The sequence below is a fragment of the Pinus tabuliformis genome, chromosome X, assembly GCF_031772625.1.
Source record: "Pinus tabuliformis cultivar Carrire ecotype Pingquan chromosome X, CPIR1, whole genome shotgun sequence".
NCBI lineage: Eukaryota > Viridiplantae > Streptophyta > Pinopsida > Pinales > Pinaceae > Pinus > Pinus tabuliformis.
The window spans coordinates 1,642,879,196-1,643,023,374 of record NC_142308.1 but is presented as its reverse complement, the minus strand read 5'-3'; the positions used below and the strand labels follow the sequence as shown (position 1 = coordinate 1,643,023,374).

Sequence of the window (144,179 nt, the reverse complement as noted above, 5' to 3'; positions counted from 1 at the left end):
GTAAATGCAGATAGAACATAAATAATAAACAAAAGACAAGCCAAAACAAGAGAACACAATATTTGGTGGATGTCGGGGAAAAACCCCAATGTGGGGAAAACCCTTTGATCAAATCTTCTTATTATTCTTCAAAAGTTCAGCAGAGAAAGAGAGTACATCATACAAAATTTCCTTGCCCAAACACAATCAAATCTGTCCAGTCAAACTACAGTAAACAAGTTGCCCTAACCAAAAAGTCAATGTTGTTCAAACCAGCAGAAATTATCCTCCAATTCAGCTCGGTCAAACCCAGTCAACTCGGCCTTTAGGGACAGTCCAAATTAGCCCAAAACAGCCCAGAAATTCTCGGTCAAAGTTGGTCAACGCAGGTCAAGGTTGCGGTCAAACTTGCTGCAATCAACGCTAGTCAAACAACTGCAACTTGGTCAAAACAGGAAAACAAAGAACACAATCAACCCTTCGCATGTGTGGAGGAGAAGAAGGTTGCGCTGAAATTCGTACGACCCAATCAGATGAGAAGAGAGAGAGATATGTGTGAGATGATGAATGTCCAAATGAGGTAGATGCTCCTTCTATTTATATGCAACGTTGAGGGTGAAGAGACATGCCTTTTCCCTCTATCATTCTTGTTTCTTCTTGAGTACATCTAGTCAACAATTCATTAAAACCTGGAATTCGGTCATTGTTGAGGATAATAGTGTTGAACACATGCCATTCATGAGGGAGACCTCCAAGAGGAATGAGAGTGAGCTGCCTATTAGCAATAACTTCCCCAATTGAAAGAAGTTCATTTTTTATTTTGGTAATCCCCATGAAGTAGGATTGGATATCTTCTCCTCTTCCCTTCTTTATTTCCTGCAACTTGTTCTTGAGAAAGAGGACTTGGTTTGCATTGCTAACTTTGAACATGCCAACCAACCTATCATACATCTCCTTAGATGTGTTCAAATATGAGATGTATGCAACCAAATGCTTATTAATGGAATCCCTCATGATCTCCTTAGCTTTGACTTCACCTTTCTTGTACTTTGTCTTAGCGGTAGTTGGTGCATTTGAAGGAGGTTTAACAATCTTTCCTCGCACATAGTCTGTAGCATCATGCTCTTCCAAAGTCAAGTCAAGAGACATCTTCCATGTATGATAATCAGATGTATCATTGAGCTTGTCCTCATATTTGAAGTAGGAAGAGGAGGTCATTGGATCTTATCGTTGTCTAACAAATCTCAGTGATTTCTCTTTTCACTCTTTCTTGGGCTTCGTCTTCACCTCAGCTCTAATACCATGTTAATTTTAGATAACAATGGTATGTTCTATGCTTAAGAGAAATTTACTTCAATTTTTCTTATTAGCCCAATATCAATTTCTAGATTAGCAATCACATTAACATGATAGTAAATGTAGATAGAACATAAATAATAAACAGAAGACAAGCCAAGACAAGAGGACTCAATATTTGGTGGATGCCAAGGAAAAATCCCAATGTGGGGAAAACACTTTGATCAAATATTCTTATTATTCTTCGAAATTTCAGCAGAGAGAGAGTGTACATCATACAAAATTTCCTTGCCCAAACACAGTTGAATCTGTCAAGTCAAATTGCAGTCAATAGAATGCCCTAACCAAAAAGCCAATGCTAGCCAAACCAACAAAAATTCTCCTCCAATTCAGCTCTGTCAAACCCAGTCAACTCGACCTTTAGGGACAATCCAAATCATCCCAAAACAATCCGGAAATACTCGGTCAAATTTGGTCAACACAGGTCAAGGTTGCGGAAAAACTTGATGCAGTCAACATTGGTCAAAAAACTGAAACTTGGTCAAGACAGGAAAACAAAAAACAAAATCAACCCTTCACACATGTGGAGGAGAAGAAGGTTGTGCTAAAATTCGTACAACCCAATCAGATGAGGAGATGGAGATATGTGTGAGATGATGAATGTCCAAATGAGGTAGATGCTCCTTCTATTTATATGCAACATTGTGTTATGAAACCAGCTCAAGAAAAGATAGAAAAGATAGATCAACGCCTTAGAATTCAGTCTCTTCGAGGGGGCAACCTCCTTTACATTACATAAATGAACAATTCTTGGATGATACAATTGACAAAACCTCCTTTCTATATATAGGAGTCTAAGGAGTCACAATATAATCCAGCCGACCTAACAATAATAATATAAAGCCACAAAAATAACAATAGAGGGATTCTATGGGCACATTAATAACAATATGGGGGCAATGGGGGCACAACAATATAAATAAGGGGTATAACTACAATAGTAATGGGGTAATCACTAGTATTATAGGGACCCAACATGCCCCTTTCCTTCAAAAAAGTGTTGTCCTCAACGCTTGAGTAGTTCTGGATACTTCTGCATAAAATTCTCATCCTCCCATGTGGAATCTTCAGCGGATAAGTTCTTCCACTTGATAAGGTACTCTGAAATTGATCGATTTCGTAGCTGTCGAGTTCTTGTTTCTATAACTGCTTCCGGTTCCAATATAATTTTTCCTTCCTCGTCAAGTTCTGGCAATATTGTTTGAACTGGGAGCTTGTCGCCTATAACCTTCTTTAGGCATGAAACATGGAAAACTGGGTGCAATCGAGAAGCTGCAGGAAGCTCCAATTTGTATGCCATAGTACCAATCTTTTGCAACACCTTGTACGGACCATAATACTTTGGTGATAATTTATTATCCTTCTTAGCTTGCTTGAGGGACATTTGCTTATATGGTTGTAGCTGTAGGAATACCCAATCACCTACATCAAAACTTCTTTCACTGCGATGTTGATCTGCCTGTTGTTTCATTCTATTCTGTGCCAACACGAGGTTATCCTTTAAGAGTTGGAGGACTTGTTGTTGATGTTCGATGTGATGTTCCACTGCCTGAACCTTAGAATTTTCTCTTAAATATGATGTGATGGATGGTGGTTGATACCCATAAAGTGCCATAAATGGGGTCATTTTTGTTGCTGTATGAAAGGAAGTGTTATACCACCATTCAGCCAGAGGCAACCATTTGACCCATTGTGTCTGTTTATCAGATACAAAGCAACGAAGATATCCTTCCAAACATTTGTTTACTATCTCAGTTTGCCCATCAGATTGAGGATGATAAGATGAGCTATGAGCTAACTGAGTACCAAGACAAGAAAATAATTCTGTCCAAAAATTTCCAGTGAAAATGGGATCTCTGTCACTTACAATAATCTTTGGGTTTCCATGTAGCTTTTGAATTGTTTCCATAAATGCAGTAGAAACTGTACTGGCTTTAATTGGATGTGATAATGCACAAAAGTGTGCATACTTGGTAAGTCTGTCAACTACCACCATGATGACACTCTTTCCCTCAGACTTGGGTAAACCTGTGATAAAATCCATTGAAACCTCCTCCCAACGTTGGCTTGGAATGGATAAAGGTTGTAATAGACCCGGTGTCTTAATTGTTTCAACTTTATTTTGTTGGAAAACCAAACATTCTGCCACAAACTTTTGAATATCTGATTTAAGGCCATCCCAAAAAAATTCCTTCTTAACCCTGTGGTAAGTTTTTAAAAATCCTGAGTGCCCTCCTAAGGGAGAAGTGTGCAATTCCATAAGAATCTTTTGTTTTAGCTGGGAATTCTTACAGAGGTATAAGCGATCTTTGTACCATAACGAATCATTTTTCCAGCTAAATGTATCAGACGTACTGGAATCTTGTTGTAGCTTTCGAATAAGTGCCCACACTTCTTCGTCATTCTTCCATTCCTCCCTTGCTTCATTTATCCAATCTGGTTGGATGATAGAAATAGCGCACAACAATGCTTCCACATCCTCATCCTTCCTTGAGAGTGCATCTGCCACCACATTTTGCTTCCCTTTTTTGTAGATGATTTCAAAGTCATAACCCAACATCTTTGTGACCCACTTTTGTTGCTCTTCAGAGGATAATCTTTGTTCTAAAAAGTATTTAAGGCTATCATGATCCGTTTTTACCTTGAAGTGTCTTCCCATTAGGTAGGGTCGCCATTTCTTAAGTGCATGGAGTATTGCCAACATTTCCTTCTCATAAATAGCTTTGCTTAGAAACTTTCCCTTGATTGGACGACTTTCAAAAGCAATGGGTCTTTCATCTTGCATTAGAACAGCACCAATTCCATTTCCTGAAGCATCACATTCCACAATAAAGGTTTTTGTGAAGTCCGGTGTAGCTAAGACCGGTGCTTGGCACATTGCCTCTTTAAGATGTTCAAAGGCCTTTGTTGCTTCCGGAGTCCATGAAAATGCATCTTTCTTCAATAATGTTGTTAGAGGTGCTGCTATTCTCCCATAATTCTTAACAAACTTGCGATAATACCCTGTCAACCCAAGAAATCCTCGCAAATGCTTTATGGATGTGGGGATTTTCCATTCCTTAATGGCTTTAATTTTGGTAGGGTCTACCTTAACTCCTTCATGAGATACAATATGACCCAAATATTCCACCTCCTGGACTCCAAAGAAACATTTGGATCTTTTGGCATATAATTGTTTCTCCTCCAATAGTTGTAACACCCTGTCAACATGTTCAACATGATCCTTCCAAGACTTGCTGTAGATAAGTATATCATCAAAAAATACTAACACAAATTTTCTAAGGAATGGTTTGAAAATTGAATTCATCAAACCTTGAAATGTTGAAGGTGCATTGGTAAGGCCAAAAGGCATGACCAAAAATTCATAATGACCCTCATGAGTTCTAAATGCCGTTTTCGGAATGTCTTCAATCTTCATTCTGATTTGATGATATCCTGAACGAAGATCCAACTTGGTGAAGTAAATTGATCCATGCAATTCATCCAGTAATTCATCAATGACAGGAATGGGGAACTTATCTTTAATAGTGAGCTTGTTGAGCTCCCTATAATCCGGACACATGCGCCATGATCCATCCTTCTTGTGCACCAATACTACTGGAGCAGAGAAAGAACTTTGACTCGGTTGAATTATACCAGCCTCTAGCATTTCTGCAACCATACGTTCAATTTCACTTTTTTGGACATAGGGATATTTGTACGGCCTGATGTTTGGAGGAACACTTCCTGGAATCAGATGAATAGCATGATCATGATCACGCATAGGTGGGAGACCTTTGGGAGTCTCAAATACCTTGGAATGATTTCCAGGACTTTTTGGAGATCTGGAGAAATAGATGATTCTAATGTGGAAACATCTAGCGAACATAATTGTGCAATTACACCCTTTGCTCCTTTTTTAGAAGCTTTGTCATACCATTAGAGCTGATTATCTTTCCTGGTTTCCCTGCAATACCCCTTAATTCAACTTCCTTTCCTTCCGTAGAAAATTTGATGAAAAGTTCTTGAAAATTAAAAGCTATTGTACCCAAGGATTGTAGCCATTGGACTCCTAGTACAACATCAGCACCTCCCATTGGAATGGAAAGCATTGGGCTAGTCAATACATATTCTCCCATGGATAGCTTGATATTATGGCACTTTCCAGAGCAATTTATTGTTCCTCCATTTGCAATCATCACTTGACACTCTGGTGCTGGATATAGGAAGCAATTCAATTCTTTTGCTACCCTACAATGAATAAAATTGTGGGTGCTTCCTGAATCAATCAACACTATTACCTTTTTCTTCTTGATTTGTCCTTCTATCTTGATGGTTTGAGGAGTGGTAATTCCTGCCAATGCATTACAAGATATGGTCGGATTTATTTGTTCTTCATCTAGGCTTTGTTCCTGGAGCATATCCTCTTCTTTTGACCTTTCTTGCTCCTTTTCTTCTTCCTCTTCACAATCTATGTAGAATAATTTCTTCTCAGCACACTTATGACCTTTAGTGTATTTGTTATCACAACTGTAACAAAGCCCTTTTGCTCTTTTTTCTTCCAATTTTTGTGGTGTCAACCTTATAGGTTGTGGAAGGCTAGGCATAACAACAGTTCCATATTTATAGTTTTGGCTGGTATGCTTCCTGGTTTCCATAATTTTGCTTTCCATTTTTCTTGCTAACCTGAATGCCTTCTCTAATGAATCAGGTTCCCAAAGTCGAACATCATGTTGGATATTATCTTTTAAAGACCCTATGAACACATCAATCCTATGCTGCTCTGGAATATCTTTTACCCTTATGTTCAATTTTTGGAACTCCTCAATGTGCTCCATTATTGAACCCTTTTGTTTGAGACTTATCAATTGGCTAAAAAAAGTGTTGCTTTTTGTATCCTCATAATGTGCTATCAATTCTTCCGTAAAAATTGCCCAAGTGATAAATTGTTTACGAGAGCAAAGCCATTGATACCATACAAACTGATTTGGTTCCAAATATAAAGTTGCCATACGTACCTTTTGTGTGTTTTGCACATTATTGAGATCGAAGAACTGCTCCATCTGTAATATCCATGTGGCGGGATCCTTGCCATCAAACTTCCTCATATCGATTTTTGGAATATGGTGGGTCTTCGATCCAACATTAGAGTCTATGGAATCATGATTAACATTTCTTTTGTTCACATCATGAGTTTCCTTTACAACCTTTTCACCATTAGTAAGTATTTCTTGTAGAAAATTTGTCAAATCTGTCTTCAAATCTGCCATGTCTGTCTTCAAATCTGTCCTCAAATCTGTCTTCAGATCATCCATCTTAGCTTCCATGCCCTTTATCTTAGATTCCATGCCATTTATCTTAGCATCTGTTAGCTTTTGTGAGCGTGACATTTGTTGCACTTGTTCTTGTAATTTTGATATATCATGTAGCATTTCTTCCTCTTCTTCATGAGTCATGCTAGAGCTTTCAGGTTCCTTACTAGGTGTTTGCATTTTCTTTCCTCGGGGCATCAGTTACCGATAATAATGCTTTACTATGCCCTTTGAATTCCTTCAAACCAAGCTTATGCAAAAATTAAAAAAAAAACTACACACCTTTTTTTACTTTGTAGAAGCCTGATATTGAATCTGATGTATCTCTGTAATTTCGAATCATCTAGTTCTGAAATTGTGACCTGTAGTAGCCTTCTATGTCCTCTTTCCAATGCCACTAGTCTGATCCAAATTGGATTCTCCAAGAAATAGTTATGCACAATCTCCCGCAGTGACCTGATTATAGACTGGTTCAGTAGAGCGAACTTGTATGAAGTTCCACGTGTCACTGTTTCAACCTTTGACTCTGAAAAATATATAAAAGAAAACTACAGTCCGTCCTCTTTCTGTACCTTCTTACGAAATTTCAATCCGATGCTCAGAAAGAAAGTTATGATGATTTTCCCCAGGTCACCTGTTTTGAGTGTAATTCAGGAGTCTGCAAAAAGACCAACTTCCTCAGATCATATCTCCGAAAATATCGCGCGAAAAGCTCTGAAATTCGGACCCAAGGTTCAGCACAATTTCTTCTCAAATGGTTTTTTTTTGCGACTTCTGAAACGTCACAGAAAAAAGTTATAGCGAAAATGCCACGATGACCTGTTTGGAGCAGCGAAACCCTAGAATCCAAAGCTCTGATACCAAATGTTATGAAACCAACTCAAGAAAAGATAGAAAAGATAGATCAAGGCCTTAGAATTCAGCCTCTTCGAGGGGGCAACCTCCTTTACATTACATAAATGAACAATTCTTGGATGATACAATTGACAAAACCTCCTTTCTATATATAGGAGTCTAAGGAGTCACAATATAATCCAGCCGACCTAACAATAATAATATAAAGCCACAAAAATAACAATAGAGGGATTCTATGGGCACATTAATAACAATATGGGGGCAATGGGGGCACAACAATATAAATAAGGGGTATAACTACAATAGTAATGGGGTAATCACTAGTATTATAGGGACCCAACACATTGAGGGTGAAGAGACATGCATTTTGGGCTTGTTGAACCTACATTAGCTTGTTGGCCGCCCTTGACAATTTGTCCATAGAAGAAATAAATTCATAATTGCATTTATACTTGTCAGAATGAGATGATCTTTATATCAATCCTACACCTCTCGAAAAGAGAAATCTTATAAAAATATTAGATCCATCATATGAGTTGTCCAAGGTGGAGTTTGTCCCTAGTTTCCAATTTTAACAGATTGACTAGTTGCAACTCCTCATTTAATACATTTAATTATTAAACTACTTGAGGATAAGTTGAATTAGAGAAAACTATAAAGATCCATACTTACTTTAAGGTGTAAAGACTTTTCCAAATCTCAATAAATCTTAAAATGGAAACCATAAAATTTTTAGTGATTTGTTTGTAAAAAGATTCAAATTTCTAAGGATTTTATACAAAGACAAGAAAAAAGTTTCCCATGAAGTTTTCCTTGAAATATATATGAGACTCTTCTATAAGATTCCATTTATAATCCCAATGAATTAGCTCAATTTCTTTCATTGACTAATTTCAAAGGGAAGATGTCTAAAAGGCCATCATTTCTAGTCTTATAGAATCCATTTGGATTAGAAGTAGAAGCATATATTGTACTACAATAACATTACATTGAATGCCATTCAAAAAATATCATGAAACACCTTAAAAAAAATCCATGAAAACACTTTTTTATAAAAAATATCACTACATTTACATTTATAAAGAGTGAAACAATTTTTATTAGCGCATTTTTTTGCAAGATTAATATATACAAAATCGTTCTTGACATAATAGTATTCCACATTGTTTCAATCTATATTATTCTTGGTTCTTTTGTATTAATAATTTCATTGTGAATAACAAGGTGCTCTATAGTTTAGTAAAAGGAGATGTTGTCAAGTAATATTATAGACAAAAAATAAATAACTAGATATGTATATGACAATATCTTAAAAAATAAAATAACATAACTTCATTTGAAACCTGAATTTATAAAGTATATGTTGGAGATATTAACTCCTACTTGTCTTGTGCTTATTGTGTGATATTCATCATCGTAGAATAAGATTGTTAGTTGGTTGGATTTAGCTCCTATATTAGTGTGTGGTTGAGATATTCTTTCAACTAAATAGATGAATTTATAAAGTATATGTTGGAGATATTAACTCCTACTTGTCTTGTGCTTATTGTGTGATATTCATCATCGTAGAATAAGATTGTTAGTTGGTTGGATTTAGCTCCTATATTAGTGTATGGTTGAGATATTCTCTCAACTAAATAGATGCGTAGCTAAGATGGTTTATCTATATTAAGCTAATCTTGATGTATTTATATCTAAGATTATTGATTGAATAAGATATGTAGAATACTAGTTTTGTTCAATTATTTCTAAATTAGTATCTAAGCTATTAGCTTTGGGTGTAACTCCCTTACAGGAGAGCCTGCGAATATGACAGAGGTGTGAGTTTAATTTACTATAGGTGCATGAAGGATTTTGTGTGCATTTTTGGTTGAGGAAATTAAAGGGGAGACTTCGACTAGGCATTGTGGACTCTCCAAGTGAGATTTTATATCTGCAATGGGGTCCCTAGAAACATCAAGACTTATAGTGTGTTGAACAAGTATTGGAATGGGATTGCGGGTTTAGGTTTTATCATTCCTATTCTATGCTTGATTTGTTGTTGTTTAGTACTCTCTGTAACTTGTTTGTTACTTCACACCAACCATTATATTTTCTACTTGAAACAGTATGATTATTAATTGGTGCACTCTCATGTTGTTTTCGTTTGAGTTTTACACACAATATGCCTTTGAGTTTTTCCTTGGCTTGCACTTTATGCAACTCACCGACCATCTCTTCCATTGAAACAATGTAAGGTGTGATAGATTTCTCCTTACGTGTGGAGATGCATGTCAGCCTTAGTGTGATTTCCATGGGTGAAAATTCATTGAGTTCAAGATAGTGGGATAGATCACCAACATGTTTATCTTTGAATGGCTCAAACATTGAAACACTAGTTTGATTCCCAATGACTACTTTCATATCAGTGGTATCTGTGAACTAAAGTCGATAAGAAAATTAGAAAAAATGAGAGATGTCGAAGCTCTCATGGTGGGATTTGTTGTACTCCTCATTTCCTTCCCATCTTGGTTATTAATATCTTATTTTATAATTATATTGCTCCTTCGTGGTCATGATGAACACATATATATTGAGAAATATGGATGGATTTATTAATGTGTTCACGAACATTTATATTACTAAACATAATAAATAAATAAATGATGATGAATATAGATGAAAGTCATGTTGTAATATTGACTCTAGAGATATTTAGTATCTAGACTGCTTTCCTACATCACTAGCAAGTATAGTGGTGGGCCATGTATTTCGGTAGATGGAAGTACGTCAATAAAATGACTAGTAGTTTAATTATTACAAACAACAAATTAATAGTCTAAAGCAACTATACCTTTAAGGGGTCAAATGAAAGAATAACTTAGTCACGGGGGCTTCACTAGGGAAGAAATACCATCCCACGTGCATTCATATTGGGGGATATATATTGAGGAAAAAATGACATAATATTTTGAGCATATAATAGGGGGTGAATGGCTTTTATATTGACAGGTACAAAAAATGGAGCTCAAAGTTAACGAAAAAATATAAAGGGGTCTTAAAAATGTTGATGAAAAAATGGATACCTACAATATCTAGTGAAAGTAGGAATTTTTTAAAATTAAGAAGGTCTATTGGGTTTGTATTGGTAGGGGGTTAAATAATGTGATTTCTAGAGGTATTTTCAAATACGTAGTCAAATTAGGGGTATTGTTTAGTATGCCACGAAAGCACGTGATATGTCAGAGGTTCATTGAATGAAGCCCTAATGAGCTTAGTATGGATGCTTGTGATGGAGTTTAGTCTATAAGATTTCAAGGTGGATAAATATGGCTTTGCCAAACAAGGATCAAAGATAAGTAAATTACGCGTTAAGGGAGAGTGTTGGAAAAATTAGCTCTTGTCTTATAACTTATTGTGTGATATTCCTCATTGTAAAATAAGATGTTTAGTTAGATTTAGCTCCTATATTAGTGTATAGTTGAGATATTTTCTTAACTATATAGATAACATAGCCAAAATGATCTATCTATATTAAACATCACCAAAACATTAACCCAAAATATCATACATTGCAATTTTTCTCTGCACAATTTTTTCAAAAATTTTAATTTTATCCATGAATTCGAAGTATAAAAATCTACATTCTGAAATAAAATAATTATTAGTTTAAAATTATTTTATTATTATCAAAACTCTTTATATTGATTTACTTATACATATTTTTATAATAAAATTTTGATTGCATTACGTTGTTTATACATTTTTTTTTTATAAGTTAGGCTAATTCTATTAAAGTAAGAAAACTATCATACACAGAGGCCGAAGCCTGTACTTAGCTATGCCAAAAGAAAGGCATCAACCAACAAAAAAAAGCTAGAATTGAACTGCCCAGAAGGGAAACCAGTTCTTGACCAAGGTTTTTCAAAAATATAGTCTTGCTGCCCACGAAGGGGAAACCAGCAAATTAACAAGTTTTGCATCATTGTATTTGAAAAAACTAAAAGGGAAAACCCATCTGAAGAGCTTAAAATTGTAGTGTTCCCCCAAAAAACCATTAAAAGACAGAAACTGAAAAACAAGTCCCAGTGAACCTGAGACATGTGGCGGCTGAGTGGCAGTTGACTAGGCAGGCACGTGGCACGTTGAAGGTCCGCAAGGTGGCAGTCCAGGCAGCGAGCACAAGTCAGCGAGGTGGTGGCTAGGGAAGTGGCGGCGACAGAGGTTGCTCCTCCACAATGAAACATCTGTAATCTTCCATGGCGCCACTTGCTAGTGGCTGAGCTTCCGTGTCGCTCGCCTGTGTTTCCGGTTGCTCTTCCTCGATTATGCAGCAGTAATCATCAATGACCCAATTCATCTGTGGAGTTGTTTCCACTTCCTTCCCTGCGCGTCTGGTTGGCATTTATGAGCTTCGTTCCCCTACACCCTGAAGACTAGACTGTGCCATTTCCGTTTTGGCCTTGGGTTGGCTGCTCCCTGCAGTGGTGCATCGTCCCATTGCAATGCCTGAGAGCCTCATTGCTTCTGTGCGGCCCTCCCCCATTGCTTTGTGTTCCTCAGGTGTTGCAATTCCAGCGCCAACCTCAGAGTCTTGAGCCTCAGAATTTTGCTTCGCCTCATGAAAACTAATGGTTATGGTTGCAGTGATGAGGGGCTAGTTCAGGGCAAAGCGAAAGGTAATTGAGCATTCTGTGAGTGTGGCAGAGGAGCTGGCGGAGTGCTTCTAGGAGAAGCGCCGGAGGTGGAGGGAGGCGTAGCAGAGGCCCCTGAGTGGAAATGACCTCTGCCACTGCGTGTATTGGGGTAGCAGCCAATGTTCTGCTCAGCCAGGGAGGAGGTGGTCTCCGAAGCCAGCGAGTGCCTGGAGCGAGTTAGGCTACCTCTATTCCCACCTCTTCGGCTGCGCATTCTATGGCGCACCATTCTTTCGGCACTAGGAGGCGAGTTTTGGTCCGAATTGGGCTCAATGGGCTGCAGCGTTGTAGCGGAGCTAACAGGAAAATCAGCAGAAGAATGGGCTACCAAGGCCGAGGGAATGCGAATTTGCAGATTCAAGCTATGGGTAAAATGGATGCCCGAACCAAAGTCGATGGAGCAATAAAGATAGCATCGTCTACCAATGGTTTTGTGTGTGCTGGGCACCGCCACTGCATGAGGGCAGAGGCAGTGCAGGGGCTAAGGTTGCCGAGGAGGAATTGCATGAGCAACAGTGGTATTTTCCCAAGAGCCCATCGTTGCTTTGAGCCGAGGTTGAGGTCGGTTATCAGGGTGGCGGCAGTATTCATTCAAGGCACAATTATGGCTGTGGTTAATGCTATCTTTGGAAGTCTGTGCCGCCTTGTGGGAGGCCATGTGCTTTCTCCACACGCTAACCCAGTTGGCAACCACCTCAACTTCTGCCATTTCCACCCGCATCCGGGGCGTTGTTTATACATTATTATTATATATAATTATATTTAATTTATTTCATAATAGTTATATCACTATTATTTTATAAAATATTATAAATTATAAATTATAAATTAATATAATATAAATATTTTAAATTATAAAGAAGACTTAAATCTTAATTTTTTCCTCTTTTCATATGACTAGCACTTTATTTGTTTGATAATGATTAATCCTACGAAAATTATTAATGATTCAAAGTGTTCAAAATTTATAATAGATTTTGTTAAGTTAAGTTTGAACACTGAGTGATTAATTCTGAATATTTAAATACCCCCTCCTACTATGAGACCTTTCGTTTCATGTACTCTTTTATTAAAGAGAGACTACCTCGCTAATCTTTTAAATGCGTAACAAAATAAGCAGAGAAAAGTCAAATTGAAGAATCCATTTTTTTGAAGGGAATGGATTAGCATTTGCACCACATGTTGCAAAGGAAACGCCGTAAGGTAGTGGTATAAGAAACAATAGTATAGAAGAAAGAAGTCAAAATTTTATGGAATTTTGTTCAAAGTGAAGGATTTATGAAAATGCTCTTCATTAAGATTCTGAAACCTTTATAAGTAAGTGATTTAAATCAAACATTTCATAACAAAGTAATCTCATATCACCTTAATTCATAATGCAATGGATAATAGTTTTTTTTCATTAGAAATTGGTCTAATTTTATGAGGAAATCTTAATAGAAAGACTTTAGCAGTAAGGGGAACATTAATAAACTCCCTCAACATTTGTTACATGATGTTGTTAATTTAGTTACTTGTTTCTTTTTATCCTTATTTCACTCGTGTAAAATGTCCAAACTATAAAATAATGGTATTATTTGTTGTCTCTTTGGACCATTGTATTTTATCTAACTCAATCATTTCCATAGCCTCAACTAGGTGCCCATCATTCTCTTTCCATAGTGACTCAATCTCTTCAAATGCATTTCATAATTTTGGTATAATAAATGTTGGTGGAAAACCAATATATTTCACTTTGTAGAAAGGAGTGAACATTGCTTGGGGTAAAATTGTATTGCTCTTACCATGTGATGATCTCATCTAGACCTTGAATCTTTCTGGCCACTTACGAAATCCCTCATTCTAAATGTTGTTTGACCATGATGATATTGTCATCATTCTACAGGAATGGATGACCACAACAATATTTCGATTCATGTAGAAAAGGCGTTGAACGATGAAAGACAGATAAAATACCGTGATTAAATCTCTCATTCTAAATGTTGTTTGACCATGATGATATTGCCATCATTCTACAGGAATGGATGACCACAACAGTATTTCGATTCATGTAGAAAATGCATTGAACGATGAAAGATGGATAAAATACCATGATTATTAATTATATGTTATTAATGACGAACTGGCACAGGGAGGATGGGTGTGATGTGCACGGGTATTTTGCATGGTCTCTGTTGGAAAATGTGCACGGGTATTTTGCATGGTCTCTGTTGGAAAATTGAGAGTGGGCAATGGGGTACACTTAGAGATTTGGGTTCTATTTTGTTGATTACAACCATAATCTCGTTGGATATCCCAAGGCTTCTATCCAATGGTTCAAATGTTTTCTGCAATGAAAGAGCTAATGCTGGTTGCAAACCAGTGAATTTTATTTTGGATTGTCCCTTATGTTCCCAGGATTTGAAACATGTTTTTGCATAATATTTGAATAATATATTATAGGATAATACTAAAGTAACATTAATACATGCTTTATATAATATTTGAATAATATATTGACACAATATTGGAATCAAATATATAATATATTTGGCTTATGTTTTGAAATTTTAAATTTATGTAGAATAACATAATATTGGAGTTTTGAAATTTTAAATCTATGTAGAATAACATAATATTGGAGTTTTGAAATTTTAAATTCGTGTAGAGTAACCTAATATTAGAATTTTGGGTGTAGATTATTTGGAAATGGGTGTAGATTATTTGGAAATAAAGTTTAGCATGAAAATAGCTCTTATGAGCGTTGAAAAAGTTGTTCCTCGGGCTGGTGATTTGTTCTTATACGATCACGTTGGTGTGGCTGCTTTCTTGATCTTTTTTATCAACGTCAAGGCATAGACATTCTGATCGCCTCTATTCACATAAACAAATATTATTTTTTAATACTTTTCGCTCAGAATTTTGACTCTTCATGGACCTGAGATGTGGTAAATAAAAAATATATATTCTTTAATGAGAGAATATATGTTCCATAATGCGTTCTTAAAATGAGAATAAATCTATAAAAGGAATATATATATATATATATATATATATATATATATATATATATATATAAAAGAAGCGAACTATAGTCTATATGTGCTTTATTTCTAAGTGGCGTTATAGGCACAACATGTTAGCAAAAATCAAAACCTGTACGTTCAGGTTAAGGATTGCCCATTTCCCAGTAGCTTTGCGCGTCTATGCAAAGATTCAAAGCTCTATAAAAAAAGTACTCCACCAATTCATCGTTAAAATTGCACTATTGGGTATCATAAATTTCTGTTCAATATTTTCCTTGGACTGAGTCTATGAATCAATTCAGATGCAGAAATACTGCCCAAAGAAGAGCCAGTAAGATCCTCAACATAGTTGGGAAGGGGAAGTGAGTTTACCAGCAGCTTAATTGTTTCATTGCACATACTATTATGCTTGAGCTTGTATTCTCTTAATTTCTATTTTCTCGCGGGCCATGTCACTCCAATCTGAGACTTACAACAATGGGAAAGATCTCCCGCGATTAACATACAAATCATAGACAATAACGACAAAAACAAAAAAATAAAATCCGCCAAATTCAAAGTCCTACAACAAGATTAAAAGGGCAACAAAACTGGGTTTGTGAATAACAACCCTAAAATTCCTGCAGCTAGGTGAGACAATTCAACAAAAAACTTGGAGAGCGATATGTGGTGCACAAGTTGGGTATGTGTGTTGTTTAAATAGGAGGAAATAGTGGGAAATTAGGAACTCTAAGTCACTGAAAGGAATGACGCACATGCCGAAGAGAAGTTAACTGCAACACAATACAACGGGCCCTAATAATGAAAAGAAAATAGTGTCCTTCCTCGGCTTTCCCACCTTGCCATTAATAGGATGAATCCAAATCTCTCAAAGGGCCGCAATTCTGCCGGTAAAAGCTAAGCTCTAAATGGCAAGAATCCGTATAACATAATGATGATATAGAGGCAGCGAGAGCCTTTCAACGGATGGCGAAGACAAGGACGAGGATTGTTCAATTTTCCACTAATATAACATAGACTTTTATAGCTATATGAATTTATAGATCTCATTTTATGACTTCACTTACAATGCAACTTGTGATAAGCTTTAATGGCGATATTTATAAGTTGCAGAGCTTTTGAGCCACAAATATGTTCCGTCTAGAGCACGAGGAAAGGTTAGAAATTAGAGATTGCTCATCATCATTATCATAGTGATAGGTGTATCAGACTAATGGATAAAAAATTAAAGAGAAAACGAAACATCCCCTTCTTTCCCTCACACCAACTGCGTCTTTCCTTCACACCAACTGCGTGATTCCTGTGAACTCTTTGGTGCCTTCAAATACAAAAAGCCGATATATAAACACTGCCTATCTATCCATTCACCAAGTGTACCACACAAATGAAAACCCCGTCAGTCAAATCAACACACACAAAACAACAGAAAAAGTAAAAAGTATGAATGAATTGTACCTATAACGAGTGGTAGGGAGAGGGGATATCAGAGCCATACAGGTCCCAAGCCCCAACGGTGTCGCTGATGTCCTTAAGAACGAGGTAAATGCTCTTCTCCCCATCCCTGGCCACAGCCACGCCCAGTCCCTCTTTCGGAAAAATCAATTAAGAATTGCATTGTATCATACTGCAAAGAAAAAATAATGGGTTGGGAGCACTGCAAAATTACTTCTTGGAAGTTGTCGATGTGCACACGAGATACAGGGCAATACAGGGCGTGACGGTTGAAGCCTTTAGATACGGGGCGCGATAGTTGAAGCGGTTGCAGCTGCAGATCAACGAATTAGTAACTACTCTTCTTTGATCGTAAGGTCGAATTTTTCTTAATCGTCTAACATAAAATCTTAAGACTCACAATAATGACAGGTGTGCAAGTGGAAAGTTGATTTCAAAGAAGAACACCTTACGACGCAAATATGATAATATTATTTTAATCTCATTTTAACCTATCTTTTCAATAAATTCATCTTTCCAAATTATATAATTTAAATATGTTTTTTCAGAGAGAAAATCAACATATGGCCTAAGCCAGCAGATATTACAGCATATGGCCGAAGCCAGCAAATTTTTCCAACATATGGCCAAAGCCGTTACAGATATCCTTCCTAAGAAGCCAGCTATCCTTCGTGGGGTCCTCAGCGAAGCAGGGCCGCAGGAATCGATCCCGGCTGGGGGGAGCGAAAGCCATCCGCCCCAGCCGTCAAGTCATGCACATCGCGTGCATAATTTAAATATGTTACAATTTAGATTTTTAAAAATTATTTTTATTTAAAATTTAATTAAAAAATATAAATAATAATTATTAAAATTATATAAACAAATTAATATATATATATATAAAATAAAAAATCTAAGCTAAAAAATTAAAGTCATAATTTCAACGGTTCTTGTATAATAAAATTTAGATAATAATTTCAATAAATTTTAAATTATTTAGACTTTCCGCTCTCCCCATGTAAACCCCAGTTTCGCAGCTAAATTGTGGCTATTTTGAACATTAAAAAATTGTTGCTGTTGCCCTTGCTATGTGCTATTCACCATTGGTTATGATTTATCTTTAATTAATTAGAAATAAGAATTTATGGTTGTTGTCTTAGCATGTAGAGTTATGGTTGTTGTCTTACAGTTGGATGTTATTTTATTTTTAATTAAACATTAAAGTTTGGGAAATTTTGGTTTATATGGAAAACTACCATAACCGATACAATAAGAAAGGGTTTGATATTCATTTTCTATAATCTTTGGCACGAGCTTACAAAATTACTTACTTTATTCAATGAAGGTCAATGTGAAAAATATACATTGCGTTTGAAAGTGAGTTGTTGCACACTTTGAAAACTATGGTTTTTTTTAATTGGGGTAAATGGATATTTTGTAAATGTTTATAGGTTTTTTTTAGATTATTGTATTGAATAAAGGTTTTTTTAGAATTTAAATTGTTGAAAGATTAGCTCTTAAGATTACACCAGATATAATTATTTTGTAAATGTCACAACAATTTAGTTACAATACGTTTTTCAAGTTTTGAAGCTATGAAGTTGCAGGAACAAATTGTTCACCAAACCACTCGAGCTAAGATCTTTTAACGACCTCCACATGTCACATTCAAAATAAGATGATAATACCTTTTAAACCTAGCTAGAGCCATTTTAACAAATTCACTGAACCTTTTCTAGAGTGGAAGTCTTTTACAAATAGATATAGACATTTGTAACCACACCCAAGGTTATAGAGATAAAGATAGGAGTCGACTAAACTCAAGGAACCATGGTTTGAGGTGAAGACTAATGTTACGTTAAAACCATGGCCTTCCATAACCTGTGTATGTTGCATCATTTTATTATTAGAAATAATAATTGAAAAACCTTTAAAGCAAAAGTTTACCTTCAACAATTTGGCCTATTAGTAGAAAGTCATTAAAAAAGAGCCATAAGAGTCCATAGTCCATTCAATTGCATATGAGAAATTTGTGTAGTTATTGTCGGATGATCTAGATAATTGCTTATGATTTTATTGTTTACTAAGAGATAAAGTCTATGCTTAAAACCCCTTCACAAAGATGTAGCACCATAACCAATGTTTACTTCTTCTAAATGTCATAATTGATCATGACACATCTATTATCTATGGTTGGAAAAAGAATACTAGTTGTGGATGAATGACCTGTGTCCCCTCCTCTTGTATTTTAGTGTGAACACCATAGATAATATTCGAGCTTTCTACCTTAGGGGTGATTAAAGTTACATAAAGGATTTTACAAATCTTTGTATAATCCCCTTGCCCCTAGTCCTATTGAATCCAAGATTTCTTACTTGACATTTCATCATACAGTCAAGCAACATACCTCTAATTTTTGTAATTATTTTATCAAATGGTTGACATACTTCTTTCAATCTTTGATCCTTTTCAAAATTAGTCTAGATCACAAAATAGGTTTGCATAGGTAGTTAATTACGAAGTTGAAAACAATTCCAAAATTAGCTATTAGCTCAAAAGTGCTTGACTTAAAGCTTTAATGGAAGTGCTTGAGGAGGTGGTTATTAATGGACATCCAAAATGAAGCTTTCCATGCATTGTTGGTGAATAGATGATTCCTCCTTTCAATTAGTGGAAAAAGAATTGAAAGAGACCCTTGAGATCTTAAATGCCATGGAAACTGCCACATGATTTATCATTATTTTCTCCAACATCAACAACTTTAAATACTCTCCACCAACATATTTTTGTAAATAAATACTATTAAATTAGACTTTACACCTAAACCATTATCTCCTCATCACAATACAAAATTCTTTAAAGACCCAAGACCAAATTAACTTACTAAAAGAATAAATATATTACCCATAATAATTTTTAAACTTAAACTAAAAATATAACTAACTTTCGCCTTACTCAACTATACATAATTTACTACTTCTAAAAACTACCATAATTACATTATTAGTATTCATTTAATTAAAAATACACAATCAAATTTTGAATATTACCACATCTAATATCAACTTTTAAATATTGGTTGCAATTACACTTTGTTAGATTGGCCCGACTATCAAAGGGACTTGACGATTAGGCAGACACTTTGGAGTTTGGGATACAATGGTATTCACACTTACTGGTGCTCATTGGATGATTGTTGTACATGCACCTGTGAATAATCGAACCCACCAAAAGTCTAGTCTCACCCACCACGGAAATAACATGTAGGGCTTGTTTGTCAGGAGCGGTATAAGGCAAATTTGTGTAGTAAGAGGTATCTTTAGATTTTGTAGAAAAATAAAATAAATGGTTCGGCCCACGGCGTCATAAGAATTAAAAATGTGGGCCCTGTGAATATTAAATTCGACACCAGCATCTTTTCTCAATCATGTGAGAAAAAACAAAACCAGACGGTCGATGAACGCTTCCTGGTGGCGTCGGCGGGGGATTTCGTCCAAGCAACGGGGATTCTCCCCAGATTTGTACAAAAAACTTTCACACTTTAGCCTGTGAATTGGTTTCATACAGCGAAGTTTGTTGAAAATTTTACCGGAATGTCAGGTGGTCCTTCATACGAAAAACTTTTACACTTCAGCCGGTGGGTTGGCTTCATACAGAGAAGTTTGTTGAACATTTTACCGGAATGTCAGGTGGTCCTGTAATTTTTTTTCGATCCCGTGGTGTTGACGAAGATTTTACAGTCAGCGTTTCCTTTGCCTTTGCCATCAATGTTTGATATACCCTCATCTGACGAAAATCTGCAGGAGGGCCCGCATACATAATTTTAACATTATCATTACCAATTTCATTTTCAGACACACGGAGGTATTGTAATATCTTCGGCTCCACTGAAAAATACAGAAGTTATTGGACTATTGATGTCCTCTTCTTCATCATTGTTATATCAGAGTTTGTCCATCAATTGTACTCGTGAAGTCAGAATCAGGTAATTGTTCTCTAGCAGTTCCTTATGCATTTGTCTTTGCTGTGATTTCTCTGTGAGAGATTATAAGCGCTTACCCACTTGATCAAATTTCTCGATCGCTTTCTTTGCAGCTATAGAATATAATATAGGTGTAATGGGTTGAATGCCCGTTTCAATTTCATCTAGTCCATTTTTTTTTTATTTCTTTAATCTCAGCATCCCCTGCTTCAATATGAGGAGAGATTAACCGTCCTGGACCACTTGCCGAAGCATCTTAAGGTAATCTAGTTTCAACCTCAACTGTTGGATTTTGTTTTGAACTGTATCTTGCTTGGTCTCAATAAAAAATGCTATTTGCATTGATGATATTCGTTCTGTGAAATTCGGTAGAACTATTGTTCGATAATTAATACTCAGATGCCCGAATTTTACAAGAGTCTCCGCGAACCTCTTTGGCAATGCATTCTTTTACTTCTATTCCTTTTTTTTGAGTCTGAATTTTGTAATTAGATGACATGTGCCCCGGGTTTTATAAAGAATTTCTGGTTTGGGTTGTATCGCAAACCTAACAAATATTCCTGATTGATGCCTTCCAGCATTGTTTCATAGTGAATTATAAATGGGGAAGATACTCAGAATATATGAGCAGGTCACCAAGAAACAGAAAACTCTGAGGCCGCTCCATGAATTTTTGGAGGAGCAGCAGGAGCCCTTTTTGTTGGAGGATTATCTTTTGGATAGGCCAAACTCTACCAGGAGATACCCAAACCATCATGTTTCCAAGGAGATAGGCAAATGTCTCATAAAGTTGAAAAGGAAGTTGCTCAACCCTGGGGCTTTGCGATATAATGAAACAGATCCTAATCCATGGGTTTCTTCTTGTTGCTTTCTAGAGATGAATCTTAAGCCAATCAAGAAGAGGAGAAGAAGCTGTGGAGGAACGGACAGAAATGCCCATCTTGATATCTTCTGGCATTCGGAGGAGTATCATACAGAGGGTCTCAATATGAATGTGAAACGCCTCAAGTTCACAGTTCAGGAAAGGAAAACACTTGACACAATGCAGTTGGAATCAGCTGAAGGCCTTAACAGAGAACACGGGCTTGCTTCAATACAGAAATATGAGGGGAGCCTTAGCCACTATACAAGGATTTTCGGCTTCAAGAAAGAGAATAAGGTGGATAAAGAAAACAAGAAGCAACATGAAGACGAGAAGATCGTGAAGTGTTCTTTGTTTAAGTCAATTCTAAGAAAATTAACACTCACCAGAGAGTCTCTGCCAAACATCCATACTCATGTTGATGTTCAGAGCGTTTCAAAGTCGTCCAAGGCAACGAGGAAAATCAGTCATGGGAAAAATAAGGCTGATCACTGTAATGATGATGAAGATCGACTTCGTGTAAGCGCCACTGCCAATTGGGATTCATTTGGAGAAGTGGCACCTGGTCAAACTGACCATAGCAGAGCAGGGGATAAAGGATGCGTCTCATTCAAAACACCAGGATTGAATAATTCCTGTATTTCTGCAACGGAACCAGACAATTCTATAAAATTGAATGAGGGCTTTTGCCAAGAAGTGAAGTTGGGAAATGAATATAACCATAATTTGCAGTCCATTCTCAAGAAAAGCAATCCAGAGAGCTCAGAATTGTCTCCTCTGAGCAACAGGGCCATTTTTTACTCCTCCTCCGACGGTGATATTGGATCAGCTTCAATTGACAAGCCTTCCTCTGATATTGGCTTAAAAGAATCAACGAAATTAGATTTCCAGTATCCTGAAGGGATTGATTACCGTGTTTTAGAAGCATCATGCTCCTCTGGCTATCTTTCTTTGCATAATAACGACTTCGGAGCGAGGGATTACCGCCCTGGACCAAGATATGTATTCAATCAGTCATCTGAAATTACCATATCGTCTGACAGTGTGATTAATTACCATAAGCACTTTAATTCCCCAAATGATAAGCTTCAGCAAGATTCCATGCTTCAATCCCCGCCTTTTGCTAAGAGTTTCGGCTTTCTTGAAGTACCAGGGGACAAGAAAATTCCTGTGAATCCTCTGGTCTGCAAGAGGGATGATAACTTGAAATCTAGGCAAACGAGTTGCAGTCATCAAGAAGATAAGGTCAGAGTTCTGAAATTCATTTGTAGAGATGTTTTTTCAAGCAATGCGGCGTTTAGGTCATTTCAAATTCCTTTTCATGTTACACTACTAAGAAGATACTATGTTGAAAGATAATTGCCATGTATATGTTAAGTGTATGTGTCTACAATTTCCTGCATTGTCTAAAAGATTATGGAAAGCGATATGCAACTGACTGGTTCATGTTTTGGTGAAGTGAACAGGATGACAAAAATGATTGCATTGCTGATGACCATCAGGGAGAAAATAGTGATGTCCATATCCGAAGAGAAAATATGGAATATGCATCACTTGCCTTGTGCCGTGGGGAGAGTAAACAACTAGGTCGAGTTTCTGTCCTAAAATCGCCCCCTGGAGAAGGAACTCCAGTATATGGTCAGCATATTGCCAATCTACAGAGTTAGTTCTTATTTATCTCTGCATTTGATACTAAATTTTGAATTTTAACAATGCACATTCTGCGGAATTAGCTATTTGTCTTCCACTTTTAAGTCAATTTAGATTATTCCTGAGTACTTGCAAGTCTGAATGTGAATCTGTATCTGGTTATCAACCTTCTGAAATTTTCCATTCGTTTATAGTGATAGTAGCTAACCACAAGCTGCTTCAAAGACAGAAATTATAGCCATTATTCTTGTACAGATCCCCTGACCTTAGAAGACGAAGCTTCAGGAAAGAAGATCCCTTCAGAGAGTGAAAGCAGGAATTATATTCTTCAGGATCAGGGCAATAGCAATGACCTTCAAATGCGCGACTGTAATAAAATCTTATCTCAGCCTTCTTTTAAATGTCCAGAGGGAATGGATTGGGACAAAGGTAGAATAGAGGAGTACATCAGAAAAGTGCTTAACTCATCTGAGACAATTTCATATCTAATTCGAGATTTAAATGAAAGAGAACTCCAGGGCTTTGCAGGTTGCAGGTCTCCCACGCATGCAAAAAATCCTTTCCCATCACAATGCTCAAGGAGAAAACAAGTACCAAGGCAATCGAGGATGTTCCTCTTGGAATCTGTGAAAGAGATGTTGGAATCACCTACAAAAGAGTATGCCATTGAGTTTCTAACAGAATCCTTCATCAAAGAAGGTTTCGGTCCTGAGCAGTTAGCAACGGCAATATGTAATCAGATATGTACTTGGAAGAAGCCTGACGCAAATATTGCAGAATGGATGGTACATATAGCATGGAAGAAAGAAGAAGAAGAGTGGACAAAGTTCCGGGAGGAAACGAAGGAGATAGGAATTGAGATAGAAGTTCTGATTTTCAGAGTCCTGATCGAAGAACTTGTGGAAGATCTTGCTCATCTTCAAATATGATTATAGTTCAGGGCGTCCCACTTCATACATTATGGCACACCATTAGTTACAGTGTTTCAGTCCATCATACCCATAAGGCACACCATTATGTACAGAGTGTTTCAGTCCATCAGACCTATACCCATATGACAATACAATAGTGAAGCTGTATAAATCAACAACCTTTGTTCTTCCCAATTTCTGACAAATAATGTTCTCTCTGCCTCTGGCCTTTGGGAGAGATTCCTTTATGCATTTTACACCTCTGATAAGAGATTTGATCATTTAGTTGCATGATTCTCATTAACGCTGTTGTTTTCATGGTGCATTTAATAAGTGCTAGATGGATTGATCAAGAGATAGCAGAAGCAATCTTTATAGATTGTCGTAAGAGATTTGAGCAAAGAATACCTTATGTGAAGAAAAAGGACTGAGCCTGTAATTTTGTAATTCACATTCTTACTGGATGTATAAATAACCTTACCGTACCATTACATATGTTAGATCAGTGTCATTCTTATAAGCTGACCTTACAGCATATGGTGAGCACCTCAGAAGATGCAGGATCTTTGGAATTGTCAAGACTTCATAAGAGGCTAAACTGCGCTCAGAGGAGTGCATTTTATTTTCTTCTAAAATGGCTTATAAATGAGGCAAATGAATGAAAACCTATTTGGAAATTCAACTCAATGCATTTTCCATGTTTACAAGCAGAACAATCCCTCCTATCAGTTCATGTTTCTGTTTGATGCTCTGTCCTTTTACTTTTCATGCTACAAAATTACAAATATTATACCATCATGACTAGTACCCTTACTTTTCATATTTAGTTCAACTCGGATTCACATGTTTACGTTACTGAGATTAATTACTATACGCAATTTAACACACAGAAACTACTCTTATTCATCTTTACTGCTTTCAAAACATCCATCATTACTACTATCCTTCCTTTTCATAGAGAAACTACTACGCTTACCTCACTCATCAAATTTTGGCTTTGAGATATAGAAACTACTAGTAAGTTTCTTAAGGTATGGTTCAAAAGATAGAGACTCTGAGTAAGTTTCTTTAAAGTACTGTTAGGAAACTTTGTTCGAAGATGGATGAAGTGTATATATATATAATTTGAAAAAAGATAAGGCAATGGAAAGAGTTAGGATGGATAAGTTTAAAATTTTGAAGAAGGATGAAGCGTATATATATAATTTGAAAAAAAAGATAAAGCAATGAGTTAGGATGGATAAGTTTATTTTAAAGGAAGTTAATTTAGGAGAAGGATCAAAAAGGAGTTTATGGGTCAATCTCTTTGGTGATAAGTTATGTCAACTCTTTACAAAAAGTGTTATTATAGGCAGGGTGTTTATTCTCCATGAAATGGAGTAGGCACATAGTTTTGGGTAAAATTAGTAAAATTAGTGGAAAAGAAAGAAAGATTAAGTGGGTTTGTTAAAATTGAAAAAATATAAGGTAATGGAAAGAGTTAGGATCAATAAGTTAATTTAGGAGAGGGATCAAAAGGAGTTCATGGGTCAATCTCTATTGTGATAAGTTACGTCAACTGTTTACAAAAAGTGTTAGCATAGATAGGATGTTTATTCTCCATTACATGGAGTAAGCACCTAGTTATGGGTAAAATTAGTGGAAAAGAAGGGAAGGTTAAGTGGGTTTGTTAAAATAGTGCTATTATGATTGTAGTTGATTTATTTTATCTTGTTTACTAGTTAATCTAAATTTGATAAGTTAATTAGAAATATGAAAATAAAGAGGAATGCAAATAAAATTGGTTTCTTTCTCTTTTATCTTTAGTTCCTAATTGAACCTAATTAAACTAAGACATTTGAAATAATATGTAAATGACAAAAATGAAACATCTTCCTTTCCCTCTTCACAAATGCATATTAATAAATGACAAGCAGTTATGGTCTATTCCCATTCTCTTTGGTGTTCAACAATCATTCAAGAGTGAGAGAGGATTGATTAGTTCCTAAAAGCCTTAATTATTTGAGATCTTTCATAACATTTATTCTATATTTTGTAGTAAGTCAATTGAAAATTGCTTTCTTAAATAAGAGGTTTGAATTTAAACTTTTATTTTCATTTTAATTATTTTTGAAAAAAATCATGCAACTTTAAATTATTTTATAAAAGTATACTCCATTTAAATTATAAAAGTAAAATATCTATAAAATAATTTTAATTTTTTTTTTTTGCAACTTTGATTTTAATTTACATAGTAACTACATTGTAAAATTGATTCTCGCTTATTTTATAAAAGTTGGTTGTGGGTTATTTTATGAAAACATAACTTATTTGTAATTTGGTTTATCAACAAAGTTAAAAAAAAAATGATTGTTATTTAACAATCTCATTGTGCATCTGTCACTATGTAGGGCAACCTCTACCTGCCACATGAAATTTTGATTATATTCAGTATCTTTCTTAAAAATGACATAACTTTAGCATTCAAAATTTGTTTATAGTGCCTTTAAAAAAATCTGCCTAAGAAGCTTTTCATCTAGATAGTTATTTCTACTTTTGAAATCATCTTATGGGGATATTTTAATATGGCTAGTCTAAATGATACTTTGCTTACTTGTTCAAACTACTTCTTATGGGAATCCCATATGGAGGATGCACTACGAAGTAAAGGACTTAGTGGATTGCATTGAGAAACTAAACTACCCTCAATGTTGCCTCAAAGAAAATCAAATGAGACAATAAAAATGACAAAGCATGTGAATGAAATGGAATGTCCACCTCCATTAATTTTCAATTTCATGTTCAAGGAGTTGACAAACTAGATGATGATTGGAAAAACTTGTTAACCATATTTAGTAAACATAATAGCCGTTAACTTGAAAACAAATTGATTTCTTTAGTCCCAATGATTTCTCTTGTATTGAAAATTATCTATCTAAGTCTAAAACACTTGGGCTTTTCACTTGAAGATTGTAACATATAAAAGAAAATTGACCAATTGATATATGTTATTCTTGTTAAATTTGGTAATGCATATTTTGTTTTTGTATCTACTTTTCATTCCACTAGAGAAGCTCTAGGGGTTGTTTGCACATTTTTGGGTTGCCCAAATACCATCTTTTTACCAACCTTTCACTTCACTTTCACTTCACTTTTAAACCATATTTCTCTTTCCCATACCCTTACATTAAACTATTTTCATGATTACATCGGGTTTAGACTTATTATTTTCCAATGCATATGTTTTAGTGTTTTTGAGTGAATTTATGATTAAATTTTGGAAAAATAACATGTTTTCACTTATATATGGAAGTGGGCTAAGTTTCATGATGTTTGTAAGCGTATTTGAAGACTTAAACAAAGTCATATTTGACCACCAAGCCTCAAATTCGAATTTCTTCTTCAACCCCTTGAAGATTTGATGAAGATTTGGGAGATTCTTTCAAGCATACTTTATGGAGAAGAATCATGGAACTTTTGATAAGATTTCTTATCAAAGATATTAGATATTTGTGAGAGGATTTTTAGAGATGTTACTTTCTAAGTGTTAGCACATGGTTGTAACCACATGAGACATTTGTGGATTTAGGAGAGATTTGTGGATCTCAAATCTTTGTTAGTTATCTCAATTTTATGTATAAATAGGAGTGCCTCCTACATTCCAAGGGGAGGAATCTTGGAGCATGTATCCAACTTATGATGGAATAGAATAAACCTTCATTTTACATAAATTTGCATTCTATAGTTATTTATATGTGTTATGATTTTTGTATGATTTTTGGATGATTTTGGTTTAAAATCTAATTTGCGTACGAAAGGACAACCAAGGATTTAAGTTAAATTCTCTTTCTATCAAATTATGAATCACAACTAAAAAATCATCCTTTTGCATTTCTTGAATTCCAGTTTATGATTTGATGCAATGGTAATGTTGTTGGAGTAGAACTGTGAGGAAGGACAACCAGGACCTCCTAAGTTAGGAGCCTATTCTCTTGCTTTCTACACATCACAAACTGTTTCTCTTTAGTTTCTCTTCTTGAGGACAATACTGTGGGGAAGGACAACCGGGACCTCCTAAGTTAGGAGCCTCTTCCTTCACTTACTGCATCTTGAATCAGAGACTTTGCTTATTTATGCATGTAGATCAAGTTTTTATGGATTTACGGAATAATTTGTCACTTTGATCTTAGGAGAATTGAGCTCACTCCAAATGGATCAATGAAGCATTTTATTTCATTACGACCAAGTTTTCTTAGCTTAGAGACAATTGCCTACTCCTGCATATATTTTGCTGGCATCATCACAAGCTTACGAGTATCCCTGGTTGATAATTTAATGAAAGCAATTTAAGCAATTGAATTGCCCAACACACATCACAAAATCTTGAAACACTTTGTCATTCTTTGATAAGAGAGCAAGATAAAATCTTGTATTTTGGAGCGATTAGCACTATACATACATCAAACGAAGTCTTAGTGGCTCAATTGAAGGATAAATCCAAGCATTGGAAGAAGCAACATTTTCTCAACAACACATAAATGAAGAGTTCCAAATGCTCTCAATGAGCTTCTTCTAGTGGTAACAAAGGAAGATAACCAACAAGTAAGAAGAAGTAGAGACATTGTAATTTTAAAGGCAAAATGATCATCTAGAGTTTAAATGTTTTAAAAAGATAGAGTTTGTAGAGGCAACAATAATTGAACACACCATCAATCTTGATTCTTCTTCTTCTGTCTTTTCTTCTTGTGGACATCCACTTTATGTTTCTAGTTTTTCCTTTAATATAAAATCTACTTCTTCTAGTGAGTGTCTTATTGATTATGGAACATCTTGTCATATGACTAAGGATAAATCCATTTTTCCTTTCTTAATGAATTTAATACCAAACAAATATTTCTTGGTGATGATGGATCTCTTAGTATTGTAGGGTCTAGAATAGTTCAGTTAGATGATGGTTATTTTAATGATATACTATGTGTTCGGAGTATATCCTATAATGTTTTATCAATATATCAAATCACTCATTCAAGCGAAGGTAAAACAATAGAGTTTTCACCTCACCAAGTTGTAGTTAACAATTTAAAAGATCTTAAGCATGTCCTAGCAACTTAAATTGTTGTTGATATTGCTAGCTTGTATATATTTGACAACTTGGTGTCATCATATTTCCCATAAGATTTTATTGTTCATAGTGATGACTGGAGCAAACTTTGGCATGATTAATTTTTTCTTCTAAACTATTGCTCAATGTAGGATTGATGCAATTAAAATATGGTCATTGGTCTATTAATGAATTTCTATAACATGGTTAACAAAAAGACATTTATTAGTGGTTGTTCCTAGCCTAACAAATAAATATGAGGGGTAAGTTAACCATAAGGAATTACTGACTACACATCTAATTGTTATGAGAACAATAAACATACATAAACTCCAAGTTAACACAAGAAGAGATTTGATTAATTTCACTTGTGGAGAGATCTATTAGTTGAAGTGTGGCCATGTAGACTTTCTCCTTCGGAGGGTTCTTTGATGATCCAATACTTCCAAGTAAAATCTCTCTCTCTCTCTCTCCAAATGGTATAAACAAAAATTAGAAATGTGGGACCTCAACTAATGAGAAGAACTCGAATCATGCAAGAGCAAATATTTGAAGATGAAATGGTCATGGTGAAATTAAATAAATTTGTGATAGTGTAGAATCTCAAAATTTTAATATAATATTATCAAACTTGTTGTGACGAACTTTCAAGTGGAATATCCATGGAAGTTTACAGGTAATTTGGTATCAGAGCAGGTTTCTTTGGGTATTTTGTGGAGATTGCAGGGATCTAGATTGCCTAGGTTGAAAATCGTAAAAACCTAATAATGGGCGACAAATCTGTAAACGAACATCGTGATCTTGCAGAGGTGAGGTTTTCATGGCTCGAGGAACAAGTTGCAGATATAAACCACAATGTCAACCTCCTCATGGTGGCCCTAAGCAATAAGCTGGGGATATTTGGAGAAGAAGGGGGTTCGAATGCAGAGGACAAATTAGAAGGGGGATCGGGAGATCGGGAAGACATAGATAACTAGTCGAAGAAAGAACCCGGAAAAGATCAACCTAGTTTGAGTGTCGTGAACCAATCCCTGTTTAAAGTGGAAGAAAAAGTTGATATCAAGCCATACCATGGTGAGATCAATGCTCTCAAGCTGAACCACTAGTTGCAACAACTAGAAGTTTATTTTAGTTTCCATCAGATCGAGGAAGGACAAAATATCTCATTTGCGCGACTGAAATTGGAGGGTGTTGACGGTGTTGGACCCACCAAAATGTCAAGGGGATCTCCCCAGTAAGAAGTCCCAATTAGACCTCAGACCATTTGGTGTATGAGTCCCAGCAGTGGGTCATATGGTAATCCCTTGACCACAATTTCGCACAAAGGCAAGTAAGATAACTCTATTGGTAGCAAGGGTGTGACAGTTGCAGTGAGTCAAGGAAGGTGCATGAGAGGTTCTAACACAAGTTGGTTGAGATGAGTGCGCCCCTTGGAAACCTTTAATAGTACTCAGATGGGAAGGGAACACACAAGCAAAGATACATCACAAGCTGGAAAGAAAGTCAGCTGACAATCCAAAGTGATGGTTAAACCAATCAATACATTTAAGTAAGATTCATACATACTCATACATAATAGCGCATACATGCATGCATAAGAAAGCAAATACATATGCCATTTAGAGTAAACAAGATAACTGGAATACAATACAACATATGCATGAAATGTGTTGGCTCTTATTATATAAAGAAGTGTAAGTTCTAGTCATACAATACATCCATGTCCAACCACTAGCTCCAATAGTGGATGTTATAGCCACATCCGCTTGCTCCTCCAAAGAGATGTACTAGCTCTGTGCAGTGGAGAAGCCAAGTCACGTTACAATACTATCCAAGCTCTCTCCATGATAGTCTTATCAGAAACTTGGCTGACCAAAAGCCTACATAATGAGTTATGAGGGACTATTTATAGCAAAGGGTGGGGTGACCCTTGACATCCCCCTTTGTGACAGTTCATCTATCCTCATGTATCTTCATCTACTCTATGATTGTTACAGCCAACTATCGACACTTGAATTACACTTGACATGACATTACATTACAATGCACATGTACTCATGTGAGACAACATGGCTTGAGAAATCCATGCAAGGCATCACTGGCGCTTGGTCCATTGTGATGAGACCAACTCTTTGACATGCTTGTGATGGCGAAGGTGGTGAGTTGATGCCAAGCTTGGTCATCCATGATGGTGTGCATGCACCCCATGGTGACATCTTACTGAAGCGAACTCTTGCCTCCATTGCAACCGGTGCATTGGTTCAGCTCCTTCATCCAACTCATCTACTAACATGTGCATGGTCATATGGGTGCAGCTGAACTGAAAACACACTGATGCATAGTGTTCGTGTTGATCTTCAAGTGTGTTATGGTGGTCATGCGTATCAACTTGTCGAAGTACATGTTCAAATCTAGTTGGACTTGCTTCTTTTCTTCGCCTTGGTGAGTGTGCTAAATGGGTTGGATCGCATGTGTGCGCACACTGACATACATGCTGCTGAATCCCTTGCACGAGATCAACAACACTGCTCACCATGTCTTCTCCTTTCCAGCTGCTAGGATGGATCTTTAACTTGTACGGGCGCAGTTTCATCCGTGAGTGCATGTTGCGCCCACTATTGTTCCTGTTCCTGCTGCAACTCATTTGTCTGTCTGTGCAACTTCATGTTCTTCCTTGAGTTGTTGCTTCATCACATGCAACTCCTTTTTTGTTCCATTCTCTGTCTTCGCACGATCTTCATGTCATGCTGTCACCTCATAGCCTGAGTCTCCAAAGTTGCTTTCGTCATTAGTGGATCTGCTTGGGCTCGCAACTTTGTTCCACCTTTGTGTTGTTAACAACCTTCCTCTTGCATTCGTTGCATTTAGCATGTTGCCTTCAACTGCTGTTCATGATGTTGCTCGCTATGATGCTGCTGCCATCATAACTTGATGCCCTCGTCTATGAACAAATTGATGTCTTCGTGGGTGGGAAAGTTCATAGACACTTGATCGACTGCCTCCCCAAATGTGCTCTGAATGGTGTCTTTGACTCTACTCTCTTGAAACCATTGTACATGCACTGCTAAGAGGCAAATGAACACCTGCAATACCTGGAGACATGACAAAACTCATGGTAAGAAATCTATCAGTTGAAAACCAAAATGAACTTGAGAATTAACTTGCAACATACCTGTGTGACTGATAATGAAGGTTGCGTAATTTCGGCTGGGAGCTCGAGAGATTGACTGCCAAGTCTGCGGAAGGCATAGTTTGGGCTGCTGGGAGACTGAATCATTATTGAAACTGTGCAATGCATAGTTCAGTCTGGTTGCTGACTGCTAGAATTGTGCAATAAGCAATCTTAGTTGGCGATGGTTGCAAGCTCAGTGACTGCATTGCGCAATTTCTTGGGCCAGCAGTCACTGTCCCTCAGAAATGTGCAAAACAGTCCTGGAGGACAGTGCCTGGGCAGAAATGCGCATTTCTGGAGAGGAAGACAGAGCCTTCCTTCCCTGAATTGTGCAATGTTGTCTCAGTGAAGGCAGAGTCCATACCAAGGTTGGCCAGACTCGTCGACGGGCAAATGAAAGCAAATATGACAGTGAATTCATGTCGACACTAAGTGAAAGCAGAAGTGATTGATCATTCACGCAAACATTGAATGAAAGATTCAGTAAACATATCAACATGCATGTGGGTGAAGCGAGTCATCAAATCGATGACCGTTCGTGCAAAACAGTTTCATGCGTGCGATAGCAATGAGATTGCAACAAAAACTGAAACCATGCTAGGAAAAGCTAGTATACATGTAAACAACAACAAGCGTTCAAAGAAATCAAGCAAACAACACTTACACAAGTGAATAGACAAAAAGTGATATAAATGCAACACAAGGCATGAAAGGCGAGCTTACCCCAAAAAAATTAAGCTGAATGTGTCGACAACTCCTAGAAGTGATGTGGGATGTCAGAGATGCAAGGTTGATGTGACGAATGATCTTTGCAACATCTGGTTGATGAGTTTTGATAACATCGAAGTTCTGATGCACATGCCACAAATCTAGGGAAAAAGACACTTGGTGGGAGGTTTCTGAAGTGATCCTTGCATGTAACCTCCAACTGCTAAAATTAGGTCCCTAAATCAAGGGATTCCTTTGCATGCTACCTTGGGAGAAGCAACCCATGCATGCAAGTCTATTTTTCTTGGTCCCGGAGGGAACTAGTCAACTCAGCTGCACATGCAAGAGGCTACTCAACTCATTTCTAGCTGGGAGCTGGGCTGGCTGCCCAGGAGATTTGTGCAATTTCTGGGTAGAGAAGCTGATGGTTGCCTAGATTTGCGTAAATTCTGGGCTAAGGAGCCTTGCTGGGGAAAATTGCGCAATTTTCACTGTGAGTGTTGACTGGAAGAATTGTGCAATTTTGGAGTCTAGTAGGCTGCCAGACACGATTGCACGTTTTCTAGAGGGAAGGCTGGTTGCCCTCCAGAAATACGCAATTTCTTGAGGGAGCTGCTTAGCCTACAACTGGATCAAATCCGGGTGATCATCCTATGAGGGGAGTGCATCAAATTGTGATTGATAGGCTGCCTTTGTGCAAGCAAAACACCGAAGCTTGTGAACTTGAAAAAGCAAGACAAGTTGCTGTGAAAATTTGGTAGGGAGGCTCCAAAATGAAGATAAGGCAAAATTTTGGAGGGTGGTTGTATCTACTACAATACTTGGTGACACACTGGTAGAACTCCAGCTCTCTGAATGGACCTTGTTCGTGAAAAGCAAGTCTAACACCTCTGGAAGTATTGTTTAGTTCTCAGCTCATCTTGGTTTCACATTGGCTTGATTGTAAGATGTAGTATCTGCCAAGCTCTTTGTCGATTGACACACATTCCAACCCACGGCAACACAATTGTTTCTATTTGGGTTGAGGGGTATATTGATGCACAAGCATTATAGTCGTCAAAGTATTAGTTTCATCTCTGGTGTTGCTCCGTTGCCAGCAGGCCTGGACAGTACCCCGGCGGAGTCACATAGGAACACAAGCATGGCTCTGCTGCCAGTGAGCCTGGTCAGTACCCCAGCGGAGTTACTTGCATCACCTCTCTGCGCAGGAAGCCTTTCTCTTCTTTCGCCTTATTCATTTTTCATTTTTTCAAACTTTTTTCACTTTTTTTCATTTTTGTAACTGTGCATAACACTTATTCATTTCAGAGGTGGAAGAGGGATCTCGACTTATTGAGAGCAGAAGAGGTTGTTCCAGCAAAGAAGTATTTTATTATACCTCTGACGTGCCTGTTAAGGTTTTTCCCCTCACCTTACTCTACTTGACTGAGCTAACAAGGGTTAACCCAAAAATAGCCAACTAGAGAAGGTGACACTAGTTAGTGTGCAAGTGTTGTGTTTTCACCAAGGTTCGTTTCGAAGAGTATGTATTTTCATTCAACGTATCATGGACTAAAAGTAACAAGTTCTTCATATAGAGGCAAGATGACAGATAACCAAGTAGTGATAGTTGTACAAGCCCTCTTGTACTTTACCCAGCTCGTTTCAAGAGTCATACATGGTTTCATGTGAAGCTAACCTACGAACGAAACAAGCGAACTGACAAACAACAAAGCAAAGCAAGAGCCGAAGCAAAAGCAAAAGCAAAGAAAGTAAGAAAACAAGCAAGAAAACAAACAAACAAACAAAGCGAGTAAGAAAACAAGCATGCAAGCAAACAACTGAAAGCAAACACTATTCCTACTCCTACACTAACGGTGCATGGGCCCGATCACGTGAAGTGATATTCCCAATGCAACCACTGGCGCATTGGTTGACCCATGTTGGTGTAGGCTTGGTCCGCGAGAAACCCAGTTGTATGAACCACCAAGCAAGAAAGATATAACAATGAAGACAACCACAATTCATGTTTCAAAGTGTCCACAGGACATAAGTGAGTGCAAGCGCATGACGAGCAGTCCGTGTACTTATCATGGTGTTGTGTGAAACTGTGTGCAACGTTGAAGCATAAGAACACTCTTAACAGTGACATGCAAGCAAAGGAAAGAGACAAAGATAAATTGCGTCACGAATGAGTGCTTGCAATTTAAGATTCCTCCAATGCATGAGCGATGGGATTGTGTAGTTCGAGTGGAGGAAGTATGATTTGTGTGTGATATTAATCTTCAATGCATACAAATGAGTGATGAGGAGCCTTGGGTGATTGAACAGTTTCATGATTAGAAGTGAGACTAACCCCAAGAGAATGAGGGCCTGACATAACCATCAGCTCATGTTGAAGTTCCTTGATAGTCTTGGGCATTTCAAATTCATCATTAGGTAGATCATCATAAACTGGTGGCTTCGAAAGATCAACTGTGATAGAGTCATTATCATGATCAAATATGGGAGTAAATGGATCGCAATTGCCATGATAAAAAAAATCAATGATTTCATCAGCATCCTAATGATTTGATGAATCAAATAGAGGAGTAGATGAAAAGTGAACAAACTCATCATCTGTGCTTTTGGAAAAGACAGATGAAAGATCAAGTGGATTTTCAAAGAATAACTTATCCTCTCCGTTGTCGAATAATGGACCAACATTCGATGGGTTCTGCGAGTGATCAAGAATGGGTGCATTCATGGATGAAGACACACATGCGAAATCATGGATGGCAAGTTCACCAAAGATGCTAGGAAAGAACGAAGGGGGCTCGAATGGAAGGGAGTCATCCTTCGCCGAGTGTTGATGCTCAAGATCCCACTCATACTCTTCATGAATGACAATGCATGTTGGTTGTGCAACACCAACTCCGTCAATGGCTTGTTCCTCGTTCACAACAAGTGAAGAGTCCGGAATGGAAGAACACAAGATAGTATCATCTAGAGGAACACCCGAGTGCGAAGATGGAGGTCGTGGAACATAATGCATATGGGAACTCGAGGGACTCACAACCAACATTGCGTGAAAATTGAGTGAAGTGATGTTGGGAGGATGTGCAAGCTGAACAAGTGAGTGAGCATGATCCTCAACATCACTCGGCAGTGGTGGAGCTGTTGAATGAGGGGATGGCGGACAGTTAGTCGAGACAGTGGCCACATCCACATGAGATTGCATAGCTCCATCAGTGAAGAATGTTGAGTGAGGCTTGATTTCAAGCTTCTTCTTGGGATGGGCAGATTTCTTAAGGAAATACTCGAACCGGTCCCAAAGATAGGAAAATTTCATCTAGCTCCTTAGAGCTTGAAACTGCAAGTCACGGAAGCGCTGCCAAAAATCCATAATCGATTCATGCAGAGCCTTCCATTGCTGTAACAGTTTTCATTCAAGATGGTTTAGATCAAAATGATAGAAAGTGTCTTTAATGAGATCATAAAAGTGCTCAAGTGAGTGCATGCTATCAGCCGGGAGGCTACACATCTATCGAAGTGGAGATTCTCGAAGTGTGTATGCAAGCAACAAGCTGGCCTGTTCATTAGAAGACCCATCTTCCTCATGAAGAATGGAAAGAAAGTCATGTAAGTACTCAGGCCAAGCCACTTCGCCTTCACCATCATACGCGTAAGTGGACAAGAGATCGAAAAAATCCCTCATGATGGTGACATCTTCATGATTTGAAAAACATCGTGGAGGGAGAAGAGTGCAAGAATCCATGAAAGATATGCAAGAATCCATGAAATATATGAAAAGGTTCAAAACTGGATGAGAGGACCCAACTTGTCATTTGGCCCTCCTTCTAGCACCAGAAATGTTGACAGTGTTGGACCCACCAACATGTTAAGGGGATCTTCTCGGTAAGAAGTCTCAATTAGACCTCAGACTGTTTGGTGTAGGAGTCCCAACAGTGGGTTGTATGGTAATGTCTTGACTGTGATTTCTTACAGAGGAAAGTAAGATAACTCTATTGGTAGCAAGGGTGTGACAACTGCAGTGATTCAAGGAAGGTGCATGAGAGGTTCTAACACAAGTGGGTTGTGATGAGTGACCCCTTGGCAACTTGTAATAGTACTTGGATGGGAAGGGAACACACGAGAAAAGATACATCACAAGTTGGAAAGCAATTCAGTTTGAAATCCAAAGTGACGGTTAAACCAATCAACACATTTCAGTAAGATTCCTACATACTCATAAAAAATAGTCCATACATGCATGCGTAAGAAAGAAAATACATATCCCATTTAGAGTAAACGAGATAATTGGATTATAATACAACATATGCATGAAACGTGCTGGCTCTTATCATATAAAGAAGTGTAAGTTACAGTCATACAATACATCCATGTCCAACCACTAGCTCCAATAGTGGAACATTACAACCACATTCGCCTGCTCCTCCAAAGAGATGTACTAGCATCGTGCAGTGGAGAAGCCAAGGTGCGTTACAATACTAACCAAGCTCTCTCCAAGGTAGTCTTATTGGAAGCTTGGCTGACCAAAATCCTATACAATGAGTTATGAGTGACTATTTATAGCAAAGGGTGGGGGTGACCCTTGACATCCCCCTTTGTGAGAGTTCATCTACCCTCTTGAATCTTCATCTACTCTATGACTGTTACATCCAACTATTGAAAATTGAATTACACTTGACATGACGTTACATTACAATGCACATGTACTCATGTGAGACAATATGGCTTGAAAAAGCCATGCAAAACATCACTAATGCTCGGTTCGTTTTGGTGAGACCAACTCTTTGATATGCTTGTGATGGTGAAGGTGGTGAGCTAATGCCAAGCTTGTTCATCCATGATGGTGTGCATGCACCCCATGGTGACATCTTGCTGAGGCGAACTCTTGCCTCCATTGCAATCGGTGCATTGGTTCAAATCCTTCATCCAACTCATCTGCTAACATGTGCATGGTCATCTGGGTGCGGCTGAATCAGAAACACACTGATGCACAGTGTCTGTGCTGATCTTCAAGTGTGTGCTAGTGGTCATGTGCATCAACTTGCCGAAGTACATGTTCAGATCCAGTTGAACTTTCTTCTTGTCTTCACCTTGGTGAGTGTGCTGAATGGGTTGGATCGCATGCCTGCACACACTAACATACATGCTACAAAATCCCTTGCATGCGATCAACAACACTGCTCACCATGTCTGCTCTATGCTAGCTGTTGGGATGGATCTTTAACTTGTATAGGTGTAGTTTCATCCGTGAGTGCATGTTGTGCCCACTGTTGTTCCTGTTCCTGCTGCAACTCATTCATTTGTCTGTGCAGCTTCATGTTCTTCCTTGAGTTGTTGCTTCAACACATGCAACTCCTTCTTTGTTCCATTCTCTATCTTCACGCGATCTTCATGTCGTTTCCTCACCTCATAGCCCGAGTCTCCAAAATGTTTTTCGTCATCAGTGGATCTGCTTGAGCTCGCAACTTTGTTCCGCCTTTGTGTTGTCAACAACCTTCCTCTTGCATTCGTTGCATTTGACATGCCACCTTCAGCTGTTGTTCATGATGCTGCTCGCTGTGATGTTGCTGCTGTCATATCTTGATGCCCTCGTCTACGAACAACTTGATGTCTTCATGGGTAGGCAAGTTCATAGAACTTTGTGGGATAAATATCCTTATTGTAGAACTTAGAAATAGTATGGTGCAAGTATTTATCAGCAATAACTAGTTACATCCAAGCACTTTCAAGAAATTCTATATATTCCATTGGCTGATAGGAGGAAATGTCCTCTGGCAGATTAGAAGTGTTTTTTGCAATAACTGGTCACATGTTTTGCAATTTGAAATTGATATATGCCACCTGTTGTTTGAGTTGCTCCTTTTGCGTGCACAACTGATCCTGTTCCTCCGTGACTTGAAGGAATTGCTATTATTGCTGCTCATATGCAAGGTCCAAATCATTCATCCTTGCATCTTCGAGAATCAAATGATCTTCTAGATGTGTAGATGAAGCTTTGATAAACTAAAATAATTGATGAGAAGACCAATGTTGAAGGTCCTTAGTAGATAGTGTATCAATTGGTGGGAGCCTGAACCGTAATGGTTGGCCACTTGTGATAGACTTTCTGACTGAGTCAACAAAGAAATTTCTGGGACTTCCACCTGTTCTTGATGAAATATTGACATACCCTTGTAATCACTTCATGAGTATTGGGTCATTGATTTTTCATCATTCTCACTTGTTTTTGTCATTCATTAAGCCATTACTTCCAACCATCCATTACACCATTTCACTCACTTGCTACCATTTTCAACAGAATTCTTCATGATGTGTCTCGATATGTCTAAGTGGTTAATTAACACCATTTTCCTTTTTTTAGTAGATTAAGAAGAAGTTTGCTTGGTTTTACTAATGATAGTTTTGTCGGTGCAAGTTTCTACAACTCAGTCAAGTTTCTGCAGCTATCTTCATGGTCAAGGTAGTAGCACCACTCTAGAAGGAAATCTGAGACATGGAATTGGTTTCTAGAAGCTCCAATATGGATTTGTATTGGCCAAATACCACCCAGCTCGCACATGTCAACCTCCAGTATCAAATCAAGGAAAAAACGCAGTAGTTTTGACCAGTCAGTTTCAAACATGTTTTTTGAGTAACTGAAAGTGAATTTCGGAAAAAGAAAACATGTATTTTGTTTAGCACGGGCCCAATTAGGTTCTCTAAGAGTAGTTTTCTCAAATTAGTTACCATTTGAGAAACAAAATAAGTCATCGATTGGGAGATCTAAATCTAAAGGGAGATTTAAATCTCCAGGAAAACCTGTAAAGGTGGTGTGCTGGAAATGTGGAAAGGAAGGGCACTACAAAAGGGACTATAAATCTAAAGCTCTTGACAAAGGAAAGGTATCTGATCAGGCTCCTTCTGCAGAGGCAAAAACCAACTTAGATGAAGGTGGGGATGTGTACTTGGCTTCTTCAAGTACACATGTAGATCATGAGGCATGGTTGATTGACTCAGGTGCATCCTTTCACTTCACTCCCCATAGAGAGTAGTTTTGCGAGTATGAGAAATATGATGGTGGTGATGTCTTCTTGGGGGATGACAGGAAGGCTAGAATCGTTGGTCGCGGAAAAGTAAAGTTGATGTTGCAAGGTGGAAGGGTTAGAACACTTCCAGGTGTTCTACATATTCTTGCATTAGCCAGGAATTTTATTTATGTTCGCAAGTTGGATGATGCAGGTGTAAAAATAGTGTTCGAGAAGGATACCTGCAAGATAGTTTGGGGAGCACTGGTATTGATGCGGGGAGTTCGGGTTGGAACTCTGTACAAGTTGCAAGGTAGCACTGTTATTGATGGGTGCAATAGTTTTGTGGTTCTTGAAAGTGGAGCAGAAAATCTAGTGGTCTCTAGAGTGAAGACCATGCTGTGGCATCGAAGGCTTGGACATATTGGAGAAAAGGGCCTTCAGATACTTCAGGGTAAAGGTATGGTAGAAGGTATGAGTAATAGCTCTCTGGATTTTGATTTATATGAAAATTGTGTATATGGGAAGCAGAATCGGGTGAGTTTCCCTTCTGGTAGTAAGAGGGTGAAACAGATATTAGAACTTGTGCACAGTGATGTGTTTGGACCTATAAAAGTTCCATCACTAGGTAAGTTTGTGTACTATGTATCATTTATAGATGACTTCTCAAGGAATACATGGATATATTTCCTTAAAAAGAAATCTGAAGTCTTTGACAGGTTTAAAGAATTTAAGGCTCTAGTGGAAAACCAGACAGAGAAGAAGATAAAGGTGCTAAGGACAGATAACGGTGGAGAGTTTTGCAGTAAGGAATTTGAAGAATTCTGTAAGAAGTGTGGTATAGCATGACAGAAGACTGCTCCATATACACCTCAGCAAAATGGAGTTGCAGAAAGAATGAATAATACATTGATGGAAAGGGCAAGAAGCATGCTCAGTGGTGCCGAGTTAGGACAGGAATTCTGGGCAGAGGCGGTGAATACTACATGTTACCTGGTCAACAGGTCACCTTCATCAATGTTGGAGGATAAGACTCCACAAGAGGTATGGATTGGTAAGAAACCCTCTCTTTCACATCTAAGGGTATTTGGATGTGATGCATATGTACATGTTCCAAAGGAGAAACGAACCAAGTTGGATAGTAAATCTGAAAAGTGCATCTTTATTGGGTATACGGATGGTTGAAAGGGTTATAAGCTTTGGAACCCAGTCACACAGAAGGTTATGTATAGCCGAGATGTGGTGTTTAGAGAAGTGAAAGATGTTATTAAACATGAAGTCCGACGAAAGGAACCTGAGAAGATAGAGTTTGAGCTAAAGGAGGAAGAATCAGACTCTACAGCAGAGGAGGAATCAGAAGATGAAGAGCCACAAAATCCAGCTATGAGAAGATCAATTTGAGAAAGAAGGCAACTTGAAAGGTATAGTCCATCTGCTTTCTGTTCAAATTTTTCTTTATCTATTACTGATGATGATCCCAGAACTGTGAAGAAAGTAGTGGATTCAGAGGATGGAAAACTCTGGAAAGAGGCCATGGTTGATGAAATGGCATCTTTACACAAAAATGAGGCTTGGGATCTGGTGGAGTTACTAGCTGGAAGGAAACCCATTGGAAGCAAATGGGTGTTCGAAAAGAAGACAAATGCAGAAGGAAAAGTGGAGAAATACAAAGCTCGGTGGGTAGCAAAAGGTTATTCCCAGGTGCCAGGAATTGATTTTGGTGATATTTTTTCTCTTGTTGCCAAGGTAACTTCTATTAGATTACTTTTATCTGTTGCTGCTACTTTTGATTTTGAGGTAGAACAGATGGATGTGAAGACAACATTTCTTCACAGGGATCTGGAAGAGGAGATCTACATGAAACAACCTGAAGGCTTTGCGGTGAAGGGTAAGAAAGAACTGGTATGCAAGTTAAAGAAGTCTCTGTATGGGTTAAAACAATCACCAAGGATGTGGTATCAGAAATTTGATACATTTATATGGGGACTTGGCTTCACCAGAAAGAAAGGCAGATCACTGTGTGTATTTTAAATTAATTAGTGACCATGTTATTTATTTGGTCTTGTATGTGGATGATATGTTGCTGGTTGGAAATGACAAAGAAATTATCCAGGATTTGACGACCCAATTGTCCTCCAAATTTGACATGAAAGATCTTGGTGTTGCAAACTATATTTTGGGCATGGAAATTAAAAGAGATTGGGAAAATAGGAAGCTCTGGTTAAATCAGAGGAAGTATGTCGAGACAATATTGCAGAGGTTTAATATGCAAGATAGTAAACCGATGAAGGTTCCTATTCTTGTAGGTGTAAAGTTGTCTGCTGAACAGTGTCCCAAGACACAAGAAGAGGAAGAGGATATGTCCCATGTTCCATATGCAAGTCCAGTCGGTAGCCTAATGTATGCAATGGTCTATACTAGACCAGACATTGCACATGTAGTGGGAGTATTGAGCATGTTTATGTCAAAACCAGGAAAGGAGCATTGGATAGCAGTGAAGCGGGTTTTTAGGTATTTGCGTGGCACTAGTGATTATGGTTTGTGCTACCAAGGAAGACCAGGATTGGAAAAAGTGTTGGATATTCATGGCTTTGTTGATTCAGACTGGGCTGGAGATCTAGATCAGAGAAGATCTACGAGTGGGTATGTGTTTAACCTATTTGGAGGTGCAGTCAGTTGGATGAATAAGAAACGATCTGTAGTGGCACTATCAACTACAGAGGCAGAATACATGGCAACCACTCATGCAAGCAAAGAAGCAGTTTGGTTGCAGAAATTGCGTTCAAGTATGGGGTTAGTATAGGAAGCTATAAGGATAGACCATGACAGCCAAAGTGTAATTTTCTTGGCAAAGAACCCTGCATATCACTTAAAGACAAAGCACATTGATGTTCAGTATCACTTTGTGAGAGATATGATAGAAGACAAAAAGGTGTTGTTGGTAAAGGTAGACACTTTGAAGAATACTGCAGATGCATTGACAAAATATGTGAGCTCTGAGAAGGTCTCCTGGTGTAGAGAAACAATGGGCGTTTCAGGGTTGGAAAAATGACTAAGCTCTCTTGTGGCCCCTGTGGAAAGAAAACAACAAGTGGGAGAATGTTGGGTTATGTTATATTCTTTCCACATAGTTAACAGGGAGTTTGAAGGGCACCCGTAACCCCACTTTATGGGGTCCGGGGCAGCGCCCTGGAAAATTTTGGTTTTGGACCCTATGTTAGGTTGGGCGGACCCACCTATGGTTTTATGCATGATTTTCACACATATTTTTTGGACGCGATGGTTTTTTGGTCCATTGTATTGGACGCGATGGTTTTCGGTCCATGGTATTGGATGCTTTGGCATGTATAAATATATATTGTAACATTGAAAGGAACATAATGAAAAATCAAGCTGGTAGTCCCGGTTTTGGGATCCAGTGGGAAAATCTCTGTGTATATGTGTTTTATGTGTTATGCTCTCACATTGTTTATTTTTCTATGTTTTAGAATTCGTATGCAGGTAATTTCTGTACGGGGTTATAACCTACAGATTGTTTTATTAAGATTTATTAATCATTTTGTTGTAGAGTGAAGAGAGATTGATATAGATTTGTAGTATAGTTGTGCGAGTAGAATTTTAATTTAGAGTTAATATTTTTTTAACAATTTGAATTTAGTTTCATTGTGAAGTGTGATTTATTTTAAACAAGAGTGAAGCAACTGTGATTTTCTTTTGAGCAAGAGCGAGATTTATTTGTGAAAAGTGTGATCTTTATTTTGAGTAAGTGTGATAATTTTATGGTGATTTTAGTTTGAAATTAATTCTTTTAAGCAAGTGTGATCATTTTGAATTTTAGAATAACATATTTATTTTCATAGTTTACAAGTGCATCCCGACATCTCAATTTAATTTAGGAATTTCTTGAATAATAATAACTTATAGCACATACAATGCATATACACTTCATGAGTATACTAGCCTTGGTTGACAATTTATGCAAGTAATTTAACATCAATTAAATTACCAAACATTTTGGAGTCATTGTTGGGGAAGTGTATATAGGAGTCCTTTTATTTTCATTTAAAAAAAACTTCAATCACCTATCACCCCAACTACATCACATGGTGTAATAAGAGCCACACATCCACATCATGAATTCTTATTTTTGCATGTAGAAGAGGAGGTGACAAAGGAGGTTGAAGAAATGGATGGAGATGATGACAATAAAGAATATCCTTTTGTATTTCCCATTCAAGAAACTAATGTCAATGCTCATATGAAAAACATCCTTCCATCTGTACTTCCTAGCTTCAAAGGTATGAGATCAGAATACTCGAAAACCTTTCTTTTTGAATTTGAAATTATTTGTAGATCTTATGGCTACTCATTACACATTCAAAAATTGAATTTGTTTCTGGAAACATTGAATGATAGATCTCTTAGATGGTTCATGACTTTAGAAACAAATTCTATAAGGACATGGGATGACATGAAAAGAGTATTTTTTGGAAAAGTATAAAGTTTATTGCATACTCCATGACCTTAGAAATGAAGTCTTTAAGATGAACCAAAAAGAGGATGATATCCTAGAAGATTTAGTGGAGAGTTTTACTTATAATGTCAAAAGATATAAATTGCATAATTTAGGACTAGAGACATTAAAATCTCTCCTAATAAATGCTATAAAGGATGAATGGATTGATCTTCTTAACCTGGTGGGAAAAGGAGATGTCTCCCAATTGTCATTTCAAGAGATTTGTGAATTGTGCAAGAACATATCAAGAGGAAAATCAAAGTATGGAAGATCCCCTCAGGATCCAGTTATGGAAAATGTAAGTAATTTGACATCAGTATTGGTAACTCAAATTGAACTTAACGATTTGCTAGACATTTTTGGTAATTTAAATGAACAAATTGATATGCTAAGAATGCAAAACAAACAAAAAGTTGAGATTGTTTCTTCATTTATATTTTTCCCTAAATGTAGAAAGAAACATGCTTTTCATGAATGTCCACTTGATAACATTAAAATTTGTGAAATCTGTGCAGGATCACATACTACTAAAGATTGTCCATCATTACCAGGGTTAAAGGAAGTTTACCAAGGAGCAAATAAAACACTGGAACAATCCTATTATGTAGCTCCAAGAAGACCATGACAACTTCATCAACCTAGTATGATGCAAGATCTTATTTCACAATTTTAGGGTTATGCACAACAATATCAAAGTAATTGGAAAACATCCTTTCCTTGGCAACCTTGGAAATCTCAATCCCAACCTCAAAACCAATCTTGGAAATAAGGTTGGCAAGGGACTTACAGAAGAAATCCAACATATCCTCAAAGTAATTTTTAACCCCGTACAGAAATTACCTGCATACGAATTTTAAAAACAGAAAATAAACAATGGAGAAAGCATAAAACATAAAACAAATATACACAAATATTTTCCCCTGTATCCCAAAACCGGGACTACTAGATTGATTTTTCATTATATTCCTTGCAATGTTATAATACATATATACATGTTGAAGCATCCATCCCCAATCCATTAACCCTGGATTAGAACATAACTATTCCCTTGACCGTATCTACAAAACATAATGGGAAGAAAACCATCATGTGCAAAACCATGTGTGAAAACCACGCACAAAACCGTAGGTAGGTTTGCCCACCTAATATAGGGTCCAAAAAAAAATTTCCTTGGGGCGCTGCCTCGAACCTCGTAGAGGGGAGCTACCGCCTCCCTTAAACCCCTCGAGAGGGGGGATTTTCACTTCCCCCTACTATACCTAGTACAATGAACAGGCCGTACAATCCTCCCCCCACCCCAATCTCAATCCCAACCTCAAAACCAATCTTGGAAATAAGGTTGGCAAGGGACTTACAGAAGAAATCCAACATATCCTCAAAATAATTTTTAACCCCGTACAGAAATTACCTGCATACGAATTTTAAAAACAGAAAATAAACAATGGAGAAAGCATAAAACATAAAACAGATATACACAAATATTTTCCCTTGTATCCCAAAACCGGGACTACTAGATTGATTTTTAATTATATTCCTTGCAATGTTATAATACATATATACATGTTGAAGCATCCATCCCCAATCCATTAACCCTGGATTAGAACATAACTATTCCCTTGACCGTATCTACAAAACATCATGGGAAGAAAACCATCATGCGTAAAACCATGTGTGAAAAGCACGCACAAAACCGTATGTAGGTTTGCCCACCTAATATAGGGTCCAAAAAAAAATTTTCTTGGGGCGCTGCCCCGAACCTCGTAGAGGGGAGCTACCGCCTCCCTTAAACCCCCCGAGAGGGGGGATTTTCACTTCCCCCTACTATACCTAGCACAATGAACAGGCCGTACAATCCTCCCCCCACCCCACACCCCCCCCCCCCAAAAAAAAAAAACGCGTGGGGCTAGTCATGGAAATAATATAACACACACCAAACACTCAATCTTTCCATCACTATCCTCAATAGCAATATAAATGTTATCCATACCATTCACCTCCACCACACCATCAATTTCACCCTTAGTTGACCTCAATTCAATCTTTCCCATTACCACCCACACAAACACCCGAAATATCCATTCCCACTCCACTACTTGCACAACCATTTCGAATCCCCAACAATAAAACACCTCAATCTACTTACAAATTTTAGATATTGCAGAATTATTCTCTAGCTTCCATTGAATAACAACAACTATAAGAAGAGGATTCATATAAGGTCCAAGAATCATGGATGCATGTCGATAAAGAGAAGTTGTTGGAACCTGAGATTGAAAAGTTTCATGCATGCTTGTCACCAGATTCAATGAATGGAGATCACATTTCTGAAGACTTGCATGGTATGATAGCAGGAAGCCAAGGAAGACAATATTACATTGACTCTTGGTTCAAGACTGTTATTGGATCCCAACACTCCATTCTTCAGTATCTTTTAACATCATCTCAAACAAGGCAGTTAGTCTCTCATATACTAGTACATATCAAAGAGTATATTTCAAACTTGCATATGAGTTTATCTATCATCCTATTACACACATAGTTCCATTGGAAGTATTCTATACTTGAACGAGATTTATTTTTCAAGTAGAGTAGGACATATCAAAAATAAAAAAATAAAAATGAAAAAATTAAAGAAAAAAATAAGTCCGATTGTGAAAACCAGCTTGCTGGCGCAATTGGACATGAGATTTACTTGAAAACCAGGCAACTGGCGAGCAAAGTTCACAATAAGTTCTGCAACTTTATGATGGTTTCAATCTTTTATTATGGTTCTTCAAATTATTTTTGGTTCTATTCTCGAGTTGGATGATGTGGGATTCCTTAAGGCCCACATTCCAATAGATCTTGTCCCATCGACCTCAACACCTTCTCTGGGATCAAGATCAAATATTATTTGGAGTGTCTTGGAACTTGCATACATCAATGGCAAGCCTCCTTGTTGACAACAATGGGAATACAACAATGTCTTTCAATCGTCAGATCTTGTAGGTGACTCGACTTCAACACATTAATTCATCCCCATCAAGATGTACTCAGGTACCTTGACACTCATTTACATTATCGGTGAGTTGTCTCGCATTGGTTAACAATTTTCATCAATGATCGGTAATCCAATGATTTCTTTCCATGCTCGACTTCGGCACATTCATTTGCATGGAAATAATTGTATCATGAATTTTGGTTTTGGTGAAGACTAATGGTTTTATGGAATCAAGAACAACTTGCAGCAGTACATTTTATTGGTTTCTTGTAGCAGCATGTTCATCTTGTTTTTCAACAATACCATGATGCCACCATTACTACTCTTTTTCATTCATTTCCTTTTCAAAGAAAATCAGTAAAATTGGGCATATTTCAGTCAATATGCATTATGTTTCATAGTTTCTACTTCAACATGCAGTACTCAATCCAAATAAGCAATTCAAACTCAAAGAAAACAACTTTCTTCAAAAATTGACATTTTTACAACAACTATGGAAAGTTGCAGTTTCTGCAGCTATTGCGATAACAACTTTTTTGTTGTTGTAGAAGCTTGTTCCAGAGGCAGTTTTGGCACAAATATTGCAAGAGATTGGAGTAGAAATAAAAAATTTCGAGCTTCTAGGTTTTCTCAGAATATGGTAAATTGAGTAAGCAAGGGAAAAATTCCAAAAAAGGGCAATTTTCCACGACTTTTCAGTGGGTTTTTAAGGTGGATTTTCATTTTTCACCATTGTGGACCAATTAGGCCATATTTCGGTATTTATGCACAACAACAACTTTTCTTCATCAAAATGGGATTTTGAAGGGATGAGGCAGTAAGAACGGTAAAAATACACCATTTCCCTTTCGAATCACTCTATTTGGCTTTAAAATGAGTTCATCCCATATGTTTTTGTGCAATATTAGATGGCATGAAAAGTAATTTTCAGAATTTTCAAAAGCCAAAGATTCAATAATCAATTTGTTGGTAAAATGGTTTTATTCCAACATCTACAACCCCTACTTCAGCATTTCAAGTTCTTCAAAACGTAAACTTGAGGTAAAAACTTGCATAAGGTTTTTTAGTTTATTAAAGATTTAGGAAAATATGATGAATAACCACCTCAATTACCATTCATGCAATCCATCTTCTCCATCATTGACCTAGCCATCATCAAACTTTTTCATCATTGAATTAACCACTCAACCATATTTTCATTCATTGATCTATCCACCATACCAAATTCATGCCCTATCCACAAGCCTTATAATCAAGAAATGGTGTGCAATATATTCAAAAGTCATCATGCAAATATCATGAGTATGAAAGCTTGGCATGACAATGATCCATAGTAGAAGTCATCATGAATGTCTTGCAGTCCCTGAGTTTGAAATATGATATTAATCTACTAGATTTTGGAAATTTGAATATGATGTGCTTAAGAGCTTGGTTCAAGTCAGAATTTGAAGGGTTTGGAGCAAAAGCTAATTGATGATATGTGCTTTTGAAAGAATGAAGGAAATGGTTGGTGGCCATCACTTCTGTGACATATCTTATGCAATATATCTCAATGCATATCATTATGACACTCTGATCCTACCTTCCCAGATTATATGTTGAAGACAACATAGGTAAATGAAAGTTGCTCTGTTTTCATTCCTCTACTAGGAAAAAGATGCAATTAGTTAAGGCATGTATAGTAATTTCAACTCACAAATATTTTAATAGAAAAAAAGGGATCCTCAAAGTTCTTTGGAGATTGCACAACAATATGTTAGTAAATTGAAGTATCTAGAGAGAGATAAAAACAAAAGTGAGTTCAATCCTAAAGATCAAAGATAATGAATTTGTTGTCTACACATTTGTATCAATTGCTGCACATTTTTTTCCTTCTATGAGTATGATATCACAAGGATTCTACCTTGCAAGAATATATGCAACAAACAAGAACATGAGTTGAGCACAAGGTAAAAACAATTTGGCAGCAAGTTCTTTTCATATCATAAAGAAAATACAATAGGAGTTTAGAAACAACACAAAATGCTTTCTTTTATTTACATATTCAACACATATTCATCAGGGCTCATGCAAAGGATAGTGATACCCTATTTCAACATGCATAAAGAAGGATTTGAGGCCACCTCCAAAATTATGGTAATAAACATGATTCACATTGAAAATAATTGAGTTAAGCCTTGGATGTGGTAAGTTGTTACTCATTTTTACTAATGCAAATCAAATTGAGTCTACTCCATGATTTCTCTTGAGTGGACATTTGCAAAAATTTTATGGTTCCTCTTCTTCATATTTTTCACTTTCCTCTACTTCACCTACTTTGGGATGATGCTAGTTGTTATTACTCCAAGTTACCACATTGCTTCAATCATTCCATTAACCTTTTATTCCTCTTGGAATCTCTTCTATGGGTTCACTGTTCTTTGGTGGAAAATTCTTGTACGGTGGAAATGGTTTATTGGTTCAAATCCATTTCTTGGACACATTATGGTCTAATTGCAGCACAATTTTTTGACGTGGATTCTAAGATGAATACAATAGAAGGTAAATACACAAATAGTTTTGGAGAAGCTATTTCAGATTAGATATAACTTATTGGGAGTTGTATTTTGCATGGTGTGCATTCCTCTTTTATTTTCTTTGATGTTTCATTTTCTATTGAAACATTCAACTTTCATATATAGACATCAAAGAAAGGGTGCTGGAAATTAGCTTTATTCCACGGAGATGAGAATTGGTGTGGACTTCACTAAAGTGTAAAAAACAAAAAACAAAAAACAAAAAACAAAAAAATTATGGAAGAAATCAAGCAATTATCAAGGATTCATGCTCTCATGATGTTAACAAGGGGAAAAGACAGGTGATATAAGAAGAAATTCATCGATAAAGATCAACCAACATCTTTTAAAGCAACACTCTCGAAGAATGAAATAGGACAACCTTGTGTGGATAAAGAAAAGAGGTATATGAGTTCATTTTTGGGACTCAATTTGCATGTGCACATGCAAAGGTCTCAGTGTGGGGGAGATGTTGGGTCATTTATTTGTCAACATTCTCACTTTCTTTGTCATTCATTAAACTATTACTTCCAACCATCCATTGCACCATTTCACTCGCCACCATTTTCACCATATTTCTTCATGATGTGTCTCTATATGTCCAAGTGGTTAATTAACATTGTTTTCCTTTATTTTTAGTAAATTAAGAAGTTTGCTTGGTTTTATTAATGATAGTTTTGTCAGTGCAAGTTTCTACAACTCAGTCAAGTTTCCACAACCATCTTCATGGTTGAGGTAGTAGCACCACTCTAGAAGGAAATACAACACATGGACTTGGTTTCTAGAAGCTCCAATATGGATTTGTGTTGGACAAATACCACCCAACTCACACGTATGGACTTCCAACATCAAATCAAGGAAAAAACGCAACAGTTTTAACCAATCAACTTCAAACGCATTTTTTGAGAAAATGAAAGTGAATTTTGGAAAACGAAAACATGGTTTTTTTTCAGAAAAAGTCTAGTTGGGTTCTCTACGAGTCGTTTGCTCGAATTCATTACCATTTAATATATTTTCGAAGACATTTGAGCCTTATTTTGCAGATTACGTTGATATATAGTTTTTCAAACTGTCATTTAATGCACAATCAACAAATAAGACAGAATGAGTTGTTCTTTAGAAAATTCGCGGCAAGAAGATCATTATGAACATTTTGGGCTCATATTTTATCCTAAAATCCTTCAAAACATATTTGATTTTATTCTCAAATTGATTTGTTGAGATCTCATGGAAAAATTCATGCAATGAATTTCTGAATTTCTAGTTGATTCAGAGATCTATAAAACCATTATAATCTATTTGATGAGGGGGAGATTATTGTTTGAAAAACCCCGTTGTTACAAATAAAAGACTTTCTTTTTGTTTCATTCCTTTGTTGTGCATGGTATTGATGCACATTTAGTCTTGTAGAGGAGCTGTGCTATTGCCTACATCTCGCAGGAGGCCCCCCTCGAGTTGTAAGGTTTTCATTAACTGTAAATAGCATTTCATTTCTCTGTTTTGTTGTAGCATTTCATTAGCTTGTTTAAATGCTTAGTTTTGATTTTTGAATGAATGATTAGGATTGTTTTATTAATATTTCTTAATCATTTTGCTCTAGAGTGAAGCGAGATTGATATAGATTTGCAGTATAGTTGTGTATTTAGAGTTAATATTTTTTTTAGCAATTTCAATTTAGTTTCATTGTCAAGTGTGATTTATTTCAAACAAGAGTGAAGCAAGTGTGATTTTCTTTTGTGCAAGAGTGATATTTATTTGTGCAAAGTGTGATCTTTATTTTGAGTAAGTGTGATAATTTTATGGTGATTTTAGTTTGCAATTAATTATTTTAAGCAAGTGTGATCATTTTGATTTTTAGAATAACATATTTATTTTCATAGTTAACATATGCATCCCAACATCTCAATTTAATTTAGGAATTACTTGAATAATAAGAACTTCTAGAACATAGAGTGCACATACACTTCATTAGTAGACTAGACTCGTTTGACAATTTATGTAAGTAATTTAACAACAATTAAATTACCAAACATTTTTGTGTCGTTTCCAGGGAAGTGTATATAAGACTCCTTTTCTTTTCATTAAAAAAATAAAATTTCAATCACCTACCACCCCCACTATATCACGTGGTGCAGTAAGAGCCACACATCCACATCATGAATTCTCATTTTTGCATGTAGAAGAAGAGGTGACAAAGGAGGTTGAAGAAATAGATGGAGATGATGACAATGGGGAAGACCCTTTTGGATTTCTTATTTAAGAAACTAATGTCAATGCTCATATGAAGAACATCCCTCCATCCATACTTCCTAACTTCAAAGGTATGAGATCAGAACACTCAGAAACCTTTGTTTTTGAATTTGAAATACTTTGTAGATCTTATGGCTACTCATTAAAAAATCAAAAATTGAATTTGTTTCCAGCAACATTGAATGATAGAGCTCTTAGATGGTTCATGATTTTATGAACAAATTCTATAAGGACATAGGATGATATGAAAATAGTATTTTGGAAAAAAATAAAGTTTATTGCATACGCCATGACCTTAGAAATGAAGTCTTTAAGATGACCCAAAAAGAGGATGAAAGCCTAGAATATTTAGTGGAGAGATTTACTTATAATGTCAAAAGATCTAAATTGCATAATTTAGGATCGAACACATCAAAAACTCTCCTACTAAATTCTATAAAGGATGAATGGATTGATCTTCTTATCCTGGTGGGAAAAGGAGATGTATCTCAATTGTCATTTCAAGGGATTTGTGAACTTTGCAAGAACATATCAAGGGGAAAAGAAAAGTATGGAAGATCCCCTTAGGATCTAGTTATGGAAAGAGTAAGTAAGTCAAAATCAATATTGGTAAGTCAAATTGAACTTAACATTTTTCTAGACATTTTTGGTAATTTAAATGAACAAATTGATATGCTAAGAATGAAAAATAAGCAAAAAGTTTGGATTGTTACTTCATTTATATTTCGCCCTAAATGTAGAAAGAAACATGTTTTTCATGAATGTCCACTTGATAACACTAAAATTTGTGAAATCTGTGCAAGATCACATACTACTAAAGATTGTCCATCATTACGAGGGTTAAAGGAAATTTAGCAAGGAGCATATCAAACACTGGAACAATCCTATTATGTATCTCCAAGAAGACCATGGCAACCTCATCAACCTAGTATAATGCAAGATCTTGTTTTACAATTTTAGGGTTATGCACAATAATCTCAAAGTAATTGGCAAACACCCTTGCCTTGGCAACCTTGGAAATCTCAATCCCAACCTCAAAACCAATCTTGGCAACAAGGTTTGCAAGGGTCATACAAAATAAATACACCATATCCTCAATCTTTCCCTCACTATGCTATATACCAATATCGATGTTATCGATACCATTCACCTCCACCACAAAATCAATATGACCCTCAGTTGGCCTCAATTCAACCTTTCCCTTTACCACCCACACAAACACTCCAAAGATCCATTCCCACTCCACTACCTGCACAACTATTTCGAATCTTGAGCAATAAAAAACCTCAATCCACTTATAATTTTGAGGTATAGAAGAATGATTCTCTAGCTGCCATTGAAGAACAACAATCAGAAGAAGAAGATTCAGATAAGGTCCAATAATCATGGATGCCTATTGATAAAGAGCAGTTGTTGGAACTTGAGATTGAAAATTTTCATGCATGCTTATCACTAGATTCTATGAATGGAGATCACATCTCTGAATACTTGCATGGGATGATCGTAGGAAGCCAAGGGAGATGATATTACATTGAATCTTGGTTCAAGATAGTCATTGGATCCTAGTACTCCATTCTTCAGTATCTTCTAACATCATCTCAATCAATGAATTTGGTCTCTTATATACTTTACATATCAAAGAGTATATTTCAAACCTGCATATGATTTTATCTATCATCTTGTTACACACATGGTTCCATTGGAAGTATTCATATACTTGAACAAGTTTTGTTTTTCAAGTAGAGTAGGACATATATAAAATAAAAAAATAAAAAAATAAAAAGTAAAGAGAAAAATAATTCTTATTGTGAAAACCAGCTTGCTAGCGCAGTTAGACATGAGCTTTGCTTGAAAACCAGGCAACTGGCGAGCATAGTTCACACTAAGTTCTACAATTTTATGATAGTTTTGATATTTTATTATGGTTCTTCAAATCATTTTTGGTTCTATGCTCAATTTTTCTGATTTGGGATTCCTTAAGGCCCACCTTCCAACAGATCTTGTCCCATCGACCTCAACACCTTAGCTAGGATCAGGATCAAAGATTATTTGGAGTGCCTTGGAACTTGAATACATTAATGGAAATACGCCTTGTTGAAAACAATTGGAATACAACAATGTCTCTTGATTGTTTGATCTTGCAGGTGACTCGACTTCAACACATTCATTCGTCCCTGTTAAGATGCACTCAAGTACCTTGACACTCATTTACATTATTGGTGAGTTGTCTTGCATTAGTTAACGATTTTCATCAATGATCGGTAATCCAATTATTTCTTTCCATGCTCGACTTCGGAACATTCATTCAAATGGTAAAAGATGTACCATGAATTTTGGTTTTATGGAATCAATAACAACTCGCAACAATGCATTTCATTGGTTTCTTGTAGTAGCATGTTCATCTTTTTTCCCAACAACAACATGATGGCACCTTTACAACTCTTTTTCATTCATTTCCTTTTCAAAGCAAATCGATAAAATTGGGCATATTTCACTCAATATGCATTATGTTTCATGGTTTCTACTTCAGTATGCAGTACTCAATCCAAATCAGCAAGTCAATCTCGAAGAAAACATTTTTTTGCAACAATTATGGAAAGTTATAGTTTCTCCATCTATCGCCGTAACAACTCGTTTTTTCCATAGCATCTTGTTCAAGAGGAAGTTTTGGCACAAATATTGCAAGAAATTGGAGCAGAAATAATTTTTTTTTAGCTTTTGGGTTTTCTCAGAATATGGTAAATTGAGTAAGCCATGGGAAAAATTCCAAAAAAGTGCAATTTGCAGGACTTTTCAACAGGTTTTTAAGGCGGATTTTCATTGTTCACCATTGTGGACCGATTAGGCCATATTTTGGTTTTTTTGCACAAAAACGTATTTTCTTCATCAAAATGGGGTTGTGAAGGCACGAGGCGGTAAAAAAGGTAAAAAAACACCATTTCCATTTTGAAGCACTCAATTTGGCCTTAAAATGAGTTCATGGCATATGTTTTTGTGGAATATTGGATGGCATGAAAAGTCATTGTCATAATTTTCAAAAGCCCAAGATTCAAGAATCTATTTTCTAGTAAAATGGTTTTATTCCAACATCTACAACATTTCAAGTTCTTCAAATGGTAAACTTGAGGTAAAAACTTGCATAAGGATTTTTAGTTTATTAAAGATTTAGGAAAATATGATGAATAACCACTTCAATTACCATTCATGCAATCCATCTTCTCCATCATTGACCTAGCCCTCATCAACCTTTTTCATCATTAAATTAGCCACTCAACCATATTTTCATTCATTGATCTATCCCTATACCAAATTCATGCCCTATCCACAAGACTTATCATCAAGAAATAATGTGCAATATATTCAAAAGTCATCATGCAAATATCATGAGTATGAAAGCTTGGCATGACAATGATCCATAGTAGAAGTAATCATGAATGTCTTGCAGTCCCTAAGTTTGAAATCTGATATCAATCTACTAGCTTTTGGAAATTTGTATATGATGTGCTTAAGAGCTTGGTTCAAGTCAGAATTTGAAGGGTTTGGAGCAAAAGCTAATTGATGATATGTGCTTGTGAAAGAATGAAGGCAATAGTTGGTGGCCATCACGTCTGTGACATATCTTATGCAATGTATCTCAATGCATACCATAATTATGACACTATGATCCTACATTCCCAGATTATATGTTGAAGACAAGAAAGGTAAATGAAAGTTGCTCTGTATTCATTCCTCTACTAGGAAAAAGATGGAATTAGTTAAGGCATGTACAGTAATTTTAACTCATAAATATTTTAATAGCAAAAAGGGATCCTCAAAGAGCTTTGGAGTCTGCACAAAAATATGTCAGTAAAATGAAGTAACCTAGAGAGAGATAAAACAAAACTGAGTTCAATCCTAAAGATCAAAGATAATGATTTTTTGGTTTGCACATTTGTATCAGTTGATGCACATTGTTTTCTTCTTCTATGTGTATGATATCACAATGATGCTACCTTGCAAGAATATATGCAACAAACAAGAACAAGATTTGAACAGAAGGTAAAAAAAATATTGGCAGCACGTTCTTTTCATATCATAAAGCAAATGCAATAGGAGTTTAGCAACAACAAAAAATGATTTCTTTTCTTTACATATTCATCAAGGCTCATGCAAAGGACATTGATACCCTATTTCAGAATGGATAAAAACGGATTTGAGGCACACCTCCAAAAGTATGGTAATAAGCATGATTCACATTCAAAAGAATTGAGAAAAGCCTTGGATGTGGTAGGTTGTTACTCATTTTTACTAATCCAAATCAGTTCGAGTCTACTCCATGATTTCTCTTAAGTGGACATTTGCCAAAATTTTATGGTTCCTCTTCTTCATATTTTTCACTTTCCTCTACTTCACCTACTTTGGGATGATGCTAGTTGTTATTACTCCAAGTTACCACATTGCTTCAATCATTCCATCAACCTTTTATTCCTCTTGGAATCTCTTCTATGGGTTCATTGTTCTTTGGTGGAAAATTATTGTATGGTGGAAATGGTTTTATTGGTTCAACTCCATTTATTGGACAATTTATGGTCTAATTGCAGCACAATTGGTTGATGTGGATTCTAAGATGAATACAATAGAAGGAAAATACACAAATAGTTTTGGAGAAGCTACTTCAGATTAGAGATAACTTATTGGGAGTTGTATTTTGCATGGTGTGCATTCCTCTTTTATTTTCTTTGATGTTTCATTTTCCACTGAAACATTGAACTTTCAGATTTAGGGATCAAAGAAAGGGTGCTAGAAATTAGCTTTATTCCATGGAGATGAGGATTGGTGTGGACCTCACTAAAGTGTAAAAAAAGAAAAAAAAAACTTTATTTTATGGAAGAAATCAACAATTGTCAAGGATTCATGCTCTCATGATGTTAGCTAGGAGAAAAGATAGGTGATATAAGAAGAAATTCATTGATAAAGATCAACTAACAACGTTTAAAGCAACACTCTCCAAGAATGAAATAAGACAACCTTGTGTGGATAAAGAAAAGAGGTATATGAGTTCATTTTTGGGACTCAATTTGCATGCGGACATGCAAATATCTCAGTGTTGGGGTGATGTTGGGTCATTGATTTGTCATCATTCTCACTTGTTTTTGTCATTCATTAAGCCATTACTTCCAACCATCCATTGCACCATTTCACTCACTTGCCACCATTTTCACCATAATTCTTCATGATGTGTCTCTATATGTCTAAGTGGTTAATTAACATTGTTTTCCTTTATTTTTAGTAGATTAAGAAGAAGTTTGCTTGGTTTTACTAATGATAGTTTTGTTAGTGCAACTTTCTACAACTCAGTCAAGTTTCCGCAACTATCTTCATGGTTGAGGTAGTAGCACCACTCTAAAAGGAAATACGACACATGGAATTGGTTTCTAGAAGCTCCAATATGGATTTTTATTGGTCAAATACCACCCAGCTCACATGTGTGGACCTCCAACATCAAATCAAGGAGAAAACGCAACAATTTTGACAAGTAAACTTAAAACACATTTTTTGAGAAAATGAAAGCAAATTTTGGAAACGAAAACATGGGTTTTGTCTAGGACGGGCCTAGTTAGGTTCCTCATTAGAAGTTTTCTCAAATTCGTTACCATTAGAGAGATTTTCGAAGACCTTTGGAGCTTTATTTTGCATATTATGTTGATATACAGTTTTTCAAATTGTCATTTAGTGCACAGTCAACAAAGAAGCCAAACGAGGTATTCTTTAGAAAATTCGTGGCAAGAAGATCATTATGAAAATATTTGGGCTCATATTTTATCCTGAAATCCTTCAAAACATATTTGATTTTATTCTCAGATTTATTTGTTGATATCTGATGGCAAAATTCATGCAATGAAATTCTGAATTTCTAGTTTCTTCAGAGATCTATAAAACCACTATAATATATTTGATGAGGGGGAGATTATTGTTTCAAAAACTATATTGTTGCAAATACAAGACTGTGTTTTTGTTTCATTCCTTTGTTGTGCATGGTATCGATGCGTATTTAGTCTTGTAGAGGAGCTGTGTTATTGCCTACATCTCACGGGAGGGCCCCCTCGAGTTATAATGTTTTCATTAACTGTAAATAACATTTCAATTCTCTGTTTTACTGTAGCATTTCATTAGTTTGTTTAAATTCTTAGTTTTGATTTTCGAATGAATGCTTGGGATTTTTTTATTAAGATAGCTTAATCATTTTGCTATAGAGTGAAGTGAGATTGACACAGATTTGCAGTATAGTTGTGTTAGTAGGATTTTAATTTAGAGTTAATATTTTTCTTTTAGCAATTTGAATTTAGTTTCATTGTCAAGTGTGATTTATTGCAAACAAGAATGAAGAAAATGTGATTTTCTTTTGAGCAAGAGTTATATTTATTTGTGCAAAGTGTGATCTGTATTTTGAGTAAGTGTGATAATTTTATGGTGATTCTAGTTTACAATTAATTATTTTAAGCAAGTGTGATCATTTTGATTTATAGAATAACATATTTATTTTCATAGTTAACATGTGGATATCAACATCTCAATTTAATTTAGGAATTGCTTCAATAATAATAACTTCTAGCATATACAGTGCAATACACTTCATTAGTATACTAGCCTTGGTTGACAATTTATTTAAGTAATTTAACATCAACTAAATTACCAAACAATGAGGAAGAAACTGAATGATATCCAACGATTGAGCATAAAGTTGCAACACTTCTTTACAATGATTGGGATCTCAAATGAAAGAAGAAAATTCCTCAGAAATGACATTGTTGTTTGCATCCTATTGATGCACTTAAGGAGGCTCAATAGGCTATAAAACTATTGTTTATGGCATATCCATTATTTCCAACATATCCTTGGATCATCCAAAACTCTAAGGTACTATTGCACTGATGTAGTCTGCTCTAGATTAGAATGGTTAGATGGGATATCAGAAATGGTATCGGAGTGAATGAGTGATTGTTGTGAAGAAGTGGAATTAGGTAGATTGGATCCATGAACCCGAGAAACATTATGTTCCTCAGCAATAGCTGTTGGCCAAATAGGCTCTACAGGCTCATCATCAAGAAGGTGTACAATAGTGGAGGGATTTGAAACATGGAGAGGGTCCTTTGAAATTAAAGATGCTTATGAATTTGAAACCAGAGACGGGGGGAGGAATTATGCTCAAGAAATCAAAAGGTGCAAAGATGATCCAGATCTTGGGGGCCAAGACTTAAATTCTATGAGAAGAAGAAGAAAACACACAAATACACATTTTTTTACAAAGTGAGGCCCAAAATTTATAGCCTTTTGAGTTACAATACCATGGGCGGATACCATGGGAAAATACCATGAGTAACTACCATGGGAACTATCATGGGTGGATGCAACCTTCCATTTGGATCATTCCTCCCTCATTTGGAAGAAATGGTCTCCATTGTGTAGATTTCTCTCTTGAGAATCATTTGTTGAACATAAGCCAATGAAGAGAAGGGTTTTGTGTGGTTGACCCATAACTGTGGGTTTTTGGATGACCCAAAATCATGATAATAAAAATATGAGGATAGAGATGCCCTATAATGCTTATGGTCCAATTGTGAAGCTAATAATGTGTGACCTAGCAAATGGACTTCGATGGTAAGGGTTTTGTGGGGTTGACCCATAACCATGGGTTTATGGATGACCCAAAAACCATGATGCACAAAGATATAAGGATAAAGATACCCTGTAATACTAGTGGCCAACTGTGATGTTGATAGTGTGGGGCCTAGCAAATGGACTTTAGTGACAAGGGTTTTGTGTAGTTGGATAAATATATCCTCAGTTGCATGTCCACATAGTGTTGGAATGAGGGGTTATGGAGAAATCTATGTAGTGTTGAGGTCCATTATATCAAAATTGGCTTTCTTTTGTTTGATCAGTGTATTGGTATTTCTTGTAGTACTGACATCGACATTGGCCATCACAGTTTCCCAGACAGATATGCCCAACCTTATGAGGCTCCCACTGGCCATAATTTCTTCAAGGATGACATCTTGTGAGACTCTAGAAAAAGTGCCAACATCACAGACATATTAGCATCCTTGAATTCCTATGGCTTAGTGTTTTTCCCCAGTAATCCAATATTAAGAACAAAGGCTAAGACATTAGCCACAAGTTTCCCTATAAAATAAAAAGACTAGAGATTAGTTCTAGCACTGATTGCAGGCCTGCTGCTTCCTCTGAGAACCTCGTAGCCCATTGTTTGAGGGAAGTTTCTCATCTCTTAGAGTCTTATAATGGGAAAAACAGTTGTCGTAAGAGCTAAGACTCCATCTCTTGAAAATACTTAGCCCCATAGATATCTCAAAAGCGTGGTCCACATTAGACTAAGAAACACTATAAAGACTACAAAACCCATAGCTGCGACATAGGTAGCAAGCCTAGCTCTCGAGGTTTTGCATGCTCCCAGCTCGTTGCCCACTCGAGTAGACAAAGAGGAACTTAGGGCCATGGGTACAATGTACGTAAGCGATGTTGTCTAGATTACAATGGCTATTGTGGCTAATGTTACCTTTGGATTGTGCTAGTAGCTTGCTAGTAGATTCATGATCTCATACCACCACCATTCCAAACACACCACAAAGAAACTGGGAAGTGCCAACTTGAGAAGAAAGCACCATTCATTGAGGTATTCCATGGATAATTTGACATAGATTCTCTTGTGGGTGCCGATGTAGTGTAGATACGCCACACGAAAGAACACCATGTTGAAATTCATGCATTAGGTGGTATTGGCCACGCTGGGCATTGCTAATTTGAGAAAACATTAGAGAAATTCTGAGGTGAAAAATGGGTCTAAAAAAATATGTACAAAAAAAATTAACATTATAAGAACTAATATGATTTAATATGATGATATCAACCATGGGGGATGATTCACCATTTTTTGAGTAAAAAGGTAAAAAGATAGAAAAAAAATAATTTTTTGAATCGTATTTTCATTTTATCTCCCTATGATTTTACTCAATTTTTTTGTGGGAGCTATCGTTGGATGAAAAATTTAATTTTTCATCTAAAGAGTAACCATGATACATACTTTTGATGGACCTTACTACACGAAATGTGAAATACATGAAAAAACGTGATTGCAATCACTTTTTTCATGTATTTCACATTTTTTCTATAATAGGGTCCATCAAAAGTATGCAACATGTGTACTAATTGGATGAAAAATTAAATTCCACATCCAACAAGTACTCCTGCTCGAAATTTGAGTAAATAATTGGGAGATGAGTTGAAAATATGAGTTGAAAAAATAGTTTTTTCTTTTTTCCTTTCAAAACTTGATGAGGTAATCTAATATTATTTGGTTATTTCCACTATTATTTTATAATATTCCTTAGGAGGTCCATTTTATACCTCAAAATTTGTCTAATGAATATGAGAACCACACCAAGAAGGACGTGGAAGAGAATTTCCAAGAAAGTGAAACACATCATGGGCTTGGTGATCCGTTGAGAATAGAGATAGATGTGCAACAACTACATAATACTACTTGCTAGAACGTACGACACGTAAAATGTAACCACCTTGGGTTAAATGTTCATGTAATAAATTTAATAAAGGAAAAACAAGACCAAGGTCATGAGACACATATTCCAAGCTGAATGTTAGCCAAAACATCCGTGTGGGTGTTCATTTTGGTTTATTATGGCTAAGGAAATTGGCAAAGGTATTGGAAAAGGCATTTGAAAAGGAATTGGAAAAGGGAAAGAGACATTAATTGACATTTTATTTATGAAAATAAAGGAAATTAGGAGAAAAAGTAGGTGAAAGGTCACAAAATTGGATAAGGAGGAAATTGAAGGAAAAATACAGGAAACTGAAGAAAATAGAGGCCTCTATGATAAAAAGGATTATGAGGATCAGTTCACAACCTTTTGTCAGTTTTAGCTAGGAGCCCTCTTCTATTCCATCTATTCTTTCATACTATTGCACACTTAGAGAATTCTTGGAGCACTCTAGCATTGAATAAAGGAAAGAAAAGGAAGGATAAGAAGGCAAAGGAAAGCAATGATCAAGCAAGGAAAAGTTGGATCAAGGAGTTTTAGTGAGAAGACTTGCAGGCAACAAGTTACATGTGTGATTTCCTAGCTAGTTTGTGAATGCATTGTACATGCATGTGTGTATTTAGTTCTCTTGTTGTCACTGGCATGGGTTTTGCAAGGTGTGACAATGTTTCAACCTTGCCTTTCCATTTCTGGAAGCCATGGTGTGATGGGGTTCATTCATACGGTTGAGCTTTGGATTGCCAGATGGTTTTGGAACTGGGTGAGGTGGTCCCAGGAAATTTCCCAAGGGCTTAGGAATCACTTGACCTATTTTTGCGTGATTGTCGTAAAGCCTGAGGGTGGAGACGAGAAATTTCCTCAAGGTATTGGTGAAGAAATTTTGAGGCATCTAAGCTTGTTTTGGGCCTAGTGATCCCTTGAGAGATTTTGGTGGGATTGTGGTAAAGCCTGGTTGTTTATGTTCTTATTTTGCACCTAGGAATCCCTTGACCAGTTTTGGCGGGATTGCAATAAATACTAAGGATGGAGTAGTGTAATCTTTGAGAAGCCTTGGTTATTTTTTCTTGAGTCCCACATTTATGCTTGGAATATGGCATGAGGGTGATTGGATAAAAGAAATATTTGGTTTAGCTCAATCTATGGTCGGGTGGCATGTGGAAGTTCCTGAATTGGTTGGATTTTGCATATGTTTATAAGAGCTCTTTTCCTATTGTATTTCATGATTATATATACTTGCTACTATGTGGATTTTATGGTTGTTATATCATAGTTATAATTCTAGTTATATGCTGGTTATAAGCATGGTTTCATGACAAGTTCTAGTTATGGAACTTAACATGTTTTGATTAGTTGGTGAATGTTATTGAATATATGAACTAATAAATGTTATTGAAACTATTATGAGAGGGAATCAGGCCTTCTTGATGATTCTTAGAGAAGTTTTACACCCCCTATGTTTATATTGTTGGCATTATGGCACAGGTTTGGAGCTATGACACAGGTGTTGTCCTTGATGGCAACTCTCTCTGGTGACAGATCTTAGTTCAGGCTTTCAGAATGAAGGAAAAGTCGTATACGCAAGTTCACCTAGACTAAGGCGTGTATACACGCGGGTTAGACGTTACAAAGGCGCGTATACGTATACACGCACTTTCATGCAAGGAAAAGCGCGTATATGTTGGAGAACTTACTTTTGGTCCGTGGTAGTTAGTCCTTGGTATTTGAACCTATGGTTTTGGACCATGGTATCTCGTCAAAAGTGTTGATCCCAAGTATTGGGTCCATGGTATTGTTTTATTATGGTTTTGGACCATGGTATTGTGAAAGGCCTAAGACTATAAAAGGGGAAGGAGATCATTTGGAAAAGGATCATCTGAATTAATTGAATATCTAATAAGTGCTGGATCTGAAATATTGGTGATTTATGGTGCAGATCTGGATTTGAAATATTGGTGATTTATGGTGTAGATCTGGATCTGAATGAAGGAGGAACCTTAGTGCAAAGAGAAGGATAAGTTCTATTGACGGGTCATAATATTAAGGCTTGAATATAGTATCTTTGTATGATTTTGATCTGTTATATGTGGCGTATGCTTGATCTATAAATCTGATACTCTGGGATAATCAGTGTCTGAATTTTTGAAAGAGTGAATTATCCTTTATAGATCTATACGCAGGTTCAGTGAAGCGAAGCGAAGGCGCGTATACACGCTGTTTTGGTAAGGGAAAGAAGCGAATACGCAGGTTGGCTTTGACACAGAAGCATATACACACAGGTTTCTGAACAGTGAAGTAGCGTACATCTCTTAATTTATGTTCTAGTTGCTTCTGTTTATTGCTGCAGTGGTCAGGGTTCAGAATTGGTGTGTGGTTACAGTTACTATGTTCTGGGTACAGCTATCAGAGAAGTGTTTATTTTGATTCAGTTTTGAGTGGTGAATAGGTGATTGGTTGATGCAGAAATTCTTGATATTTGATTGATGTGGATCCAGTCTGAAAATTTATGAAACGTGGTCCCTGGAAGAAAGAGAAGGTTGTAGCCTTCTGTAGGCCAGCACCTACGTACTAGTATCTTGGCTAGTGCAAGAGCTAAGGGGGTTGTAGCTCCCTTCCAGGAGAAGCTGGAGAACAAGAGAGGGTTGTAGCTCTCTGCAGGTTGCAGCCTGCGTACTGGTAAAGGACTGTACCAGCACATTGTAAAAAGAAGTTTCTAATTAAAAGAAGATAGAGACGAATTGCAGCAGGTGGTTTTCACCCACATTGGGTTTCCACCTTATATCTTGTGTTCTTGTGTGCGATTGTCTTCTGCTCTGTTTTACTGTTTCTGGTTATTTAATTTTGATACATATATTAACAATCAACATCTAAAAGATAATTATTGTATACGCGGGTTTCCTTCTACATAGTTGCGTATATACGCGGATTTAATTAATTGAAGTAGCGTATATTATTTGGATTTGAAAAATGGAATATTTGACTTGATAATACTGATTCACCCCCCCTCTCAGTATTATTTCCAACAATTGGTATCAGAGCAGGTCCTTTTGAAGAAGCTTGATCGCTTGAAGGAAGATCCATCATCATGAGCAACTACGAGAGAGAAGCATCAATCAGGGCACCAATTTTTGATGGGACCAACTTCGTCTATTGGAAGGTAAGAGTCACAGCCTATCTGCAATCTCTTGGTACAAAAGTCTGGGATATCATAGATACAGGGTACACTTTTCCTTCAGCAACTCCTACAGATCCCGCTGAGAAGAAGAAATATGAAACAAATGAAAAGGCTGTCAATACTCTATTAGGATGTCTATCTCAATCAGAATTCGTGAAGGTTATGCAGTGTAAATCCGCAAAAGAAATATGGGACAATATTGTTCTGAGCTATGAAGGAGATGAACAGGTAAAACGAGCAAAACTTCAAACCCTCAGAATTTAGTATGAAAATCTTAGAATGCACAATGATGAAAGTGTGGCTAACTATTTCCTTCGTGTAGATGAGATTGTTAATTGTATGAAAAATTTGGGTGAAGAAATAAAAGAGGCTATTGTGGTTGAAAAGGTTCTAAGATCTTTGTCCCCTAGGTTTGAATCTAAAGTTTCTGCAATAGAAGAAAAAGAGAATATACGAAACCTTACCATGTCACAGCTGCACGGAATTCTGACTGCTTATGAAATGAGGAAAGGAGGACCATCAGACAGGAGAGAAGTCACCTTCAAGGCTTAAGGAAAAGGAGATTACTATGAGTCAGGACACGTGTCAGAAGAAGAAGAAGAATCAAATTTTGTCAAAAACCTTCAACGGGGTGCTGGACGATTCCGAGGTAAGTTACCTTTCAAATGCTTTGCTTGTGGAAGAGTTGGCCACTATGCTGCCAAATGTCCTCGTAAGGATAAGATTGACAAGGGGAAGGAACCTGTTAGATGGAACAAGAAACAGAATGCAAATAAGAAAAGCTATTACACTCATGAAGATAGTGATGGACTTTCAAATAGTGACGAAGATGAACGAGGTAATAATTATAAACTTTTAATGGCTTTTGAAGATGATGATTACATGGATGCTATAGATGAAGGAGGTCTTTATGAAGAGATTTCTAAACTCAAAATTTGTTTAGAAGAGAAAAATGTGATTATTGATTCTCTGCAATGTCAACTGGCTGAAAGGGAAAAACATCATGAAAAATTGGAATGTGAAATTGTGGGACTTAGAAAAGAGATTGAGAAAACTAAAGCTCTTAATCTTAGATTTGTTAAAGGATCTGAAACTCTAGATGAGATTATCAATGTGCAACGTTCCCCACTAATCAAGACAGGTCTGGGATATAATGAAGAAGCATCTCAAGCACAAAAACCATCCACCCCAAAAAGTTATCTTGATGCAGCAAGGAGGAATGAGCAAAAGCCTAATGGAGATCACCAGGTAAAATAGGGACGATTTACATCAAGAATAAACAAAGACTACTAGGTAAATCGGGGGCAATCCACCTTAAGGATGAACAAAAGCTACAACCAGCCACTGGTAGAATCTTCTCAATTTGCCTCAAGAATGGATGACAATAGATATTACAATCATTTGGCTGGTAGATTTGATAATCGCGGGAGTTTCTTCAATGACCAATGTTTCTCTTGCCATAACTTTGGCCACAAAGCAGCTCAATGTGTTGCCAATAAAACAATCATGACTAGAGAATCTCAAAAACAAAGAAGTATGACTGGAATCACGAAAAGGACCTATAACAACTTTTCTGCCCTTGAAAATTAAATTGAATGTTCTATTTGTAATAACTTTGGTCATGAAGATTCTGAATGCAGGAGCAGGTTTCGGAAGACAACTCAGAAGGAACAAATCTCAAGTGCCAGAACATGGAGAATGAAGGAACCGCAACCAGAAAGATGTGGGATAGCTTTATATGCAGAAGGACAGGAAAATCAATGGTACATCAACAGTGGATGTTCGAAGCATATGATAGGTGATAAAGAAAAACTTCAATCATATAGTGCCTTAGAAAAAGGAAAGAAAGTTTCTTTTGGAAATGATACCCCTGTAGTCATAAAAGGAAAAGGCACTGTTCAGTTGAAAGAAAAAGTCAAAGCTGGAAATTTTTTGTATGTTGATGGATTGAGGCATAATCTACTGAGTGTCAGTCAGATGTGCGATCAAGGAACTGAGGTAATATTTCGATCAAATGGATGTAGTGTTCGTGATGTTGATATAGGAAAAACAATGATCAAAGGCATAATAACTCCAAATAATTTATACATATTTGAAGAAGGACAACAACAATGCTATTTGAGCAAGAATGATGAACACTAGTTATGGCACCGGAGGTTGGGGCATCTAAGCTTTTCACAGATAAGGAAAGCATGCAAATACCAAGTAGTTCGTGGTCTTCCAGACATCAGAATTCCAGACAATACAATATGCAAATCATGTCAGTTTGGTAAGCAAACCAGAACTAACTTCCCTGAGAAGGAAGGATCAGCTAGCAGGCCTCTTGAACTAGTCCATACAGATGTATGTGGTCCATCTAGGAAAAGGTCACCTCGAGGAGAAGAATACTTATATTATTCATTAACGACTTCTCTAGGATGGTTTGGATAGGACTTATGAAGCACAAAGATGAAGCCTTCGAAAAATTCAAATCTTTCAAAGCCTTGGATGAAAACGAATCAGATCACAAAATTAAGTGCCTCAGGTCAGATAGAGGTGGGGAGTTTACCTCAAATGAATTTTTCGATTTTTGTGAAGAACATGGAATAAGAAGGGAATTCTCTACAGCTAGGACTCCTCAACAAAATGGAGTAGTGGAAAGGATGAGCAGAACGGTTCAACAAATGGCTCGTGCTATGCTTGATGAGTCTGGAACTCCTGCAACCTTCTGGGGTGAAGCTGCATTTTCTGCGGTTGTTATTCTCAACAAAACAAATGTCCAGGTGAAAAGCACTCAAACTCCTCATGAGCTCTGGTATGGTGAGACTCCTTCAGTAAAACATTTCAAAATTTTTGGAAGAAAATGCTATATTAAGAATAATGATGAACATCTTGGCAAATTTGAACCTAGAGTAGATGAAGGCATTCTCCTTGGTTATTCTACCCACAACAAAGCATATAAGTGTTACAATAAAAGACTTGGAAGAATTGTTGACAACATTGATGTAGTGGTTGATGAAGAAGGAAACATTCCTAGGCAAGTAAATTATGAAAATATCGAAGAGGATGAAGACCATCCTTCAAATCAGACTGATGATGAAGAAGAACCTCAAGAGACACTAGAGGAGCAGATAAGGATAGAAGAGAAGACTCCATCCAGGTACGTTCAGAACAATCATCCAGAATCTCAAATTTTGGGGCAGAAAGAGGCAGGTATACAAACAAGAAGAACAATTGCAGAAGCCTCAAGCTATTTGGCATTGCTCTCCTCCACTGAACCACAAAATGTAAAAGAGGCATGCAAAGATGAATGTTGGGTCAAGGCAATGGATGAAGAACTTGAGCAGATCGAAAAGAATAACACTTGGGAGTTGGTTCCTAGACCAAAAGATAAGAATGTCATAGGGACAAATGGATCTTTAAAAACAATTTGAATGAAAATGGGGAAATGATTAGAAACAAGGCCAGACTTGTTTGTAAATGGTATGCTCAACAAGAAGGAATAGACTTTGAAGAAACTTTTGCAGCAATGAAGAAGCTATGAGTCAAAGCTTTGCCTTCGTGATGCAGAAAGAATTTGAAATGTCCTTGCTTGGAGAAATGACATATTTTCTTGGGTTGCAAATCCAAAAAAATGAAGGCGGTATCTTTTTGTCTCAAACCAAGTATCTCAAGCAGATCCTGAAGAAATATGGCATGGAAGATGAAAAACCAGTATGTACCCTTATGGTTACAGGATGCAACCTCAGTGCAAATGATGAATCAGCAGCAGTGCATCAACCAACCTATAGATCCATGATTGGAAGTCTTCTTTATTTGACAGACACTCGACCAGACATCATGCATGCAGTGGGAATAGTTGGAAGATTTCAAGCAAATCCTAAGGAAACTCATCTTCAAGCAGTTAAGAGAATCTTCAAGTATCTTCAAGGAACTCAAAACTATGGCTTATGGTATCCTCGAGATACAGATCTCACACTTCATGGTTATACAGATGTAGATTGGGCCGGAAGCGTGGATGATAGGAAGAGCACAAGTGGTGGTGCATTCTTTATGGGTTCCGGATTAGTATCTTGGTTCAACAAGAAACAGAGTTCGATTGCTTTATCTACAGCTGAAGCGAAATATGTGGCTGCTACATCTTGCTGCACTCAACTCCTTTGGATGATGTAGACCTTGCAAGATTTTCAAATCACTTGTACACCACCTATCTCCATCTTATGTGATAATACAAGTGCAATCAGCATTTCAAAGAACCCAGTCATGCATTCAAAGACCAAGCACATACCGATCAAGTATCACTTTCTCCGGGAACAAGTGTTGGAAAAAAAGGTCAAATTGGAGTATGTTCCTTCTAAGGAACAAGTTACTGATATTATCACCAAACCACTGCCCGAGGAAACTTTTGAATACCTCAGATAGAAGCTGGGAGTAGTTGATGCATCATCTTGCTGTTAAAACTTGTCTGTTTCAGAGAAAAATGGGTGTACGTGAGTTTCCTGAGGAGGATCCGCGTACATACGCGATTTTGTGCAGAGACAGTCGCGTATATAGAGGTTTGATGGATATCAGTAGGGACAGGCTCTGGTTGAATATATTCTGATATGGGTCTAACAGAGACCATCTGGCATAGGTTCAGGGGGAGCAGATAAACTTCTAATGATGCATTGTTGGCATTATCTTAGAAGCTTTTGGTTCTAGTTCACAGCTGTTGTTGGTTTCAGGTAGATCAAAGGCAGAGGGAGAACAAAAGGAAATCTTGGTTGCTGATCTGAATGGTGATTGAAAAATGCTGCTGATATCAGTTATTAGTGACTTTCATAAGTCTTGCTCTAGTTATTTCGTCTCTATGTCATGTATCTCTTTTAAGGTGTCAAGGTCATGTAACGGCCTATTTTGGTTTCCCCACTATGCCTGGGATGAAGATGTAATGTACTTGGTTGTCTTATGTAAATTTCTGATGTATCCCCACTTGGTTGGGTGATGGATGTATGTATTGAGTCTTTTGATGATAGGAAGGTATTTTATGATGTATAAGTCATGTTTCTTCTTGAAGAACATCTTTTTGCAGATCTTGCCTACAGTCAGGGGGAGCATGGTCAGCACAGCAGGGCAGAGACTTCAACATGTACTCAGGGGGAGCACAACCCTTTTCCCTTGATGACAAAGGGGGAGAATGACTTTGAGGATCTTGGGGTTGCCATCAAGTCCAAAGGGGGAGATTGTTAGCATTATGGCACAGGTTTGGAGCTATGGCACAGGTGTTGTCCTTGATGGCAACTCTCTCTGGTGACAGATCTCGGTTCAGGCTTTCAGAATGAAGGAAAAGTCATATACGCAGGTTCACCTAGACTAAGGCGCGTATACACACGGGTTAGACGTTACAAAGGCGCGTATGCGTATACACGCACTTTCACGCAAGGAAAAGCGCGTATATGTTCGAGAACATACTTTTGGTCCGTGGTAGTTAGTCCTTGGTATTTGAAGCTATGGTTTTGGACCATGGTATCTCGTCAGAAGTGTTGATCCCAAGTATTGGGACCATGGTATTGTTTTATTATGGTTTTGGACCGTGGTATTGTGAAAGGCCTAAGACTATAAAAGGGGAAGGAGATCATTTGGAAAAGGATCATTTGAATTAATTGAATATCTAATAAGTGCTGGATCTGAAATAGTGGTGATTGATGGTGCAGATCTGGATCTGAATGAAGGAGGAACCTTAGCGCAAAGAGAAGGATAAGTTCTATTGATGGGTCATAATCTTAAGGCTTGAATGATAGTATCTTTGTATGATTTTGATCTGTTATATGTGGCGTATGATTGATCTATAAATCTGATACTCTGGGCTAATCAGTGTCTGAATTTTTGAAAGAGTGAATTATCCTTTATAGATCTATACGCAGGTTCAGTGAAGCGAAGGCGCGTATACACGCTGTTTTGGTAAGGGAAAGAAGCGTATACGCAAGTTGGATTTTACACAGAAGCGTATACACGCAGGTTTCTGAACAGTGAAGTAGCGTACATCTCTTAATCTATGTTCTAGCTACTTCTGTTTATTGCTGCAATGGTCAGGGTTCAGAATTGGTGTGCGGTTACAGTTACTATGTTCTGGGTACAACTATCAGAGAAGTGTTTATTTTGATTCAGTTTGAGTGGTGAATAGGTGATTGGTTGATGCAGAAATTCTTGATATTTGATTGATGTGGATCCAGTTTGAAAATTTATGAAACGTGGTCCCTGGAAGAAAGAGAAGGTTGTAGCCTTCTGTAGGCCAACACCTACGTACTAGTATCTTGGCTAGTGCAAGAGCTAAGGGGGTTGTAGCTCCCTTCCAGGAGAAGATGGAGAACGAGAGAGGGTTGTAGCTCTCTGTAGGTTGCAGCCTGCGTATTGGTAAAGGACTGCACCAGTACATTGTAAAACGAAGTTTCTAATTAAAAGAAGATAGAGATGAATTGCAGTAGGTGGTTTTCACCCACATTTGGTTTCCACCTTATATCTTGTGTTCTTGTGTGTGATTGTCTTCTGCTCTGTTTTATTATTTCTGGTTACTGGTTATTTAATTCTGATACACAGATTAACAATCAACATCTGAAAGATAATTATTGTATACGCGGGTTTCCTTCTACATAGTTGCGTATATACGCGGATTTAATTAACTGAAGTAGCGTATATTATCTGGATTTGAAAAAGGGAATATTTGACTTGATAATACTGATTCACCCCCCCTCTCAATATTATTTCCAACATATATATGCATTCATGACCTATAGATTACATGTTCTCAATGTGTTTGACGAAATGAATGCCATGGTTAGGCCTAGCTAGGTCAAGTTTTTGATTCAAGTTTGATTGAATGGATTTTTCATCATGTTAGAAATGATTCTGGAAATTCCAACTGAGTTTTGGGCAGTGTTGTGGAGGCTGACCTGGAAATCAGACTTAGAATCCAGGACTGCATGCTTTGAACTGGGCATTTTGGGTTGCAATCGTTGGGATGAAGGCTTATGCATGCTATTGGAGGCTTCTAACCTCATGAAGCCCTTTCCGTGGGAGTATTTGAGGGCCCAGGGAAAGGAAAAGGTGGTCCAAATTAGGATTTGGCCACCTGGGGTGGTTATTAAGCCTTTGAGTGACCTGTATCCCTTGTAGGATATAGTGAGATGTCAGTTTGTCATCAGCAATCAGCCCCACTTCCTTAACGAGATCTAGGAGATCAGGTCATGTGATAGTAGATTTCTGTCTCATGTTTACCCATACAGGTTAGTGAAACTAGTTAAATGTGGGAGGGGTGGTTACATATTGGTATCAGAGCATGGTTCAATACTTGGACTGGATGGGCAAAAAGTGTTTGTCATAAATGCATGTCAATGTATATGTGGTAGTTATATATGCATTGGTAGGGTTATGGTTGTCGTGCACGGGTTTAGTATGTGTAGTTGGCATTGTCATGCATGATGTATCTATGTCAATATGATTTGTATATACATATATCGTGCTAATATGGTTGATTTCTGTAGACGAGATAGCCTCCCTTGAACTTCATTGAGGTATGTTGATTATGTTTGTATTTTATTTATTTGACATGGTATACTTGCAGGGAGAAGAGGATCAAAGATGACTAGCAAAATGGTAGACTACAATTCACATGATTTTCCCTATAGATTAGATGAGCAACCAAGAGATGGGTATTCTCCTAACATAGCAAACACCTTGAGGAGTTTAAAGGCAAAGATTAGTAGTTGCAAGGCAGATAATTACATGGTCATTCAGTCATAGGAAAGACTTTCAAGGGCATAGGATAAACAAGCAGAGGTTAATGTAGCTATCCTTCAGAGTTTGTCAAGATTGTAAAGACATGGACAACCACAAATCCGTTATGGACAAGAGGAGAAGACTAATGGGGCATATGGTAGAAATCCTCATGGTGGGCATAGGTCAAACATGGATGATACGAATAGGGATGGCATGTTATTGGATACTGTAACATCCTCCTCCCACATCTACCCAAGTAACCATGCAAACCGGGGTAAACATGAGATGAGAGGCTACTTTGATCAGATTCGACCTCCTATGTGAATTTAAGGAAGTAGAATTGTCAGAAACATCACACACAGTCATCCAACATCAGCTTCAAAATCCTCAGGAGATATGTCAGCCACTCAGATAGCCTATCCCTGGGTCCCAATGCTGTTCTGGACCTCTTAGGCATAGTTTCTCTCATGCTATGGGCAAGTGAGTGACCAGAAACCAAAAGTCACTCTCACAGGCTTGCCTTTCAGTGAATAGAGACCAAAGTTGCCAGTTCAGTGCCAATGACCCAGGATTTAAGCCCCTTTTCAGGCCCAAAGCCCAGGTCACTGCCCATAATGGAGTGATAGGTTAGAATCAGAAAACGTACATGGAAACAATGGTCCAAAAGCAATAAGCTAAACAAGACCATAACCAGACCCCTAATAGCCATGACAGGCATTTCTTCAAACATATCATCAGCATGTAATCTACAAGTGTAAATGACAAAATTAAGTGTAGAGATCTCATACCTATCTGAGAATCACTATGAACCATTGTTCCCTCATGTCAATTGCTGCATTATCATCTATTAGGTCATAGATACATTATCCATTCATATACCAGTAAAACCATCCTGAGAGCCATACATAGCTGTTGGCATAAAATATACATATAACCAACATAATAGGAACATAAATATCATAAACATATTAGCCATCAAAATCCACATATACATCAATGCATTTACACATGAAAATGAAGGGAACAAATTTCTCATTAATGGATGCAATAAACCAACCAGAGATGGGACTACCACATTCCACCCAACCATAGATTGACTAAGCCATGTCTCTCTTAAGCCCATCAACCCCGTGCCATATTCCAAGCATGAATGTGGGACTCATAGAACACATCAAAAATACCAATCAACATGGATGCCACTGGAGTTCTCTACCTACACCATGAGGAATTTGAGTGCCTCCTAGTCTCTCAGGATTTACCACAATCCATAGTCTCATGCAGGGATCACTAGGCCCTACACTGAGACATACTCTCCAAGCTTTACCATGCATCCCACCCTGGGACCACTAGGCCCAATGGAGAGAAAATCCATTTTTTAGCTTTACCATATATCCCGCCATTCACCGAAAAGGATTCCTAGGCCCACCAAGGCATACAATCTGACTTTATCGCAACCCATCGTCTAGTTCAAGAGTTACTAGGCTAGTGGCTTCATGATCCACTTTCCAGTTCAGGGACCACTAGACCATGTGTTTGTCAATTCAGAGCTCCAACCCACTCAACTTCAAATCTAATCCAGCCATCCCACATAAAATGAATGAGAGAACCCATCTCATCAAATCTATCAGGAAATGGCAAGGCTAGGTTGAAAATATTGTCACACCTAGCAAAACCCATGCCACGTTAGAAAAGAAATGCATGCAATCCAATGCATGCCAAATCTTGGAAGGAAAATACACATGCAAGTCGATACCTACAAGGAAGCCTGCTGTAGCTACTTGATCATGCCTTTCCCTGCTTAATCTTTGCTTCCTCTTGCCTTCTTTTCCTTTCTTGCTCCAATGCCAAAGTACTCCAAAAAAACTCTGAGTGTCCAAGAGTATGAGAGAGAGAGAGAGAATAATTAGAGAGCTTCATCATTGAACTGAAAAAAGGTTACCAACTAATCCTCAGAAGCCTGTTTATGAATGAGGCCTCTATTTTCTTCATTTTCCGTTATTTTCCTTCGTTTTTCTCCTCACATGCAACCTGTGACCTTTCACCTCCTTTTTCTCCTAATTTCCATTATATTCTTAAATAATTGTGCCAAAAATGTCATTTTTCATTTCCAAAGCCTTAGCCATTGCCTTTGTGAATTTCTTTAGCTATAAACAACCAAATGAACACCCCCTAGGATGTCTTGTCCAACATTTAGCTTGGAATAACTGTCCCATCGACCGTGGTTATTGTTTTTAACTTTTATTACATGGAAATTTCACCAGGGTTGTTACGGAACCCTCCCCCTTGGGTGACATCGTCCTCGATGTTCAATCACACATATACCTCAGAAACCCGCTGAAAGAATACATATTGCTCATGGAGATTTATATCATAGCTCGATGCAGTATTTACAGTGAAGGACCTACTCAAAATCGAAATATCATGACAACATGACAACATACCGCATAGTGGAGTTTTATAACACAACTCATTACAATATTTACAATGATCATCCCACTGAGTGCCAACCCACATGACATCATAACATCATGATGACACAATCACATGATATCATAGTAACATGACACCATAATCATAATGACAGGACACCCATACCGCTTTGTGGTGTTTTATAACATAGTTCATGGAAATATTTACATCCATATACACATGTACATATAACAATATCACCAAATATATATATCAAAAACATATACCAAATCATATACCAAAAAATGTATCAAAACATATGCCAAACACCATATTTAAGCATATACCAAAACACCATATCAAAGCATATACCAAAACATCATATCAAAGCTGCTTTGCCTCAACCGGCAAACAAGGAAGGATACATAGCTCACATCTGATTTTCCATCTCCCATGTAGCTTCATCGGGCCCAAAGTGCTTCCATTACACTTTAACTTGCTTGATTACTTAGTTCCAGAGAATGATCACCTTTTTCTGCAATATACACTGAGGCTCCAACTGGAATTCTCCATCTCGTTCCACCTGCAATATAGACCAGTCAATCACATGATCAACATCCTTAACATATTTCTTAAGCATAGATACATGGAAACCATTATGGAATTTCATTGTCAGAGGCAGTGCAAGTCGATAGGCTACAGGCCCAATCCTCTCAATAATGTTGAAGAGTCCACAAAACCGTGGTGCCAACTTGGCACAAGATCCAATCCGCAAGGAGATCTTTTTCGGTTTGATGCGCAAGTACACCTGTTCCCCAACTTGGAACTCCTTCAACAACCTATTCCTATCTACATAACTCAATCCTCTTAATAATGTTAAAGGGTCCAGAAAACCATGGTGCCAACTTGGCACAAGATCCAATCCGCAAGGAGCTCTTCTTCGGTTTGATGCGCAAGTATACCTATTCCCCAACTTGGAACTCCTTGAACAACCTATTCCTATCTGCATAACTCTTCTACCTATCCTGTCTGGCCTTTAGATTCTTCTTAATCACCTGTATTTCCTATTCCATGTCTACCAACATATTTGTTCTAATCAATACCCTATTAACTGGATCACGCCAACTGATGGGAGTATTATAACTCTACCCATACAATGCCTCAAAAGGACTCATCCTAAATGATTCCTGCTAACCGTTGTTGTATGCAAACTCAACCAGTGGAAGGTATTCTTCCCACTTCCACTACTGATACATCACATACATTCTCAACATGTCCTCCAATATCTTATTAACCCTCTTTGTCTATCCATCGATCTGTGGATGATAAGATGTGTTGAAGGCCAACTCTGTGCCCAAACCTGCAAACAACTCCTTCCAAAACTTGCAAGTGAGCTTCACATCCCTGTTTGACACAATCTTCTTTGGAACACCATTCAATCTAACCACATGTCTAATGAATACCTGTGGCACATCTCTAGCTAAGAATGTAGACTTAATCAAAATGAAGTGTGCAACCTTTTTCAACCTGTCCACAATGACCATGATGGAATCATGTTGTATCACTGTCTTCGGTAAACCTGTAATGAAGTGCATGGTAATGACCTCCCATTTGCACTCTGGAATAACAATCTGCTGTAGCAATCCACTTGGATGTTTACATTCTGCTTTCACTCACTGAAAATAAAAACATCTAGCCACGAACTTTGCTACATCTCTCTTCAGATTCAGCCATTAGTAAAATACCTTCACTGCAGTTAATGTCTTGTGATAACCTGGGTGACTTGAATAAGGTTTCACATGAAACTCCCTCAAGATCACCTTTTTTAGCTCACTGTTATTTGGTACATATATCTTGTCTTTGAATCTAACCAATCCATTTGCTGTGAGACAAATATCCATATCCTGTGCACCTACACCTGTAACTGTACCTATACCTGTACCTATACCTATACCATCACTTGTACCTGTCTCTGTACTATCACCTGTACTTGTACCTATTCTTTGCTACAACCCGTGCATAATATCCATATATATGAGATCTTGCTGACCTGCACGCAAGATCCTATCCTATAGGTCTATCCCATGGTAGCTCATAGTTTCTAAGTGATTTAACTGTATCGGTCTGCTAAGAGCACCTACCACTTTTTTCTCTTTACCTTTGACATACTTGATCTCAAAATCAAACACACTGATTGTAGCCAACCACCGATCCTGCATGCCATTCAAATTTGGTTGGTCAAATAGATATCGCAAACCATTGTGATCACTCATCAATGTAAATCTCCTTCCCAAAAGATGGTGTCTCCACATCTTCAACACATGTATAATCACTACTAGCTCAAGATCATGTGTGGTGTAGTTCTGCTCATTCTCATTCAATTTTTGTGACTCATAGCATACCACCTGTCCACCCTGCATAAGGACTCCACCAAGTCCCTTCTTGCAAGCATCTGTGCATACTACAAATTCTTTATCTTGATCTGCAATCTTTAGCACTCGTGCATGTGTCAAAAACTGCTTAAGCTGCTCAAAATTAGCCTCACAATCCTATGTCAATTTGAAATTCTTACCTTTCCTATACACTGATGTGATAGGATAAGAAATCCATGAGGAGTTCCTGATGAACCCCCTATAATATCCTGCCAAGCCCATGAAAGATCTCACCTCATCCACACTCTTAGCTACCCACTCCATGATGGCCCTTATCTTTTCTGGATCTACTGCAATTCCCTCCTTGGAGACAACATGTCCTAAGTAGTGTACCTTAGTCTGAAAGAAACTACACTTGCTGAGCTTAACATAGAACTGATGCTCCCTCAACAACCTCAACATTACTTCTAAGTGCTTGGCATGCTCTTCCTCATTTTTTGAATATACCAATATATCATCAATGAACACAATAACAAACCTATCTAAATATGGATGCAACACACTATTCATCAAGCACATGAATGTAGCTGGAGCATTAGTTAAGCTAAATGGAACAAAAAAAAATCATAATGCCCATACCTGGTCCTAAATACATTCTTGTAGATGTCCTACTCTTTGATGCATACCTAATGGTATCTACATCTCAAGTCAATCTTCAAGAACACTGCTGCTCCCTTCAGTTAATCAAACAAGTCACCAATCCTTGGCAAATCATACATGTTCTTGATGGTCACTTTGTTCAACTGCTTGTAGTCAGTGCATAATCTAAGAGTACCATCTTTCTTCTTCACGAACAATACTAGTGTGCCCCAAGGTGACAATGTTGGCCTAATGTATCCATTGTCCAACATTTCCTTCAACTGCAACTTCAACTCAACCAACTCAGGTTTTCTTATCCTGTAAGGTGCTTCTGATGATAGAGCTGCCCGTAGCACTAACTCAATAAAAAAGTCTACCTCCCTATGTGTTATAGACATTTTTGGGCACTGCAACCCCAATCATATATGTCCATAAACCAAGGGCTCCTGAGTCCCTAAAAGTGTTGTTTCGAGCCCTGAAGGAACAAGGTCAGCTGATTACAACATCTCCCAGAAGTTCTCCACAGGAAACTGCTTAGAACTAGTCAAAACTGGACCATACAGGTTGCTCAGTGCTAAGGGTGCGATGCATCTTGCCTGCCCAGTGTAAAAGTGCGATGCATATTGGAAAGCCCTTCTGTAGGGTGCGATGGGCGAGAATGGACAAATGGCAGAGACAGTTTGCGAGGTGGATGATCATGGAATCTTCCAGAAACTTCTCTTGTGACACTTTCCTCTCTGAATTCACCTAGGGATGAGTAAGAGACCATCAATATCCAAGTGGAATCAAGGACTATCAGAGAGAAGACACTAATCAAAATCCCAGAAGCTGACTCACCTCCTTGCAATCATCTATATATGGATCCCTCATCCCAGAGATCCAGAGGCTGGAATTTTGTATCTTGTAAGGAAGTTCTGTTGGTTTCCTGGTGGAATATCATAGTGTTGGGTGATCCAAGCTTTTCATGAGGTGAAGAAGGGCTTTCATGCTGGGAGGATGACGCTGGGTTAGAACAATGGGTTGTAATCCTCTCTTCTAATCTTCATATTAATAAAGCTATTCAAGTTTTCCTCTGGGGATCGAATAGCTTGTTTGCTTGTCTATACTTGTTTGCTTTATAAACTTACAGACAGAGCCTGAAGTTAAGCCAGCTAGCCTTCGAACTGCATTTGCTATGCAAGTGCAAAGTAGATCAATGCTGCTTCAGTCTATCTTTGGGTTTTGTTTATAAACTGAACAATCGATTTGCAAACATCCTAATTTCCCTAGTGGTGGCTCTAGTAACCTCATTAGATCAGCCCCTGTGATTTCTGTTTACTGACTATCATTGGCTCAGCCTAAATCCTTGAACTAAGCTGCAAACTGTGACCAAAAACCAAGTTGAAGTCTCGTCGCTAGACCATCGCACTTTCTCCTCTTGGGAATCTGGATGCATCGCACCTCCCATGTGCTGTAGGTGCGTCACATCGCACTTTCCCTGTGTTGCAGGTGCGCTGATCAGAAAAGACCTCTTCTGCTCTCAGATTTTGGTTTCTGTGTTCACTCTCTTCAGCTTTATTAAGGAGTTTTTCTGTCTATGAAAAGTATACCACTGTGGAAACTCCTTTCCTTTACATGATTCCGCCTCCATAGTACAAAGAATTGTGAATGTTTTTATGTATTGTGCGCCATTTACAGTTCTCTTTTATAAAAAGTAACATAATCAAACTGTCGTCTTTTGGTTTGGAAGTGTCGCAAGTGTCGTTTTCAGTCAAAGAAAAGAATTCTATTGTTCTTGATGGTCGATTATACAGTTACTCTTGTATTTTATTTGAATTAGTAGTTTTTCAAGTGTCGAAAGCAGTTTTCAATTCAAAGTCGCAAAGTGTCATTGTTATCTTCCTTTCGTTTTTGAAGAGAAATTTGTTAGTACTGTCGCTTTGAAAAGATAATTCAGATTTGTACTTAGCATTCTTCTTGTTATTCACACGTTAAGAAGGCTGAAAAAAATACATGCATGTGCATTTGCATTTAGACTACTTGTTGGTTTGATTTAGGACAGTGCATCTAGTGTGTGCTCTCTGCTCTATGTTGAAAGAATATCATCTCTCTTTCTTTAGTAGCTAGGATTTTCATTGCAAAAAGAAGATTAAACGATTGTTTATCATCTTAGATTGCATTTTAGGAATTATATATCTACATCACGTGGTGAACTTGAAAGGCAAATTTCTTAAGCAAGATCAATTGTAAAATAAATTCAATGAACATAAAAATGCTTTGGAACCTAACGCACAACATTTAGAAGTCTAGGCTAGAGACGTATTTCGACATCGTAAAGCCTGGTAACTATCGCTTTCATTGCTGGTTGGGTGATTCCTCCTCTTTGAGACGACAAGTGCCAGTACGGACTTGTGCTCCCACATATCGTCGAGTATATATTGGGAGAATACAATAGGCTATATCCTTTATCCATAGGAAGCCGTGTCTGCCGCCCTATCGATCGCAATGCACTGAACACAACATTCAGGAAGATTGATTACCGTACCGTAAAAAGTATTCTGCAGTTTTGCGATTGGTTTGGTAATCCCTCTGTCTAGATTTCTAGAGTAGTCTCTTTCGTTCCTTTTCAGACTCCTTAAAGGAAAAGGTCCATCTGAGCACTTGTCACTTCAGGCTCATTAAAAATCGAAGGCAACTAGAGTCATCTTTTGTTTTTTCTCGACTCTTAAAATTTGAAAAAGCAAGTTGTGTCAAAGCATCTAAAATTTATTTTAATCAGAACAATATCACTATTCCCGTGTTGGTCTTAGGTTGAGGAAAATGGAGTCCACCAACCAAGGATTTCCCCTTGGAGGAAATCCTAGTCCTTTCTCCTCTTGGGGAGATGTTGGTGCACCTCATATGGCCACATTGTCACTTCCAGGATTGACGATTGGCTTGCCAATATGGATCTTCTTGACCTCCATCGTTCAGAGCACCACGATTCCTGAACAATCAAGTTAGCAACCAGATGATACTAAATTTACCCCCCAGCCTTCTACTTCGTCCGATTCTCCCTCTCCTCCTTCCTCTTTTCTTGATGAAGCTGGTAAAGCCAAAAATCAAGTAACTAAGAAGGAGAAGAAGGGGAAGGAGAAGAAAGAGAAGAAGAAGAAGGAGCCAAAGGCAAAAAGGGGTAACCGGGCATCGTCTAGTGAAAATCCACACACTGCATCGTCCAAGCCTAAATATCCATGTGTCATTTGCAAAGGAGACCACTATCATCGAGATTGTCCTTGCATCCCTCGGATCTTAAGGGACTGGTCTCCTCATTTGCACAATCCGGTGTCATCAACCTCTGAAGATCATGTTGAAAGTACACCATCAACTAGTGAAAGTGAAGAATTTGGACAGAAAAGGAAATGTAAATTTCCTTGTAAACTGTGTGAAGGTGATCACGTCGTCCACCGTTGTCCCTTCCTAGACAAAGCTAAAAGAGTCTTGGATAACTGTCCTACTTCACCGCTACGGCTTCCTCCTGGATACAAGAAACTCTTGCCGAGTCCATCACTAGTTGAAAATCTGACTGACACGCCATTTTGGTCGGTCGAAGCATCTATCATTGAAGATAAACTTGCTGAATCCATACCAGACGAAAGTCAAAAGGTTGAGGCGGCAGTTGACCCGGTCTTATCTTCGAAAGGTCCATCTTCAGATGATACAATCACCGAAGAGAATGAGAACGACACCGTTCAAATTCTTTTCGTAAACACAGACTCTGATGAACATGGGGGAAATCTACCCGTTCTTTTACTGCAGGAAGAAAGTTCATTAGAGTCATATTCGGCTGTCTATTCGGTCCCACCTCCAAGCAACCTAGTCGTTTCCTTCGATTGGAATCTACTAGGCAGACCCCGTTTACCAACTAGTGTACCATTCCGAATCATTGTACAAGCTTACAAAATGGTCATGGTCGGTGTTATAGACATTTTTGGGCCCTGCAACCCCAAGCATGAAATCTCCATAAATCAAGGGCTCCTAAGTCCCTAAAAGTGTTGTTCTAACTCCTAAAGGAACAAGGTCAACAGATTACAGCTTCTCCCGGAAGTTCTCCATGAGAAACTGCTCAGAATTGGTCAAAACAGGATCATTGCAGCTGCTCCACTGGCTAAGTGCGTTGCATCGCACCTAAATACACTATGAGGGTGCGTTGCATTTCAAAAGTCCCTTCTGTGGGGTGCGATAGGCGAGAAATGACAAATGGCAGTGTCATTCCGCGAGGTGGAGAGGCAATGGAAGCTTCCAGAATCTTCTCTTGTGACACTTGCCTCAAGGATGAGTAAGAGGCCTTCAGTCTCCAAGTGGAAGCAAGAAATATCAGAGAGAAGACACTAATCAAATCACAAGCTGACTCATCCCCCTTACAGATATCTATATATGGATCCCTCATCCCAGAGATCCAGAGGCTGGAATTTTGCATATTGTAAGGAATTGCTGTTGGTTTCTAGAGACAAACATCAGATTGTTGGGTGATCTAAGCTTTGTTTGAGGTGAAGAGGGGTTTCTTTGCTAGGAGGTTGATGTTGGGTTGGAACAACTGGTTGTAACTCCTCCTGGATCTTTTCTTGTTTATCAATAAAAACTATTTGAGTTTTCCTCCATGCTTTTGTATCATCGATGCTTGTTACATTTGTATGGTCAATTTACATATGATCCTAGATTGTTTATGATTATAGATCCATGTCTTTGTATAGTGCTATGCTTCTGTGATCTTACAGGTACTTTGTGAAGCTAGGCGTACAAGGGAGCATGTAGCTGAGGACTATCAAAGAAGAGAGGGATCGAATCAAAGGATTAGCGCAAGACAGAGGTTGGTCTTTCTGTTCCTCTCTATCTATAATTCATAAAGGAAAAACAAAAGTAGTTTTTCTCTGTTTGTTTCTAAGGCAGCTGTCACACCTTAGTGGGATAGAGCAGTTCTAAATAGACACTTTTCCCTGTAACAAAATGGCGACTCCGTTGGGGAAGAATTAGTTTGTTTGTTTATCATTCTTTGTTGTCTGTTTCATAAACTTACAAGTAGCATTCGAACTGCATTTACCATTACAAATGCAAAGTAGATAAATGCTACTTCAATCCATCTACTGGATCTGTTTATGATTTAAACAACTGGTTCACAAACTATCTAATTTCCCTTGTGATAGCTCTTAGATCCTCCTTAGATCTACCCCTGATTGTTGCATTACAGATTGCTTTTTGCTCGGCCAAAACCCAAGAACTGAACTGTAAACTGTGACCTGGAACCCAAACAGAATCTCGTTTCTGGCCCAGCGCAGGTACTGTTCAGAGAATCTGAACTTCAGCGCACTTCCCAAGTGGACAAGGTGCGCTACATTTCAAATTCTCTGTGTTACAGGTGCGCTGATCAGACTAGGCTCTGTGCAGTTTTGGTTTCTGTGATTCATTCTTTCCAGTTCTATTCCTGAATTTTGTTGCCTGTGATCAGTATATGTCTGTTTGAAACCCCTTTTCCTTGCTGTTATTCTGCCTCCTTTGTACAAAAGAATTGTAGATGTTTTTGTGTGTTTGTTGAGTCATTTTCAGTTCTCCTTTGCAAAAGTAGCATAATCGTACTGTCGTCCTTTGATTTGAAACTGTCGCAAGTGTCGATTTCAATCGTAGGAAAGAGTTTGATTGCTGTTGATGGTCGATTATCCTGTTACTATTGCTTTTGGTCTGAATTTGTAATTTTCTAGTGTCAAGAACAAGTATTCAGTTCAAAATCGTGAAGTGTTGTGATCGTCTCCAATTTTTTTTTGATTTCGAAAAGAAGCTTGTTGATATTTGTCGCTTGAAAAGAAATTCAGATTTGTGCATCAACTTTCTTTTTAGCATCTATATACTAAGAAAGTCGAAAAACAAATACATGCATGTGCATTTGCATATAGACAGTCTGATTGGCTTGATTTAGGAAAGTGCATTTAGAGTGTGCTCTTTGCTCTTTGTGAAAAGATTCTGTCTTTCTTTTCCCTAGTAGCTAGGATTTTCATTGCATAAAAGAGATAAAAAGTTTGTTTATCATCTTAGATTGCATTTTAGGAATTACATCTACATCTCGTGGTGAACCCGAAAGGCAAACTTCATAAACAAGATCAACTTAAAATAAATTCAATGAATCTAACAACGCTTTGGAACTTAACACACAACATTTAGAAGTCTAGGCTAGAGACGTATTCTGGCGTCGTAAAGCCTCGTAACTGTTGTTCTCACTGATGGTTGGGTGATTCCTCCACTTTGAGACGATAAGTGCCAGTACGGACTTGTGCTCCCACGTACCGTTGAGTATATTTTGGGAGACCCCAATAGGCTTAATCCTTTATCCATAGGAAGCTGTGTCTGCCGCCCTATCGATCGCAATGCACTGAACACAACATTCAGGAAGATTGACTGCCATACCGTAAAAAGTATTCTACAGTTTTGAGATTGGTTTGGTACTCCCTCTACCTAGATTTCCAGAGCAGTCCCTTTCGTTCCTTTTCAGACTCCTTAACGGAAAAGGTCCATCTGAGCACTTGTCACTTCAGGCTCATTAAAAGTCGAAGGAGACTAGAGTCATCTTTTGTTTTTTCTCGACTCTTAAAAACTGAAAAAACAAGTTGTGTCAAAGCGTCTAAAATTTATTTTAAACGGAATATTAATTACCCCTTTCCTACGTTGATCTTGGGTTGAGAAAATGGAGTCCACCAACCAAGGAATTCCCCTTAGAGGAAATCCTAGTCCCTTCTCCTCTTGGGGAGATGTTAGTGCACCCCATATGGTCACATTGTCGCTTCCAGGACTGACAATTGGTTTGCCTGTATGGCTCTTCTCAACCTCTGTCGTTCAGAACACCACTATTCCTGAACAATTGAATCAGCAAATAGACGAGTCCAGAGTTACCCACCAACCTTCTACTTCCTCTAATTCTTCCTCTCCTCCTTCCTCTTCGCTTGATGGGGCTAGTAAAGCCAAAAGTCAAGTACCTAAGGAGAAGAAGGAAAATAAGAAGAAAGAGAAGAAGAAGAAGGAGCCAAAAGCGAATGGGGGCAAACGAGTGTCATCTAACGAAAATCCACACACTGCACCGACCAGGCCTAAATCGCCATGTGTCATTTGCAAGGAGACCACTATCACAGAGATTGTCCTTGCATCCCTCGGATCTTAAGGGACTGGTCTCCCCGTTTGCACAACCCGGTGTCGTCAACCTCTGATGATCATGTTGAAAACACACCGTCAACTAGTGAAAGTGAAGCCCCATGACAAAAAGGAAAATATAGATTTCCTTGTAAACTGTGCGAAGGCAATCACACCGTCCACCGTTGTCCCTTCTTAGACGAGGCTAAAAGAGTCTTGGACGATCGTCCGGTTTCACTGTTACGACTTCCTCCTAGATATAAAAAACTCTTGCCGAGTCCATCACCAGTTGAAAATCTGGCTGGCCCGCTCAAGTGGTCGGTTGAAGCATCTATCATTGAAGATAAACCATATGAATCCATACCAGACGAAAATCAAAAGGTCGAGGCGGCAATTGACCCAGTCTTGCCTTCAGAGGTTCCATCTTCAGATGATACAGTCACTGAAGAGAACAAGGATGACACCGTCCAAATTCTTTTCATAAGCACAGACTCCAACAAACATGGGGGCAATTTACCCGTTCCTTTACCGCAGGAAGGAAGTTCGTCAGAGTCATACCCGGCTGTCTATTCGGTCCCACCTCCAAGCAACCTAGTTGTCTCCTTCGACTGGAATCAACTAGGCAGACCCCGTTTACCAGCTAGTATACCATTCCGAATTATTGTTCAAATATATAGAATGGTTATGGCTGGTACCATCATAGATGAGGGGGCTTCTGTGAGTATCCTTTCCTTAACTACTTGGAAAGCACTTGGTTCGCCATCGCTTTTGCCTGAGATGAGAAATTTGACAGGCTTTGATAAAGGAACCAGTCGACCGTTAGGGATCCTTCCCAATGTGCCCATAACATTGAGAGAGAAAACTGTTCACATCAACGTAATGGTAGTTCAAGGACCCCTGGATTACAATCTACTCCTTGGACGAGACTATATTTATTGCATGGGAGCAATTGTCTCCTCACTCTTTAGAGTAATGTGTTTTCCGCACGAAGGAAGAGTGGTCAAGCTCGTGGACTAGCTTTCATTTCCCGGATCATATAGAGCAAATAGTCATATACCATCCCTGAATGGTCTTTCATGCAAGAAATGTCTCAATCCCCAGTCCGTCCACCCAATGAGCGCGAGTGATTCGGGGGGACATGACTGAAACCCAGGGGGCATGCACCCTGGTCTACTTCGGCAGGAAAACTTCGGGTATAGGGTAGGTTTCCGCGAGAGAATATGACCTCCGTACTCCCGTCCGTGATTGGAAGAGGGAGTTGGACTGGAATAAGATCCTCTTGTCAAAGTTATGTGGGTTGGTGGGCATCGCCGCTCACCTTTGTTTATTTCGGTAGACATCGCCGAAGAAATGTTCTGTTTACGCGCTAGATAGAACAATCTTTGGGTAACCTGAAAGAGGTATACCTTTCCTGATAAAACAAATGTTTTGTCAGCTCGAATAGAAGGTGACCTTGAAACTCTATTTTATACCTGGGGGCATACAAGCCTTTTGGAGTGCAAGTAAAGAACGACTATTTATTTTTTAAATTTGTAGGTCCTCTAACCCTTTAAACTCGTAGGATTAGTTGTTTCCTAACTTGCATAAAGAAAGGATGTGGGGAAAATCTCTAAAAGTTGCCGTTTTATATGAGACATTCTTATCACACGACTGGATTAATCGAGCAGTTTTAACACATAGTTCAAGCTCGTTAAAAAATAAACATAAGACATGAGCAAATGTTTCCACCTGCGTTTAAGCTCGTTAAAAAATGAACTATTCCCCGGTAAATAACCATCGTGAATGTAGTACTTCAGCCATTAAAGCCTTGGTCGTGTTTGCACCGTCACCTCCACTTTTTCATTGGCCGATCATTCACCTCCATTTGATTTTTTATCCATTTTGAGGAACAGCTGCGAAGAGTGATTTCACTAGCCATCCTTGTGACACTGCCATGATTGGAAAATTCCAAACCTTACCTGGAATCAGCTGCTACCCGTTTTATCACTCGTTCCTCAAAAGACGAGTCTCCTTTAAGCTCTTTTCAACTGACTCGTAAAATATGAAAAGATTGCCGAGCCATTGGCCTCTCCAGCTCGTTAAAGGGATAGGAAGTGCTATCCCTCCTCTAGATTTTAATCTTTTTGGACTTGAGGGATTATTACACAAAAAGATCGAGCACTTGTTTTGTTCGGCTTGTTAAAAGTATCAAAAATTCATCCCTTCTGTATTGTTTTATACTTTTTTGGACTTAAGGGATTAGATGACGAAAAAGGAATTTTGGAGTTACCTTTACGTTCCTTTTTAGACTCTCTAAAATTGAAAAGGACCTAGTTATCTTTGTCGTTAACTCGTAAAAAAGATTAATAGCGACAAACTTGTCTATAGACGAGAACGAGTTTCACTATCGCTAGGCTCGTTAAAACATAGCGATGGGTTTGCCCAAAGGGCAAATTATAGAACAAGCATATGTTATCCTCCTCAAGCTTGACAAAAATAAAGAGGTACTGGTCAGCAATGACTGGGGAAAATTGGGAAGAAAACTCAAAGAAACTTTGTTGGTAGCAAGTCACTCTTGAACATGACACTTCCACTCCATGTCCGAGTCGGGTTGGGTTGTTTCATTCACCGGGCACATCACCATGGTCACGCCATGCCATCAACATTTGGGGTTAATGCTACTGATCCATCACATTAGTGTCACCGATATGTTCAAGAGAAGTCATTCAGTGAATTCACCTATGTCTCACCCACTACCATACATTATACTCTATTCTTTCATGACCGCGACCCTGAACCTTATATCACCAGATCGTTTTCACCTCCATTAAAATCATTTTCTCCGTTCCGTGTCATTGATGTGGGATTCATTAAGGCCCTCCTGTGACAGATCACTTCTTGTCGACATTAGCTCATTATCCAAGAAGTTGATCTAGGAACACCCCATTCAATGCTTTGAAGCTTGCATGCCTCAATGGCAAGTTTCTCACTTCTGGCGACAGGTTTACATCAATGGCCTTCGACCGAAAGATTTTGCGTGGTGTTCGACGCCAAGTCCTTTATTCACACCACGTGAATTGTATTGCAGTACCTTGAGGGTCATTATCATTATCGGTGATTCCTCTCGCGCTTGTTAACAATTTACATCATTGACTGGTAATCAAGCGATGTCTTTCCATGTTCGAATTTAGAACATTTCTCACATGGATCGACTTGTACTTCGAGTGAAGATCGAACGAGATTGAAGACCCCGGATCTAGTTTCATCCATCTGGGCTGCGATATATATTCAGGGAAAATAAAGACATTAAATGTACATCATTGCTGCACAGATAATCATCCACTCAAAAGAATGATGGCTTTACCAGAATCATCAGTCTACACTCAGACGATTGTCTATCCTATCTACATGAAAATGAATTTATAAAGCTGAGCATGGGAATGCCCGCCTCAGCTAGATCATGAAAATAGTATGAAGATAATGTATTGTATTGTATCTTATTACAGGTCTCCTCTCAGCATTGAAAGAACTTCAAATCCTCATAATAAATCATTTCACCCGACACCAAAAGGTTAACGGCCTCATACTTTAGGGGGCAACTGTTATAGACATTTTTGGGCCCTGCAACCCCAAGCATGAAATGTCCATAAATCAAGGGCTCCTAAGTCCCTAAAAGTGTTGTTCTAACCCCTAAAGGAACAAGGTCAACAGATTACAGCTTCTCCCAGAAGTTCTCCATGAGAAACTTCTCAGAATTGGTCAAAACAGGATCATTGCAGCTGCTCCACTGGCTAAGTGCATTGCATCTCACCTAAATACACTATGAGGGTGCGTTGCATTTCAAAAGTCCCTTCTGTGGGGTGCGATGGGCGAGAAATGACAAATGGCAGTGTCATTCCGTGAGGTGGAGAGGCAATGGAAGCTTCCAGAATCTTCTCTTGTGACACTTGCCTCAAGGATGAGTAAGAGGCCTTCAGTCTCCAAGTGGAAGCAAGAACTATCAGAGAGAAGACACTAATCAAATCACAAGCTGACTCATCCCCCTTACAGATATCTATATATGGATCCCTCATCCCAGAGATCCAGAGGCTAGAATTTTGCATATTGTAAGGAATTGCTGTTGGTTTCTAGAGACAAACATCAGATTGTTGGGTGATCTAAGCTTTGTTTGAGGTGAAGAGGGGCTTCTTTGCTAGGATGTTGATGCTAGGTTGGAACAACTGGTTGTAACTCCTCCTGGATCTTTTCTTGTTTATCAATAAAAACTATTTGAGTTTTCCTCCATGCTTTTGTATCATTGATGCTTGTTACATTTGTATGGTCAATTTACATCTGATCCTAGATTGTTTATGATTATAGATCCATGTCTTTGTATAGTGCTATGCTTCTGTGATCTTATAGGTACTTTGTGAAGCTAGGCGTGCAAGGGAGCAGGTAGCTGAGGACTATCAAAGAAGAGAGGGATCGAATCGAAGGATTAGCGCAAGACAGAGGTTGGTCTTTCTGTTCCTCTCTATCTATAATTCATAAAGGAAAAACAAAAGTAGTTTTTCTTTGTTTGTTTCTAAGGCAGCTGTCACACCGTAGTGGGATAGAGCATTTCTAAATAGACACTTTTCCCTGTAACAGTCGGTACCATCATAGATGAAGGGGCTTTTGTGAGTATCCTTTCCTCAACTGCTTGGAAAGCACTTGGTTCACCATTGCTTCTGCCTGAGATGAGGAATCTGACAGGCTTCGACAAAGGAACCAGTCGACCGTTAGGGATCCTCCCCAATGTGCCTATAACATTGAGAAGGAAAACCATTTATATGAACATAATGGTAGTCCAAGGACCTCTAGACTATAATCTACTCCTTGGGCGTGACTGTATTTATTGCATGGGAGCCATTGTCTCCTCACTCTTTCGAGTGACGTGTTTTCCGTATGAAGGCCGAGTGGTCCAGCTCGTAGACCAGCTTTCGTTCCCCGGCTCACACACAGCTAATAGTCAAATGCAATCCCTAAGTGGTCTTTTCATGCAAGGAATTTCTCATCAATCTCCAGTTCGTCCACCTGAAGAACGCGAGTAATTCGGGGGGTCGTGACTGAAACCCAGGGGGCATGCGCCCTGGTTTGCTCTGGCAGGAAAACTCTAGGTATAGAGTAGGTTTCAGCGAAGGATATATGACTGGTCCGACACCTGTCCGTATGGGAAAATGGGATTAGACCGGATAAGATACCTCCGTTAGAAGGTATGCCTTTCCTGATATAAAAAATGTTTTCTTTGCAAATTGAGGGGTAACCTATAAAAGGTAGGCCTTTCCTGACAAAGAAAATGTTTTTTTTGCAAATTGAGGGGTAACCTCGAAACTCTACTTCACTATACCTAGGGGCATGCAAACCTTTTTGCGTGCAAGTGAAGAGCGACCATTTATTTTCTTAGTTTGTAGGTTCTCAAACCCTTTAAACTCGTAGGATTGGTCGTTCCTAGCTTACATAAAGGAAGGATACGGAGCAAAGCTTCGAAAGGTGCAAGCTCCATAAAAATGGAATCTATCGATGAGACATCCTTATTATACGACTGGCACGAGCAGTTTTTATGTGAAGTTCAAGCTCGTTAAAAATTAAACCTAAGAAATGAGAAAATGTTTCCCCCAGAGTTTAAGCTCATTAAAAAATGAACCAATTTCTGGTAAATAACCATTGAATGCATTATCATCATCTTTTGAGCCTTGGTCGTGTTCTCATCATCACCTCCACTCTGTTTTAGCCGATCATTCACCTCCATTTGATTGTTTACCCCTTTTTGAGGAACAACTGTGAAGAGTGATCCTGTTAGCCATCCTTGTGACACTGCCATGATTGGAAAATTCCAAACCTTACCTAGAATCAGTTGCTACTTGAAATTATCACTCATACCTCAAAAAACGAGTCTCCTTTAAGCTCTTTTCATCTGACTCGTAAAATATGAAAAGATTGCCGAGCAGTTGACCTCTCTAGCTCGTTAAAGCTACCGGGAGTGCTATCCCTCCTCTAGATTTTAATCTTTTTGGACCTAAGGGATTATTACACAAAAAGATTGAGCGCTTGTTTTATTCGGCTTGTTAAAATTATCGAAAATTCATCCCTTTCGTATTATTTTATACTTTTTCGGACATAAGGGATTATATAATGAAAAAGAATTATTGGAGTTTCCTTTACGTCCCTTTTAGACTCTCTAAAATTGAAAAGGACCGAGTTATCTTTGTCGTTAAACTCGTTAAAACCAATAGCGACAAACTTGTCCATATAGACAAGAACGAGTTTCACTGTCGCTAGGCTCGTGAAAACATAGCGACGGGTTTGCCCAAAGGGAAAATTATAGAACAAGCATATGTTATCCTCCTCAAGCTTGATAAAAATAAAGAGGTACTGGTCAGCAATGACAGGGGAAAAATTGTGAAGAAAACTTGAAGAAAATTTATTGGTAGCAAAGTCGCTCTTGAACATGACACTTTCACTCCATGTCTGAGTCGGGTTGGGTTATTCTGTTCACCGGTCATATTACTAGTGGTCCATCGTACCATCCATCTTTGGGGTTAACTCTATCGATCCATTCCAAGTGTTGCCGATATGTTCAAGAGAAGTCGATCAGAGAATTCACCAACCCATCTTGTGTCTCATCCACTGCAATAGCTTTACACTTCATTCTTTCATGACCGCCACCCTGAACCCTGTATCATCAGATCATTTTCACCTCCAAAAGTCATTTGCTATGTTCTGTGTCATAGGTGTGGGATTCATTAAGGCCCTCCTACGATGGGTCACTTCTTGTCGACATCAGCTCATTATCCAAGAAGTCGACCTAGGAACAACCCTTTCAGTACTTTGAAGCTTGCATGCCTCAATGGCAAGTTTCTCACTTTCGGCGACAGGTTTACATCAATGGCCTTCAACCGAGAGATTTTGTGTGGTGATCGATGCCAAGTCCCATTTTCACACCACACGAATTGTACTGTCGTACCTTGAGGGTCATCATCATTATCGGTGATTCCTCTCGTGCCTGTTAACAGCTTACATCATTGGCTGGTAATCAGGCGATGTCTTTCCATGTTCGACTCCAGAACATCTTTCACATGGATCGGCTTGTACTTCGGGTGAAGATTGGACGAGTTTGAAGACCCCAGATATAGTTTCATCCATTCGGGCTATGATATATTTAGAAAAATAAAGACATCAAATGTACATCATTGCTACACAGATGATCACCCAAAACAAAGGATGATGGCTCTATTAGAATCATCAGTCTGCCACATAGACGGTTGTCTGTCCTATGTACATGAAAATGAATTTATAAAGCTGAGCATGGGAATGCCCACCTTAGCTAGATCATGAAAATATTATGAAGATAATGTATTGTATTGTATCTTATTACAGGTCGCCTTCCAGTTTGAAAAAACCTCAGATCCTCATGATAAAGCATTTCACCAGACATTAAAAGATTAACGACCTCATGCTTTAGGGGGCAATTGTTATAGACATTTTTGGGCACTGCAACCCCAATCATATATTTCCAAAAACCAAGGGCTCCTGAGTCCCTAAAAGTGTTGTTTCATTCCCTAAAGGAACAAGGTCAGGTGATTACATCATCTCCCAGAAGTTCTCCATAGGAAACTGCTCAGAACTAGTAAAAATTGGACCATATAGGTTGCTCAGTGCTAAGGGTGAAATGCATACTGGAAAGCCCTTCTGTAGGGTGCGATGGGCGAGAATGGACAAATAGCAGAGACAATTTGCGAGGTGGATGATCATGGAATCTTCCAGAAACTTCTCTTGTGACACTTGCCTCTCTGAATTCGCCCAGGGATGAGTAAGAGACCATCAATATCCAAGTGGAATGAAGGAATATCAGAGAGAAGACACTAATCAAAATCACATAAGCTGACTCACCTCCCTGCAATCATCTATATATGGATCCCTCATCCCAGAGATCCAAAGGCTGGAATTTTGTATCTTGTAAGGAAGTGCTATTGGTTTCCTGGTGGAATATCATAGTGTTGGGTGATCTAAGCTTTTCATGAGGTGAAGAAGGGCTTTCATGCTGGGAGGGTGACGCTGGGTCAGAAAAATGGGTTGTAATTCTCTCTTCTAATCTTCATATTAATAAATCTATTCAAGTTTTCCTCCACATTCTTGTGTGTTTGATAGTATATGCATTTGTGTGGTCAATATATATCTGGTCCTATATTGTTTATGATTGTAGATCTCTGCACTTTGAAGGTATTATGCTGCTTTGAATTTACAGGTACTCTTTGAAGCGGAGTGGTCAAGGGAGAAGCGGCATAGACCGGTCGATGAGGATAAGGAACAAGCAAAGAACCGAGCAAAGGATCGAGGTTGGTATTCTTTGATCCTCTCCTATCTACTTCCCATAAAGGAAAATGAAAGTAACTTTAATTTGTTTGTTTCTAAGATAGCTACACGTCTTAGTGGGACTAGCAGCTCTGCATAGACACTAGATTTCCCAATAACAAAACTGGTCAAAACTGGACCATATAGGTTGCCTAGTGCTAAGGGTGTGATGCATCTCACCTACCCAATGTAAAAAGTGCGATGCATACTGGAAAGCCCTTATGTAGGGTGCGATGGGCGAGAATGGACAAATGGCAGAGACAATTTGCGAGGTGGATGATCATGGAATCTTCCAGAAACTTCTCTTGTGACACTTGCCTCTCTAAATTCGCCAGGGATGAGTAAGAGACCATCAATCTCAAAGTGGAATCAAGAACTATCATAGAGAAGACACTAATCAAAACCCCAGAAGCTGACTCACCTCCCTGCAATCATCTATATATGGATCCCTCATCCCAGAGAAATCTAGTGTCTATGCAGAGCTGCTAGTCCCACTAAGATGGGTAGCTATCTTAGAAACAAACAGATTAAAGTTACTTTCGCTTTCCTTTATGAGAATTAGATAGGAGAATATCAAAGAATACCAACCTCAATCCTTCGCTCGGTTCTTTGCTTGTTCCTTCTCCTCACCGACCGGTATTTTCCGCTTCTCCCTTGACCACTCCGCTTCAAAGAGTACCTGTAAAGTCAAAGTAGCATAATACCTTCAAAGTGCAGAGATCTACAATCATAAAAAATATAGGACTAGATATATATTGACCACACAAATGCATATACTATCAAACACACAAGAATGTGGAGGAAAACTTGAATAGCTTTATTAATATGAAGATTAGAAGAGAGGATTACAACCCATTGTTTTGACCCAGTGTCATCCTCCTAGCATGAAATACCTTCTTCACATCATGAAAAGCTTGGATCACCCAACACTATGATAGTCCACCAGGAAACCAACAACACTTCCTTACATGATACAAAATTCCAGCCTCTGGATCTCTGGGATGAGGGATCCATATATAGATGATTGTAGGGAGGTGAGTCAGCTTCAGGGATTTTGATTAGTGTCTTCTCTCTGATAGTCCTGGATTCCACTTGGAGATTGATGGTCTCTTACTCATCCCTGGGTGAATTCAGAGAGGCAAGTGTCACAAGAGAAGTTTCTGGAAGATTCCATGATCATTCACCTCGCAAACTGTCTCTGCCATTTGTCCATTCTCGCCCATCGCACCCTACAGAAGGGCTTTCCAGTATGCATCACACTTTTTACACTGGGAAGGTGAGAGGCATTGCACCCTTAGCACTGAGCAACTTGTATGGTCCAGTTTTGGCCAGTTCTGAGCAGTTTCCTGTGGAGAACTTCTGGGAGATGATGTAATCACCTGACCTTGTTCCTTTAGGGAATGAAACAACACTTTTAGGGACTCAGGAGCCCTTGGTTTTTGGAAATATATGATTGGGGTTGCAGTGCCCAAAAATGTCTATAACAATTGCCCCCTAAAGCATGAGGTCGTTAATCTTTTGATGTCTGGTGAAATGCTTTATCATGAGGATCCGAGGTTTTTCGAACTGGAAGGCGACCTGTAATAAGATACAATACAATACATTATCTTCATAATATTTTCATGATCTAGCTGAGGTGGGCATTCCCATGCTCAGCTTTATAAATTCATTTTCATGTACATAGGACAGACAACCGTCTATGTGGCAAGATTGATGATTCTGATTGAGCCATCATCCTTTGATTCAGATGATCATTTGTGTAGCAATGATGTACATTTGATGTCTTTATTTTCCTGAATATATCGCAACCCGGATGGATGAAACTAGATCCGATGTCTTCAAACTCATCCAATCTTCGCTCAAAGTACAAGTCGATCCGTGTGAAAAATATTTTGGAGTCGAACATGGAAAGACATTGCCTGATTACCAGACAATGATGTAAGTTGTTAACAAGCGCGAGAGGAATCACCGATAATGATGATGACCCTCAAGGTATGACAATATAATTCGCATGGTGTGAAAATGGGACTTGGTGTCGAACACCACGCAAAATCTCTTGGTCGAAGGCCATTGATGTAAACTTGTCGCCGAAAGTGAGAAACTTGCCATTGAGGCATGCAAGCTTCAAAGTACTGAAAGGGTTGTTCCTAGGTTGACTTCTTGGATAATGAGCTGATGTCGACAAAAAGTGACCCGTCGTAGGAGGGCCTTAATGAATCCCACATCTATGACATGGAATGGAGCAAATGACTTTTAGAGGTGAAAACGATCTGATGATATAGGGTTCACGGTGGCGGTCATGAAAGAATGAAGCGTAAAGGTATTGCAGCGGATGAGACACAAGATCGGTTGGTGAATTCTCTGATTGACTTCTTTTGAACATATCGGTGACACTTGGAATGGATCGGTAGCATTAACCCCAAAGATGGATGGTACGATGGACCAATGGTAATATGACCGGTGAACGGAATAACCCAACCTGACTCAGACATGGAGTGAAAGTGTCATGTTCAAGAGCAAGTTTGCTACCAATAAAGTTTCTTCAAGTTTTCTTCCCAAATTTTCCCCAGTCATTGCTGACTAGTACCTCTTTATTTTCATCAAGCTTGAGGAGGATAACATATGCTTGTTCTATAATTTTCCCTTCGGGCAAACCCGTCGCTATGTTTTAACGAGCCTAGCGACAGTGAAACTCGTTCTTGTTTATATGGACAAGTTTGTCGCTATTGGTTTTAACAAGTTTAACGACAAATATAACTCAGTCCTTTTCAATTTTAGAGAGTATGAAAGGGACGTAAAGGAAACTCCAATAATAATTTTTCGTTATATAATCCCTTAAGTCCGAAAAAGTATAAAATAATACGAAAGGGATGAATTTTCGATAATTTTAACGAGCCGAATAAAACAAGCGCTTGATCTTTTTGTGTAATAATCCCTCAAGTCCAAAAAGATTAAAATCTAGAGGAGGGATAGCACTACCGATAGCTATAACGAGTTGGAGAGGCCAATTTCTTGGCAATCTTTTCATATTTTACGATTCAGACGAAAAGAGCTTAAAGGAGACTCGTTTTGAGGTACGAGTGATAATTTCAGGTAGCAACTGATTCCAGGTAAGGTTTGGAATTTTCCAATCACAGCAGTGTCACAAGGATGGCTAACAGGATCACTCTTCGCAGCTGTTCCTCAAAAAGGGGTAAACAATCAAATGGAGGTGAATGATCGGCTAAAACAGAGTGGAGGTGATGATGAGAACACGACCAAGGATCAAAAGCTGATGATAATGCATTCACAATGGTTATTTACAGGAAATTGGTTCATTTTTTAATGAGCTTAAACTCTGGGGGAAACATTTGCTCATTGCTTAGGTTTAATTTTTAACGAGCTTGAATTCCACATAAAAACTGCTCGTGCCAGTCGTATAATAAGGATGTCTCATCGGTAGATTCCATTTTTATGGAGCTTGCACCTTTCGAAGCTTTGCTCCATATCCTTCCTTTATGTAAGCTAGGAACGACCAATCCTGCGAGTTTAAAGGGTTTGAGAACCTACAAACTAAGAAAATAAATGGTCGCTCTTCACTTGCACACAAAAAGGTTTGCATGCCCTTAGGTATAGTGAAGTAGAGTTTCGAGGTTACCCCTCAATTTGCAAACAAAACATTTGCTTTGTCAGGAAAGGCCTACCTTTTATAGGTTACCCCTCAATTTGCAAACAAAACATTTGTTCTATCAAGAAAGGCATACCTTCTAATGGAGGTATCTTATCTAGTCTAATCCCATTTTCCCATACGGACGGGTGTTGGACCAGTCATATATCCTTCGATGAAACCTACTCTATACCCAGATTTTTCCTACTGGAGCAGACCAGGGCGCATGCCCCCTGGGTTTTAGTGATGACCCCCCGAATTTCTCGCGTTCTTCAGATGGATGAACTGGATATTGTTGAGACATTCCTTGCATGAAAATACCACTTAGGGATGGCATTTGAATATTAGCTGTGTGTGAGCCAGGGAACGAAAGCTGGTCTACGAGCTGGACCACTCGGCCTTCATACAGAAAACACATCACTCAAAAGAGTGAGGAGACAATGGTTCCCATGCAATAAATATAGTCACGCCCAAGGAGTAGATTATAGTCTAGAGGTCCTTGGACTACCATTATGTTCATATAAACGTTTTTCCTTCTCAACGTTATAGGCACATTGGGGAGGATCCCTAACGGTCGCCTGGTTCCTTTGTCGAAGCCTGTCAGATTTCTCATCTCAGGCAGAAGCAATGGCGAACCAAGTGCTTTCCAAGTAGTTGAGGAAAGGATACTCACAGAAGCCCCTTCATATATGATGGTACCAACCATGACCATTTTGTAAGCTTGTACAATGATTCACAATGGTACACTAGTCGGTAAACGGGGTCTGCCTAGTAGATTCCAATCGAAGGAAATGACTAGGTTGCTTGGAGGTGGGACCAAATAGACAGCCGGATATGAATCTGACGAAATTCCTTCCTACGGTAAAGGAACGGGTAGATTGCCCCCATGTTCATCATAGTCTGTGTTTACGAAAAGAATTTGAACGGTGTCATTCTCATTCTCTTCGGTGATTGTATGATCTGAAGATGGACCTTCCGAAGACAAGACCGGGTTGAATGTCGCCTCAACCTTTTGACTTTCGTCTGGTATGGATTCAGTGGGTTTATCTTCAATGATAGATGCTTCAACTGACCACAATGGCGTGTCAGTCGGATTTTCAACTAGTGATGGACTCGGCAAGAGTTTCTTGTATCCAGGAGGAAGCTGTAGCGGTGAAGCAGGACAGTTATCCAAGACTCTTTTAGCTTCGTCTAGGAAGGGACAATGGTGGACGACGTGATCGCCTTCACATAGTTTACAAGGAAATTTACATTTCCTTTTCTGTCCAAATCCTTTGCTTTCACTAGTTGATGGTGTACTTTCAACATGATCTTCAGAGGTTGATGACACCGGATTGTGCAAACGAGGAGACCAGTTCCTTAAGTTCCGAGGGATGCAAGTACAATCTTGATGATAGTGGTCTCCTTTTCAAATGACACATGGAGATTTAGGCTTGGATGGTGCAGTGTGTGGATTTTCACTAGATGATGCCCGGTTACCCCTTTTGCCTTTGGCTCCTTCTTATTCTTCTCTTTCTTCTCCTTCCCCTTCTTCTCCTTCTTAGTTACTTGATTTTTGGCTTTACCAGCTTCATCAAGCGAAGAGGAAGGAGGAGAGGGAGAATTGGACGAAGTAGAAGGTTGGGGGGTAACTTTAGTATCATCTAGTTACTGACTTGATTGTTCAGGAATGACGGTGTTCTGAACGATGAAGGTCAAGAAGAGCCATATTGGCAAGCCAATTGTCAATCCTAGAAGTGACAAAGTGGCCATATGAGGTGCACCAACATCTCCCCAAGAGGAGAAAGGACTAGGATTTCCTCCAAGGGGAAATCCTTGGTTGGTGGACTTCATTTTCCTCAACCTAAGACCAATGTGGGAAATAGTGATATTGTTCCAATTAAAATAGATTTTAGACGCTTTGACACAACTTTCTTTTTCAATTTTTAAGAGTCGAGAAAAAACAAAAGATGACTCTAGTCGCCTTCGATTTTTTATGACCCTGAAGTGACAAGTGGTCAGATGGACCTTTTCTTTTAAGGAGTCTGAAAAGGAACGAAAGAGACTACTTTGGAAATCTAGACAGAGGGATTACCAAAGCAAAACTGGAGAATACTTTTTATGGTACGGCAGTCAATCTTCCCGAATGCTGTGTTCAATGCATTGTGATCGATAGGGCAGTAGACACGGCTTCCTATGGATAAAGGATATAGCCTATTGTGGTCTCCCAATATATCCTCAACGGTATGTGGGAGCACAAGTCTGTACTGGTACTTGTCGTCTCAAAGAGGAGGAATCACCCAACCAACAATGAAAGCGATAGTTACCAGGCTTTACGACGCTGGAATATGTCTCTAGCCTAGACTTCTAGATGTTGTGCATTAGGTTCCAAAGCATTTTTATATTCATTGAATTTATTTTACAGTTGATCTTTCTTAAGAAATTTTCCTTTCAGGTTCACCGCGTGATGTAGATATACAATTCCTAAAATGCAATATAAGATGATAAACAATCGTTTAATCTTCTTTTTGTAATAAAAATCCTAGCTACTGAAGAAATAGAGATGATATTATTTCAACATAGAGCAGAGAGCACACACTAGATGCACTATCCTAAATCAAACCAACAAGCAGTCTAAATGCAAATGCACATGCATGTATTTGTTTTCAGCCTTCTTAATGTGTGAATAACAAGAAGAATGCTAAGTACAAATCTGATTTATCTTTTCAAAGCGACAGTACTAACAAATTTCTCTTCAAAAACAAAAGGAAGATAATGACGACACTTTCCGACTTTGAATTGAAAACTGCTTTCGACACTTGAAAAACTAATAATTCAAATCAAATACAAGAGTAACTCTATAATCTACCATCAAGAACAATAGAATTCTTTTCTTTGACTAAAAACGACACTTGCGACACTTCCCAATAAAAAGACAACAGTTTGATTATGTTACCTTTTGTAAAAGAGAATTGTAAATGGCGCACAATACATAAAAACATTAACAATTATTTGTACTATGGAGGTGGAATCATGTAAGGGAAGGGAGTTTCCATAGTGATATACTGATCACAGACAACAAAACTCCTGAATAAAGCTAAAGAGAGTGAACACATAAACCAAAATCTGAGAGCAGAGGAGGTCTTACCTGATCAGTGCACCTGTAACACAGGGAAAGTGTGATGCGATGCACCTACAACACATGGGAGGTGCGATGCATCCAGATTCCCAAGAGGAGAAAGTTCGATGGTCCACCGACGAGACTTCAACTTGGTTTTTGGTCACAATTTGCAGCTTAGTTCAAGGATTTAGGCTGAGCCAATGATAGTTAGTAAATAGAAATCACAGGGGCTGATCTAATGATGTTACTAGAGCCACCACTAGGGAAATTAGGATGTTTGCAAATCGATTGTTCAGTTTATAAACAAAACTTGGAGATAGATTGAAGCAGCATTGATCTACTTTGCACTTGCATAGCAAATGCAGTTCGAAGGCTAGTTGGCTTAACTTCAGGCTCCGTCTGTAAGTTTATAAAGCAAACAAATATAGACAAGCAAACAAGCTATTCGATCCCCAGCGGAGTCGCCATTTTGTTATCGGGAAATCTAGTGTCTATGTAGAGCTGCTAGTCCCACTAAGACGGGTATCTATCTTAGAAACAAACAGATTAAAGTTACTTTTTCTTTCCTTTATGAGAAGTAGATAGGAGAATATCAAAGAATACCAACCTCAATCCTTCGCTCGGTTCTTTGCTTGTTCCTTCTCCTCACCGACCGGTCTTTGCTGCTTCTCCCTTGACCACTCTGCTTCAAAGAGTACCTGTAAAGTCAAAGCAGCATAATACCTTCAAAGTGCAGAGATCTACAATCATAAACAATATAGGACCAGATATATATTGACCACACAAATGCATATACTATCAAACACACAAGAATGTGGAGGAAAACTTGAATAGTTTTATTAATATGAAGATTAGAAGAGAGGATTAAAACCCATTGTTCTGACCCAACGTCATCCTCCCAGCATGAAAGCCCTTCTTCACCTCATGAAAAGCTTGGATCACCCAACACTATGATATTCCACCATGAAACCAACAACACTTCCTTACAAGATACAAAATTCCAGCCTTTGGATCTCTGGGATGAGAGATCCATATATAGATGATTGCAGGGAGGTGAGTCAGCTTCTGGGATTTTGATTAGTGTCTTCTCTCTGATAGTCCTTGATTCCACTTGGAGATTGATGGTCTCTTACTCATCCCTGGGTGAATTCAGAGAGGCAAGTGTCACAAGAGAAGTTTCTGGAAGATTCCATGATCATCCACCTCGCAAACTGTCTCTGCCATTTGCCCATTCTCGCCCATCGCACCCTACAGAAGGGCTTTCCAGTATGCATAGCACTTTTTACACTGGGTAGGTGAGATGCATCGCACCCTTAGCACTGCACTGAGCAACTTGTATAGTCCAATTTTGACTAGTTCTGAGCAGTTTCCTGTGGAGAACTTTTGGGAGATGATGTAATTAGCTGACCTTGTTCCTTTAGGGCACGAAACAACACTTTTAGGGACTCAGGAGCCCTTGGTTTATGGACATATATGATTGTGGTTGCAGTGCCAAAAAATGTCTATAACACTATGAGATGGAAACTCTATGATGTCCTCAGGAAATACATCCCGAAACTACTGCAAAAATAGGTACTTGTTAAACACATCTACATCCTCAACCTCCTTACCCTTATCACTAGAAATGCGTACTACAAATAACATACACCCTTTCCCGTGGCTAGGATTTTCTTGCATAGTTGTCACCATCCTAACTAATGTTTCTTTCTTCTTATCCTACAAGAGTCTTAGTTCCCCATTGTGATGAGCCTCGGTATTGAAACAAGAATGTTGCAACTCCCAAGGCTACCGAATTTATTTATCAACTTGGGGTTCGTACAAAATTAAGAGGTATAGGTACTATATGTGCAGCATACAATGTGTCCTTCCTTTTCTGTCATGATGTAATGGGGTGCATGTACTGAAACCAAATCCTAAACTAATTGCAAAAAATGAAATGCTTGAAATGGAAACCTTAACCTATTGCAAGAAATAAAGTACAAGGAAAGAAACATATTCTAATTGCATAAATATCATGAACTAAATGTAAAAGAAACCTAACTTAACCCTATTTATCACATGTGATGATTTAAAATAACTAAGCATGGATTCTGATCTAGGGAGTATTAACTGCTATGTGCATGTGTGAATATAAAAGAACTCTTTTTTTAATCTTTTTGTTTTATAAATGCAAATGCTAATCCTCACTTGTTCTTTGGCAGGGGAGACAGGTATGGAGGAAGAGGGTTAAAATGGTATTGATGGCATGGAGGTAAAGTAGGGGAATAATCCCAACTTAAATGATGATTTTTATCAATTTAGGTTCAAAACAGGCCGCTACAAGATTTCCCACGGGATGTACTAGTTCTCCTACACGATCCCCTGTTTTACTATAGGATGTTACAGATTTACTATATGAAATTATAATTCATTGAATGACCAAGAAAATCAAATTAAAATTGGATGGGAAAAATTTTGTTATTGACTAGGATGTATTAGGTCCCCATTCCAAGTGAAATCACTCAAAAAGACCTCTGTTAACCCATGCTAAAACATAGTAAAAAATTACTAGTCGAAAATCTAGAAATTCGAGAACTGGTGAGCTAGTAAATCTATAAAATGGCTACCTAATCAAGTGAAAATGCAATGGGGTAATTTTTGTTATGAACTAGAATGTTTTTTTTGATCTAATGCAAGTGGAACCAACTTAATTGAAGCTCGTTAGAATGCTCTAAAAAATAACAAAAATTTAATGTTCTTTGCCACAAAGAAGTTCCAGAAATCTAGATTTGAGAATAAGAAAGCTAATCCAAGTAGCTCAATGATTATTATGACCTTAAAAATATTTTCCAATGATGAAATGATTCTTTTGATCCTGAAAAAGAGTTTACATCAACCATTTAACCCAATCCTACAACAATAAATCATTAATACTAAATGCATAAATAGAAAGAAATAAAAACAAGAGATGTATGTGAGTAAGAAGTGAAAAGAAGGAAAGAAAATGATACAAAAGGGATCTGAGGCTCTTGGGATGGCCAAGCCCAAGGAAAATCAGAGACCTATGAAGGAGAACAAGATTTAGAAGCTGAACATAACACCAATATTCATTATTTTCATCAATATAATTACATCCATGCAAGAAAATACAATGGAGCTGTAAAAATACAAGTTCTCTGCACAATAACACTAGTAAAAAATCTATCCCTAGAGGAAAATTCGACTTGGTACTTATATAAAATGTAGGAATCATTCCCCATGAAAGGAAGAATCTTTCTCAACCAAAATCCATTGATTAGTGGACCTGGTTTCCAATACTAGGAATCTACATTAAATGGCAGGGAACACATTCCTAGATTTTCTCAATCATCGGAGTTCCACAATTTGTGCCATAATTCCACAATATATTGTTGATTTATTATTTAATATTGATCCTCCTGTAGTAGGGAGAAAATCCCTTAATTATATCCTCTTCCAAATCTTTATAATCTGCTCACTATTCTCATAATATTCCACAAAAATAAATAATATTAGGCACAAATATGCAATTATTCATAAACCTTCCTAATGAATATATTAAAGTTAAAAATACATTATCTAATGCAAAAAGAGAGGTTTAATGTGTTGAAGGATGGTCATAGGCCTTAATTTATGTTTAATTTAGAGGCATGAGCCTTAATTTATGTCTAATTTAGAGGCCCATCACATTGTCATCAACACAGTCAATATCTTTATCATAGCAGTCTACCTTGGTTCTATGAAGATACAACCAATCCCTACCAAAGAAAATAATGTATGATCCCAATGGTAGTAAATTTATATGTGTTGTGGTAGGCATACCATTCAAATCAAATTCACAAGATCTTTCCCAATGATGAACTCACTTCTTTGTACTTGTAGCCAACTGCACTAACCAAGACTCTACATGCAATTCCTTACTCAAACCACTCTTATCCACCAAGTCAGGACTAACATAGCTATAACTAGATCCAGGGTCAATAAAAATAGAAATAACTTGATCACAAAGATTACTGTCCATCTCAATGATATATGCCTGGTGTTTTGCCTGCTTGTTGTCCACGACCACATAAATACCTGGAATACACTGGCCAACATGCCCAACAGTTTGTGCCTCCTGTGCACTATATATCTTAAGCCTACCACCCTAATGTTGTGGAAAATCTCTCTTAAGGTGATCCTCACCACATGTCCAACACTCCAACTAATCAGTGCCCTCACCTCTATGTTGTTGCTGTTGTGACCTGTGTCCCTGTCTAGCTACATTAAACTTCTTTTGCGGTGCCATATTTTCCTTCCCATATGAATTCTGAGGCCTTGTTCTCTTAGGCTTCCATTTACTTCTACTTTTTTCTTTTCCCTTCCATCCATGCTAAGATTCATTCTTATGTTTTTATTGTTCATAGAAATGCTTCAATTTCCCATTAAATTCCTCAAGTGACCGAGGCTCATCATACTCAATCTGATCTCTAAATGTTAATGGCAAACCACTAAAAAATCTCTAAAATTTAGCGTTCTCATCAGTAAGATATATAACATACCTCAATAGCTCTAGAAACTTGGTCATTTCCTCTTCATTCGTCATTGATCCCATCTTTAGCTTATAGAATTATTTAGCCTTACTGTCGTAGTACCTCTCTGACAAGTACATCTTCCTGAAAATCCTCTTGAACTCCCACCAACTCAAGTCATCTATTGTGATGTCTCTGACCTGCTTAACATCTTCCCACCAGATGTCTACTTTACTTTTCAAAATGAAGATAGCTATTCAGGCCTTCATGTTATCTATGTACTCTTGCAACTCAAAGAATTTTTTCATCCCAAGTATCCAAGCCTCTGCCTCTTCCAGCTTCTTCACATCTCCATCAAAACTAGGTGTTTTTTCTTTCTTGAATTCATCCGACACGTATCCCCTATCGTTCCTCATGTAAGGATGATAGCGATGACGATCATGATGTTTATCAGAACCAGAACTAGAATAGTATCTATACACATCACCCCTCCTATCTGGAGTGTCCATCAACCTACCATCTCTCACTGTGTTGGATCTATCCGACCTGTGTCTACCAGGAGACCTACTATCATATGCCTCATTAGTTCCATACCCATGTCCATGGATGATCCATAGTGGCCCTTATCACTGCAAGTCTGACAAAATATGAAGAAGTATAACATTAACCTCTTCTTGCTTCTCTTGTGCCTGTATGATTGGGTCATTATCTACCTTACAAATCCTTATCTCTCCCTTCAAACTTCTCAATGTAACTACCAAATTGAAAGAGTTCCCAACACCATACTACTCTTCAGATTCATAGGGAGAGTCTTTGTAGTCAACCATCTTGCTAGCCATTTGATCTCTTTCCTGCAATGAATAATATTTCAGATAAACCAAATCATAATAAATCAATGTACCTTAGTTCTAAAGCCCCCTTTTTAGGCTGATAGCCTAGGTCACTACCCATAATGGAGTGATAGCCTAGAATTAGTAAAAGTATAGGGAAACAATGATGGAAAAGCAATAAGCTGAACAGGACCATAACCAGACCCGTACTATCCATGACAAGAATTTCGTCAAACATATCATCAACATGTAACTTATGGGTGTAAACAATAGAATTATATGTAGGGATCTCATACTTATATGAGAATCACTATGAACCATTGTTTCCTCATGTCAATTGCTGCATTATCATCAATTAGGTCACGAACACATTATGCATTCATATACCAGTAAAAACATGCCAAGATACATAAATAGTTGTTGTCATAAAATATACATATAATCCACATTATAGGAAAAACAATATCATAAACATATTAGCCATCAAATCCACATATACATCAGTGCATTTACACATGGAAATCAAGGGAATGAATTTCTCATTAATGCATGCAATAAACTAACTGGAGATGGGACTATCATGTTCCACCCAACCATACATTGGGTGAGCCAAGTTTCTATTCAGCAAATCACCCTCCTGCCATATTCCAACCATGAATATGGGATTCATAAAACACATCAAAAACACCAATCAACATGGATTCCACAAGAGTTCTCCGCCTACACCGTGAGGAATTTGAGTGCCTCTTAGTCTCTCAGGCTTTACCACAATCCACAGTTGGATCCAGGGATCACTAGGCCCTACACTGAGACATACTCTCCAGTCTTTACCATGCATCCCATCCCGGGACCACTAGGCCCAATCGAGAGAAAATACACCTCTTGGCTTTACCATATATCCTGCCATTCACCGACAAGGGTTCCTAGACCCACCAAGGCGCACAATCTGGATTTACCGCAACCCATAGTCTAGTTTAGGGGTTATTGCGGTAGTGGCTTCGTGATCTAGAGTTTGGTTTAGGGACCACTAGACCATGTGTTTGTCAATTCAGATATGCACCCTACTCAGTTTCGAATCCAATTAGGCCATCCCACATAAACTGAATGAGAGAACCCATCTCATCAAAGCTATCAAGAAATGGCAAGGCTAGGTTGAAAATAATGTCACACTAGGAAAAACCCATGCCATGGTAGAAAAGAAACACATGAAATCCCATGCATGCCAAATCTAGCAAGGAAAATACACATGCAAGTCGATACTTGAAATAAAGCCTGTTGTAGCTACTTGATCTTGCCTTTCCCTATTTGATCTTTGCTTCCTCTTGCCTTCTTTTCCTTTCTTTCTCCAATGCCAAAGTACTCCAAGAAAATTCTAAGTGTCTAAGAGTATGCGAGAAAGAGAATAATTAGAGAGCTCCAACACTAAACTCACAAAAGGTACCAACTGATCCTAAGAAGCCTTTTTATGAATGATGCCCCTATTTTCTTCATTTTCTATTATTTTCCTTCATTTTCTTCCTCACGTGAAACCAGTGACCTTTCACCTCCTTTTTCTCCTAATTTCCATTATTTTCATAAATAATTGTGCCAAAAAGGCCATTTTGCCTTTCCAAAACCTTAGCCATTGCCTTTTCCAATTTCCTTAGCCATAAACAACCAAATTAACACCCCCTAGGATGTCTTGCCCAACATTCAGCTCAGAATAAGCATCCCATCGACCGTGGTTATTGTTTTTAACTTTTATTACATGGAATTTTCATGAGGGTTGTTACAGATACACCTGATAGGAGAGGCAGTGGACATGGGTTCTACTTTAGTTTTGGTTCAGACAGGTATCATGTTCATGATCATTATCATCCTTACAAGAGGAGTGATAGGGGATATTTTCTAGATGATTTCAAGAAATCCAAGCCACCTACATTCAGTGCAGAGTTGAAAAAGTGAGAGGATGCAGAGGTATGGTTGCTTGGGATGAAGAAGTTAATTAAGCTACATGAATATATAGAGAACATGAAGGCCTGAATAAATATGTTCAATCTCAAAGAGAAAACAAACATCCGGTGGGAAGATCTGAAGTGTGTTAGAGGCATCAGGACAAAGGAGTTCAATTGGCATGAGTTCAAAAGGCTTTTCCGAAAGAAGTACTTGTCAACGAGATATTATGATGGTATGGCCAAGGATTTCTATGAGCTAAAGATGGGATCAATAAAAAATGAGGAGTACACGACTAAGTTCCTGGAGTTATTTAGGTATGTGCCATATCTTACGGATGAGAATATGAAAGTTCAGAGATTTATTAGTGGAGTTCCATCAAAATTTAAGGATCATATTGAGTATGATGAGCCTCCGTCATTGGAGGAAGTCATTGGAAAGTTGAAGAACTATTATGAGAAATCAAAACATAAGACTGAGCCTAAGCAGGGTTGGAAGGGGAATGACAATTATAAAGGTAAATGGAAACCAAAGTGGGGAAGACCTTAGGATGTAGGTGAGAAAGAGAATGCTATTCCTTACAAGAAATTTAATGCAATTAAGAAGGGACATGGGTCTCATCCTAGAGAGTAGAAAAATAGAGGTGATGGTAGGAGATAGTTGCAGTGTTGGATATGTGGTAAGGAACATCTCAAGAAGGATTCCCTGTCATATCAAGGTGGCAAGCCTCAAATCTACAGTGCTCAGGAGGTGCAGATAGTTGGGATGTTGGACAAAGTATTCCTTGGATCTATGGAACATTTGATAACAAGCAGGAAGATCACCAACCATCTATTATTGAGATGAAAGGTAAGCTTTATGATCAAGTTGTTTCTATTATGATTGAACCTGAATCTAATTATAGTTATGCTAATCTTGACCTGATGGATAAGTGTGGTTCGATAAAATAAGTGCATGAAGATTCTTGGTTGGTGAAGTTGGCTACAGGTATTAAGAAAAATGTTCATCATTAGGTAAGAATAAGAAAACATGTGGAGGATGGTTACAACTATGCAAGAAAAGCGTAGTAGCAAGAAAGGGTGTGTATTATTTGCAGTTCATGTTTCTAGTGATAAAGGTAAGGATGTTGAGGATGAAAAAGTCTTGAAGAGGTATCCGGTTTTACTGTAGTTTTAGGATTCCCAACAAAGATTTCAGAGTTGCCACTTCATAGGGAAGTGGACTTTTCTATTGAGTTGGTACAAGGGGCAGCACCAACATTGAAGTCACTATACATGATGATCACTCCATAGTTAGTAGAATTGAAGTTGCAATTGAAGGAAATGATTGAGAAGGGATACATTAGGCCAAGTGTGTTGCGTTGGGGTGCACCGGTGTTGTTTGTGAAGAAGAAGGATGGCACTCTCAAGTTATGCATTGATTATAGGAAATTGAATAAGGTGAAAATTAAGAATATGAACCCTTTGTCGAGGATTGATGACTTGTTTGATCAGTTAAAGCTAGCATCAATGTTCTCAAAGATTGATTTGAGATCAAGATATCATCATGTATGCATCAAAGAAGAAGATATTTACAAGATTTCTTTTCGGACCAGGTATGGACATTATGAGTTTGTTGTGATACCTTTTGGTTTGACTAATACTCAATCTAATTTCATGTTTTCGATGAATAGTATATTGCATCATTATCTGGATAATGAGGAAGAGCATGCCAAACACTTAGCAAAAATATTGAGATTGCTAAGAAAGCATAAGTTGTATGCCAAGATTAGTAAATGCAGTTTATTTCAAACATAGGTACATTACTTGGGACATTTGGTTTCCAAGGAAGGTATAGTAGTAGACCTAGAAAAGATTAGAGCTATCATGGAATGGGCATCTCCTAAGAATGTGGATGAAGTTAGATCATTCATGGGGTTAACATGTTACTACAGGAGGTTCATCAGGAACTTCTATCGGATTGTCTATCCTATTAAATCATTGTAGAGGAAAGAAAAATTTGAATAGATAGAGGATGTGAATCTAGTTTTGAGTAGTTGAAGTAGTTTCTTACAAATGCTCCAGTTCTAAATATCGAAAACCCAACTAAAGAGTTTGTGGTATGTGTATATGCTTGCAAGAGAGGACCTTTTGGAGTCATGATGCAGGAGGGACAGGTGGTATGTTACAAGTTGAGGATATTGAATTAGCATGAGCAGAACTATGTGATCCAGATGGCTCTGAAGAGGCTAAAAAATAAAAGTGTTCAAAAGTTTATGAAACTAGGACCAACTCTTAGAAATCAACGAAATATTTCCAACGATGCAAATGGTGCCTCAATCCGAGTTCGTATGAGAAAGTTATTACAGTATAAAGTTTGGACCAAATAGTGAAAAAAAGTCAAAGTCAAAGTCAACCTTATACCACGTGGTAGGACGTACAAATGACACATGGAAGTAAAGTCGACAGACCTAGTGGAACCCACAAAGCTAATGTGTTAGCCCAGTCAGCAAACTAGGTGGACCCACAAGCAGGTGATGTGGCAACAACACAAGTCGACACATGGCGAGTAGGTGACAAAAGTGGCATATGATGTGGACCAATGGGAGCCTACCACATTTCCAAATCACATGGTACCACATGGCACCTCAAATTAGGCCAAGTGGCCTTGGCATGGTGAAACCTCCTTTTGGGAGTCATTAGAATATGGACATATGTATAGCATATATTATATGGTTTTGTTGAGGGCTCCGAAGTCGGGTCAACAACAAGGGGGATACCCACCCGGTCCGGAACCTGGTTGGCGGCTCCTTGCCCGTTTGGAGTAGCGGGTCCGACTGGGGGTAATGGGACCAGTTTCCCAATGTGAAGGGTGTGCGTGTGTGTGTAGATTTTGATGATATTAATCTAAAAGGTTTCCCTGAACTAGTCTTAATTCTAACAGCTAAATTACTTCTATACTAATGTAATCTAATGAAGGGAAACAATACATCTAATCTATGCTAACCCGGGGTGTTCTCTTTTGTTATGCGATCTAGAAAGATTTCTAACAACAGCTGGTAATAAAGATCATTCAACTGTTATCAGAATATAAATCGATAAAGATAAACCATTCTGCATAAGAAGTTAGGCAGAGTAGTTGTGAACAACATATCGCATAATCAGTTTTCTATATGTCAAGCATAAATAAATGACTCCACCGTACAGAAGTGCCAAATGGTAATACAGACATTCATACAGTAACATATAAAGAACTCAGCTGTATATCACTTTGGGGATACTAGCAGAATTTAGTCAAGAGATAAAAGTACCATTTATGACTGATTTCACTAATAAACTTCAAGCAATAATGATTTACTTCTACTTGTTCTAATATCTGTTAAGAGTACAGAAGTGCAACATCAGTAACAGACATTAAAATGCAAACATAAATAAATCTCGATCCATCCATTCATCAAAAACCTCCTCTGAGGGTGCAGAAGTGCATGTTCTGAGGATAAGTTTTTTGACAGATTTCCGGACCCTTCTCCAAATGCCATGAGAAGGGTTAAATACTACTAGCTAATTGATATTAATTACACGAATCTAGGGAATCGGCTTCAAATGGCCGCCCTTTACTAAAAGCAAATTTATTTCTAAAAACTTTAAATCTAATTTCTGACCGTTTCTGTATATTCTCTTTAGTGCTGTCAACTGCGCAACGCTTTCCTGGGAAGAGTCGGCTGGCTGCCTTCCTCTTTTACTCGGGAGATAAAAGTGGAAATAACAAGAGCTGGCACCTCCTTCTGACAGACCAGAAGATATTTTCGAAAACCTTTCTCTAGCTGGGTGTATTCGCCGCGTGTATACTTAGCACAACCCAGGTTCTTCTCGAACTGATTTTGCTGTTGCTATTCCGGTTTCCGGTCGTGCGAATGACTGAGTGGGTTAGGAGTCGTGCTGTATGGAAAATCCCCTGTTTCGAGAATTGTTTCCGCTCTTTGTTCCAGGCTTTTCTGGAGCGTTCTCCTTCTTTTGCGTTTCTCTTTCTGCTTTACCCAGTCTGAGCTTCAAGATCTTTTGTGAACACGCTGCTTTTGTGCGCCTTTGACTCTGAATCCTGGATAGTCTAATTTCATCAGTGCCGGTTGTCTGATAGTCTGGAATCCGCGGTCCTGCTGCATGCGTCATTCGTTTGCGGAGGCATCTTCTCTCTGCTATTTGATTGGCGCTTTCCCCTTTCTCTCAGATGTTTCCTGCATATAGATTTATATCAGTTGCGTGTCTTGCAGTCTACGCAAAGAAGAAGGGAAATGAAAAGATTGACATAAAATCATTAAACTCTAATGAATGCATAATCCTGACATGCATCATGACTTGACCCTTCGATAAATGCGATTCAATCATTCCTTGATACTCAAGCATGTGGTCATTAATTTTCCTTTAAGGCGCGTGCTTGGTCTTTGGGTTTATCGTGTGATGAGTCTTTTCAGATCGCAGATCACAGTTTACTGATATCGCAGATCACAGTCTACTGATATCGCAGATTGCAGACATCGCAGATCGCAGTCATCGCAGATCGCAGATTTTATTCAATGGTTCATGGTGCCATAGCGTGACGTTTGCGATGTGCGATGTCGCATATCGGTGATCGGCGTTTCTTGGGGGTCCTCCTTTTAGAGCGCGTTTGAGATGCATGCGACACGATGAACTTCACATCGCTTTTTCGTAGTTTTTACTTCTCATGCTTTAAGTAATGCTTCGACCTTTCTTTGCGATGCGATTTAAGCCTTAGGGAGAAAAATACAGAAATTTAACAAAATATTTTTGGGATTTTTTGTTCAGGGTCCCCCCTTTGCTCGACGTTATTGCTAATATTAAGCAAAGAGGGGGGGGTTATTGGTGACCACAACAGGTTTGAAGACTATATTAAAACCAAAATTAGGCTCTAAAACCATATTAAATAAAAATTGGGAGACCATGGGTTTTGAACCCAAAACCTCCCCAACAAAAAGTAACCTATAATATGAATATGTCAGCCATTAATCGAACCACACACTTTGTCTCATTCACCCTCACACTTTGTTATAAAATGTCAATGATTCAAATGGTTCAAAGGGAACCATGGATAATGATGGAGAATACATGAGAGATGAGGGCATAGGAAGGCCAATGAAGACATGAATCTCAAGAAGATTCTAGGAATATTGTCAAAGCATATGGAATATTCAAAAGCATATGGAATATTCCAAATAATATTCTCTATGAGGAATCATTAAGGAATCTTTAAGATTCCCTTGGAGGCAAAATTTTGAAGGTGTCAGAAACATACCGAGTTTATACTCATTTGAACTGGCTTCTCGCAAGGAGTCTAGTGGCTCAATCCATTCCTTCACTTGAGAAACATATTTTTTCCTGTGTCCAAAAGATAATCTTATGAGGAATCTATAAGATTCTTGGGGAGTCCATATTTGATTGAGACAGAAAGGTGTCAAGTTTACAGTCAGATTTCATCATTTTTCACAAGGAATGTGTTGGCGCATATAGTTCCTTCATCCGAGTAGCCAATTTTTAGGTTGTCCCTAGACTTGGAATATAAGGTGCTTTGTTTCCATGCCTTCATTTTATTTTTTTGATATAATGATTTGAATTTGAGATCCATGGATGCCATTTTATTGGAGGATCATTGTATGCCACTTTATGTGAGAGATTGCTATTTTGTCATGCTAAAGGAGAGATTTTATGAGTGAGAGTTCTTGATAGAAGAATGTCTACTGGAAGATAGACATGCCACTTTACATAAGGGGGTTCATCCTTGTATTGAAAAAGAACACATCATGTATTCATCATCATATTATAACAATTAATTGAGTGGCCTCCCCACTCTTGACACTAGGCTTAGAGATGTAGTCCACACTGGACAAACTCTGTTATCAACTTGTGTGTGATATTTGATTTGATGGTTGTCTTTATGTTTCCTCTTCTTTAAATATGCACATGTGCTTTTTCATACTCTTTCACATGCAATTATGCTAACATCATAGAAGTAAAGATCTTGGTTAATTCCTGTAGCTGAGAGAATCCGAATAAAGTTTGGTATCAGAGCGAATTTTTTGTTGATGTGAATTGCGAGTGTGAATGATAACCAAAGATTGAACGTGAGATAAAAAGGGAAATGGAGAACAACAAAGATATCTATGAGGCTTTCTACAGGATGACAAGCATGGTAGATATAATGTATGCAGATTATAAGGAGAAAATGGGAAAATAGGAACAAGAAAAAGAGAGAGCAAAGGACGATGTTCCATCTCCATCTTCAGGTGAATATTATTCTTCTTCATCTTCTTCTCATCATTCAAATGAAGATATCAACCAAAGCCTTCAAGCAAAGAATTTTGAATTGAGGAAAATTCTACAAGAAGAAAAAGAGGAGAAGTAGAGATTGCAACTTCAATTACGAGCCACAAAAGAGGCCTTGGAAAAGTTGAAGTGCAATGAAGGCTTAGCAAAGCCATCATCACCTGTTTTAGAATAAACAACTGAGGTAAACAATGTTGATAGTTCTTTAGTTTCATTTTCACGTGACACTATTTCTGTTGGAAGCCTTGAGGTACCCATTTCAAGATTGGGGTACACTGAAGGAGAATGATCGAAGGAAGTGGAAGAAAGGGGTCCTTCAGACAAAGAATCCAAGTCATTGCTGAAACCATCAAGGAAAGAGGATGTTGAAAACACATCACAATATTCTCGTGACTGTGAGCATTATAGAAGAAGAGATAAGGCAAGATGTTCTCGCCAGGATCACACCATAGATAACTGAGAAAGGTATAAGATGTCTCATTATGCTAATGTTCCTTTTGATTACAAATAGATTGATAATTATGAGCAAAATTTATGGCATAGAAAACCATGTAATTTTTGTGGCTAGTATAACCATGTTGTTGCCAAGTGTTGGAAAATAATGGTAGTAAGATAGAGGACAAGACATGAAAAACATTCTTTAGATCAGGGTAGGAAGAAGGTTAGGCAGGTCTGGAGGAATAATAATTTTTCAGCCATTGTAACAAGAGTGGACATTAGAGAGACATATGTTGGGAGCTCCATCTAGAGCAGCGACCAAAGGGAGACCAGAAAGAACCTGGAAATGAACCCGTCAATTAAGTTGATCAACAAGATAATCAACTACAGGAAGATGATCCATTAACTTGGGTGAGTTAGAGTTAATGGTATTAGAAATAGTAGCTTATCATGACCGCATTTGTAAATCACATGTTGTGATATGTTTATAAAAGTGGCGAAGTGTTTTCCATCACTTATAAATGAAACATAATGACCTTTTTTTACCTTTTAGTTGATAACTGAGGTATTTGTTTCTATTATGAATCTGATGTAAACTTTGTCAATGAGGGTCATAAACTCTTGGTAAGTATGGGGTTTTCTTGGGTCATGTTTGGTCTTATAAAAGAACATGTATTTTGCAAGTTGTACCACTAGTTTGCATAGAATACACGTGTTGGTTCATCACTGACAACTCTGAAGTATAGAGGTGAAAGAGAAGGAAGTGTGGCCTGTTAGGGAACTTGTTGTGTAGATGAGGGAGTACAATAGTTTGGATATTGTGTTCATGATTTTATAGGACCGAAAGCTCCTCAGTGGGGAGGAATGATCTAGGTGGCTCCAAAGAGGCTCAAAAATCAAAGTGTTCAAAATTTTATGAAACCAACACCAAGTAATCAAGCTCGGTGAAAGATTTCCAATGATGAAAATGGTGCCTCAATTTGCGTCCCTATGAAAAAGTTATTGCAGTATGAAGTTTGGACCAAATAATGAAAAAAGTCAAATTCAAAGTCAACCTTCTTCCACGTGGAAATCCGTACAAATGACACATGGAATCAAGTTCAGTAGGCCTAGTGGGACCCATAGAGATAATGTGGCAGTCGAGTTAGCAAACCAGGTGGACCCACACGCTGGTGATGTGGCAACATCACAAGTCGACACATGGAACGTAGGTGACAAAGGTGGCGTATGATGTGGACCAATGAGAGCCTACCACATTGCCTAATCACATGGTACCACATGGCACCTAAAATCAAGCCAAGTGGTCTTGGCATGGTGCAAACTCCATTTGGGAGTCGTTACAATATGGACATACGTATACCATATATTATATGGTTTGAAAAATATATTAAAACCAAAATTAGGCTCTAAAACCATATTAAATAAAAATTGGGAGACCATGGGTTTTGAACGCAAAACCTCCCCAAAAACAAGTAACTTAATATGCATATGTCAAACATTAGGCCAACCACCAACTTTGTCTCATTCACCCTCACACTTTGTTATAATATCATTCAAATGGTTCAAAGGGAACCATGGAGAATGATGGAGAATACATGAGAGATGAGGGCATAGGAAGGCAAATGAAGACATGAACCTCAAGAAGATTCTAGGAATTTTTCAAAGCATATGAGATATTCCAAAGAATATTCTCTATGAGAAATCATTGAGGAATCTTTAAGATTCCCTTGGAGGAAAATTTTTGAAGGTCTCATAAACATGGTGATTTTATACTCATTTGAACTAGTTTCTTGCCAGGAGTCTAATGGTGCAATCCATTTCTTCATCTGAGCAATAGATTTTTTGCCCCTGTCTAGAATAGAATATTGTGAGGAATCTATAATATGCCCGGGGAGTCCATATTTGATCGAGACAAAAAAGATTCGAGTTTATAGTCAAATTTCTTGTTTTTTCACAAGGAATGTGTTGGCACATATATTTCCTTCATACAAGTAGCCAATTTTTAGTCCGTCCCCATACTTGGAGGTATAAGGTACTTTGTTTCCATGTCTTCATTTTATTTTGTTGAGATGATGATTTGAATTTGAGATGCATGTATGCCACTTTGTTGGAGGATCATTGTATACCACTTTATGTGAGAGATTGTTATTTTGTCATGCTGAAGGAGAGATTTTATGAGTGAGATATCTTGATAGAAAAACATCTCCTTGGAGAGAGACATGCCACTATATCTAAGGGGGTTCATCCTTATTTTGACAAATAACACATCATGTGTGCATCATCATATTGCAACAATTAATGAAGTGACCTCCCCACTGTTGACACCAATCCCGGATACGTAGTCCACACTGGATGAACTCCATTATCAACTTGTGTGTGTTCTTTGATTTGATGTCTGCCTTTATGTTTCCTCTTATTTGAAGTATGAACATGTGGTTTTTTATACTTTTTCACATGCAGTTCTACTAACATAAAAAAAATAAAAGATCTTGGTTAATTTCGGTAGCTGAGAGAATCTGGATTAGTATGTGATGTATGATCTTGAGTTGGTAGAGATCATTCATGCGTTGAATATGTGGAGGCACTATCTTCTTGGTAGGAGGTTTGTGTTGATTAGTGATCAAAGTGGGTTGAGATACTTGTTTGACCAACCTAATATAATTCCAAGAAAGCTAGATGGTTGGCCACACTTAGTGAGTTTTACTTTGAGATCAGATACATTAAGGGTAAGGAGAACAAGGTTTCAAATGCTCTAAATAGAAGAGTGTAGATAAATAACATAACAAATATCAGTTCATATGGGCAAGATTTATAAGATCATATCTTATAGGCAGGACAACAGGATGATAGGTACAGGGAGCTTGACAGGTTACAACAGTAGGGTACTGGTGAACATGATGTGGATTATTATCTCATGACATATGGTTTGGTGATATTTAAGGACAAGATTTATGTGGTAGACAATAGTGAACTGACGAAGCTTATATTATGAGAATTTCATGTCAAGCCATATTCAGGTCATCTGGGATATCAAAAGACTCTGAGAGTTGTGAATAAGTTCTACTATTGGTCGAATATGAAGAAGGAAGTGGCTGCATTTGTGGCTAGATGTTTGGATTTCCAATAGGTAAAAGTACAATGTAAGAATACAAGTGGTTTACTGTAGCTGATTCCGATTCCAGAATGGAAATGGGAGGTCATTTCGATGGATTTCATTATAAGTTTTTCAAGTACATCTAGATAGCATGATTCCATCATGGTTGTGGTTGATAGGTTGACTAAGGTAGCTCAATTCATAGTGGTTAAGTCTACTTATTCAACTAGTGAGGTAGCACAAGTCTTCATTAGAGATATAGTGAGGCTGCATGGTATTCCTAAGAAGATTGTGTTAGACAGAGATGCTAAGTTCACTTCTAGGTTCTAGAAAGAGTTGTTTGCAAGTTTGGGTACAAAGTTGGCCTTTAGTATATCTTACCATACCCAGATAGATGGATAGATAGATAGGGTCAAAAATATTCTCGAAGACATGTTGAGAATGTATGTTATGTATCAGCAGAAGAGGTGGGAGGAGTATCTTCCACTATTTGAGTTTGCTTACAACAATGTTTATCAAGAGTCAATGAGGATGAGTCTGTTTGAGGCACTTTATGGGAGGAGTTGTAATACTCATATTAGCTAGGGTGATCCAGTGAACATGGTACTAATAGGACTGTAGATGTTGGTATAAATGGAATAGGAAATGCAGGTTATCAAGAAGAATTTAAAGGAAACACAAGAGAGACATAAGAGTTATGCAAATCAACACAAGGAATTTAAGGAGTTTCAGGTTGGGGATAATGTGTACTTGCACATCAAGCATAAGAGGATTTACTTGAGGATTCATTCATGTGCCAAGTTGGCACCTCAGTATTGCAGGCCTTTCAAGATCCTTGAAAGGATTGGACTAGTGGCGTAGAGACTTACACTGCCTCAACAATGAAAGTACATGATATTTTCCACATTTCATTGTTTAAGAAGTGTGTGAAAGATGTTGATCATGTGATTGAATGTTAGGTATTACAAGTGGAGGAAGAAAGAGAATTCTAGCTGGAACCTCAGTGCTTTTTGCAGCAGAAACAATTCATGCTCTGGAATCGAGCAATCGAGCAAGTTAAAGTGTAGTGGAAGCACTTTTGGACTGAGGAAGCTACATGGGAGATGGTTGATCAGATGCGAGCTATGTATCCTTCATTGTTTACCAGTTGAGGAAAAGTATTTTTGGTATATGTACATATTTATGTATGGTTGTTATTGTAAATACCACAATGAGATATGTTATAAAGCTCCAATAAGTGGTATGGTTGTCATGTTGGTTTTGATTTTTAGTAGGTTGTTCATTGTAAATATTGCATTGTGCTAAGCTATAAAGCTCCATGGGAAGTATTTTTTGGTTTTCAATGGTTTTTCTAGTCATAGGTGTCATAGAACACCGAGGACAGTGTTCCCCTAAGGAGGAGAGGTTTGTAAAAACCTCCGGTTAAAAGTTCATGTAATAAATTTAATAAAGCAAAAAGAAGACCAAGGTCATGGGATACATATTCCAAGCTAAATGTTGGGAAAAACATCCAAGTGGGTTTTCATTTTGGTTTATTATGGCTAAGGAAATCGACAAAGGAATTGGCAAAGGAATTGGAAAAGGAAAAGAGACAGTAATTGACATTTATTTATGAAAACAAAGAAAACTAGGAGAAAAGGAAGCTGAAAGGTCACATAATTACATGAGAAGGAAATTGAAGAAAAATAGAGGCCTCAATGATAAAAAGGCTTCTGAAGATAAGTTCACAACCTTTTGTCAGTTTTAGCTAGGAGATCTATACTATTCTCTCTATTCTCTGATACTATTGCACACTTATATCATTCTTGGAGCACTCTAGCATTGGAGAACATAAACAAAGGAAGGAAAAGAAGGAAAAGAAAAGCAAGGATTAAGCAAGGAAAATTTGGATCAAGCAGTTTCAGTAGGAATACTTGCAGGTAACAAGTTTCATGTGTGATTACATAGTTGGTTTGTGAATGCATGGTACATGCATGTGTTTATTTTTTTCTCTTGCTATCATTGAAATGGGTTTTTCTAGGTGTGACAATGGTTTCAACCTTGCCTTTCCATTTCTGAATATCCATGGTGTGATGGGGTTATTTCATTCAGTTGAGCTTTGGATTTCCAGATGATTTTGGAACTAGGTGATTTGGACTGAGGAAAATTTCCAAAGGCCTAGGAATCCCTTGACCAAGTTTAGTGGGATTGCAGTAAATCATGAAGGTGGAGACAAGAAAATTCCTTAAGGTATTGGTGAAGAAATTCTAAGGCATCCAAGCTTGTTTTGGGCCTAGTGATCCCTTGGCTGGTTTTGGTAGGATTGAGGTAAATCCTGGTTGTTTATGTTCTTTTTTTGGGCCTAGGAATCCCTTGACCAATTTTGGTGGGATTGTAGTAAAGACTAAGGGTGGAGGTGTTGTAATCTCCAGGAAGCCCTGGTTATTTTTCTTGAGTCCCACATTCATGCTTGGAATATGGCAAGGGGGTGATTGGCTGAAAGAAATATTTGGTTCAACTCAATCTATGGTTGAGTGGTATGTGGAAGTCCCTGACTTGGTTTGATTTTGAATATGTTAATAAGATCCCTTTTCCTATTATATTTCATGAGTATATGTACTTTCTATTATGTGTCTTTTATGGTTGTTATATCATGGTTATTATTCTGCTTATATGTTGGTTGTAAGCATGGTTTCATAATAGGTTCTAGTTATGGATCTTGACATGTTTTGATTAGTTGATGAAAGGTTATTGGATGCATGCCCTAATAGATGTTATTGCAGGTATTATGAGAGGGCATTACACCTTCTTGATGATTCTCAGATAAGCATCAGTTCCCTATGTTCAAATATGCATTCGTGGCATGTAGATTATATGTTCTCAATGTGCTTGATGGAATGATTGTCATGGTTAGGCCTATATAGGTCAAGATTTTTATTCAATTTTGATTGAATGGATTTTCATCATGTTATAAAGGATTTTGGAAAGTCTCGCTGAGTTTTGGGTAGTGGTCTGGAGGTTGACCTAGAAATTAGGCTCAGAATCTGAGACCGCATGCTCGGAACTGGACATTTTGGGTTGTTGTCACTGGGATGCAAGCTTTTGCATATGGTTGGAGGCTTCCAACCTCATGGAGTCCTTTTTGTGGGAGCAGTTGAGGGCCTAGGGCAAGGAAAAGGTGGTCCGACTTAGGATTTGGAAATCTGGGGTGGTTACTCATCCTATGAGTGACTTGTAGCCCTTATAGGATGTGGTAGGATGCCAATTTGTCATCAATAGTCAGTCCCACTTCCTTAATGGGACTGACTTTGTTCATGTTATAGTAGCTTTCAGTCTTATGTTTACCCTGACAAGCCAGTGAAACTAGGTAAATGTGGTAGGGATGGTTACAAAAAATAAGTAGTAGAGACTTGCCACCTCTATGATTATGGGATATTGTCTTAGGTACAACATTATGGTTTTCATATTTATCCATTGCAGGCTTGTAGGTTTTAACCCTGTACAAACATTACTTGCAAACAAATTCTTAAAAAATAGAAAATATACAATGGCAAGAAACACAAAACAAATACACAGATATTTTCCCCTGGATCCCAAAACTGGGACTACCAGATTGATTTTTCATTATATTCATTTCAAATTTTTTTTTTGCTAAGTAAAATTAAACTATTATTTACAAAAAAGAGAGATTACTGTTACATCGTTTGAGTCCTGATGTGCTTCGTGCCTTAGAGCCAGGCCGAATGACAGTCTATTTCAAAACTGTAAAACTGGATATGGATATCCCGCGCAGGGGAATCAGTAGGAACTATGTGGAGCCTAACCAATGCATCGACACATAACACATGAACATAACACTTGTACATGAACAAACCACTGAGACACTGAACATTCCAGTAGATTCGACACATGAACAAACCACTGAGACACATGAAAAAATACAAATAAGCTAACCGACAGAGCCAAAACTGAAGAGGAATTTAGAATTGGGATGAGCATCATGGGGGTTCTTCGACAATCCTACAGCCTCCTTCATCCTCATGGAGCTCTTCAACGATCCTGCATCCTCTGTAATCATCTTCCTTGCCTTCCATCCCTTCCATCTGAGCCTGAGCGCTGGCAGTCTTTGAGATTCCATGGTGCATTGCAGCAGGGGGTTCAGCAAAGTGGGACAAGATGCAACTGGGCTCGCCCTCATCTTGAGTTTCTTCCAGGAAAAGAACTGAGACATGAGCTGTGATTCGGGGGCGGCTGAGAGTGCAATTGAAAGTGAACGTAGCAGAGCCGAAGGATGGCGAACCAGTAGACCCTGGTGAGCTAGGATTTAGAAATTGACCTGGATTAATGACATTTTCAGGTCTCACGGAGTCTGGAGCCTGCTCCTTGTGTCCCTGCCCAGCAGAGGGGCGTGATGGGTTTCCCCTGCCGGAGCCTCTCCGGCTTAACAGACGCTGGCGGGGTCTAGTCATATCTTTCCCAAGATTATACACAGCAAGATGAAATAAGACCAATGCAAGCAGTAATTCCCAATTTACCTTAAGAGAATTACCTGCGTCCTCTAGAGTTCCGCTACCATCCGAGAACTCAGCTGGAGTCACTCTTCGGTCCCCTCCACAGCAGCTTCCTTCAGCAGCAAAGGATTTCTTCTCCTCAGACCCAATTCGATTGCAACATTCAGAACCAGACCCTCCTAAAACTTCATCAGAACCGATTCCCAGAATGAATCTAAACCTCAGGAGGCATAGTAGCAATACGCTACAGCCTGTGCACCTATATAAACGAGCGCCTCTACCTCGGTCCGCCCTCTCCATTAACTTCGCCATCAGAGCAGTTGCAGACGGATTATCCTCAATGCGTGCGAAGCCAACCCTCTGATAAATGCTGTGACTGATAATCCCTTCAACCATAACTTCTACCGCGCTTGAAGTCCAATCTTCCCACCTGGAGAACCGTCCGTCGCGCATGCTGGACATGTGCCACTCCCTTTTCACCGTCCACCATCCCATCGCTTTAAATGTCATGCAGAGCACCCGCATCCGGGGGTGTAGCTTCTTCCTGCACCATCTGGTTGCATTCCTGTAATTTGTTATTATTCCGAATTATGTTTGTTGGTCCTGTGAGTAGGGCTTGGTTGCTTTCGACCCCCTCATTAGCTAGGAGGTCGGCTACTTTGTTGCCATCCCTCCTGACATGACTGAATATTATAGCTCTGTTGTTAAGAAGCTCAAGTTCAATTGCTTCTAATCTGGCTGCCAGTCTCCAGCTCGTTGTAATCTTGCTGGCATGTGATCCATTGAGGAGTTGTTGAACCATATTGATGAGAATCAAAGAATCTCCTTCTACTTCCAGGGGAAGGTAATTGTGTGTTCTGGCTAGTTGGAGGCCTTGCCATAGGCCCTCCATTTCCGCAGAGTTATTGGTATCCCATCCAATGTTCCCAAAGTAGATCAGTTGAGGCTTCCCTGCATAATTTCTGAATATTCCACCATATCCTGCTTTTCCAGGGTTGCCCTTGGATGCTCCGTCAAAGTTGAGCTTGATAGAGGGCTTTAGAGGTGCATTCCAGGTATCTTTTTTTGTATTGTTGGTTCTTGATGGAGCATTGTTTAGAGAGGCATTAGGTAGTTGTATATTCCAATTTTCCATAATAGTTCTCTCCCTGTCGTCTGAGGGGAGGTCCTCCTGATTCCAGGTGTGAGTTAGCAGAGATTCTTTGAGGTTTATGCATAGTCTGTTCCATATTTGTTCTAACGTGGAACTCTGGTCTTTGAAAATGCGCTTGTTCCTTTCTTTCCATATTCCCCAAACGAGCTGTCCTGGGATTATTTTCCATAAGTGATTGAGAATTTCACTCTTGTAAGGTTTCTTTTGCCATTGACGCAGGGTTTTGATGATATTCTCCTCTACTCTGCATTTTCTCTGACATCTGAAACTGATTTTTTCCCACAACTGATTGGCCAATGCGCAAGTGTAGAACAAGTGTTGCAAAGTTTCCTCCTGGCTTTTGCAGTTGACACACATTGAGGGGCCATGATAATTTCTTCTCCTTAGCTTGTCCCAAGTTAGAATTCTCTGATGCCCTACTAGCCATAGAAATGTCGATACCTTAGGCCAGATACCTGCGTCCCATATTTTTCCCCATATTGGATCGACGGGAGATTGGTTGGAATTAATTAATTTGTAGACTTCTGAGGTTGTGAAGGTGCCTTTTGGTGTATATCCCCATCGTAGGATGTCTTTGCCTTCTGAATGCCGTATGCGTCTTTTTTGGAGTTCACATTCCAGTCTTTCCTTGAAGGAGCTATCCATGTTTCCTGGTAACCTGTCATTTGGTATCCATTTCCTATATCCTTGATCCTCCTCCTGGGTCCAATAGTGTCTGATAGTTTGCCTCTGCTGCTCCTCCCCTATGCATGATGGTAAAGGATCTAGAATGCTGCTTAGCTTCGGCATTTGGTTCCAGGCATCCATCCAGAATCGTGCAGATTCGCCATCTCTTACTTCCCAGAAACTGTGTTGTTGTATTAACCTGTGATGCTGCTTGGCCGCATTCCATATGAGTGAGCCTTTTGCACTAGGTATAAACCTGATTAGCTCCTTTTGTGGTCTATTGTTTGCATATTTGGCTGTCCAAATGGTGGCCCAAGGTTTGTCTGCATTGGTGAGCCACTGCCACCATAGTTTGGCGCACATTATCGCATTGCTTTGATTGGGGTCACGAAGGCCAATGCCTCCCTTTTCTTTGGGCATGCATACAGTTGTCCAGTTTACCAGGGCCCATTTTCTGTTAGTGGCCGTGCTGCCCCAGAGGAAGTTCCTTTGAAGATCTTTTATTCTTTTTAAAACCCATTTGGGCGCTGCTAGTATTGAAAACAGGTAGAGCGGCATAGCCTGGAGCACAGCCTTTATGAGCACCACCCTGCTAGCAATGTTTAGGGATCGATGAGTCCAGAGATTGAGACGAGAATCCAACTTCTCAATTAAGGTACGCCATGAGGAATGCTTAATGGCTGAGTGGATGAGGGGGGCTCCGAGATATTTGGAGGGGAGGGAGTCAATGGGGAAGTCCAGAATGCGGGCAATAGCTCTCTGCACTACAGGAGAGGTATGAAAGAAGTAGATTTGGGATTTGGCATTATTAACACATGTGCCCGAGGCAGCAGCGAAGTCATTAAGAATGGATTTGAAGAGGGAGGCTTCCTGAACTAAAGGGTAGCCAAAGAGCATGTTGTCATCAACAAACTATTGATGAGTAATGGCTGGGGTGCCATGAATGGAAATCCCTTTAAGCTGATGGGAAACTTGCGCAGATTTGATATGTCTACCTAATCCTTCAGCCATTAGAACAAACAGGAAGGGGGAAAGAGGATCACCTTGTCGGATTCCTCTAGAAGGACAGAAAGGTTTAGAGGGGATGCCATTCACTAGAATGGAGAAGAAAGTGGAAGATATAAGACTCATTATCCATCTCACCCACATGGGCGAGAAGCCATAAGCATTTAACATCTTTTTCATGTAGGTCCAACTTATTTTATCAAATGCTTTTGAGAGATCCAGCTTTAGAATCATACCTGCCTGTTTGTGATGCTTGAGGGAGTGAATGACTTCATGCGTAAGGATGATTCCATCGAGGATCTGCCTCCCTTCCACGTATCCAGACTGTTCCGGTGATATTAACAAAGGCAGAAGAGGCTTTAGTCTATTTGCTATTACTTTTGAAATGACCTTGTAGAGGACGTTGCACAATGCTATAGGGCGGAACTTGTTCGGTGTGTTAGCGTTCTCCTCCTTTGGGATGAGCGTAATGAAGGTCGCGTTGAGAGAGGGTAAGAGCCAGTGAAGAGCTCTGGATTCCTCTACAACTTGCCAGACTTCTTCTTTTAAGATATCCCAGAACTGATGATAGAAGGTGGTTGAAAAACCATCAGGTCCTGGTGCTTTGCCTGCTTTGAGCTGGTGCATTGCTGCATCCACTTCCTGAGGGAGAATAGGACGTAGGAGGATCTCATTATGTTCCTCTGTAATGATTTTTGGGATTTTTTCAATTATCTTGTCAATGGCTGGGTTCCTGTTTATCTTAGGCTCTTTGTGCACTTGTTTGAAGTGTTGAAGAAGTTCCTCCTCTATTTCTTCATGCTTTTCCAATCTTGCCCCTTCCTGATTCTGTAAGAATGATATGTTATTGTGCATGCGCCTTTGGACAATGGTTCTATGGAAGAATTTGGTATTCCTTTCCCCCTCTTTTAACCATCTTATTCTAGACTTTTGCCTCCAAAGTATTTCCTCCTGCTTTCTCCTTTCTTCCAATTGTGTATTTAAACTCTGCTCCTGTTCTAAGGTCCATGAAGTATGTCCCTTGGTGATAATTTGTTGCTGCAGTTCTTCCATTTTCCTGTTTAGATTTTGCTGCTCCTTGAAAATATTTCCAAATGTTTCATGATTCCATTTCTTTATTTGGGCTTTTAGGTATTTGAGTTTCTGTTGAAACTGATACATTTTGGATCCTTCCGGTGGGTGGAAAGTACTCCATTTTAATTTGACGAAGTCCTTGAATGCATGGTGTTGAAGCCAACATTCTTCAAAGCGAAAGGGTCGCTTGATTGAGTTACCGGGCCTCTGCCATTGGAGTGAGATGGGCCAGTGGTCAGATCCTAAGTAGGGTAAGATGGCAGTTGCAATATCCCCTCCTAGATGAACCGAATTGTCTGTGATTAGGAATCTGTCTAGCTTTGAGGCGATCTGATATTTTCCTGCTCTACGGTTGCTCCATGTGTGTATGCCATTGCAGAATTGCAAGTCTATAAGAGAGTTGTTTTGTATAAAATCCTTAAAGTGGACATTCTCCTGATCCAACCTTATTCTTCCTCCTCGTTTTTCCTCGAGTGTGGTGATCATATTGAAATCCCCGCCTATGATCCATAGTGGGTGCGTTCTGCTTAAGCTTAGTGCTTCGATTGTGTTGAGGAGGGCTATTTTGTTTCCAGCTTCCTGGGGAAAGTAAACATTAGTTAGGTGGCCATGAATGTTGGTTCCTATGATGTGAAATGTCGCTTGAATGATGTTGCGGGAGGCATGAAAATCATGGAGAAGGATCAGTTTGGGGTTCCACACTATAGCTAGTCCCCCTGAAGCTCCATCTGCGTCCACTGCTACTGATTGACAGCCTGGCCAAGCTCTGGAGAGGATGCTTCCTAGCGTGCTGCTATTGCATTTAGTTTCCTGAAGAAAACACATTTGCGGTTTCTCCAATTTTATCATGTTTTTTAGAGATCTGAGTTTCCCTGGGCTATTGAGCCCTCGTAAATTCCATGAATTTAGCTTCATTGTTCACTATTGGGGGAAGATTTGTAGTACTTCGTCAATTTTGCATACCTTCCTGAATCCACCAGGATTTTCCCCACTTCAATGGTTCTCTGTAATTCCGTTCTTCTTCCCCTCTTTTTGAAGTCTTTTGGGGGAAGGCTACCATCCCATGAACTACTAGGTTGGATGCCTAATTGCTTCTGCTGGTATACCTTCGAGAGAACTACTTCCAATTTATTGAGCTGCATCTCTGGGATTTGATCATAGTTTTTTTTCTTACAAGCCTGCTCGAGTTCAAGTAGGTCCAATCCTTCCATGTCAAAGTTTTCAGGTTCTTCCTCCATTATTTGCGGTTGACTGCTTTTATCATCTTTTTCTTCGTGGATGATAAGATGTTTCACAGATCTATCAACTTCCATGTCTTTTGTAGTCCCTGCATTCTCTGTTTGGGTATCCATGGGTGAAACATTTTTGTCAGCGGAGAAGGTTGATATAGGGGCAGAGCTGGAGGGGATGTTCAGATCTGACTTGGAGAGCGGAGATGAGTTCGGCTTAGAGCTTGAGGGTGGATCTTCTGGGATTTGAGTCAGAATCTTGAAACTATTGCTTGTGGAGGGAAAAGATGCCGGATCTTGCTGGGGCTTCCTGCCTGGAGCAGGTTTCTTGTGGGTTCTTTTCCGGTTTTGAACTTTGGTAAAGCCCTCTTGGGCTGTGGAGTCAGAGTGATCGGAAGTAGATGTTTTGTTATTTTGCGGGCAATCCCTGAATAAATGTCCCAGAGCATGGCATTTACGGCATCGAAACGGAACATGTTCATAATCTAGAGGTTGAATCCATTCATAGTCGTCATGGGAGAGACTTACCGAGTCCGGAAGCGCTTTGTCCAGTCGCATGAAGACACAGATGCGTGCATATGAAGTGTATCTTCTCAGCTTTGTTTCTTCTGCTGCTTTTATAAATTCCCCCAGCCCATTTCCTATGTTCTTGAGTATTTCTTCATCCCAATATTCCCCCGGAAGAGAATACATTCTGATCCAGACAGGAGCCCAGGTGAGGTCTTCCTTGTCCGGATTGAATCTTGCTATCCATTCTCTCAAGTACAAGCCTGCTGAGTTGAAGAAGTATGGGCCTTGATCTAAGATTCTGAACTTGTCTTCTAGGCAGAAGAATATGACTGTAAAAAAACCCTTTGGTCCTAACTGTAAGGTGATGTCGCCTTTGGGTTTCCATTTTGCTGAGATCCATCCATGCAGCGCTTTTTCTGTTGGCCACATTCCTATGAACTTTCCTATGAGTGCATGATCTGTCATGTACTGTATTCTCTCATTGATCTTCTGACTTGGCAGTTCTATCTTGGGTCTTTCCTCTGCTATTGGCTTACAAGTTTTTGAGGTGACCTTGGATTGTTCCTCTGTCTGATCTTTTCCTTCTGGTGCTGCTCCAATCTTGTCAGTCGGTGTTGCAGTTTTTTCTAATTTATTCTGCTGCTGTATCGTTTCCTGGCCTGCGCGGATTGATCCAAAGATTAGGGTATCCGATGTTCTTGACGGCGTCGTTCCTGTCGACGGGGAGGGCATTGAGGCCCCCCCCCTGGGGAGGGTCCATGTGCGCCAAGGGTTTCCTGAGGTACTGTGTCAGTATCAGATGCCTGACCTTTGCAGTCTGCAGAGCTTGTCCGAAACTCGATGGCGTCGGGGGTCTACTGTAAACCCTAGTTGCAGAGTGCTCCTCTGCTTTTCAATCTAGGCAATCTTCCCTAGAATCAAAAGGTAGTGGGCTTGGCCCGGTTTAGACTAACTACTCACACGACGAGCTATGACCTTGCTCGGGATTGAACACAAGATCGGTCCGTCATGACGAGGTCGACTTTACCACTACGCCGCCTCCACGACCTTTTCATTTCAATTTTACAATACATATATATACACATTGAATCATTCATAAACCCTAATCCATTAACCTTGGATTAGAACATAACAGTAGTTCCCTTGACCGGATCTACAAAATACCATGGGTAGAAAACCATCATGCCCAAAACCATGTGAGAAACCCATGCACAAAACCATCGGTAGGTCCGCCACCTAATATAGGATCCATTTTTTTTTTCTCAGGGCACAGACCCGGACCCCATGCTGGGGAGTTACTTCCCCCCTGTGACCCCCCCGTTGCACCCAACACAACAAAGAGGGGGCTATCTCCCCCCATCTAATCCCCCGCTTCGTGGGTGGGGCTAGTCGTGGAAAGCATATAACACACACGCAACAAGGCTTATGGGGTTGCAGTCTAAGAGAAGCATGAGGATTGTTTGTTGGAGAGCCAAGCCTATCAAGGACGAGTTCTTGGAGTTGAATGTCTTACTACAAATAGGATCCATACCAAGGATGCAACTCCCAAGGCTACCAACTTTAATTATCAACCCGAGTTTCGTACAAAATTAAGAGGTGTCGACACTATATGTGCATCATAAAATGTGTCATTCCCTTGATGTCATGATGTAATGGAGTGAATGTAATAAAATCAGATGCTAAACTAATTGCAGAAAATGAAATGCTCGAAATGGAAACCTTAACCGATTGCAAGAAAGGAAATACAAAGCAAGACATCTATTCTGATTGCATAAAGTAAATCTTATGAATTAAATTTCAATCATTACATATCAAAGAGTTTAGTTCCATTAATAGAGTTAATTGGTTGTGGCAATCATCATTGTATTATCCATTTCATAAATCTATCCATTAGCCCAAATCGTTGAAATGTTTTGCATGGGTAAAGAGGCAAGTCCTAAGTGATCTTTAGTCTTCCCTAATCATTGATTTAGAGCCTAGGGGTTCTTGATTCGACCTTAAGGAACAATAACCAAGCTTCTTTAGCGAATTTGGAAAAGTATATATATGTTGGAAGGCTGCTATAGGAGATCCTGTGGTTACTACAGGAAATTGCAGATTTACTACAGGAAACTATAATTCACCGAATGAATAAGAAAATCAGATAAAAATTGGATGGGACAAATTTTCTTATTAACTAGGATGTCTTAGATCTCCATTCCAAGTGGAATCACTCAAAATCTCTGTTAACCCATCCATGCTAAAAAATAGCAGAAAATTACTAGTCTAAAATCTAGAAATTCGAGAACTAGTGAGCTAGTAAATCTATCAAATTCCAAACCTAATCAGGTGCAAATGCAATGGGATAATTTTTGTTATTAACTAAAATATTTTTTTGATCTAGTGCAAATAGAATCAACTCGATTGAAGCTTGTTAGTATGCTCTAAAAAATAGTAGAAATTTGCTGTTATTTGCCACAAAGGACTTCCAGAAATCTAGATTTGGGAATAAGAAAACTAATCCAAGTAGCTCAATGATTAATATGACCTTCGAAATATGTTACAAGGATGAACTGATGCTTGTGATCATGCAAAAGAAATTACTTCAACCATTTAACCCAATCCTACAACAAGAAATCATCAATACTAAATGCAGAAATAGGAAGAAACAAGAATAAGAGATACATGTGAATAAGATTTGAAAAGAATAAAAGTAAATGATAAAAAAGAATCATGAGGCTGCTGGGATGGGCAAGCCCAAGGAAATTCAGATTCCTATGAAGGAGAACAAGATTTAGAAGTTGAACATGGCACCAATCTTCATTATTTCAATTAATACAATTACATCCCTTCAAGAAATGACAATGGAACTGCAAAAATACAAGTTCTTGCCATAAGAAGACTAAGAAAAAATCAACCCCTAGAGGAAAATTAGACTTGCTAGATATAAAAAATTATTAGGGAGCATTCCCCATGAAAGGAGGAATATTTCCCACCAAATTCCCTTAATTAGTGGATCTGGTTCCCGATACTAGGAATTTTCATTAAATGACAAGGAACCCATTCTTAGATTTTCTCAATCATTGGAGCTCCAGAATCTGTGCAATTATTTCAGAATATCTTCTTGATTTATTATTTAATATTGATCCTCCTATAGTAGGGAGCAAGTCCCTAAATTATCTCCTCCAAATCTTCATAATCTGCCCAATATTTTCATAATATTCCACAAAAATAAATAATATTAGGCACAAATATTAAATTATCCATAAACCTTCCTAATGAACATATTAAAGTTAAAAATGCATTACCTAATGCAAAAAGAGAGGTTTAATGTGTTGAAGTATGGTCATATGGGCCTTAATTTATGTCTAATTTAGAGGCCCATCATACCCCCTTGCTGAAAGTGTTGCTCATCCTCTGAGCAACTTAGTGACCTCATTGTGCCTCATTCATGGCCCTGGTGGCCTCTCTCTTATGCATTCCTCAGTCCTTTCTCTTAAGAATCTTGGTTGTAAGTTCTGCAAGGACAAGCAAAAAAATGTAGTTATTTTTTTCATGATTGTTTAACAGTATTTCAAGCAAAAAAACATAACTTTCCTCTTTGCAAGTGAACTCTGTTTGCTTGTAGATCCATTTCATTCATATCCTCTCCATTGAAATCTTCATTCCATTTTCACTCATTTTTCCAAAACTGTTTGTGCATAGAAAAATCACAGTGTTTCTTGAGACCATTAGCCTGCCTTCTTCCCCTTATTCAAGATGGGTTCTTGAATATTTTTTAGTTTGGCAAGGTATTCCACATCTTTTTCCAACCTCCTACTACCTTTTTCCACCATTTGGACACCTCTGAAACCTTCAAAACGCCTTTAGATGAGAACTAGGACATCTTGTAGTAATTCCTATAGTAACTACAGGAAACCCTACAGTAATTCTTGTAGTAATTACATGAAACCCTGTAGTAGCTTGTTTAAATATGTTTTAAGAAGAAATGATAGTTTGTGCCTAGGGTAGGCCCTCAACTTGACTTCCATGCCTTTCTCCCCTTTCTATAACATCTTTTAGGCCTTGGAAAAAAGTTAGAAAGAGATTATAGACCTCTCGGAAAGCCTCTTTTCATCATTGCAGTTTGAGTTCTATTTTGATGCTGAATGACTTCTTTCCTTTTGTTACCTTCTTATTCTATTTTGTGGCCTAGATGATTGCCTAATTGCCTTGGATTTCTCCATTTTGATTAGGTCTCTCTTAGGCATTGCCATTTTTTTTAGCACAATTTGTTCCTTTCTTCCTTCTTGAAGCAACATTCTACCTTCCTATAGCAGTCATTCCTCCTCTTGCATGGTCTTATAATTGTATGGGAGTGATGATAAATGATGTAGAGGGTTTGGAGGATGATCCTAGGGTTCAGAGGGAGTCATGTAGGTTTGTGAAAATGGAGAGGATGTGCTCTGTGTGTTTTTCAAGAAATTTTCAGGGTGAGACAGAGTGTAGGGTTTGTCCTTGAAAAATATTGATTTTTTCTTATGAAATGGGATGGTTGAATGATGGATAGATAGTGGATATGAAGTGGATGGAGAGCTTGGAGTGCCATGGTGACTTGGCCTTTGCAAAAATTTCTTCTTTTAACTATTTTCCCCATTCCTTGAAATCATCACCCTTCCTACTTTGGCTTTTGCCACATTGCATGAGTGAAGGAGAGAGCTATAAATAACTAGTTGAAGATGGCTGAGACTGCTGACCCATCCATAGCTTATAAAACATCATCTCTCATGCATTGAAAATAAATTTTTAAATATAATATGCTCAAGATAAGAGGTCAAGAATATTGCATACCTATACCTACCTGATGGTTGTTGGAGAGGCATTCATGCTACTGCCGAGTTGATGATCGATCAATGGTCCTCTGGAGGTGATAATTTCCTTTGTTTTCTTATGCATAGGTCTTCATAGTTTGGTGAATCTAAACGTCTATCTTCCAGTTACCGTGAGAAATCTATCTTATTCAAATCCGACCTTCTTGGAGTGTTGGGTTTGGCCATGGGTGATGTTCGCCTGCCCCACACTTTTCACAACTGTCATACCCCATCCCAAGACTTCATTTCATCTTCCCTACCTTCATATAGCCTTCATCTAGTTTCGTGTAGAAAACCAGGACATCCCGTAGTAGTTCCTATAGTAACTACGGGAAACCCTGTAGTATCTTGTTTAAACCCATATCTCGCAAATGGTATACTGGATTGACCTAAAATTTCCTGAACATGTTTCCATCATCATTATGCGCATCCCCATAAAAACAACTTTGGCTAATGGGTGCACAAATCTCGATAAAACTTAAAAATGGTTGTAGGTGATGGAGGTCGATTTCTCGAAAATTGTGCACATGAATTTGCTGAAATGTCTTGGGCATGTTACCATCATCCATATGCATCTCCCCATGAAACAACTTTGTAAATGGATGGACGAATATGGAGAAAATTTAAAAATGGTTGCAGGTGATGGAGGTCAATTTCTCAAAAACCGTGCACTGGAATTTGTTGAAATTGCTTGGTCATGTTACAATCATCCATATGCATCTCCCCTTGAAACAAATTGGCAAATGTATGCATGGTTTTCAAGATACGACAAAAAAAAATTCTCTATGTATTTTTGTTCCCTGTAGTAACTATAATATCTTCCTGTAGTATTTTAGGAGAGAAAAGAAAATGAGTGGTAAAAGCTTGGGAATGATGAGTGGATGGTGGAAATAGATGAGGGTGATGGATTGATATGGATTTGGTCATTCTGGAGAATCTGAGAAAAGGAAGAGAAAGTCCAAGTTTGACTTCATTTGACTAAGCTTTTGATCAATTTTTACTTGGGTGGCTAACTTATTTTTGTTGTTTGCAGAGGTTGTAGAACACTTGTATTCATGAGAAAGAGATACATGGAGCAATTATTTTTTATTATTTTTTATTTATTTTTATTTTAGGCCTACTTGCCGCCTCGATGAGGTTTTCAACTAGTAGGCTTGCCTAGGCACCTCAAAGGAGGTTTTCACTTGGAATCTTTTATTTTTCTCCTCGTTTTTCTCCCTTTTCCAACCCATTGACCACCTCATGGAGGTTTTCAATCAATGAGCCAATCTTAGGTGCCTCAAAGGAGGTTTTCACTAGAGATTTTTATTTTTTCTCTTATTTTTCATTTTTTTATTTCCTTTCCTATCCTATTCTACTTGAAAAACCAAAATCATTTCAAGTGTAGGAATACTTCCAATGAAGGCAGGTGCATATTAAGATGACAGATAAATTGATGTGTAGGCTTGAAATATATTCTTTGACATGTACTTGGATGTAAGAGATCAAATTCTTTGACTGAGATGAGATCAAGAATTGTTGAAGAAGAGTGTGTGGATGCAACTTACTCATTATCTGGAACCATATTTCAATATAGTTTTGATGCCCCTGGTCCACTTGCTGATTTGGATCATCTTGGATGTCTTCTTCTTCCGTGAAATTTATATCTTCATCTTTTTGCTGATTATTCTTTTGAATACATGGAGGATCTGATGGTAAACATGAGGGCACTTTCTCAATCTCTGATTCTGATGTCTTGTCCTTGTCAAGTTCAGCCTATGATTTTTTTTTTTTGCATGTCATCCTTCAATGACATCAAGAGAATCTCTTTTTTGCAATATTCTTCCTGAGATGAGATGAATACCATTGAGATAAGAGGAGATATTTGGAAGTGTTGTGCCTCAACATTGTAAGTAGGCTGAGCTACTTCCTTGTGTGGGTTTTGAAATGGTGGTACAAGTAGTTAAGTGGGAGTGGATCTATGAGCCGGATGTGGTTGGGATTGTGGTTATGGTGAAGGTGGATGGTAGGGATATCATGGAGTTGGGTATGGAGGATATTGAGAAAAATATTGAGGATATTGTGGATGGCTCCCATAAGTTCCTTATTAACCTTGTTGCCAATATTGGTTTTGGGGTTCAGATGGCCAAGGTTTCCAAGGAAAGGGTGTGTTCCAATTACTTTGAGATGGATGTGCATAAGATTGAAATTTTGAATTAGGCTCTTGCCTCATATCAGGTTGAATAGGCTGCCATGGTCCTCTTGGAGCTACATAACATAGTTGCATTGGAAATTGACTTGCTCCATTGTCCTCTTGGTAAACTTCCTTCAACCTTGGTAATGAGGGGCAATATTTAACATCATGTGATTCTACATGGAAAACACAAATATCAACATCTTCTTTTTGCTCATTTTGTATTCTTAACATTTCTACTTGTTCACTTAGATTGCTAAAAATTTATGTTTTAAAATTATTAAGCAATTTTCCAATTTTAGCTTGAATTACCGATCTTGATGCTGATTGACTTACTCTTGCCCTTCCTCTTGATATGTATTTGCATGTTTCACACATTTCTTCAAAAGATAATTGATATACATCACCTCTAATCATGAGATCAAGGACATCAATCCATTCATCCCTAATTGTTCTAAGTAAGAGGGTTTTTAGTGTGTCAAATCCTAAATGATGTAGTTTTTCTCTCTTAACATTATACATGAACCTCTCTATTAGATCCTCAAGGTTCTCATCTTATTTTTGATTCATTCTAAATATTTCTTCTTTAAGATCATGATATTTATATTTTTCTAGAAATATCTTTTGCATATCATTCCATTATCTTATTGAATTAGTCCCTAAACTCATGAACCATTTAAGAGCTCTATCCTTCAATGTTTATGGAAATAATCTCAATTTTTGAGTGTTTAGTAAGTAACTGTAAGATGTACAAACAATTTCAAATTCAAAGAGAAAAGTTTATGAATCCTCTTCCCTTATACCATGAAGGTTTGGAAGAAAAAATGGAGGGATGTTCTTCATATGCACGCTGATATTAGTATCTTGAATGGGAAATCCAAGAGGATCTTCCTCATTTTCATCATCTCCATCCATTTCTACAACCCTCTCTGTCACGTCTTCTTCTTCTACCTACAAAAATGAATGGTGATGTGGCTCTTAATGCACCACATGATCAAATGGGAGGGGTTGGTGTTGGAGAAGTATTTTTTTTGTTTTTATAAAAAATAAAATTGAATTAGAATGCTAATACAATGAAAGATTCCTAATGCAATTTTTGTGTTTCTTCAAAAAGTAAAAAGAAATGAATCAACGAGGGAAGAAAACAATGCATACTTTGAAACCTCCCCGACAATGACGCAAAAAAATGATGAGCCTCGGTATTGCAACAAGAATGTTGCAACTCCCAAGGCTACCAAATTTAATTATCAACTTGAGGTTTGTACAAACTTAATAGGTATCGTCACTATATGTGCAACATACAATGTGTCCTTCCTTTGATGTCATGATGTAATGGAGTGAATGTAATAAAATCAGATCCTAAACTAATTGCAAAAAACTGAGATGCTTGAGATGGAAACCTTAAGCTATTGCAAGAAAGAAAATAAAAGGAAATAAACCTAATCTAATTTCATAAAGTAAATATCGTGAATTAAATGTAAATCATTACATATCAAATAGTTTAGGTCCATTAACAGAGTTCATTGTATGTGGCAATCATCATTGTATTATCCATTTCATAAATCTATCCATTAGCCCAAATCGTTGAAATGTATTGCATGGGTAAAGAGGCAAGTCCTAAGTGGTATTTAGTCTTTCCTAATCATTTATTTAGAGCCTAGGGGTCTTGATTCAACCTTAAGGGAAAATAGCCAATATTCTTGAGCTAATCTAGGCAAGTATATACATTTTGAAACGCTGTTATAGGAGATCATGTAGTTACTACCGGAAACTGCAGATTTACTAGATGAAACTATAATTCACTGAATGACAAAGAAAATAAAATCCAAATTGGATTGGATTTTTTGTTTGACTATGATTGTCTTAGGTTTCGATTCCAAGTGGAATCACTCAAAAAGACCTCTACTAAGCCATGCTAAAAAAAACATAAAATTACTAGTTTAAAATCTAAAAATTCGAGAACTGGTGAGCTAATAAATCTATCAAATTCCTAACCTAATCAAGTGAAAATGCAATGGGGTAATTTCTATTATTAACTATATTTTTTTTGATCTAATGCAAGTGGAATCAACTCGATTGAATCTCGTTAACATGCTCTAAAGAATAACAGAAATTTACTGTCATTTTCCGCAAAGGACTTCTAGAAATTTAGTTTTGGGAATAAGAAAACTAATCTAAGTAGCTCAATGATTACTATGACCTTCCAAAATTTTTCCAAGGATATAATTATTCTTGTGATCCTGCAAAACAAATTACTTCAACCATTTAACCCAATCCTACAACAAGAAATCATCAATACTAAATGCAAAAATAAGAAAAAACAAGAACAAGAGATGCATGTGAATAAGAAGTGAAAAGAAGAAACGTAAATGATATAAAAGGATTATGAGGCTCCTAGGATGGCCAATCCCAAGGAAAATTAGATTCCTATGAAAGAGACCAAGATTTAGAAGCTGAACATGGCACCAATCTTCATTATTTCCATCAATACAATTACATCCCTACAAGAAATGACAGTGGAGCTGCAAAAATACGATTTCTCTCCACAAGAAGACTAAGAAAAAATCAACACTTGGAGAAAAAATTGACTTGTTACTTATCCAAAATGATTAGGAAGCATTCCCCATGAAAGGAGGAAGTTTTCCCCACTAAAATCCCTTAATTAGTGGATCTGGTTCCCAATACTAGGAATTTTCATTAAATGACAATGAAAACATTTCTAGATTTTCTTAATCATTGGAGCTCTAGAATCTGTGAAATTATTTTAGAATATATTCTTGATTTATTATTTAATATTGATCCTCCTGTAGTATGGAGCAAGTCCGTAAATTATCTCCTTCTCCAAACCTTCATAATTTTCCCAATATTCTCATAATATTGCACAAAAATAAAGAATATTAGGCACAAATATGAAATTATCCATAAACCTTCCGAATGAACATATTAAAGTTAAAAATACATTATCTAATGGAAAAAGAGAGGTTTAATGTGCTGAAGGATGGTCAAATGGGCATTAATTTATGTCTAATATAGAGCCCCATCACCAATGTATTGCACAAGTAATATGCACACAATGTCTTGTTGATACTTCATGAAACCTATTTTAGCAGTTCTCAAAGCCTTCTTTAGAGTATGATGAACAAGAATTGATATTGGGTCAATTAAGTACACCATATGCAATTATATTAACATATTCCTCCCTTCACGTAATTATATAACATATTTTTTCCAAGGCTTCGGCATTAGACTTCTCTTGAATAGGCTCTACATATATGTCTCCTTCCCTGGATCCAATGGTGCTATGGATTTAACATCATTATAATCAAACACCATCTACTTCTTCTTCATATTTATAGCAACTTGATGATCAAAGGCCCAGTCAATGCAAAACATTGCTCGACATGGGTCAATATCATTATTGGGTCTCCAAAATGTCATCATTTTCACTCTCTTTTCTTTCACTTTCCTTCGGTATTTACCATATTTCGCAACTCCATCACCTTACACTAAGACCATTTTCATGATCATATAAGGGTTTATACTTGTCATTTTCCGAATCATTTATTTTACTATTTTGAGTGAAGTTATGGTTAAATATTAGAAAATAAACATGTATTCACTTATATCTAAAAGTTGCATGAGTTTTGTGATGTTTGTAGGTATATTTGAAGATTCCAGTAGAGTGATATTTGGCCTCTAAGTATCAATATTGAATTTGCTCTTCAAATTCTTGAATATTTGAGGAAATTTGAAATCATTGATCAAACACATTTCATGGAGAAGAATCATGGAAGTTTTCATAAGTGTTTCCTATCAAATATTTTAGAGATTTTTGAGAGGATATAAAGAAATGTTACTTGCTAGATGTTAACACACGGTTGTAACCACATGAGATATGTGTGGATCTACATTTATTAATTAGGTATCTTAGTTTTTTTTTATATAGTAGTGCCTTCTCCATTCAAAAGGTGAATGCTAAAACTATGCTTATGCTTGATGTTATGAATACTATTGAAGTTCACACACTGTTTAGTTAATACAATCATTTGATATAGTTATGCCTTCATGATGAGATCTAGTGTTTGATCAATAACTTCATGAACGTTCCACCTCTCATGCACTTTAGGAGGGCCCTTGATGAGTATGACTTTATTTTAATGTTTCATTTATTCAAGATAGATTGGTTTCTTTTATGCTCGTTTCTGCAAGGTTTATTTCAAGTATTTTGATTAGATGCTTTGTTTTCTATGCACTTCCTTTACGTTATTTTATGCTTATTTCATTTATTTTCTTTTGTAGATCAAATGATTGAATTACATTTCAAATACAAAAAATATTAACTTCTTTAGCTTCTTCTTTGTGCACTCATTTCTTTTGCATTCGTAGACATATCATAGATTGTTTCAAAACATAGTTTCTTGCACAAGAATTCATAGGCATATGTTGGCTTTAATTTATGAATGAATTCTAAGCTTTGAACACTAAATTTCTAAATTGATTTACATCCTTCAATTCTTTCATAGTTAATTTTAGAATTTTCATAGATTAAATTTACAAGCTTTCATAGATTAGATTTACTTGCATTTCTAGATTAACATTTTTCATTATTTCATAGATTAAATTTCAAATGTTTTCATAGATTAAGATTTCATGCTTTGATAGATTAAGTTCAAATGTTTTCATTAGATTATATTTACTGCTTTAATTAGCATAAGTGTCTTTGCTTTCATTAGATTAAAATTTCTTTTCTTTCCTAGAATAGATTGTCCTTGCTTTCACTAGATTAGAATAGTTTCCTTTGCTTTTACTTCCTTCAATATTAACCATTTCATTGCTTTCATCAAAATTAAGTATGTGTGTGTGCTTTGACTAGATTTCATCTCATAGATTTTCCTTGCATTTGTAGTCTTTAAAATTCAATTGTTTTTTAGATTAAGATTTCATTTTCACTCCATCACATTCTTTTGATTCATTTGCATAGGTTTACCATTCATTTCTTTCTATTGATAAATTATAATTCTTCTTTTAGAATTAAAATTGAAAGTTAATGTCCTATCACATATAAATTAGTGTACTTCACAAGTACACAAACCTCGATTGATAATTAATGATAAGTAATTTAACTCACAATTAAATTACCGATCATTTTGGTGTTGTTGCTGAGGAAGTATACATAGGAATTAGCTTTCAATCTAGAATGTTGTTTATTTAACACAACTATGTTTAGGAGGAGAGGTAAGATAAGAGGTAACAACTTGCGCATCATGATTGTGGGGTTCTTTTTAATAAAAGTTGTTGTAATTGCATCACATTTTAATTGCATTCATTTTTAGATGTATAGCTAAAATTCATGTTAAAAATAATTTAGGATGCATGAATTTAAACCAATTATTGTACTATAAGAGTTTCGATACTAATGCATTTGTGGACAAGAGATCTAAAATGATGATCAAACATTTCTTGGAGAGCATGAACTATATTGAAGATTGGTTCCAAACAATTACAAGGCCACAACATTCTTCCATTCTTCAAGAAATCCTCGCACCAAATTCAAATGTACAATTGGTTTCTCATATCCTAGTTTATATTGAGTTATATTTTTCAAGGTTGGATATGGGCATACTAGAGATCTTGATTCGTAAATGAATTCACTGGAAATTATCCTACACTTGACAAAAGCTTTTCTTTTTCAAAATAGAGTAGGATAGAATAAAGAAATAAAACCAAACTTGGTGATGTTTTTGAGTTTTTGTTTTGAAGTTTGATTTCATTAGTTTCTTACAAATTTCCATTTGGTGGTGAACTAAGAGTCACCTTGTTCACTAACCATTGGTAGAAAGATCTACAAGAGAAGGGACATTTATGAAGGAGGAGAAAATGTAGAGTTTCGAGAGCTAATAATTTAAGGTTTGACATTAATTCTTCTTACTTTACTTTTCAAATTTCAAATTTCAAATGAATAAATAATTGACAAAATTCCAAAGTATGCTCTATTCCCGCACCTTGTTGCGATCTGGAAGATCAGAAAAGAAAAATAGATATAAGTTAAGTTTCCAATATCTACGTTGCAATAAAATTCATATATGTTAAAAAGGAAATCACTACGAGATCTAAATTTAAAATTGATTTTAAAAAAAAGGGTTAAATTTTGATCTCCAACTCAATTTCTTTTGTCTCCAATCTTGCTAACATGATTTCTTGTGAAAGGAAAAAAATTAATTAAAATTTTCCAAAATTTTCTAAAATAGATTCTTTATTTTTAATAAAAAACATAAATGATAAAAAGACAAGAAAAGAAAAACAATAAATTAACAAAGTATGTAAATAAATATACATATGAAAAATATATATTAATATATACTAAAATTAAAAATTAAAAAATAAAACAAACAAAACAACCAAAAACAAAAAAAAAATAAAAATAAAAAACAAAACATAAAAAATACATAGAATAAAAATAAAACAATTTAAAAAAACAAAACACATATAAAACAAAAAAAATAAAAACATAAAAGCAAAAAAAAAATGAAACACAACAAACAACAAAAACAAATTTAAACCAATGAACATTGTTAAAAACAATAGTTAAAATATAAAATATATTAAAACACATGTTAAAAACCTATTACATAATAAAATGAAATGAAGGAGGGTCAAGACACAAAACAAACACTAAAAAAATAAAACCAACTACAAATAAAAAACCCATGACGTGGAGGTTAAAAGAAAGGTCAAATAAAACAAAATACAATAAAATGAGGGTCGAGTTGCTACTCATGGTGTGAGGTTGTGTTGTTGTTCATAGTGTGCACGATAAAACATGATGACGATGAATCATAGGTTCTAATCCATGCTTTGGCTTTGGCCCTACATAAAACCTGCAAATAAAACAATTTTCATGTGCATTCCAAATCCTGGTGAAAGGATGGATTGTATAGTAGTAGTCGACATATTTTTTTTTTTGTAAGCTAAGATGGAACTATTTATATTATAACAGGTTAAAACCAGTACATACATACGATGGCCTCAACTCACCCTAAAGGGAAACCGGGTCTGTTGGCCATCTGAAGTTCTTAATAGCCATCCAAAAACAAAATTTAACGAGTCTGTTTGTCCATGCTATATATACTAACCATTCAAAAAAACTAACACTGTTTGCTAACTGCATTATAAAAGATAACAAAGGGTAGCATGTTGTTCATCTTCCTAACTAAGGAGAAGATAAACATATCTTGAATAATCATTCTTCCATTGCGCTCAGTTGGTGCTCCTCCTCTTTTACTTCCTGAGTAAGCTTCTTTAGCTGCTGCTGTATCTCGTCAAGCTTGCCATCCTGCATCATAATGGTTATCTGAAGGTTATTTATCTCTTTCTTTAGATTAGGAATGCCTTGGGCCAATTCAGCCATCTCCATGGTCACCTGTTCCATGGCCTTAGCCAACAATCACTTCATGACCCGATACACATGTAAGGCCTGCTTATACAGGGACATACGACCTCCGGTATTTCCAGGGTCTGGTAACAGATATTCCCAGTCCTCCATCTCAGGTTCTGACTGTTCCTGGGTTGCCTCCTCTTCCAAATGCTGGATTATTCTCCTAATGTCTGCATGCGTGTCTTTACTATAAGCCCTCTCCTCATACTGCACCTGGCAATTCATCATTTTCCTTCTGCGTTTGTTTCCTGCTGTTTTGGTGCGCCCCTGTTCCTGATGATTGGCTTGCCAACGTCCTCTTCTCCCTCTGCAGCCCCTTCCTCGTCCTGCTCTGCCTACATTGTATTCCCTTACCCTGCTTCCCTGTCCTAATTCGCTGGCTGGTGTTCCAGTGTCTACTTCCTCTTCTCGGCCCCTGACTTTCTTATCTCCTATATCCTCCGCTGCTTGTCTTGTTTTTTCCATAATTCTCCCTTTACCTTTATCACTTTTTCTTATCTGCAGTTGACTATCCCATTCGAGGTCGTATATCTCCTCTATGTTTGCCCGGGTCTGTTCCTCTCCCTCCCATTGATCCGGCTTAGTGCCTTCAGCACGCGAAGGTCTTCCTCCCCTATTCCCCGTCATTTCGTCCTCAATTTTCTTGCTCTGAGTTTTCCTTAACCCAGGAGGTCGACCCTGTGCAGTTCCTCCTGCTCCGTCTATCACCTTTTCCTTCCTACCTCCGTTCACCTCGAGGGCACTCCTTTCATGCTTGCCCTTATGCCTCCACCCGTATCCACTCTCGCTCACCTGCCGACCTCTTCTGTTCTGCTGCACCGCCTTTCTTTGCCGCCTGCACTCACCATAATAGCCCACTCCTTCTTGGCTTTCCCTTGTGTGTCCTGGTCCTTGTCCCATCACCATTCTGTCGTCACCTCCACCACCTCAGAGCTTAATATTATTCCTCCTACTGCAATTTAACATGATGTCCAGTCTACCTAACGTACCATCCACTTGCCGCGATCTCCTGATGCAAGGTGGCTCATAATTTCCACCCCTCGTCCTTTTACTGCCTTCCCATATCATCGCATTAACCACCCCGATCAAGGGTCCTTTACCCTTCTCCTTATTGCTTTGTGAATTCATTGTCCAGAGCAATTATTAGGTTGAGAGTTTCCCATCCCGGTTTGTTCGTGACTGTTGGCCATATGCTATCCACTTTACCTTCTTTGCATCCCCAATTTGCCAGAAAGTCTGCAGCTTTGTTTCCTTCTCTCTTTACATGACTGATGATTTTATAATCGATACACTTCAGGATGATAGCCATGTCTTGAATTAACCCTGCCATCCTCCAGCTCTTGGCCACCTGTTCCCAGTCTTTCCCATTGTCAAGTTTCCTAAGCATTCCCATTACTATCTGCGAGTCTCCTTCAATCTCCAGGTTCCTATATCCATTTCTTATTGTTATTTTAATACCTTGGTATACAGCCATCATTTTTGCTTCATTGTTGGTCATTATGCCTCCTTTGTCTGCGTACACCCATCTGGTGCGGCCCATACTGTCTCTAAAGATGCCCCCAAAGCCCGCAAGGCCTGGGTTTCCTTTTGAAGCCCCGTCAAAGTTCAATTTAATGAAGTTTTCCCCTCGATATTTGAACTGTACCTAGCTCTGTGTCTGCGCTCTTTGGTGTCTTTCCTTCTGCGGATAGATCATGTTGTATTCTATATTAAGTCTGGCTAAGATTCTTTTCTCCTCCGGATTTGTGTTCCATTCCTCCTCCTCCCAGTTCTCAGCCAGAATGGTTTCTCTTATTGCTCTTTGAATTTTTTCCCAAGTCTTCCCAGGTGGATTATTTTTATCTCGAAATATCCTTTGATTTCGTTCTTTCCACAGAAACCATATAACAAATCCTACAGCTAAGCTCCATATTCTCTTTACTATGGAACATGAAAATTGGTCGTTTCCCCAGTGGCATATGGTCTTCTTTATATCATTCGGGTCTCTGTTAGATTTTCCAAAGAGGTTCCTTACCTCATCCCATTGGAGCTGGGCATAAGGACAGGAATTCAGGAGGTGCTCTTGGGTCTTGTTCTCTTGTTTACAAAGGCTGCATCTGGGGGGACCTTGAAAACCTCTCTTTTGCAGCT

At 38.0% G+C, this 144,179-nt stretch overlaps 2 protein-coding genes and 1 pseudogene across 4 annotated transcripts; 1 reads left to right on the top strand and 2 right to left on the bottom strand.

Moving 5' to 3' along the window:
- The first annotated feature begins 20,070 nt into the window (after positions 1-20,070).
- Positions 20,071-24,688, top strand: LOC149146331 (uncharacterized). Of its 3 annotated transcripts, XM_089447739.1 has the most exons (5): positions 20,073-20,581; positions 20,777-20,839; positions 21,157-22,685; positions 22,907-23,102; positions 23,346-24,688. In XM_089447739.1, the coding sequence occupies exons 3-5, from the start codon at positions 21,180-21,182 to the stop codon at positions 24,017-24,019; spliced, it is 2,376 nt and encodes a 791-aa protein (XP_089303865.1). In that variant the 5' UTR covers positions 20,073-20,581; positions 20,777-20,839; positions 21,157-21,179; the 3' UTR covers positions 24,020-24,688. The 3 variants fall into 3 exon arrangements, with proteins under 3 accessions (XP_089303866.1, XP_089303865.1, XP_089303864.1); XM_089447740.1 differs by having other exon boundaries at positions 20,071-20,839; positions 22,907-23,078; XM_089447738.1 differs by having other exon boundaries at positions 20,073-20,839.
- A 35,661-nt stretch (positions 24,689-60,349) lies between these two features.
- LOC149146330 (protein DETOXIFICATION 55-like) lies at positions 60,350-129,141 on the bottom strand (annotated as a pseudogene).
- Positions 129,142-143,157: 14,016 nt separating this feature from the next.
- On the bottom strand, positions 143,158-143,589 carry LOC149146329 (uncharacterized). The gene has a single exon (XM_089452723.1). The coding sequence runs from the start codon at positions 143,587-143,589 to the stop codon at positions 143,158-143,160; it is 432 nt and encodes a 143-aa protein (XP_089308849.1).
- Between the last annotated feature and the right edge of the window lie 590 nt (positions 143,590-144,179).

What these genes read in the sequence shown, in the direction of transcription:
- LOC149146331 (XM_089447739.1), top strand. Translation starts at nt 21,180, where the DNA reads ATGGGGAAGATACTCAGAATATATGAGCAGGTCACCAAGAAACAGAAA. An exon ending in GCAGTCATCAAGAAGATAAG is followed by an intron (nt 22,686 to 22,906) that starts GTCAGAGTTCTG and finishes TGAAGTGAACAG; the next exon opens with GATGACAAAAATGATTGCAT. An exon ending in GCATATTGCCAATCTACAGA is followed by an intron (nt 23,103 to 23,345) that starts GTTAGTTCTTAT and finishes ATTCTTGTACAG; the next exon opens with ATCCCCTGACCTTAGAAGAC.
- LOC149146329 (XM_089452723.1), bottom strand. Translation starts at nt 143,589, where the DNA reads ATGGGCCGCACCAGATGGGTGTACGCAGACAAAGGAGGCATAATGACC.